We start from the raw sequence: 144,179 nt of genomic DNA, 5'->3' as shown, positions 1-144,179 counted from the left end.
TCATATTGATTTAAGGTACGTAAGGATTGGCCACATCTGTGTACGTAGATGTAACAACATCACTGACAAACACTAGTCCTTGCAGTATGCCCCAAAGGTTATAAAGAAAAATAGCCAAGGTGAAGTTCTCTGCGGCAAAGCTATTCCTGCTTTATAACTATTCAATTTTACCATGCTATAAAGGGTTTCCAGGCTAGACCACAGGACCCTACCTAACATCTAATGTAGATGGAATGTGGGGTACTTGTAATAGAATACAGTGGAAAACAACTCTGTTACCAGAGTATAGCACGATGTTCTAAATTCCATTTCAGCTCTGGCATTCGGTCCAGCTATGATGTACAAAAGCAGAGAAGGGAAAATTCATTACCTGTACTAGGGGTTGAATGGGGCTTTGTGGGTTGACCTGGAGACCCAACAAACACTTCTAACATTCTCTCTGGAGAAAAATGAGTTCTGGGTTTCAAATGCTACCCTTACAGACGTTCCAAACACAGACCATTCACGAATTAAGGACTTCCTGTGTTGGGTCAGAGCGTCCCTGGTGGCAGCGAATAGGAAGAGATTAAAGAACAGAGCCCAGAACTACTGTAGATGCAGCATGATGGGGGAAACACTAATCATGACAGAGAAGCCAGACAGATCCTCAGAGAGCTGAAAGCTGCAGCGCTGCATAGCTAGTGCTGGTCAAACATCAGGCAGGCAAACCACGGTCTGTAGACTACACTGCGAAGCCTTCTGTAGAAGCCAACTGATCAAGCTCTGTAAAGAAAGAGACTGAAAGATGTGAGCATGTTTTCTTTTCACATGCCCTTCTCCCTAGGCAGCCTGAGGCATCATCTGTCTCTAAGATTAAGATTGTTACAGCAGTAATGCAAAGTGGAAAAAAATGATATTTGAATAATAGCTTTAGTTATTTAAAATAGGATTTTGCAGCAAAACACTAAGCTTGAAAACTAGGCCTAATTCATAGTAAGAGAAGGTGTTCCAAATTCTTTTTTTTTTCCTTCTTTCACATATGAAAGTCCATGCAGGACCGTTAAAGTCCATATAGGAAACTAAAAAAGAGGAGAGGAAAGTCTTTCTCTTTAGACCCAGGGAAGGCTAGGAAAGAGAACAGAGAAAGAAACTGGTTGAGTAGGTTAGACAACAAGCATCTTCATACTCCCTTGGGCAAAGAAGCACCAAGAAGTTTGCACCAGTGAATATGAATCAACTCACTGCTCTGTTCATCAAGAAAATTTTATTAACCTAGAGGGGTGGGATAGGGAGGGTGGGAGGGAGGGACATGCAAGAGGGAAGAGATATGGGAACATATGTATATGTATAACTGATTCACCTTGTTATAAAGCAGAAACTAACACACCATTGTAAAGCAATTATACCCAATAAAGATGTTAAAAAAAATTTTTATTAAAAATCTTTTAAAAGTTGGCTGAACTAATAACACATTGTGCTTAATGATACTGTAAAAATGGAATGACATCAAGGTCAACATGTTTGATTCAAATCATTGTCTTTATTATGCGCTAATATAGATGCTGATCCATGACAATAACGATGATGTGTGATGGTTATTGAGGGGAAAAGTTCTATCAAGTCAAGAACGTTCGACCTATGAAATAAACTCATCACGTTTCTGCGAATTAAGAAACCAGTTTAGTTCCAGCTTTTGTAGATGTAAATTGGGCAGCCAGACTTGCTTATATTTTTGATGTCCTCAATATTTTTAATGATCATAATACTTCCATGCAAGGAAGGCAGCATGTTCTTCAATGGTAGAGAAGATCAAAGGGCAAACACAAAAGTTAGAAGCTTAGAAGCACAGTTTCTACATACTGTGATGACACAGTTAACCACTGAGATAGGTGATGATCTTAATAGAGCACACTGGAGAAAAGTTATCACCAAACACCTTATGCATCTGCACCCTTGAATGTTTTGAATTTTTCCATTGAAAGAAGAGTCACACATGGCAAATGCATGGGTATGAAAGCCATTTCCTTCATTAAAAGATCACTTAGATATTCCACTGTAATGAGGAGGAAAATACTAGAATTTTTCCTTTCATTTTAAATTAACTTTTTTTAATGTTTAATATGCAAAATATCAGTAGAAGTTTCCGTAATTCATAAATATACATATACTAGAAATGTAGGCTCCAACAGTTTTTGCTGATTGGGGTACGCAATCAATAAAGTTTGAAGTCCACTGGATTAGAAGATAGAAATATCAGGATATTTTAGCTTGATGGAATTAAAGATTTGATTTCTTTAATTCTCCCTTGTACTGATTCCTTCTGATTATGTCCTGCCATGTATGTGTGTCTCTATGGAAAGAGAATGTTGATGATATGGACTTTGAATATTTCCAAACCTGTGGCTATGTTTTCTTATGCTAAAGGCATAAAGCGGTTTCTGATTATGATCTAGTTTGTCCCGTAGCTTAACTACAGGGAAAATGTGTAAATGGTCCAGCCCATTTTTCTTGTGGAGAACCAAGTAGCTGGCGTTTGGGTGTTTCCTTAAGTCTCTCGCAGTTAGTCTCTCACCTGAGTTAATCTCCCAGGGTCTGAGGAGTCTGAGGCCTTCCTTGTGGGGATCCTGGAATGAGGTGTAGGAGCTATTCAGCAAGATCCTCCAGCCCCCAAGGGCCTTATTTTTTCCAGTGGTTTCCAAACTGTGCTCCGAGAGCCCTGCACTTCCACGGTGTTCTCTGTCCTACCCTACCCCCATTTCACAGTTCTGCGTTAGTCCATTTTATATTCAGCTTCTCCTAAGATTTGCTTCTAAGAAAAGTTAAAAAACTACGGCCTTACCCGACTGCCACCATTTGTATCTGCTCTCAGTGCTGAATTCTCTGGTTTCATCCCATTTAACCTGGAAACCCCCAGGCCCAGCTTTTCTGGGATGAGCGTTTCTTTCCAGGCTGCGTCTGTTGGCCTCCGCACCAGTCCAGGTGCTCCAGGCTATGCAGGCTCCTCCCCACTCTCAGCTCAGCGTTTCAGGGATTCCAGGGCCCCCGCCAGTGACACCTGTGTCCACTTCTGCCTATGGCCTCCTTAAACTCCAAAGCTCTCTGGTCCTCTGTAGCTCCTGTGGAATCTAGCCCCGTCTACACAGTAACTGCTTAATAAAGTTTTCTTGATGTGAATTACTGATGAAGGAAAAGTAGAACGTGTTAGGAAATCAAATTCAAGGTGCCAGTGAAAAGACTTTAATAAAGGGTTGTCCCGGCGTAATATCTGTTTCATGGTTGCCATAGAAACCAGGCCGCTCTTCAGGCCTCAGGCTTTGAAGCCCAGATGACTGAGGACAATTGACCAGAGAAAATGCAGGGAAGAAGCCATTCCGAGTAAAGAGGGACCTTGACCCAGTTACTCAATTTCCTTATCTATGAACCCAGGGGAACAGACTTGAAGACATCTTAATCCCTGGGCTGGTATTCAGCCTATGCACCCCCATAAGTGCATTCCAGGTGTTCATATATCTAAAAACTTTCGTACTATTTCGTAGGTTGGTAAATAGCTGCTGGTCCATCTCCCCTAAGGGCTCCCCTCCAACCCCCCCCCCACCTTCACTGTCCAGACTCTCTCGCTGTCCCTCTCCATTCCCCCTGGATCTAGCAACTAAATGGCAAATGCCTGACCCAGCAGGGGACTTCCAGACCCAACCCAGCCCTGTGGCCTTTGTAAAATACTTCTGCGCCCACCCTAGTCAGGCCCCTGACAAATCTGGCAATCGAGCCCCCTGGAGTCCACAAAGGGAACATTGGTTAGACCCTCCTTGGAGGGTTTGGTTGGGTCAGAGAGATGAAGATTTGCTTGGGCCTCTATGACCGACCCAGTCTGGCTGTCCAGATTGCATCTCATTCTATGCACTGGAAAGAAGGAAAAGACACAACCTACAGGGGTCAGCTTGGAGCCTGCAGCCCTGGAAAGGCAAACAGATCACTCCTGGACAACCATAGCTCGGTGGGACCTCCCTTCATGAGGGCTGAGTTTAAGCTGCTTGCTCAGATTTACTCTGCTGACCCAGGCCACAGCCAATGCATCACAAACCCAAGGTTACTGTTGGAGATAAAGGAAAGATTTGTATGAAAAATAGAGCTGGAGGAAGGGATTTGAGGGTCAAGTCCACAGAAATGCACCTGAAGACCCAGAGAATTGCCTGGATCCATGTTTCCTTCCTTTCACATCCTGTGTGGTGCATTGATGGCTAAACCCTGGCTTGATATCTCAGCATTGTAAAATGCTTTGCAGCCTGCAAAGAAATTTAATATGCCCAATTGTATTCGATTTTCACAACAGCCTTATGCTGGGCAGTAATTATTATTAGTCATTTTATAAACAGGGAAACCAAAGAAACTCAGAGGGTTTCGATAACCCGCCCGCAGCCCTTTTGAAGTCAGGCCCTCAGACTTTAATCCCAATGTTTCCTATTACGTCATGTTGCTTCTTAAAGTCCTTTGAATCAAGACAGTGCCCTCTTTTGTCTGACTTAGTAGGAAGCAGCCCAGTGAAGCTTAGCGATTTATGTTCATTTCTAAAGCAAGTAGGGGCAGCATGCTAGATTAGGTGAAGGCTGAAAGGAAGTATAAGACAGGGTCTCGGGAACTCGCTGCCTTGTCAGTAAAACAACACACGCATACATGAAACCTTTAAAGAAAAATATAAGAATCCATCTTATTTTTTGTCATTAGAACTTACTGATTTCTCTACACAGGGAATATCAGATGAGTACAGTTCATTGCAACATTGCCTTTTCAATAGCAAGTGAAATAAATACAAAACCTAGCAGTAGAAATTTTCCTTTTTGGAGGTGTTCCTATAAGCAAGGAGAAAGAATAGCATGACAGATTTAGTTAATGAGAAGAAGGATTTCCCAGGATTGGAAAAGAATGTAGAAGAAGAGTAACCTATTCTGACTGTAGTATTGGGAGAGGCACCTACTCTGACTGCAGCTCTAGGAAAGGCATAAAATTCAAGTAACGCACATTTGCTGAACCCGCTAAGGGAAAGAGTTAGTTATGAAGAAGCCTTTATACACCCTCACATCTGTCCTCACCTGTCTGTCTGGGTTTCTCTATGTGGATTTTTCTCTGTGAAAAATGAGACTAAATAACTTTTCATGTAGTTTCGTGATTTGATGATCATTTTACCTGCCATGTATATAAGGAGATGAAGATATTTTTATTCTTTCAGCAGCTGGCAGGTGAACTCCTCTTCAGAAGAGTCCCATCCCTGTTGGGAAAGTACTCAGTAGGGCCTCTCCGAGCAGGTTAGCCTCAGGGAGGGGGTGGGTGGGGGATGGCACCAAGGCCACGTGGGAAGGGCATACAGTGCCAGGGGGTGGGATTGTCTGCTCCCTAGGGAAGGATGGAGGTGGAGTTAAAAGGTGGAAGAGGGGAGGAGGGGAGGGAAGGCGTAGGAGATGGCAGAATATGGAGTGGTGTCACATGACCCCTTATGACCCTCCCGTGATGTCATTAACTTCGAGAGATGATTGAGGAGAGTGACCAGTTCCAGAAAACTCCAAGAGCCTGAGTGTCCAGGTTGAGGGAAGGCAAAACAGAGAAATGTTCGTGAATGCAGGAGCTTAGTCAAGTTCCATTAGAAAGTTTCCTAAATCCCCAAAGGGCAAGGAGGTCTTAGCTGACATCTGGACTCCAGAGTTAATGACTTTAAGACATTTTTTATATCTGAATCAATACAAATTGCTTGCTTTATCAGTTTTTAAATTTCCAGGGGGAGGTTGTACCAGGTATCTTTTCGGTCTTCCTCAACTCAAGACACCATGATGCCTCTTATGTTCTAAGTTACAGTTTCTGAAAATCTGGTCTTTGAAAGCCCTCCAGGTGGTCTGTGGTTGCCCAAATGCAATGAGTAGGGTTTTTTTTTAAGAGTATTTTCTGCTAGAGATTTGAATTCTCCATAAAAGGGTACAGAAATAGATATCTGAAAATTATAACCACAGAGATGGTCATATGCTAGGCAAACACTTCAAATGGTGTGGTGTGTGTGTGTGTGTGTGTGTGTGTGTGTGTGTGTGTGTATGTATGTTCTGTGGTTGCAAGCAGAAGCTTTGAGATAGGTGGTCCAAGGGATTCCTTCCATGTGGTTTACAGTCTAAAAATCTCATTTGGGATGAAATTAAGCCAAACACTTTCAAGACAGTAAGAGATCAAGCCACTTTGTTTGAAAATTTTTAAAACTGTTATTTCAACTGAGAAGACAGCTTGACCCTAAACATTTGCAGTTTCATTTCTGACCATAATGGAGGGTATCTTGGCCACATCACACTCACATTCAATTTTATTTCTAGTAGTGTAAATAACTACTCAGCTTTGAAGTTCAGTGCTGAGTCATATTTTTAGGGGATGGTTTGGGAAGAGATTGACTAGGAAATCCATTCTTAGAGAGGGTCTTTTGAAAACCTTCATTAATTTTTTATCATTGTACTTATTTTCTAACTTCAATATTTTAAAAATGCTGTTCTATCCTTTCGTTCAAAACCGTGACAAGAGTGCAGATCATTCAGAGAGCAAGAATTTGGTGGCAGTATAGTTTTATTTAATTTCCCCAAATCATAAAAGTAGTCTAGGACGATAAAAGAAAAACACTGAGGACATCTTCAGCAAAGCTAGGTGAAAAGGAATTCCCACAACTTCAGAGTATGGGTGGGTGTGTCAAAATATGAGACAGCAGCAGGGCCTGAGAGAGAAAGGGAAGTCCAGAAAGATCTTATGATGAGGGGATTCATAAATTCCCAGCACAATGCATCCCTGAAAGGAGAGGGTCATACATTATGTGAGAACCTAGGTGAGCAAATTGAAAAACCTCCAGTGAGAAAGACTCCCGGTTTGGTGGGGGAAGGTGGCTGGACTGTGCTGTTGTGTTAGGCTGAATCACAACCCCCCAAACATATCAGGTTCCAATCCCTGGAACCTGTGACTATGCTTCCTTACGTGGCAAGGAGTCTTAGCAGATGTGATTAAGGGTCAATGAGGACATTATCCTGGCTTATCCAGGTGGGCCTAAGATAATCACCCCCCTCATAGGAGGGAGGCAGGAGGATCAGAATCAGAAAGGAGATGTGACAACAGAAGCAGAGGTTGGAGCGGTGTGCTTTAAAGAGGGAGGAAGGGGCCATAAGCCAAGAATTCAGGCCGCCTCGAGACTCTGGAAAAGGCAAAGAAATGTATTCTCCCTGAGAGCCTCCAGAGGGAGTCAAGTACTGCTGATACCTTGCTTTTAGCCAAGTGAAATCCATTTTGGACTTCTGACCTCCAAAATGGCAAGCTAATAAATTTGCATTGTTTTAAGCCCCGGAGTTTGTGGCAATTTGTTAGGGTGGTAATAGGAAACTAGTACAGATAGAAACTACATTTCCCAGAATCCCCTTTACTATAAGTGTTGGTTAGAGTTGACCAAGAGATGAACTTAGGCAAGATGTGGGATGCAGGAATGAGTGAAGCGGGAGCCATTCCTCTCTGCGGGTCTTTGTGATGAGGTGAGGTGTCCTGTAGGGTCCTCGCTCTCCTCTGTTCCATGTCTGGCTCTTCTTCCACACTGCAGGCCCCGCTGGTCCATAGCGGCCCCAGGCCTCCCATCAGATGCTTGGCTGTGAGCCCACAGAGGCTATAGCTACACCAAGGCAAGAGCTTACGATAGACCCCTCCTCGAGTTCCCCTCCATAGCCCACCTCAGTGCTGGACACTTGGCTTCTCAGATTCCACTGCCTTCTTCAACCCGTCCTCTAATGCCAGAGCCTCGAGAAGATTACTTAGACAACGTTGGAGTGTCTCAAAGTGATTATACCATTTACTTTGCAATGAGTGGAAGTTTCTCTTGTCCCAAAACTTCACAACACTTGTCATTAGCAGGTTCCTAAATGTTGACCAATCTGTAAGCTATGTGCTGATATAACCCTGTGAACATGATTTGCATTTCCCTGTTAACTAATGAGGTTGGACATCTTTTAATATTTATAGTGTCCTTCTGGATTTGCTTGCTTGTAAAGTGCATGTGACGTTCGCATATTTTTCTACTAGGTTATCTGCCTTTTCTTATTGATTCATGGTTCTTTATATACTCTGGATATTTGTCATTCATCAGTTATATGTATTGCAATAACCTTGTCCCAGTTTGTGGCTTGTCTTTTCACTATCTTTAAAAAAATTCCTAATTTTGATGTGGTCAAATTGTAATAGTCTTTTTTTTTTTTTTTTTTTTATGGTGAGTGCTTATTGTGTATACGTTAAAACCCAGCAATTCTACTCCTGGATATATGTCCTAGAAAAACTCATGCAAAATTCTCCAGGTGTAGAAATGTTCATAGCAGCATTGTTCTTAATAAGAAAAAAGCCCGCAAACCTAGATGCTCCCTAAATGTCCATCAAGAAAGGAGATAAATCCATGTAGGCATATCCATACAAGGTAATGAACTATAAACACACACATTCACATGTATTTATTTCACAAACATACTGTTAATGGAAAAAAAATAATTATTAAAATTCAAAATCAGCCCAAGTTTAAAAATACATTATTTGGGGATAAAAACAGAGGTGTTAAGCTTTAAAGAAAAGGAAGGGGGCCATTCTCACAAACCTCAGGATTAAGGTTACCTCTGGGGAGGAGAGGGAACATGAGATGAGAGGGGCACACAGTGCTGGGGCTTCTAAAGTTCATTTTATTCCAAGAAATATTTGCATAGCTCTTTGCTTTATTATCTTCTTTGAAATGAGAATATGCTTTATATACTCATTGTTACGTGATCCATTTTTCCAATAAAATATTTTAACAGATATTACTCTCCTAGCAATAGTATCTGTCATTTGGTTTAGGGGAGCTGAATAGAAGATTCTGCATATTTTAGGGGAGCAGTTCCCAAAAGCCAGCTGTGGAGCTGTTGCATCAGAATCACGTAGGCCTTGTATTAAAACTATAGACTGCCAGCCCCCACCCAGGCTACAGAATCACAATGTCCAGGGTGTGGCGGAGGATCAGTGTCTTTTTTTTTTTTTTTTTTTTTTTTTTTTTGCAGCTCAATATCGAAAAACCCACAGATTTAAGGCATGTGGGATCTTCCCGGACCAGGGCTCGAACCCATGTCTCCTGCATTGGCAGGCGGATTCTTAACCATCAGTGTCATTTTGACCAGGTAATTTTGTACCTAGGTATGTTGGGCCACCCCAGAGCACTCAGTCCTCGGCAATAATCTCAGGGCGTTTGTGGCTCCCTACTGCCCTCTCATGGCCAGTTTTTCCACCCAAACTGAGCTGAGTAAGCCAGCCAAAATGCGCAAGGGAGCAGATTCTGTCCTTGATCAGTGGTCTGTCCCGGGTTGGTGGTGGCTCTGAGGACTTTGCATGGTTGGGCTAGATGTCAAAACATGGCACCTAGAACCCACTAGCTTGTCTGGTATTTCTGCTGAAGTCCTAAGTGCTCTCTTCCGTCTTACTTTCCTGAAACTTATCTGTGCTCCTTCTGACAGAGATCATCTCAGGGACCCACAGACCCCCTCCTATCTGCTCCAGACCCTCCTGCCCACAGAGATGCTCTAACTCTGGATCCTGCCTCCCTACCTGGACCCACCATTCTCACACCCCTGCCCTATGTTACCTGGTCTCCTTTTCTGCCTGAACAAACATCTGTGGTCTAACTAGACCCCTGGTCCTGTGCTCTCCTGCAGGATCCTCTCCTGCCCGTGACTTCCACAAGACCAGGGCTGTAGAGAAGCTAAGACCCAAAGCCACAGAGAACCGCAGCCCTGAGGCAGATGAAGGCTCTGAGGCTTCATTGAACATGTTCAGTGCCTGCGGCTTCTCCCACCTCCAACTTCCCTCCTCCTCCTTTTTCTGTCTTCCTTCCTCAAATGGTCAGAGTTTCTGATTCCTCACATTGAGCTTGCAATGGGCAGGTTGGTGCAGAAAAATATCATGGAATTGGTGTAACTCAAAGGCGGATCCTGGACCAGACCCCAGGGGCATATTTTAAGTGCGTGGAATTCCCACTTATTTTGCCCCACCTCTATCTCCAGCTCAGACCCTGTAAGAATCCTGAATTTAGACCCTGTTATTGTGCACAGCCACTGACCTCTCTTGAGTGACTAAGTCCCTGCTTCCTCTTCAGGAGGTCATAACCTGCCCAGCAGAAGGGAGTGAAGTATGATGATTAAAAATGTGCATTTAGAATAAGAATTGGATTTGGAATCTCTGCTTGCTTATATGCTAGGTGGTCTTGGGACATTCTTTTAATGTCTCTAAACCTCAATTTCCTCATCTGTAAAATGGGGTTAACAATATGTAACTCAAGGTTTGTTGTGATTGTGACAATGTTGTATCGCATTCAACAGAAGTGCTTAATAACTAGTATTTGCTATTATTTATTATGAAGTCTAGACCTTTTAGGGCTCAAAGGGCTGTATCTTTGGGGTGGAGTTACTCAGACCCCTGGGTAGCAACTGTGGTACAAAGGCTCTTTTCTAAGCAGCCGGCTCCCCAGGAACTCTCTAGAGAATGCTCCAGCTTGACTCCATTCTGACCGTCTCCAAGTTCCATCATGACTCTGGCCCAGCAGCTGGAATCTTCAAGCAGGGATCACACCTGTCAGTCAAGTCAGCCAAGACCCCTGCTTAGTCTACTCCCCTTCTGCCCTTCTCCCCCTCCTCCCTGCCCTTCCTCTCACACTTTCATGAGATATTGTCTTATCCACATCCATCTACTGTCACTCAAAGTCTGGGAGTTGAGGCTTCCTGGTTCAGAGACCACTGTTTTCTAATAAGGTGTCACATAGTCACAAGCTTCAAATGTAATGGTTGAATCCCTGAAAGAAACGCTTCAGAGTGCCCCAGGAAAGCAAAACAAAACAAACAAACAAAAAACAAGAAACATGTGACGGTCTTGATATCATTCTGCTGTGAAGCCCTCTATGCACGTGTTCTGCACCCCGCCCCCTTCCAGGCCTCTGCTCCTACCCTCAGCCCTGACTTGCTTACTCAGCGCTGCCCTCCCTAGTCAAGTCTCGGTGGTGGGGAGCGCAGACCACTCCTTGGGTTACCTCCTGCTTGAAGGCAGGGCTGTCGCAATGGTTCATTCCTAGGGACCACAGGCGGACAGAGCAACCGTTGCCTGACTCATTGGGGACGTTCCCTTAAGCCATCCCTCTGTTCTCTAGGACATAGAGCCTGGAGGGTTATTGATAGCACTGTGGGCACACTCACCTTGCATTTAACCATAAAACAAACTCTTTATTCACACTTGGACATTGGAGAAAATGAAAACCTCACAGTAACCATAAAACCTGAGTTACGAGCCCAACTCTGCACTCACTGGCTCTGCGACCTTGCTAAGAATTATTTTCCCCCTCTGGGCTCCTCATCTGCCGATGAGAGGGCTGGGCTGGATGGTCTAAGAGGCCTCTTCCAGCTCTGCTGGGTCAACACCAGGTTCACGAGTGTACAAGAAAGTCATGTGAGGTCTTTCTACAGCCGCGCCCTTCTGAGAAGTTCCAGTCATTCAGCGAACATGTCTGTCTGCTTTATTGCTCAGTGAGCGTCAAGGATAGGTCCTTGACTCACTATGACAAAAATCCTTTAAGGTGACTTACTTGAGGTCCCGAAGTAAATCAATTTCAGAGGCCAGAACAGCAGCCCAAGTCTCCCTCCCAGGTTTATTCCATCAAGGCAGCCCAAGGCTAAAAACATCCCAGCCACCACCACCCATAGAAAAATTCTTGATAGATTGATATCTATGAGAAACTTCTTTTTAACTTAAATTTTAACTTGCAAAACGGTGTGTATCGAAAGATGTAGATTGTCATCATTCAAAACTCTTCCTTTAAACTGCATGAAACATTTAAAAATTGTGGCGAAACTACATCAATCATCTTTTTCTTTCCATTTTTTTTTTTTTTAAACAACAAACTCGGTTTCATTCCACAGCCCCCATGCCACTCAGGGCCCGCAGCACTGATTCAGCGTGGCAGTACTTGGCATCTCACAGCTCTTCATTTCAGAAGCTGAATGCTTTATACGTGAAGCTTATTGGCACAGAAGCCCACACAGGTTCAGCTCTGAGTATTGAATCCCCGAAGACTAGTCAGGCTCCCGGGAGGAAAAACACTAAAAGCAAACATTTTTTTCCCAAGGCAACATCTTATCTCTGACTTTGTTCCCTTATCTAAGAAAAGAGGACTGAATTCTTCCTGCTTTCCCAGAGCAGTTCTTGTATGTGTGAAGCAATGTTTATTTCTTATTTTCCTCTCTCATAATCGCAACTTTCATGCAAATTTGCAAAAGGAAATTAGAGATTTTGTAGAATCTCGTGGTCAGGAAGTCTCTTTTTAGATAGGTATGCTTAATTGTGTCACCATTATTTTTTATGAATAGGCCAGTTTGTCTCAGAAAGTTCTGCTACCCACCCAGGTAGGAAAGCAGGCTAGAGTTCCTGAAACCCCTAGGGATGGAGTAGGAGGGGGAAGCTGAGTGCTGAGAGGGCCAGAGACCAGAAAAATCTCATGATCTATGATCGGGCCACAAAAGAAACAAAATGCTGGACCTTGAAACTAAAGGCCATGGGAATAACCAGAGACACCAGCAGCTGAAGCCAGAGCATGAACCCAGAGAGAGAAAGTGAACGGGGATGGGAAGAATCCCAGACTTAAAATCCCAGACTTAAAATCTTAAAATCTTAAACTGAGTTACCTTGAGTAGGCAATTTTGATTTCTCCCATCGCATTGCTAGCCAGGATTAAGGGATTAAGGATTCTTGACCCTCTATATTATTTAGGTCTCTGTTAATGATGTTTCTGGCAATGTAATATGTTGCTGGAACACATCCTCCTTTTTAATACAGGCATTCATTACTCCTTAAAGTGAAAAAGTATTAGCAGGAGAGCTAGCTAAGGCTCAGGATCAGCATTCTATTTTCTGAAGGCAGTTAATGAGCTAGAATTACTCTCAGAAGATAGGAAATACCTGAGACTGAACTATTCTGATTTGAAGGCAGGTTTAGAAATCGGACTCACTTTTATTGACACATCTGAGGGAAGATACCAAATCTGTTAATGAGGTAATTTTGTTTTCTTACCCACAAGGCTCCCTGAACAATAGCCATTCCCCTCCCTGTTCTTGCCATTTGAAAGAGCCTGCCTCCCACAACAGAGGTGCAAATAACAGTTACTAATTCTTCTAAAATATCTCCCTTTCAGCTATGGCACAGGGATGATAAGTTAAGGCCATTGAGACATAAAGAACATCTAGGGAAATCTTTTTCACTCACAGAAGTAAAGTGATGCATGAGGAGAGCCTCCATCTTCTCTCCTGCCTTTGGAGGCAGTTGTGAGAGGGCAGGATTCCTAGAGATGTGGCAGCCGTCTTGCAACCATGAGGGTGCAAGCCTAGGATGAAAGTCAATATGCTGTGGGTAGCAGCACGGAAATATGGAAAGTGTCTGGGCTCCTAATGATAGTGTTAGGATGCTGAATCAGTCTAACCTCCAGACTTTTTAAGATGTGAGATAATAAAAATCTTGAGTGTTTAAGGCACTTCATGTTGGTTTTCTGTTACTTGCAGCCAGACATGTCCAAGCAATACATTAAAAGTCATGGCAGAACTAAGTCTTATAAGCTCTGAAGATGGAATTAAAATGTTTTAGTTTGTATTCTAATTTTCCTGCTGTGATTCTTTGGATCTAGAAAAATTGGACAGGGAAAATCAGGCAGATGAGAATCCAGACACTATGATTAGATATTCATTACAATTATTTTAAACATTTAAAGATAAAAAATAAATTTTAGTTTACATTTAATGATTCCTAATGTTTTAACTTTCTAGTTTTAAAGATTATATTTCCCCTCTTTTGCAAAAACCATACTGCCCAGGCCCAATTTCTTTCCTTACAGCTTAATCGCATCTACCTTCTATAACACCCTCAAGACAATATTCCTGAGAGCTCTCATCTTTAAAAGTGCTCACCACCTGGTTACTATGTTTTCCTGTTCTTTTTCTTCTTGTCCAATTCTTCCATCCTGCTGAAGGCATCTCAAACCATAGGCTTTTACATAAACCACAGAATACATAAGAATTCTTATTTCAGAAGGAAATCTTGCCTGAGTTTGCCAGCACTCGTCAGTTCATATGAAGATATTCTTAGGATCCATAGTGTATGAAAATCGAGCATTAAATTGCACCTAAAAATTAGGATACGTGATTGAAGAGACAATGATATTGCTTAAAAACTCTTCAGTGTAAGAGATCTCTCAATAATTGCATTAATATGTTATCATTTGACATGAAACATTAAGATAGTATTGTACCAAGACAAGGGAGAGACTGAGAAAACAGCCAGTACGTACAGGAGGCCTTTAGAGCCCCTGCTGTGTACTGCAGAGTTCCGCTTCTGGATCTGGGTTACACACTCCACCTCCCACTTGGTCAGAGTGGCAGACCCCGTTGGCTGATTAACCCAAAACCACTCACAATCTCCTTTACTCTTCCATTCTTCCACTCTGGAGGTCAGAAAATCCCCTTTCCTGGCTTTTCTTTCAACTAGAAATGTCTATGTGTTCCATTTCCAGCCAATGAGTTACAATCATAAGTTTCATGAGGATTTCTGAGACAGCTTTTCTTTCCTGATAACTGGCACCATGTCTCTCTCTCCCTTCTTCCAATCTTGAGCAAATCAAGCATTAGGACCAAGAGCCAATGTTGTGGATGATAGCGCAGAAAGATAGAGTCTGGCCTTTGATGGCATCATTGACTGGTGAATCAATGCCAGCAACCACTTGCTTTTTTTTTTTTTTTTAAAGCTACTGTTAGTTGGATTATTTTATTGTTGTTACCTGTGGTTGAAAGCATTCCTGAGTGATAGGTATTTTCCACTTTTCTCCTTCAGGCAGAAATTCTCAGAGCTTATTACATTTAGAGCATGTGGCCAAACAAACCCACAAAATATCAAATACATTCTTTGCTACCACCCTTATGCACCCCCTCCTTTCTAGTATCACCATCCTTTATCTAGAGACTTACAACTGCTAATGGTGAGCATGTGACTTTCACCAGTGAAATTTCCTACATATGCAGAATTCAAAGGTGGAAGAGAAAGTACTCTAACCACTGAACTTAGAAGCAGTAAGTCCCACAGGCTGGGAAGACACATCATTATCTGAATTTTAGGACTCTGCCAGACCTGGTATGAGTCTTCCCAGCCACGCCCAAATCCCAGCACACTTTCTCTCCACGTCACCTGTTACTTCCCCTGTCCACACCACCATCGCCTCTCCACTGGATGAACTGAAACCCCTCCCAGCTGGACTCTCTGCTTCTACATTTGTCCTCTACTCCATGCTCAGAGTATCCAGGCCAATTCTTTAAAAATGAAAACCAGATCCTTGCACTCTCCTGCGTCCCATTATACTTAGAATAAAAGCCAAATGTCTTATATGGTCTCTAGCATGTGGTCCCAGCCTGCACCTCCGGTCCCATCCTGTATCACTGTCTCTCCATCACTGTGGTGCAGCTACACCAGCCTTCTACTTGTTCATCTAGCATGCCAAGCTCATCGCCAGCTAAACGCCTTTGCCCAGCTGTTCCCTCTGTTTGTATTGTCCTTCGCTTGGATCTCAGCTTGGAGCCTTCCTCCTCATAAGGTTTTCTCTAACCATCCAGTCTAAACTTGCCCCTCTGTCACGTTCCCCTATTTCAGCTTACCATAGCCATTAGCTCTGCCAGCATATTTTAGAGTTGCTGGTTTGTCTGTCGTGTCTCCCCCATGAGAATGTCATTGCCCTGAGTCACCCCGTGTGTCTTGCCAGACTCCAGAACCTTGCCAGGTACATAGTAGGTGCACAGAGGACCCTTGGATGTAGCATAGGTTATAAACAGACAGCCTCAGTTCATAGACTTGTAGCAAAATCTTTTAAGTCACATGAACATGGCTTTTTCCTTTCAAGACCCCCAAAGACGTCTGTGGAATATGTTTATATAAAGTCTTCAGAAAGAAATCAGGAAATGGTTTCCATCAACAGGATCCAGTAGTAAGTGACTCTAGATGTAAAGACAAATTTAAATAGGTGCCTAAATGATGTGATTTCAGGGGTTATGACACAGCCTCCTACTCCTAAAATTCATCTAGGGCAGAATTCCTCAACCTCAGCACTGCGACACTCGGAAATGATAATTCTTTGTTACGGAGAGCCATCTTGAACATTGAAAGAAGTTTGGCAGCTTCCCTGTCCGGTGCCTCCTACATGTTAATAACTTCTCCCCAGTCATAACAACCAAAGTGTCTCCAGAAATGGCCAAATTTCGCCTGAGGGTCAAAATTGTCACTAGGTTGAGGTGAAAAGCCCATGGTCAGGGCTAATTATGTTATTCCTGAACTGGTTCTCTGCTGTTGTATCCATTTTATAGTAAATGTTAATAATTGGTAGAGATGGTCTAATTTCATTATTATTGTTCAGAGTTTGGTTTTTTTTTTTGATTGTTCATACATTTTGTTCTTCCAGTTGAACATTAAAATAATTTTGTAAAATACTCCAGAATGGCCTGTTTTGAGTTGAAATTTTGTGGATTAAAGTGAGGAAACATAACATCTGTAAAATAGTAAATCTTTATATCCAGGAATATAGCATGGCTTTTCATTTATTCCAGCCTATTTTTATGTCTCTCACTAGGGCTTTAACCTTTTCTTCATGTGGACGCTGCTCATTTATCATTACTGCAATAAAGTACCATGACATCGTGGCTATAAGCAGGGGCTCTGTACTCACACTGCTTGGTTCAAATATCAGCTCGAGCACTTCCCAGCCATGTGACCTTGTACAAACTGCATAACCTCTAATCACAGCAGTTTTCTCATCTGTAAAATGGGAATAATAGAACTTACATCACAGGTTTGGTATGACGATTAACAAGAGTTTGTTTATAACATGGAAAACACTTAGAAGAGTGTCTGGTTTATTGTACCCAGTGTTATTGTAACAAAGAAAATCTTGCACAACCGTAAGAAAAGGCTAACAACTGATAGAAAAACTGCTGGTAAGCATTTAAAACTGAATATTATTTGGAGGACAATTAGGCAATATTAATCACAATTTCAAACATTTATCCCTTTGACCCAAGAATTCCAGTACAAAAAAATTTTACCTACCTATTGATATTTAAAGAATTTAATAATTTAACTGTCAATGCTCTCCAGCCAAAGACCACCAGGAGCACACGTGGAGTTGATGGTGAGGTGTCTCGAAAGACGTTATTAGAATGAACATATAGGATTTGGGTTTGGGTTGGGTAATTTTCGGGAGGGTATAAGGAATGCTCTAGAGTGTGCATTGTCAGAAAGAGGGAGCAATTCTAGGAAGGGTATCTTAATAAATCTCACATACAAGGAGGGCAAACTAGAGGTAAGATAAAACTGAAACTAGTAAAGAATTAGCAGTTACTCATTTAGCAAGAAAGACGTGTGTTTGGCATTTTGTGTTGCAGTGTCTTATTCTGAGTTAGATGTTCTGTGAGTCGTTTATGTCCAACAAGAGAAGGCTGTATCCTCTCAGTACCATCCTCTTAGTGCCTTGCTTCCAATTCTAGTTCCGCTCCTGATATGGGTTTCTCTATTTGCAGTGCTTTTACGTGGCTTTTGCATAGTACCATGACAGATCAAATAAAAGCCTTACTATCATGGATATTTAGATATTGTAAACATATAATACGTGTGGACAGAGTATGTGGCCTCTGTACTATTTTTTTGTGAGCCCATCTCCACCTAGATTTTCATTCTTTACATTTTCCTTTTCCTACAACAACTCTTAATGAATTTATCCCCTGTGTGATTTTCTTCAATGATCTAACTGATGATCGCAGAAACCCAGTCTAATAAGTCTAATAAAACCATAGTGTTCAGGATAATCAAAAAGTACTGAGAGGCACATTCCCTTTGAGTTGGAATCATGAGAATGGTTTCTCAGCAATTCATGTAGTGAATGTGAGCCTGCCTTATCTTTTCTGGTTATCACAAAAGTTCAAAAGCTGCCAAATTTTATCACTCTTTTATTCCTGAGATATACTTCAAAAGGCCCTCCTTTTTGTGAGAACGGTTGTTAGAAATTGAGGCAATGTTTTGAAAAGTAAATTTCCAATTGCTCGAGTGTTTTGAACCTGCAAACTTACATCATCCTTGTCAGTTATCCCAAGCTTTCATTTGAAAGTGTAAGTGCTTGCTCTATCTGGGTAAAGTGCAACCGATTTTCCCCCAAGCTGTGCTAATAAAGGTCACAAGCATACCCACCCCCAACAAGGCCTCTGACTTTATATGTAGAACCCTAGAAATACTCCTTTAGATGTCACCTAAGTGACCTCCCTAAATCCCTTCTAATTTTAAGTCTATGAATTTACAAACACACTACAGAACCTTATAGCAAAGATCTAACAAGTTGTGATTTCCACAAAAGCACTGGACTGGAAATAATCTTAAGGAAACTGGAAATCATTGCTAGATGAAGATAATGAACATGCTTTATCATCTTTAAGGTTAAGACTTGGAAGACATTTCATAAAAAAAAACTATGAAACAGCATCCAGTATTTTGCTAGTCACTTAGTAATAAAGGGTAGCATTTCTTTTTTAACATCTTTATTGGAGTATAATTACTTTACAATGGTGTGTTAGTTTCTGCTGTATAACAAAGTGAATCAGCTATACATATACATATATCCCCATATCTCCTCCCTCTTGCGTCTCCCTCCCACCCTCCCTATCCCACCCCTCTAGGTGGACACAAAGCAATGAGCTGATCTCCCTGTGCTATGCGGCTGCTTCCCACTAGCTATCTATTTTACATTTGGTAGTGTATATATGTCCATGCCACCCTCTCACTTCGTCCCAGCTTAAGGGGTAGCATTTTATTTATTTATTTATTTATGGCTGTGTTGGGTCTTTGTTTCTGTGCGAGGGCTTTCTCCAGCTGCGGCGAGTGGGACCCACTCTTCAGCGCGGTGCGCGGGCCTCTCACTGTTGCGGCCTCTCCCGTTGTGGAGCACAGGCTCCAGACGCACAGGCTCAGTAGTTGTGGCTCACGGGCCTAGTTGCTCCGTGGCATGTGGGATCTTCCCAGACCAGGGCTCGAACCCGTGTCCCCTGCATTAGCAGGTAGATTCTCAACCACTGCGCCACCAGGGAAGCCCCCAGGGGTAGCATTTTTATTCTTTAATATTTTAAAGTTTTCTTTCCCTATAAGTAAAATAAGTAATGCACAAGGGGGAAACTTCAGTGAACTTATTATTATTTTGTGCATTAAACATAAACTAACACTGCCTTACCCTTCTGCACACTCATTGTCTGAGCCTACACTAGCTCTCACTGCCCAGCCAACACACAGCAGAAATGCACACTAGCAACTAGGCTTCAGCAGGAGAGGCAAGAAAGAGCCCTCCATCATAAGTGAGGAGCACTTAGCTTTTTTTTTTTAATTTAATTAATTAATGTATTTATTTATTGGCTGTGTTGGGTGCTTGTTGCTGCGCGCAGGCTTTCTCTAGTTGTGGAGAGTGGGGGCTACTCTTCGTTGCGGTGCACGGGCTTCTCATTGCAGTGGCTTCTCTTGTTGCGGAGCACGGGCTCTGGGTGCATGGGCTGCAGTAGTTGTGGTGCGTGGGCTCTAGGGCGCAGGCTCAGTAGTTGTGGCGCACTGGCTTAGTTGCTCCGCGGCATGTGGGATCTTCCCAGACCAGGGCTCGAACCCGTGTGCCCTGCATTGGCAGGCGGATTCCTAACCACTGCGCCACCAGGAAAGCCCAGAGTGCTGAGTTTCTATTTACTGTGTGACTTAATCGCTGAGAGCTTATTTCCTCTTCTGCGAGGTGAAAATGAAAATCCATGCTCTGTCCATCTCAGAGGTTGGGGTGACAATAACACAAACACGTGGACGCACTTTGAATGCTCCCAAGTGCCCCATGATTGCAAAGTGTTATGTGTCTGATAAAAGGAGGCAGAAAGCATTCTCATACCTCGTGCATGAAATCTTTGATTGGGCTCACTGGTTATCCGCATCCTGAGAATTAACTGGTGGGAGCGAAGGAATTTGGCGAGCAGAGAACGACTGTGACACGAATGATTAATCTGGGTGACAGCACTAAACCCGTTGGCCAAGAAAGAAAGAGCAGGTGCTGCTCATGTGATCATTGCCTCATCTCATCTCTTGAAGGCTTGCTAGGACACGTGAGCTGAGAGCTGCCAAACAGGCCCCAGGGCCAGGGGTGCACCTGTCGGAAGACACTGGAGAAGCGGGTTGAAAGAAAAGGAACTATTTTCTTACTTCTCCCTCTCTCTCTCTCTCTCTCTCTCTCTCTTCTCTCTCTCTGTCTCTCATTTTCATTTTTTACTTAGGTGTTTGATGCCTTTTAAGCCATAACTTAAGCCACAGTAGCAATAAATTATTTTGATGAAAGATCTTTACAGATTCTACTTCTTAAAAAGAGGAGAAAATCATGATACCTAATTATGGTCATGTCTCCATAATAGCAAATACTTAGCAGAGGAAAATACTGGAAGTGCCTTTATGTCTAAAGTTGGAGTCTCACAATTAAATGCTTTATGAAAATTTTTGAAGCTATTTTCACTCTGTAAAATGTCCGTATGTAAATAACTAAATTATTCATATTAGTTTGTTAACAGTCTTTCATTTATGAAATACAGACACCTCCTGAATTGTGTTTCCTGTACAATGTCATTATGTCCAGAAGAAAAGTTCCTCTCAGTACCCTTCTGTTTGAGAAATGGGAGGTTTCTGTTACCAAGAGAGAAAGTAAATGTCGGTACTGTCAGAATTGTCTTTTTTTTGTTTTAAGGAGGATTGGAAGGGCTGTTCTGCTTCATGTGAAGAAGTCAAAGAGCCCCATGGCTGAATGGGTAGTTCCTTTATTGCTAGAAACCTGGCAGAGGCTGTGGCTGGTGGTAGGAGTTTTTTGCATTAGCTGGTAAGCAGAAGTCGCAGCTGGAGGATGGGTCTCTCTTTTCATTGGACAGTTATCAGCTGCTGCAGCTGGCAAGGTGAAGGTTACTTTTTTTTTTTTTTTTTTTAAGTGGAAGCAGCCAAGGCCATAGCACAGATAGATGATTTCCTGACATCAGCAGTTCTGAGTTAGAATTCAGCTGAAAACCATAGAGCATATTATCCTATGGATTACGAAGGATTTTATGGGGTTACTTAGGAAACAAACCACGATTTATATAGCATGACTTTATGATAAGATACGTTCTCAGTTCTGAACAAACCACAATTATTTTCTATTACACTACAAATGGCTTGGTCACTTGCTTTATGAGACAAGCTTTCTTCTAAAATCATTATAGTGGTGAATTTCATCTCTTTCTAGATTCACTTCTCTCAATGAGAGTCCAAATATATGTCTTAGTTATAAAGATAGGAATACAACTTTTATGAAATGGAAAAAGTTTTAACAATGGTTGATTAATTAATGTGCCTTTATTGCATCAGAAGAGTGACCATCTTTATAGACTGATTTGCATACCAAGAGGCTGCCTCTCTCTACTGAACAATTTCTAGAAAGATATTGTTCCTAGGGGAAAATAACTTTTCTTTGGATAGTCTGAGGACAGTGGGTCTGGAAAACTGCTAACTCCAATTTTTTTCCCAGGAGAACCTTACACAAAATTGACTTGCCATCCAAGTCCTAAATGAAATCTTTTTTTCTAATTTTTATATATAATTAAAACTATTCAGTTATTTTAACTAACTTATACATGCATATATTGTAACAATATTTTGTCTAACTGACCAACATTTGACTTTTTTTTCAGTCTGCCACAAACAATGAACCTGACCTTGACTTATAAAGCTGACACACATACTGTCAAAGATATCCCTGAACATTTTCTCTCAAGATGAAGAAAGAATGCAGAAGGGAGGGGTAAAGTGACTTTCTGCTATGACTTTGTTGAGTTCCATTTTAGAGAATATCCAAAGCTGTTAACAGGTTGACTTCAGAAACTCAGTGTAAGAATGTGACTTACAAAATCTCCTGGAATATCTGAAGAATCTTCATTCCTATCTTTATGTGTCATGGAAAAACTGCTGATAATCATTGACCAAGGTTAGTATCAATCAGGCAATGTATATGCCTTTCTGAACATGACATTGAATAAAAACTTAATTTTTCTAACAAAACAAAAAGTTTCTTATAAGAATTCTATACTTTAATGAGGTAGTTATATTTTTAACAAATTGATTCAACATTGAATTGCTAAATTATATTACATAAATATTGTTTCTAACCTCTTTTATACATGTCTTTTTAAAATACCATTTAAGATTCGTTCAGTACAGGAATATTGGGTCAATTATTTTATTGTATTCATGTGATTAATAATTTATTATACTAATTGCTTAGTCTTGTGGAAATAGTTAATAAACTTATCCTCATACCTTTCTCAAAGAAGGCATTTTTCCCTTGGAAGGTCCAATTTAGTCATAGGTATCTTTTCAGAAATTTTGGGAATAATCTTCTTGTGTTCTAAGGATCCCCTAAAATTAAAATAAGCCCAAAACTGTTAATTTTAGACACAGGATTATTTTTCCCCAAACTCTATTCCTAGCCTACAATGAACATGATAGACCCACCATAATTTTATACCCTGTGGTTTAGAGATAATGGCAGACCCCTACAAGGAAGCCCTCCATGCGATAAGTGCTCTGTCTGGAGGTTCAGTTCCCATAGAGGGAGCAGAGAAGGCTGAACCCCAAGTAACTGAAGTAGGAGATGCAGACAGAACACGATCACTTGAGAAGTGCTATGATGTACTTACAAAAGGTGCCATGAAGAGTCCCCTTCCAATGTTCCATCACAGGCAGCAAACCCTCACCTGTAATGTAATTTACCTCAGTAGACTGTTGGGAAGATGGAATAAGATAATTCATATAAAGAATGAAGCAGGAACTGAGTATAAGAGTTAATCGATCTTTTTGCTGTGGCTGTTGGTTCTCCCTCCAGTTTACAGACCTAATTTGGGCAATTTGGAGCTTCAGTTATGCTTGGATGGCTCCTTCCTCCACCAGCTTTGTCATTCAATTTCTTCCTGGATATAAACCACTTAGATAAAAGCCAAGAAGTAAAAATAAAACAAACCCCCCTCTCCCACATACACTTGACACACGCTTCTCATGTTCCTACCATATAAAGGAGGGCAGATTTCTTAATGCTTACCTCTTGAGTGTACATATACTTTCAAAGAATTTTTTTCAACTATTTATCTAATATATAGAGTATGTGCACTGTGCCAGGCGCTGGGGATACAAAGAGAAATACATCCTTGCCTTGAAGATGTTCAACTCAAGGGCACCACAGTCACTGACCAAGCGGTAATAATAGTGTACATGAGAGCGGGGTGCAGAAAACCAGCAGGGAGGGGGTTTCTACTCATGGGAACTCCTTATCCTTCTGCAGAGTTTTGGCGGGGCCTGGAGGAATTCTTCTTTGGGGGAGGAGGAGAATGTGTGGAGTAGCTGCTCAAGGGAAGCAGATTAAACTGGATGAATTGTTTTTTGACAGGTGGCAAAGGGTAGGGTATTCCAGACACAGAGAGCAGTCTAAACACAGAGACTGGGGAAACGTGTGATTTATGGAAAGAAAATAAGGTAGTTTGCCTATAGGTGAAGTGAAGGATTGATGTCTGGTGAAAATGGTAGAGAAAAGCTGGAAAAGTACGTGGGGACAAATTGTGAAGTGCCTGTACATCAGAGGTGTCAGCTGACTGTAATGCTGTGCTAGTTGTGATGAATACAAGTGTCCAAAATTACCATAGAAAATTACCGTAGAATGGCTGGCTTAAATAGCAAACATTTATTTCTCATGGCTCTGGAGGCAGGAAATCAGAGATCATAGTGCCAGAAGGGTTGGGTTCTGGTGAGCGTCCTCTTCTGGGTTGCAGACAGCTGGCTTCTCATTGTATCCTCACATGGTAGAAAAAGAAAGAGCTCTGGTCTCTTCTTATAAGGGCATTCCTCCCATTCTAGAGGGCTCCAGCCTCATAACCTAGTTATTTCCCAAAGGTCTCACCTCCAAATACCATCACACTGGAGATTAAGGCTTAAATATAATGAATTTTGGAGGAACACAAACATTCAGTCCATGACAAACAGCATCTTTGAGATTCCTAGTGATTTGTTTTTCCCCTTCAGACATTCCTTTGAGACCACATTCCTAGTAGAGATAGGTAGAATCATTCCTTCTTTTTTATGTCATCCCTACAACAGCGCCTGGAGAATATAGCTCCTCTCTACTTTTTAGTTTTAACTTTACCAAAGATCAATGACCACCGCTCTGTGAGTTCCTACCTCGCAGATAATTTTTACTGATCAAGAAACAGAATCAAGGGGAACAGGAGTTAGTTACATAGGCATACAGAAAGAGTCCAGCTATTTTACCCCACTCCCTGAACTTGAAGAACAAGTCAGTACCAGCTGACATCTTTCTTTTGGAGCAGAGGGTTGGTAAGGCCCTGTTCTCAGCCCACCCTCCACATTTTTATTGCAGACCTCTTCTGTGCTGTGTGCTGAGGATGCAGCCGTGAACAACTCAGCGGACTCCTTCTGGACAAGCTTAAATCTCAAGGTGCTTCAAGCGTCTTTTAAGTGTTATTGAAGAGACGGTAAAGTTTCTTTTGGAAAGAAATCTCATTAAAAGAGATCACCCTGCCAGACAGGTTTATATTATGTTGTATTGTTTAAATAAAGCAAACATTAGCATTATATTGTAATATCTTTGTAAACCATAACAAAGTGTGAATGAAAGTGGTTCTTAGGGGTGCTTTATAGTTTCAAATCTTAGAGGCTAAGTATTAGTCTGCTGCCTTCCAAAATATAACTTAGTTTTAATAAAATGACGTGGCTAGGCTTACTTATTCTTCAATGCAGCTTGCTTAAAGCTCAAAAAACGTTTTATAGTCTTAAAGATCCTGTAGAATCTCCATTAGTAAATAGTTTGGTATGGATTGTGAAATTAGCCTTCTGATTCTTTAGAGGAGTTCTTTTGCTTGTTTTGTTTTTTGATAAATAGGAATGCATCCGTTTTTAATTCCATTCAGCACATTGGTAGGGAATTTAGTACTCAAGGCTGTTTCCTGCAAGCCTAAATTTAAAGCTCAAAGTGAGGACAATACAGAAGGGAGTGAATGTGCAGTTTTTAAGAGTTCATTTGGCAGAATTTTATTTTCATTCTACAAACCACAGAAAGCGAAGCTGGGTAAAATCTCGAATGTTAAGCATCTGAGAAGATAGTGGTTTCCGCCTAAAGGCAACTCTGAATGGTGGTGGCGTTGAGGGGTGGACGGCGAGGCTGGGGATTTAGCTCATTAAAAGAGAAAGTGAGTTAAAGTGAACCTAGGATAACTTGATTAGTAATTGATGCAAGACGTCCGCGTTTGGGTCTGTCGTACGTAGGGTTCAAGGCTGTGTATAGAAAGGGGCACAGAAGAAGGGTGAAACTAGGGCAGGGGGGTGGGTTTGGGGCGGGAAAGAACCGAAGGGAGGGTGGGTTTCGGGAGCGGCAGTGATGGGAGAAAGCGCGCTGGAGGCAGGAAGCGCGCGCCGAGCCTCCCGCCGGGCCGGGCGCGCTGGCCCTGAGCCAGGGCGCGGTGGTCGAGGCGGGGAGACGGGCTCTGAGGGAGGCGGCACCCGGGCGGCAAAGTCCGGTGCTGGCCGAGGCGCCCGGCGGAGCGCACTTGTCTCCGTTTGTAAAAGGTGCTCAGGGCGCCCGCCCCGGTGAGTTGACCGCCCGGCGGGAAGAGGCGGGAACCGCGGGGCGAGCGGCGCGGGCTCCTCCCCCGGCGCCTCGGCTATCTGGGTCAGGACGAGACGGCCGCGGCGCCGGACCTCTGGACCCGCTAGCTCTGGGACTACTGTCCGCCCGCCGCTTCGCTCCCAGCCGCCCCGTCGGCAGGTCCCCGGTGTCCGACAGCACAGAGACCGGCGCGGTGAGAACTGGTGCTGCGCAGGTGGGCAGTGGGCATCTCGGCTGTCCAGGGTGGGACGCGGCCGAGGATCGAGGCAGCACTTCCGGCGGCGGCCACCGCACTTCCGGGTCGTGCGGGCGTCCTTTAGGCGGTCGCAAGCGTGGGGGGCGTCCTCCTCCGGGCGGCAGAGCCGGCTTGTAGAAGTTTACCCTGGCGCAACCCTCGCCCAGCCGGTGCCTGGGAGGTTTCAACCCCGGAGGTCGCCAGTATTTCCGCGCGGGCGCCCGGCGTGGGGTGCGTGGGGAGCGGGCAGCGTGCTGCCTCGGCCCGGCGGGTCCCTGCGAACCCCGATGAGTTTCTGCCGGAGACACTTGCTCGCTTCTCACCTGGGCTCCCTGGGTCTTTCTTACCTTTGAAACTTAAGCAAACGTTTTTGTTTTGTTTTGCTTTGTTTTGATCAGATTCTCCACTTATTTTACACAAAATGAAGGCTAGATTTTCAGTGGGACAAACATTTGCAAATAAGCCAAACATCAGGAAGCCCTAAATGAAAAAGAAATTATAAAATAGGAAAAAAAAAAGAAAACCGAAAGAAATATGAGTATAAGAATTCACTTAGAAAGTATCAAGTTATCCAGGTCGCTGTGGAGAATCTAATCGCTAATTCAAGGTCCCAGAGCAATTCCCTTGGGAAACTTAAAACTCAGGTTCGTTTATAGCCCATACTGTGCCTTTACCCTTGCAAAACTTTTCATCCATCTTCCGAGTTTATCAGAGTTCTATATTTTATGTATTTCCCCCTATTAATCAGCTGATGAATTAAGTGAATATATATGCTAAATATTGCTGAATGCATTGTAAGTAACTTGGTAAAGCATAATTTCCATTTCTAAAAATTAATTTTAATTAAAACTAGAACATGAAAATTAAATGTTTTCTGAAGTTAATGTTTTATGACAGGTTCTACAAACGAATTTTAATGCAGAAATTTCAGTAGAGTCAACATTTTGATGATTTACTATTTCAGCAGAATTCTTAATTCCCTTCTCTGCAAACCTTTAATTATGTATTACCCATTAATTTTAGATGCCAATAATTTATAATAAAATAATGTCTATTATTTTACATTATTATTAGCACCTTACAAATTGAAATGTGACAGGAATAATACTTCGTATCTGATTATCTAGTCTATATATATATACTTTTTTTTTTTAAACCAAGAATCAATCTTTCTTTCTTCCTTCCTTCCTTCCTTCCTTCCTTCCTTCCTTCCTTCCTTCCTTCCTTCCTTCCTTCCTTCCTTCCTTCCTTCCTTCCTTCCTTCCTTCCTTCTCTTTCTCCCTCCCTCTCTCTCTCCTTCTTTCTTTCTTTCTTTCTGCCATGGGATCTTACTTCCCTGACCAGGGATTGACCAGGGCCCCAGCAGTGAAAGCGCTGAGTCCTAACCACTGGACCACTAGGGAATTCCCTAGTCAATATATTTTTAAATTACTGTGTTTTTATACTAAAGTGCAAGTGCCTACTACTAATGTGATAATTAAATGTATTAAAGTTATGTAAATGATGTAATATAATATAACCTTTGAAATTATACTGCAGGCAAGCAGGTGTTCTGATGTATTACTCTTCTCTACTACTATTTTTAATGAGTGGCATTTTACAAATTATTGGCTTAGAAGCACATTCATTTTATACTGATATAAAACTCAAACATAGCTTGAGCTATTATTCTCTAATTGTGATTATTTAAAACAAATACCTCCTCCATTGATTTTAGGTTTTTTCCCAGTTGATTTTCTCAGTTCTGAAGTCATATTTCAATATGGTAGTTCTATTTTTAGCTATTTAAGGAACCTCCATACTGTTCTCCATAGTGGCTGTATCAATTTACATTCCCACCAACAGTGTAAGAGGGTTCCCTTTCCTCCACACCCTCTCCAGCATTTATTGTTTGTAGATTTTTTGATGATGACCATTCTGACTGGTGTGAGGTGATACCTCATTGTGGTTTTGATTTGCATTTCTCTAATGATCACTGATGTTGAGGATCTTTTCATGTGCCTGTTAGCCATCAGTATGTCTTCTTTGGAGAAATGTCTGCTTAGGTCTTCTGCCCATTTTTGGATTGGGTTGTTTGTTTTTTTAATATTGAGCTGTATGAGCTGTTTGTATATTTTGGAGCTTAATCCTTTGTCAGTGGCTTCGTTTGCAAATATTTTCTCCCATTCTGGAGGTTGTCTTTTCGTCTTTTTTATGGTTTCCTTTGCTGTGACAACTGTGGATCTTTATTATAACACTGCTTTATAACTTAGGACCCTTACAACAGTATATTCTCTTTTTTACTTCCCATCCTTTGGGCTATTGTTGTCCTACTTTCTTACTTCTACATATGGTAAAAACCTCATGATATGTTATTGTCATTTTTGCTGTAATAAGCAAATATTTTATGAATAAATCTTAAAATGAGAAAAATGACTTTTATATTTTGCCACATGTTTGCCACTACTGGTGCTCTTCATCCTTTGTATAGATCCAAGTTTCTATGGGTTATTATTTTCCTTCTGCCTGGAGAACCTCTGTTAGCATTTCTTGTAGTGAATGGCTGCTGGTAATGGATTCTCTCAACTTTTCTTTGTTTAAAAAATTCATTATTTACCCTCATTTTTGAAAAATATTTTACTGGGTGTAGAAATGCAAGTTGACAGTTTCTTTCAATACTTTAAAGATGTCACTCTGTTGTTTTCTTGCTTGAGTAGTTTCTGAGGTGATGCCTTGGAGACAGTGTCTGCTGTAATCTTTTTTATTCTGTACATAATATGTCTTTTTTTCCCATCACTGGCTGCTCTTCAGATTTCTTTATCACTGGTTTTCAGCACTTTAATAATGTTTTGCCATGGTTTGGTTTTCTTAATTTATTCTTCTTGGATTATGTTGACCTTCTTGGATCTCTGGGTTTATAGATTTTGTCCAACTTGGAATTTTTTTGGCCATTTTTCCTTCAAATTTTTTTTGTTACCCCTCCTTTTCTTCCCTTTAACTATATGTGTTTTAGACTGCTTGATATTACCCTGTAGGCTCTACTTGGTTTTTTGTTTGTTTGTTTTTTAGTCTTTTTAAAAAATCTGTGTGCTTCATTTTGGATGATGTCTTAGTCCATTTGGACTGCTATAACAAAATCTTGTAGACTCTTGGCTTATATACAACAGAAATTTATTTCTCATCATTCTGGAGGCTAAGAAATCCAAGATCAAGGCACTGGCAGACTCACTGTCTTGTGGGGGCCTGCTTCCTGGTTCATAGCTGGCACCTTCTTGCTGTAACTTTATGTGGTGGAAGGAACAAGGGATCTCTCTGGGGTCTCTTTATAAGGGCCCTAATCCTATTTACGAGGGCTCTGCCTCCTAAAGGGACTCCATCCAATACTATCACCTTGGGGATTAGGATTTCAACATATGAATTTGGGGGGACACAGATATTTAGTCTATAGCAGATGGTTTCTATTGCTATGTCTTTGGGTTTACTGATATTTTTTTTTCCTGTAGTGTTTCTCTGCTGTTAATCTCATTTAGTAAAATTTTATTTCAGTTATTTTATTTTTTATCTTTAGAGGTTCTATTTGGTTCTGCTTAATGCCTTCTATAACTTTCCTCATCATGTTTATGTTTTCCTTTAGCATATTTTTAATATTTATTAAATAATGAACGTAAATATCTGTAATAGTTGTTTTAAAACCCTTATCTGCTAATTATATCACCTCTGTCATTTTCCTGCTTTTTTACATGTCTAGTAATTTTTGATTAGATGGTCAACATTGTGATTTTATGTTGTTGAGTTCTGGATTTTTTCTATTCCTATAAAGAGTGTTGGACTTTCTACTGAAGGCAGTTAAATTACTTGTGAATCAGTTTGATCCTTTGAAGGCTCATTTTTAATCTATTTTAGAGCAGGTCTAAATAGCCTTAACTCTAGTGTTAATTTAGCTGCATTAGCAAGCCATTACCCTTCTGAAGCCTCTACTGAAAGTTGCAAGTAACTCATACACACTCTACACTCTGGATGGTAAACACTTGAACACTTACCAGTTCTGTGTAATCTTTAGGAATAGTTCAGCTTACAGATCCCTGGTAATTGTTCTTTCCCTTGAAATTGTTTTTTGCCTGGCTTAGTGGGGTTTCACTCTATGCATGTACAGATTGGTATTCAATTAAAGATGCAAGGAGAGGGACTTCCCTGGTGGTCCAGTGGCTAAGACTCTGCATTCCCAATGCAGGGGGCCCGGGTTCAATCCTTGGTCAGGGAACTAGATCCCACATGCATGCCACAACCAAGAGTTTGCATGTCGCAACTAAAGATTCCATAGGCCGCAACTAAAAGGACACCACATGCCGCAACTAATGATCTCACATGCCACAACTAAAGATCCTGCATGCCACAACCAAGATCCCGCGTGCTGCAACTAAGACCTGGCGCAGCCGAAATAAATAAATAAATAAATAATTTTTAAATTAAAAAAAAAAAAAGACTCAAGAATAGCCCTATGCATTTTTTTAAAATTTATTTATTTATTTATCTTTGGCTGTGTTGGGTCTTCGTTGCTGCATGCGGGCTTTCTCCAGTTGTGGCGAGCCGGGGCTACTCTTTGTCACGGTGCGTGGGCTTCTCATTGTGGTGGCTTCTCTTCTTGTGGAGCACGGGCTCTAGGCACCTGGGCTTCAGTAGTTGTGGCTCACGGGCTCTAGAGCACAGGCTCAGCAGTTGTGGCACACAGGCCTAGTTGCTCTGTGGCATGTGGGATCCTCCCGGACCAGGGCTCAAACCCATGTCTCCTGCATTGGCAGGCGGACTCTCAACCACTGCGCCACCAGGGAAGCCGCCCTATGCATATTTCTGGAACTCTTTCGCTGCATAAGTCCCTCATCTTCAGTACTAAGTGGGCACAAATTCTGGGTGCTTCAGTTTCTCTGAACTCTGATCTCTGTTCAACTCAGTGAGATTACCAGGCTCTGTTTGGTTTTCCCTTCCCTGTGCCATAGCCCAGAAATTGCATCCAACTGGAAACCTGGGGAGATCATAGTACTTTCCTCTTTGTTTCCCGTTTATCAGGTATTAAGGATGGCAGTGCTATAATAATTTGCTCCTTGAGAAAGTGTCAGGAAAAACAAACCGAAATATTTGCAAATTTAATTTCCTGTAACAGACAGTTTACCATTATTTGTATCATTTCTCCCAAGTTGCAAACAAAATTTAATACAGGTGTTTACCTGTTTATAAAATAGGGAAAATTGATGGGAAAACAATTTTGGAAACTTCAAAGTCTGTGTAAAAGCCTTATTGTATTTTACTCTCATTACAAAAGTTTATCATTGTATTTATATACTCATTGCCATTTTAAAGTCTCAGAAAGAAAGGGGGATTTATATTATTGTTTTCCTTTAGTGGCCTTTAAGAACAGCGATAAACAATAAAACTAGTGAAGAGGGGATGAAGTAAAGAAAGATTATGGTGCATTTTGTCAAAGTAGCTAAGTTTATATGCAACAAGTTTATGTTTATATGGAAGTTTATAAGTTTATATGGAAGCTTAGGCCCATGTAGCATAAAGCTTGGGTCTTTGATGCAAAATGGTGAAAGTTCAGAAGGAGAAAGGAGTCAAAGAAATTACTTTTTTGTTACTTTAAAAATAAGTGAACATTTGAAAGAAAATAAAAACAGTAAGACCTCAGACAGAAATAGAAATGTAAGAAGCAGAAGAATTCCAGGTCAGAAGAAGAAAGGAGTAAAGCCTGCACATACATTAGCATCTCTGCTTTCCATGTTGAATAAAAGAGATGAGGTGGTTACAAACTTGCCAAAACTCTTTGTATATTTTATATCTCAAAGCCCATTTTAAAATGTTTATCACTCTAAATTGGAGTACAAAATGTTAACTAGATGCCAAGGAAGAGCTTTTTCTTGGGCTTTCCGTAAAGATTAGATAAAACCCAGACATTAGCACACTAGTTAATTTTATACAAATAAAAGGTTCAGACACAGTTAAGCATAATTTGAATTCTTAAATAGTTTTTCTCAGAAATTTATAATGATGCTTTTACCTCTACCATACCCTTTAAAAATATATGGTAAAGAGTAAATTTCAGATCAGAAGTAGAGTACAAATTCTGAATTAAAGTTGATACTTTACACTGGTTGTCAGTAATATCCATAAAGGTAGTATTTCTACTCAGCCACATACATTACAGAGGCAATTACTCGTAGTTTATTTTAGTTTGTGATTTATCAAGTGTTATTAAATTTTTTTGTGATGAGGTAGACTTGGTTTTTGTTGATTGAAAAAGCCCTAATATTTTTGTCTTGGGAAAGACAGAAACAATGTTCATTTACATTTATACTTTTAATTTTAGAAACAAAAACCAGGAAATGCCTCGTTCCACAAACAAAGAAATGATACTTGGCATCATGGTGGGAACTACTGGAATCAGCTTACTGCTTCTCTGGTACCACAAGGTTCGTAAACCAAGGACAGCAATGGATTTACCTAAATTTCTTTCTCTGGGTAATTCACTTGATTTGATGCCTTTGCAAGATGAAATGCCTAATGGCCAAGGAACAACAGCGATCTTTCAAGGAAGGCAACTTCAGATATTGGAGAAGTTAAATGAATTACTGACAAATATGGAAGAACTCAAAGAGGAAATCAGAGTTCTTAAAGAATCCATTCCAAAGCTGGAGGAATATATCCAAGGCGAACTTGGAGGGAAGATAACTGTTCACAAGATAAGTCCTCAGCACAGGGCTAGAAAAAGAAGGCTTGTCACAGTTCAAAGTTCAGCAACAAGTAATAGTTCAGAGGAAGCGGAAAGTGAAGGAGGGTAAGATTCTTTAAGATGTTTCCCATGTTGAATTGATTATTTATTGCATTATTGCTCTTACTTAGGTACTTTCATTATACATTCCCAGTCATATATTCTGTTACTAAGAAGGCATAAAAAGGAGTGATTATTTTGTCTTATGTTACAATTAAAACCCTATTCCATAGAGGTCAGTATTTTAGTTTAGACCTTAATGACAAAAAGAATGTAACTTATTCTAGTGCTAGGTGGCATCACATGAGTATTGAGGAAGACAGTGATTGTTTGCCAAAATGTGTAACCTGTTTTTATATGTGACCACTGTGTGACCCCTTACATAAGAACTGTCCAAAAAGTACTGTCTAATAAAACTTTCTGTGATGATGGAAATGGTCTAAATCTGTGCTGCCCAGTATGGTAGCCAGTAGCCACATATGGCTATTAAGCACTTGAAATGTAGCTAGTGAAACTGAGGAACTGAATTTTTAATCTCATTTCATTGTAATTAATTTAAAATTAGCCACATGGGGCTAATGGCTACTGAATTGGGCAGTGCAGACCTAAAAAGATTTGAGAATGTACAAGTGACTCAGTTTCATCCTTGCATGGGTAATTCATTGAATTCTACAATCAAGAACATAAATAATGTTCTTTTAGGGGAAAAACAAATGATTTATGAAAAAAGGAATTGTGCCTGACTAGTGTTTCTAAGGAGTAAAATAGGCAAGTAAATAAAGATGCACCAGTGAATATAGCATAGCCTGAAATTCTTTAAGGCAGGGACCTTATGTTTTCATCATCGTATTCCTAACACCTATTATTGTGCCTACCACTGAGTAGATGCCAGTAACTATTTCTTGAATTAATGAGTGATCTGCTAAATAACTATAGAATTGGAAGAAGGAGAAGGGATCTGGAAAGAGGAAACAAAGTGTAGGGATTTAAGGGTGATTTCATAGATAAAGAAGTGTAAATGGTTGATGAGGTCTTTGAGATCAATGCTAGGACTGGAATTACTTAACATCTTTATATAGAACTGGAGAAATAACTCATGAAAAATCTTTCAGAGAGAGAAGAGCCACAAATGCTAGATCTAGATAACAAGAAGGTCTTAAAAATTTGTGTTCCTGAACAACAGGAAAAGTTGTAGTCTGGTTTTAAAATAGGCAATGAAATGGTTTTTGTTTGTTTGCTTTAATTTTTATTTATTTATTTTTGGCTGCGTTTGATCTTCGTTGCTGGACGCAGGCTTTCTCTAGTTGTGGTGAGCGGGGGCTGCTCTTCGTTGCGGTGCGTGGGCTTCTTATTGCAGTGGCTTCTCTTGTTGTGGAGCATGGGCTCTAGGTGCATGGGCTTCAGTAGTTGTGGCACACGGGCTCAATACTTGTGGCTCACAGGCTCTAGAGCATAGGCTCAGTAGTCGTGGTGCATGGGCTTAGTTGCTCCGTGGCATGTGGGATCTTCCTGGACCAGGGCTCGAACCCATGTCCCCTGCATTGGCAGGCAGATTCTTAACCACTGTACCACCAGGGAAGTCCGGGCAATGAAATGTTTAAAAGGAATCTAAAATAGTTCTAAGTAATTTAGAACTGTAACTCAGAAAAGACACTTGTTAATTATTATGGGTATAGAGAACAGCAGCTTAGGACTCTGATAATGATAAAAATCCGACCATAACATTGCGCATCATTGAGAGTTACTGAAGACAAACTGATGGTTATCTTACCTTATGTAGATCTGTGGTGTTTCCTCACCAGGAGTCCTATGTGCAGTTTTGGCAATCACATCTTAGAAGGGACATAATGGAACTAAAGACTAGCCAGAGAAGATCCACTAGACTGAGGGAAGAGATGGCAGGCCTGATGAAGGAGTTTAGGCCAAAAGGATCAATGGCCTTTAATCTTAAAAGACCCTGGTTAAGCTGAGCACAGGCTTGCTCAAGAAATTCTAGTATTCTAGAAAGACAGGCAACCTTTGATAAGATTAGGATAAGTTTAGGACAAATAAAAAGAAGATAATTATGGGACTTAATTAATTTCAAGTAATGGTGTAGGCATAAATTTTTTATGTGGATTCAAGAGGGATTTGTGAAATCTATGAATAGTAGTCACATACCGCTAATAAAAACTAGACATATCAAAACTTTAAGATTGATGTCAAGTAAGACATCCCCTTCTCTTGCTTGATCCTGGGTGCCTTTGTTAGCAAGAGTACGAGAGAAGATGTACTAGAGCCCTAATAATGGACTAGACAATAATGGACAATGAATGGCATTGAAAGCAGAGGGAGAGTTGAATGGAAAAAGAAGATGTGGTACATATATACAATGGAATATTGCTCAGCCATTGAAAAGAATGATACCATTTGCAGCAACATGGATGGACCTGGAGATTATCATACTAAGCAAAGTAAGTCAGAAAGAGAAAGACAAATATCATATGATATCGGTTACATGCGGAATCTAAAAGAAAATGATATGAACAAGCTTATTTACAAAACAGAAACAGACTTGCAGACTTAGAGAACGAATTTATGGTTACCAGGGGGGAAGGGTGGGGGGAGGGATGGATTGGGAGTTTGGGACTGACATGTACACACTGCTATATTTAAAATAGGTAACCAACAAGGGCCTACTGTATAGCACAGGGAACTCTGCTCAATACTCTGTAATAACCTAAATGGGAAAAGAATTTGAAAAAGAATAGATACATGTATATGTATAACTGAATCACTCTGCTGTACACCTGAAACTAACACAACATTATTAATCAACTATAATCCAAAATAAGATAAAAATTTTTAAAAAATAGAGGGAGAGAAACTGTTCCCTCCTTAGCTCTACTTTAGAAAAATAAACAAAAGCAAAGAAACGAAAACAATTTATTTCTTTTTCTGCTTTGAAAGGAATAAGATACAGAAAGATCTAACACATCTTTCTAAATAAACACCTAGAAACAAACTTTTTAAATAAGTAAAAATTTTTTTTTGAAAGTAAGGTTTTATAAAATATATTTGTTTAAATTTTAGATTGCATGTCCTCTTATAACCTGCTTGGGACAGAAATAACTGGTCATGGTGAGATACAGTCATAATCCCATTACCACATTTAAGATGGGTTGTAGCCTTGATACATAGTGTCCTTGATAGCAAAGTTAAAACAGCAAATGACAATTACATGTTCCATATGTAAATTTTATCCTTTTCAAGAGGCACCGAGAGATCTTGACTTCTTTTAGTAAAATAGATGTCAATCACAATTGGCTGATACTATTAGTTTTACACACGAAAAGAAAAAAATCTAATTATATTCTTCGTTGTTGATTAAAACTTGAGTGGGTAGATCAGTAGAATGCATTTTCTGTAAACATTATTAGAATCTTCTGCATGCCTCTCTTCGTATCATCGTGGACTTATGGATTTATGCCTTATTTCGTCTCAGCTAATTTCATTTAATTAGTTGTGGAGGTGATGATGACTAAAGGCTCAAAATCTCATGACCCTGGCAGGCTCATCAGTGGGCCTGCCAGGGTTCTTTTCCCTTCTTACAGCTAGCGTGAACATCTTGGAAGGCATCTTTGCTTCTTGGTAATATTGTTTCGACTGACTTTGGTTTTGACCCCTGCTCCAAGACTTGGAATCAGCTACCATCCTGGCAGCATTGGTTCATTTCTGTGAGAAATAGTACTAGATACCAAAATCGGGGGTGTAGAGGAGTACTGTTTTTAGGCAGGATGATACCAGAGGCTGTTTTGGCCCCTTTAGGGACAGGGTAAAGAAAAATCATTTTAAATATTTTTTAAGTCACTAGTTCACATTGATGTTTTCAGTTTACATTTAAGTTTTTCCCTATTTCTGAAAACTTTTTAGTTCATTTTCTTTTTTAAGCTGCCCAATTTTCTTTCTTCTGTCAACCTTTTAGCTATATTGCTGTATCAAACCACGGGTTTAAAAGTGGTATTTATATCACAATGGTATATAAAGCTTCAGAAACCTCCCTTTCAGAAGTTAAATCTTATTCCAGTTTAGGTTAAAGTATTACCCCATAATAAAATTCATTGTTCTTCCATTTCATGTGGGCTTTAAGAGAATACATGAGTTTGAAAATTAGATAATTCTGTTAGGTGAGCAAGGTTGTACAGCACCTTACGGGCCTTCTTGATTTTTTTCTTGACTTGGTATTTTCATTTTAGTATTAAGTTCACATGATACCTTCAGATAGTATCAACAGACACATTGCTGATTATTTGAAAAGAAAAAGAAACCCCAGAAATCTACCCACAAAGAGCACCAGCACAATACAAGCCATAATACCTAGTACCTTAGATGATATTACTTTATAAATAATAGAAGATGGTCATGAAAGCAAGACCACAGGCAGGTACAGGTTTTTGAGGTTTTATTTAAAACTTCTTAGACTTTAATTTTCATGAGCCAAAATATAGACTTTGCTTTTTGTTCATTTACATTTTTATTTTTACCACTATCTACTTCCTCCAAGTCAGGTTTAGCGTTGAACTTCAATTTTTCAAGGCCTTGAGAGAAAGACAAATTCAGATATTCAGTATGTGGTGATTCTGTATCCCTTCACGTTGTAAAAGTAAAAATTTGCAAAAAAATTTTTTTTGTTTGATCTTTTTTTTTTTTTTAATGAAACGCTACACATACAATTGAGATCCTCTTGTACTAATTTCAGAGGTAGCCGTTATCTTGAAGTTGGTGTGCAGTCTTCCTTTGAAAGTTTTAATGCACTCCTACATGTACTTGTTTACATAAACAATGAATAAATGGTCTTTGGTTTTAAAATTTTACATAAATGGCATTGTAGGGTACATAACACTTTGTAATTTGCTTATGCATCAACTTTTTAAGGACATTTTTCCATATTGATATATGTAAACTTATTTCACTCTTTTCAGTTGCTATGTTGCATTCCACTGTATGAATAATATGCCTTAATTTAGTTCCCTCTTGGGGGGGGTGGGTGGTGGTGGTGGGAGGAATTGGGAGATTGGGATTGACGTATATACACTAATGTGTATAAAATAGATAACTAATAAGAACCTGCTGTATAAAAAAATAAAATAAAATTCAAAAAAAATTTAGTTCCCTATTGATGGATGTTTAGGTCACCATTTTTTTGCTCTTATAAACAATGCTTTATTGAACACCTTTCTTCATAATTCCTTAGGCACATGTGGAATAATTTGAAAGTATATACTTAGAAGTGGAATTGCTGAGTTATAGACTAAATACACTGTTATTTTCTATTACTTAATTATCCTTCAGAGTATACCAATTTGCAATCCTATAAGCAGTGTATGAGAATTCTTATTTTTCCATACAAATTCTTATATTGTCAGACTTATTAGTTTTAGCCAACCTGATGGCGATGATGCGGTAAGTAATCATTATTTCAGTTTGCATTTCCCTGAGCATTAGTAAGATTGGGCATCTTTTCATAGTTTATTTGCCATTTAGCTCTTTTCTTCTATGAATTTCTTTAAAAAAAATAATAGTAAAGGAAGGGTAGCACTAACAGTTGAAGTCCCTTTTATCATTCGATGAGAGTGTCTTCTCTGTGGTAGGTACTGTATAGGCTCTCGAAATACAGCAGGGCATAAGATAAAGTCTCACAAGTAAAACAGAGTTTTAACAAAATGTGACACAATGTTAAAGAGGGATGCTCTCGGTCTATTTCAGCCAGAGCCCCAAAGGCCAAGAACAAACAATAAGCGTCGAGTACTCTTGCATCCTAGAGCCAGATGCTAAACCCTCCTGTTTCAAGCTGGGGTGAGGGCTGGTGGGGTCCCTTGAGCATAGTTTTAGGCTGCAGAGAGGAAGCCAATATAGAGAGTGAGTAAAAATACCAGAGAGGAATTAAGTCAGAAATGAAAACAAAGGGGAAATACAGGAAATAACCCATGAAACAAGGTGTGCCTGACCCTGTTAGCAGCAGTACAGCTTAGGTATTGAGCTAACATGTTGAAGAAAGAGAACAGTATCACTTGTAGACTCCAGGGAAATTTTATTAACCTCAATATAGTATTTTGGTAAAAATGGGAACTGACAATATAAAATCTCTAAGACTCCCACTCCAAGTAAGATAGTTCTAGCTTAGGAAAAAATGTTACATAGCTTAAGCCATATTCTACATTACATTATTACATTACAGTACACTATTCCTGGTCAGTGCTTCTATTACCATAACATTTTTATATATAATAACCAGTGGGTTATTAAGAAAGACAGGTAGAACAAGCTTGCAAAATCATTCATTTCTAAAATAAAGATTTATTGACCACTGACTATGAGCTACACTCTTGTAGGTGGTGCAGTGGCAACAAACAAGTCCCTGCACCTGTCGAACTTACATTCTCTTGGCTTTTGCCTCCAATTTGGAGACATTTGTCTATAGAAGCCTCATCTAGTGATCTTGCTTCTTGTGCTTTGTTCACAACTTGAAGCGCACTATGTTCATTCCTCCTACTAGTGAGTCCACAGGTGAATCTGGGTGCCCCTGATTCTTGGGACCAACGATAAAACTTAGATCTTTAAGTGTCCTCTCCATTGCCCAGGACCAATAGATACAATGCATTAAATATTACAGTAATTCTATGTGTCATATAAGGGAAAGAAAAAGATCCCAGTTCTGTGCACAGATATTACAGAAGAAAATGAAAGTCAACTCCATCAAAAATTTGTTCCAGATCCTGTTCTAAATGTTTTATATTCGTTATCTCCTTTAATCCATACAATAACTCTCTAAGGAAGATGATACTATTATCCTCATTCTAGAGATAAGTCTGGGAAAGATTAGGTAATTCCTTGGTAAAGGGCAGAGTCTATACACCGTGCTACACTGCCTCTTTTCTTCCTCATCCCCAGTTAAGAAAGTGCAAGCTGTCAGAGTGCTCTAAAAACATTATCCTAGGAGATAAAGGGAGGTGGGGGGTAAGGCCAATATGTGTGTGAAGTGCCTGCGGAACTCAGACTTTACCTCCCAAGGTGCCTGGCTACCGAAGTACCATAACAGTCACCTCAGTTCCATTTGAGTGCCCTTGAAGCCTAACCTAACCTAAGGAGGAGTGTGTGGGGTCAGACATATTGTATGTCACTGATTATAAGATGAACCATCTTTCACATTTTAACATCTCCTAAATCAAGATGTATCTTACCACCAATTAATAGATCATATCACTGTGTCATAGTTTAATTGGCAACATTTTTTCCTTTCTTGCAGTTGATGGTGGTTTTGATTCTATGAAATATGGGGTAGATACCTTTGTGGGTGTAAGGGCCAGAGGCTGAAAGAGTTCCTGCCTCATCACCCTAGTTTTCTCAGGGAAGGACCGTAGGTCATCTTCTAGAGTGGAGGTGAAAGTACACTGAGGCATGTGAGGAAGGAGATTGAGATTCTTGACTCTCCTCTTCCCCATACCACCATCCTCTCCCATCCTCTGTCAATTTCCAAGTCTTAGGGCTTTGGCCTTCTTAAGAGCCTGCACTGATGTGTTCACTGTGATGTCCGCAGTGCTTAGCACAGTGCCTGACACGTTATAGATGATCGTTACATATTTATATTAATAAATGAATGGACACATGACCAAAGAAAGTACTGAAGAGACATTGTGGGGAGTGGAAGAGGACGTTAACTAGGAACATGGGTAAGGATTACCCTGCAGACCGTTGCTCCAACTGAGGTTCAAGACTGTGCACCAGTTTGCACTGTAGCGTGCATTTTTTCACTAGCTCTTGGCATTTCATATATAGAAGTGGAGGAGTCAGAGAGCTTAATTGATTCAAATTAGGAGATTTGCAGGGTGAGTGTGATAGAGAGGCAAAAGGCTAAGGATGTCAAGAGTATAGATAAGGAAATAAGTCTTCTAAAGTTGCTGGAACACATCTGTGTTTACTTCTTGACCTAAAATGTGTATTTTTTTTTTGCTTCTATTGTTTTAAAAACTACTTCCTGTTTGTTATTAGATCAGTTCAAACCCTTGACTATGTACTGTTTCTTTACTAGACTGTATTTAGTAACTACTGTCTAGTGAGTTAATTTTATTAACCTTTCTTTCAAAAGAAACTAATAGTGGATAAGGAAATTATAGAAATAACCTATGAAATTATTTGGTGATCTTCAAGCCATATTTTTTTCTACCTTTCAAATCACATAGATAATCATGCTATCTGAGTAACAAACTACAAACAGTGAACCTATGTGGTTAGAGTTTAATATTGTAATGAAAGAAAATAATTAACCTGGTGGTAATTTAGTGATGAACATTATTGTTATTTTGCATAATTAGCTATATTTGGTAAATATACAAATAACTATCATTCATATCATGTAATAGATTGAATAATTTACATTCACTACACTCAGATCAGCTCAACATGTAACTGTACTTTATAACTGAATTCAGAGTAGCTCACTATCGCTGATGTGGGAAAATCTGGCTGATGTGGGAAAATCTGGCTGAGGTGGGAAAATCTGAATGTGCCAATTCAAGTTAACTCTGTCAATTCTAGTTTAGAGCTAGTTATTTTGTGTTAAAGATTCAGTCACATTCAGGGTTCCCCCTTCTTCCTCCCTCTTACTTCTCCTCAAGCGTAAGTGAGGTCCCTAAAGGGACTTAGCATCTAGGCACCAAGAAAGGAGGGACATTCAGTCCTGATACCATTCACTGTCCTTGTCCTTATTGGACTCCAGCTCAGGTAGGAAGCTGCTGTGAGGTTCCTTTTAACTGTCACTTTAGGGTTTGTTTATTACCAAGATGATCTAGATCAGAGCTACTCAAAGTGTGGTCTGTGGGCCAGCAGCACCCATATCCCACCTAGTCTGGGAGCTTGATGGAAATTTGCACTCTCAAGACCAGCCCCAGACCTAGTGAATCCGAATCTCTGGGATTCTGCATTGTGCCCAGGAATCTGTATTTTTAAATGCTCTCCTGGTGACTCTGATGTACCCTAAAGTTTGAGAAGCTCTTTTCTAGAAGATTTTCTAACTTTCAGCTGAGATATCATGACAGGATTATAATTTTAATTACCAGCAATTATAGTTATAGATAAATAAGATGTCCCTGAGGCACAGTGAGGAATATAATGATGAGGTATTAGTCTTGATGGGAATAGAGTGGCTGACGTAAAAAAGGAAGAGGTTTAGGTAACCATAGGACATGATGAATGCAGAAGGTACCTGGGAACATGGAATTGATAGAATAAAGAGAATTGGGAAGGGATTGAAGGAGAAGCGTGTTTTAAATGCTTACTGTTATGACAGTTTACTAACTTCTTTTGGGCTGTGTCTAGTTAAGGTTCTCTTAAAAATAAGCAATGAGGGGGTGATTTTAGGATTAGAGATTTAGGTAAGTACTCTATCCAGAAAAATATTACACAACCTTTAGATATTACTCATGCTAGTATGCAATTTCTTTTCCTTTCAAACGTCTATGCAGATCTGGACCTTCTTCCCCACCCCCCCAGACATGCACACCTAAATACTTTTGTAAAATTGACAATTGTAGATTTATTCAGTGGGGTGAGGAGGGGAGTGATCTGACCTTGTTCATTACCTCCTTTGGGCAGAAGTATTTGTCAGCATTGAGATCTTGTCATAACTTCATCATTTCCTTTGGGGTAGCTCAGTGGGCAAGTGCTTCTTTTAGAGGCCTTTAGTGGGAATGTTAAACAACAAACTGGTCTACTTTTGGAAAGAGAAGTTTTTAATAGGAACTTTATAAGCATTATATAATCCATTGTTTCAGTTGCAAAAGATGTCCTTTTGGAAAAGGTACTCACAGATCTTAGTGTGACTTAGGGACAATAGACAATAATCTCACAAGAAAGGGAAGCAAATAATAGATTGCTATAGTGAGAGACAGTCCTCCTTGGGCTTCCTATTCGCTTACACATCTTGCTAGGTATGCCAAGAATCAAGAATGTAAGGCCCTGACCACCCTTTTTTTCCCCTAATTTAAAAAAAAAACGAGACTTTACTTTTTTAGAGCAGTTTTAAGTTCACAGCAAAATTGAGAGGTTGGTACATAGATTTCCCATACAATCCCTACCCTCACACATGTATAGCCTCCCTCATTATCAACAGCTCCAGCCAGAGTGGTACATGTGTTACAGCTGATGAACATACATTGATACATACATCATAATCACCCAAAATCCATTGTTTACATTATGGTTCACTCTCGGTGTTGTACATTCTGTGGGTTTGGACAAATGTATAATGACGTGTATCCACTATTACAGTATAATACAGAGTATTTTCACTGCCCTAAAAATCCTCTGTGCTCTGCCTATTCATCCCTCTCTCCCCCCAAACCCCTGGCAACCTCTGATCTTTATACTGTCTCCACTGTTTTGCCTTTTCTAGAATGTCATATAGTTGGAATCATATAGTATGTAGCCTGTATTGGCTTCTTTTACTTAGTAATGTGCATTTAAGTTTCCTCCATATCTCTTCATGGCTTAATAGCGCATTTCATTTTAGTGCTGAATAATATTCCATTGTCTGGATATACCACAATTTATTTATCCATTCACCTACTGAAGGACATCTTGGTTGCTTCCAAGTTATGGCAATTATGAAGACAGCTGCTGTAACCATCCATGTACAGGTTTCTGAGTGGACATAAGTTTTCATCTCATTTAGGGAAATACCGGAGCACTTGATTGCTGGATGGTATGGTTAAGAGTATGTTTAGTTGTGTAAGAAGCCTCCAAACTGTCTTCCAAAGTGGCTGTACCATTTTGCATTCCCACAAGCAATGAATGAGGGCTCCTGTTGCTCCACATCCTCCCCAGTGTTTGGTGTTGTCGGTATTCTGGATTTTGACCATTCTAATAGGTGTGTAGTGGTATCTCGTTGTTTTAGTTTACATTTCTCTAATGACATATGATGTGAAGGATCTTTTCATATGCTTATTTTCCATCTGCATATCTTCTTTGGTGAGGTACCTGTTAAGGTCTTTGGCCCATTTTTAAATGAGATTGTTCATTTTCTTATGGTTGAGTTTTAAGAGTTCTTCGTATATTTTGGATAACCGTCCTTTTTCAGATGTGTATTTTGCAAATACTTTCAGTCTGTAGCTTCTCATTTTCTTGACATTATCTTTCACAGAGTAGAAGCTTATCAATTATTTCTTTCATGGATCATGCCTTTGGTATTGTATTTAAAAAGTCATTGCCGTACCCAAATTTATCTAGGTTTTCTCCTATGTTATCTTCTAGGAGCTTCATAGTTTTACATTTTATATTTAGGTCTGTGACCCAATATGAGTTAATTTTTGTGAAGGGGATAAGGTCTGTGTAACCACTGTTTATCCAGGCCATTTCTCTGGTTTGTGGTGAGAAGCCTTGAGGAATGAGGTAATGTTTCCCTTCTGGACCAACAGCAGATTTGGTTACTGCTTGCTATAAAAGCGGGGGATTCCCTAAGCTCAGTGTTGCTTTCTTTGAAATGCAGCTCACTGTGAATGTAAGAGTGTCTGGGCCCTATGCATTGCCCTTGTGGGTCCTGAGGTCAAGGAGAACCAACATAAATAAGCTGGTGATCACATTGCTTAATTTGCTGTGAGTAATAAAGTCCTCGGTCTCTTACACAAGAATCGTGTGTCTTCTGCCAGCAACCGTGAAACAGGAACAGATTAATTCATTAGCTTGTATGGTGGGTAAAATCAAATTACAAACTGATGATTGTATGGTGAGAATTAGAGAGCTTTCAGCCTCTGAAGGGGGATTTGTTCAAGGGTTTCCCAAAGAAGGTTGTTAGAAAGGGAACAAAAAACAGGGGGTGGTAGTAGGGTGTACAGGATATTGAGAAGTTAAAATATATATATTTGAGGGTATGTTTTATGTCATAGGTGGCTATACACATATACCTCTTATATAGACAGTTCTCCAAGTTGTTTTGGAAAAGGATAGGGCAATATTCCTTTTCTAATAGCTCTGCTAATCTTGTCTTAAAATGGGTTTAAGTTGTTTCAACGGGTTATAAACAGTGGCACAGCAGATCTCCATAATCTGTGCAACTGGCCCATGTAATCAGATGGCACGCTTTACTGCCAAGGTAAATTTAGCTTGTTTCATTTGGGGGGCAGTGACATTTGCTATTGAGGCTTTCTTTCTTTTTTTTTTTTTTCTTTTTAATATATCTTCAGACCAAAGTCTGTAACAGTAACTTTTCCATATCACGAGAGGGTGTAAAACCCTGGGGTAAAAAGTGTTCAAGTGAAAGAAGAATGAGTTAGTAGGCTAGGGGTGTGGAGGGCAACTAGTTAGAGAGTTCCAAGTAAAGGATTGTACAGAGATCATATATGTTACTGCTTCCATCCTGCTGTTTCCTTGTCCCTTGATTTGTTGGCTGTCTCCTTGAACATAATGAAGTTAGAATACACATTCCATAGTCACATGAATTGCAGCTTTTCAGAGAGATGAGCTACAGAACAATTTTAATCTAAACTGATGTCATTATATTCTAGAATCTGCTATCATCATATTCTGTGTTATTGCCATGTTAGTTCTACATGCAGCTTAAGCATTCAGCTTCTAACCTGTTCCATCTACACAGGGCATTTTATGGCTTAAAGATGATGGCTTAGAAAGGAAGGGAGAGATTTACTTTGGATTAAATTCAGTATGGGACAATACTTAAGGTAAGCCTTTAAAAATAAAAAAACACTTCTCCATATGTTTCATGTGCTAAAGAACATTGAAATACTCATAAACCAAGCTTTAATGTTTCCTTTAGTTTCCCACAATAACTGAATATCTGGAATATCTGGATATTTATCTGAAATATTCTCTCCAGAGAGGTTCTGCTTTATCCATGGTTAATATTTTAGAACGTGTTAGTCAGCAGGGTATAAATTTATTGTACTTATTAACCCCTTTAAATATAGTAGTTTAATAGTCTCAAACAGATATTATAACTTAATTATTTTCAAGACAGGGAAGTTCTACCTTTACCTTCAGGGAATCCTTTTGTTTTGGTGCCCTCTCGTATGTTTTCCCTTACTTTTCTTTGTGCCTGCTTCCCTGAGTCTTTCAATTTATCTTCCCAAGGTTTAATGTAGTGGGCAGGTACTGTGTAGGTAGTTAGAAATAATCTTTGAGACTTAGGCATTCTTTTGGATACATCTATGTGGCTACCAACTTCAGCTGTCTTAATTTCTTATGTTGTTTCCATATTGATAAGGTGGCCATTATTCTTCAGGAGGCTTGGCAGGTTTCCACCTGTACTCCCTATTGTTTTTCCTCATTTGACACTTTTCTCACTCTAGCTGCTGCAAAGAGGACCAGAGCTTCGAACCAAAATGTGCTGCAGATCAAGTTTCTTCAGAGCCCCTGCACCCTGGAGCCTCTTCTATTATGCAACCACCAGCATCTCTTGATTTTAAAGCAGCTTATCCTCCTTTCATGCGTAGAGGCAGTTCACCTAGAGGAAGTAAAATTTCCTCTTCTTCAGCAAATACATCTTCTTACTCATCTTTCTTTGGAAGAAGACATTCTTTATTTGCTAAATTTCAGAAAAGCAGTGCTTCCCTTCATTCTGGACAAAGTAGAGCTAACTTTGATTCTGAAGAAAAAAGAAGCTTCGGTGATTTAAAATCGCCCTCGGAACATTTTCGCTTTAGATCCAGAAGTCTTTTCTCTGCCCCCAAACTAAATATAATTTCCTGTTATGAGAGTGCTAGTACTTTTTTTGATCCTCAATCAGGAAGTCAATGCATATTTAATCCAAATGAAATTGAAATCATTTCTAAAAACTTGAGTATTACTGATGCTGGAAAATATATAAGCTCTTATTCTCCTGAATATAACACTAAATATTTTATGAATTCTGAAACAAAAGCTAATTCCTCAGCCTGTCGGAACACTGTTGCTAGTATCTATCAATGCACAGCGACCATGCTTACTTTTCCAACTATTACTTCCTATTCCTCTCAACAACATGGAGTTGCCAGTGATATTCAAGAAAGAGACCAGTTAAGGAGCAATGCCTTTCATCCTGCTTTTCAAAGTCGCAGTAGAAATAATTCTTCAGCTATGGTGCAACATCATCCCTCTCAAAGTGTAACTTTCCCTGTTCTCCATAATGTTGGATTTACTTCGTTTTATAAAAATGCTAGAAGCTTTACCCCATCTCAAAATGGAGTTACCTCAGATCCCTTTGAAGATGAAAACAATGCTATCTCGTCTGAAGATGAAGACAAATCTTCACCTAATGAAATTCCTAAAATAAGGTCACCTCAGACTTTACCCTCTCTTAGAAGGGCAGCTCAGATCAGAAGCTTTCGCACCAGGCATACTGTATAGTCTGTAGAAATCACTGCTCAGTTTTCATAGAGGTCTCCTCCCTTACGAAACTTCACTGCATATTCTGAAAAAGAGCTCTACATTGCAGTCTAAATTTAACTTTAATTTCCGTATTTTTTGAAAGATAGTTTATTAACATTATTGGAGTATGGAAATCAAAGATTATTCATCTGTTTCAGGCTTTTAACAGATTTACTGCTTATAGATTGACTAGTCCCAAATTTCTGAGTGACTATTGTAGTCTGAAAATAACATCAAGCTTTAGTTCTTCTTAATGTATTACAGTCTTTGAGAGTTTAACATCTTCTTTTATTCTACTCTAATCATTAAAATAGTATTCCTCTATAATCTATAGCGCTATATTCATCAGTTCACAAATTCCCATTTATATCAGCTTTGCTAGATATAGCTCATGCCAGACATCCCACTGATAGACAATGTTTTTACTAGTACAAGGATCAAATCATAAGTAAAAACATATTGTAGTGGAAACAGGCAGAATATATTGAAACCAGATATTTTAATTAGTTTTAATACACGTTTGTTTATGTATATGTCTGAGAATTCAGAAAACTCTGAAGTCAGAGTTTGTCTTTTTATTTTTAAAAGTGAAAAATTTCAGATTTTTTCCGAAATTTTTATAAAATTTTTATTTTAAAAAGTGTCTCCAAAATTTTATTTTTGATGTGAAAATTTAAATTTTTTCCATTATATTAAGCGAAGTTTATAAATATATTTATCACAATAACAAATAGAAAATGCATATAAGCAATTAAAAATACTTAGAATATAATTGGTTTTTGTAGAGGAAAGAAATTTGTATTATTTTCAATTATTTGTCATAATAAAATGCCCCCTAAATTTATATCACTGTACTAAGATATTTTTACTTTTGTGTTTTTCTCCTCCTTTTAGCATGTATCATAATTTTTTTTCTATTTTAATTTTTTAGTTGTGGTGAAATACATATAACAAAATTTATCATCTTAAACATTTTTAAGTTCACTGGCATTAAGTATATTCATACTGTTGTACAACCATCATGATCATCTATCTTTAGAACTCTTTTCATGTTGTAACGGTGAAATTCTACACCCATTAAGCAATAACTCCCCAATCTTCTCTTCCCCTAGCCTCTGACAACTGCTATTCTACTTTCTGTCTCTGTAAATTTGATTCCTCTAGGTACCCTATATAAGTGGAATTATATAGTATTTGTCTTTTTGTGACTGGCTTATTTCACTTAGCATAGTGTTCTCAAGGTTCATGCACGTTGTAGCATGTGTTAGAATTTCCTTCTTTTTTAAGGCCGAATAGTATTCCATTGTATGTATATAGCACATTTTGCTTAGTCATTCATCTGTTGATGGACACTTTGGTTGCTGCTACCTTTTGGCTATTGTGAATAATGCTGCTATGAACGTGAGTGTATAAATATCTCTTCCAGACCCTGCTTTCAATTCTTTCGGTTATATACCCAGAATTATATGTTAATTCTATTTTTAATTTTTTGAGGAACTGACATGCTTTTTTCCATAGTAACTGCACCATTTTATATTCCTCTAAGAATGCACAAGGATTCCAATTTCTTCACATCCTTGCCAGCACTTGTTTTTTGGTTTTTTGATAATAACCATCTTAATGAGTGTGAGGTGGTATCTCATTGTGGTTTTGATATGCATTTTCTCCCATTGTGTGGGTTGCCTTTCACTGTTGATTGTGTCCTTTGATGCACAGAAGTTTTTAATTTTGATGTTCAGTTTATTTTTTATTTTGTTGCCTGTGCTTTTGGTGTCATATCCAAGAAATCATTGCCAAATACAATGCCATGAAGCTTTTCCCCTATGTCTTCTCCTAAGAGTTTTATAGTTTTAGATTTTACACTTAGGTCTTTGATCCATTTTGAGTTAATTTTTGTATATAGTATAAGGTAGGGATCCAACATCATTCTTTTACATGTGAATATCCAGTTTTCCCAGCACCATTTCTTTAAGAGACTGTTCTTTCCCATTGATTGCTCTTGGCACCGATGTCAAAAGTCATTTGACCGTGTATGTGAGGGTTTACTTCTGCACTCTCTATTCTGTTTCTTTCATGTATATGTCTGACTTTATGCCATTACACACCATTTTGATTACTGTAACTTTGTAATAAGTTTTAAGATCAGGAAGTGTAAGACCTCTAACTTTGTTTTTTCAAGATGTTTGGTGGAATTCACCAGTGAAGCCATGTGACCCTAGGCTTTTCCTTGCTGGGAGGTTTTTGATAACTGACTCAGTTTCTTTGCTAGTTATAGATCTGTTCAGATTTTCTATTTCTCCCTGATGCATTGGTATATTGGTATGTTGTGTGTTTCTAGGAATTTGTCCATTTCATCTAGATTATCCAGTTGTTGGCATACTATCCTTCACTGTAGTCTCTTATAATCCTTTTAATTTTTGTAACATTGGTAGTGATATACCCTGTTTCATTTCTGATTTTAATTATTTGATTCTCCTCTCCTCTTTTCTTAGTCAAGCTACCTTAAGGTTTGTCAATTTTGTTAATCTTTGAAGAACCAGCTCTTGGTTTCATTGATTTTATGTTTTTTCCCCTCTATTGTGTTTATTTCTGATCTAATCTTGATTATTTCTTTCCTGCCACCTTTGGGTTTAGTTTGCTCTTTTTCTAGTTCCTTAAGGTATAAATTTAGGTTGTTGATCTGAGACCTTTCTTTTTAACGTAAGCATTTCACAGCTATAAGTTTCCCCCTTAGCACTGCTTTCACTACACCTTATACATTTTGATATGTTGTGTTTTCATTTTCTTTTGACACAAGATATTTGCTAATTTCCCTAGTGATTTCTTCTTTGACCCATTGGTTGTTTAATAGTGTGTTGTTTAATTTCGACACATTTGTGGATTTTCCAGTTTTCCTTCTGCTGTTGATTTTTAGTTTCATCTCATTACAATCAGAAAAGATACTTGGTATGATTTTCATCTTTTAAAATTTTTTAAGACTTGTTTTGTGGCCTAACATATGATCTATCCTGGAGAATGTTCTATGTGCATTTGAGAAAAAAATGTGTTCTGCTATTGTTGAGTGGAGTATTTAGTATATGTGTGTTAGGTCAAGTTGGTCTATAATGATATTCAAGTCCTCTGTTTCTTTATTGATCTTCTGTTTGATTGTTCCAACCATTACTGAAAATGAGATATTGAATATTGAAGTCTCCAACTATTATTATGTTGCTGTCTATTCCTCCCTTCAATTATGTCAATGTTTGCTTCATATATTTAGTAGCTCTAATGTTTAGTGCATATATGTTTATTATTGTTATATATTCTTGTTGAATAGAATCTTTTGTAATTATAAAATGTTCTTCTTTGTCTCATATAAGTTTTAGACTTACAGTTAATTTTATCTGATATTAGTATAGCCACCCTCATTCTCTTTTGGTTATTATTTACATGGTATATCTTTTTTCATCTTTTTACTTTCAACCCATATGTGTCCTTAGTTCTAAAGTGAGTCTTTTATAGACAGCATACAGTTGATCCTGATTTTTTTTTTTAATCCATTCTACCAATCTGTGTCTTTTGATTGGAGAATTTACTCCATTTACATTTAAAGTAATTACTATAGGGAAGGACTCACTGTTGCCTTTTTATTATTTGTTTTCCATATGTCTTATACCTTTTGGTCCTTCATTTCCTCCCTTACTGCCTACCTTTGTGTTTACTTGATTTTTATAGTGACACTTTTTTTTATTCCTTTCTCATTTACATGTATTCTATAGATATTTGTGTTTAGCATGGGTATTATGTATAACATCCTAAAGTTATAGCAATCTGTTTTAAACTGATACCAACTTAACTTCAACTGCATATAAAAACTTTCTCCTTTACAGCTCCACTCCCCCATTTATGTTATTGATGTCACAAATTACATCTTTATATGTTTTATAACTGTTAACATAGATTTCTCATTATTTTTATGCTTTTCTCTTTTACATACTGTAAAAGAATAAAAAGTGGAGTTATGAACCAGAATTACAATAATACTGATTTTTATGTTTAACCACATATTTATCTTTATCAGAAAGCTATATTTTCATATGTCTTCAAGTTACTACTGCTAAATGTCCTTTTGTTTCAACTTGAAGGACTCCCTTTAGCATTTCTTGTAAGGCAGGTCTAGAGGTAATGAGGTCCCTCATTTTTTTGTTTATTTGGGAATGTCTTAATTTCTGTATCATTTTTTCAAAGACAGTTTTCCTGGATATAGAATTCTTGGTTGACAGTTTTTTTCTTTCAGCACTTTAAATATATCATCCCACTGCCTTTAGGTCTACAAGGTTTCTCCTGAGAAACCCTGTGGTAATTTTATTGAGGATCACTTTTTTTATAATGATTTGCTTTTCTCTTGCTGCTTTCAAGATTTTTAAGATTTATCTTGAACTTTCTTCAGTCTGAGTATGTGTCTTGGTGTGAATCTCTTTGAGTTTATCCTATTTGGAATTAATTGACCTTCTTGTATTTGTATATCCATGTCTTTCCTCAAATTTGGGGAGTTTTTGGTCATTATTTTTCAAAATAAGCTCTCTGCCCCTTTCTTTCTTCTCCTTCTGGGACTCTCATAATATATATATTGGCCCTATTTATGATGTTCCATAAAGTCTCTTAGGCTCTATTCACTTTTCTTCATTCTTTTTTCTTTTGACTCTTCAGACTTAAGAATTTTAAATGCTCTGTCTTCAAATTTGCTGATTCTTCTGTTTGTTCAAGTATTTTGTTGATCCTTTCTAGTGAATTTCTCAAGTTATTGCTTTTTAAGCTCCAAAATTTCTGTTGGTTTTTTTTTTTTTAATAATTTCTAGCTCTTTGTTGATAGTCTCATTTTGTTCATGTACTTGTTTTCCTGATTTCCTTTTGTTCTCTCTCCATTTTTTCCTTTAGCTCTTTGAGCATATTTAAGACTGTTGTTTTAAAATTGTTGTCTCAGTAAGTCCAAAGCCTGTATTTCTTTAGAGTCAGGTTCTGGAAGTTTATTTTGTTCATTTGAATGGGTCATCTTTCCCTGTTTCTTTGTATACTTTGTGATATTTTGTTGAAAATTGCACATTTGAAAAAATAGCCATCTATCCTAGCCTTTGTAGACTGACTCTATGCAGGGAAGACCCACTAATTAGCCCAGTGTGAAGGCTTAAGAGCTTCTCAGGTCTTTTCTAGGCATTAGTTTTCCCTCGGCCTGTATATGTGCTTTTCCCCCAATTTCCCCCATACATAACTGTTTTTAAATATCTTTTTCAATAAGAATCTGACTCCTGTTCTTCTTGGTGCCTTAGGTGTCCTATAGTATTCCTCTCCCCATAATCTCTTGCATTTAGGTACCCATGAGTCTACAGTCCCCCTGTAGCTCTAACATGCCATAGTGACTGCCACAGCATTCAGTGGCCTCCAATCTGATGTCCATACTATGCCTTCATTTCTGTCTGAGCTCTAAGTCAAGCTAAACAGACACCAGTTTCCTGGTAAGCCCCTCAACATCCCAGAACATTGCAAACAAGATCCATTCTTTTCCTTCTGTCCCAGGGGAGGAGCCGAGAATTGCATGACTTCTTCCCAGCCATGCTGTGCCATGCCAGGGAAGGATGAGGTAAGGGTGAGAAAAAACACCATGAAGTTTTCTACCATTTTGAATATGGATTTTTCTTGATTGGGCGTTTACTTGGTTGCTGCACATCCTTGACTACCTTTTAGATCTCCCACAAAACAGTTTCAATCTGTCTGTTGTTGTTTGTTTAGTGTATCCATGGAGGAATGAGGGCATAGAGTTTCCTAGTCCATCATCTTGCTGACATCAGTCTCTCTTATCTCTTAGTATCTATCTTTTGAAAAAAGAAAAGTGGGAAGAATGAGGTGTTAGGTAAGGCTAGGCAAAGGGAACTAAATCAGGATGCCTGATATGGAGAGAGGCCACAGTACTGTAGCCAGGGATGTTTTTGCCTATTCTTATGCAACTCACTACCAATATACTTCTATAAATACAGTATTTTCACAGCAAATAAAGTAATTTTCTCTTTAAATAATGCAACTATGCCTGCAGATATGCTGTTTTTGCTATTAAGGCAAGTAATTGATTGTGCAGCAATGAAGAGATATGGAAAAATGGCACAGTTCTTAGTCAAATTTGGAGCAGAAGATAGGCCAGAAAAGTCTACTAGGAGATGAATGTTTGTAAGTATCAATAAATTTGACATTTGAGGGTAAACTTTTCCTGGCCTGCTGAAAGAGTGTTGGAAGATTGACAGCAGATAACCTATGAAATGCCTTTTTTTTTTTTTTTGGCCCCAGTACAAATCTAAGTTCAGCACAAAGTTAATACATATGTTGTGAATTTTCCCAGGCATATTTAGGTATGCCCTACTTTTAAAGTTTGCTTTTAAAACTTTCTGACAATTTTTAATAAATGCCCAATTATAAGTAGAAGATTCATGTTCAAAATAGGAGGACAATTTTTCCACACTTGGATTTTTTTTAATGTGGAGAAGAGACTAAACTAGTTGTTGTCTTTCGTTTTGTTGGCCAGTTTGTCTGCTGTTATGCCAATACCACATTCACTTACCATTGTTTTATCTTTTATACTATAGTCCTGATATCTGTTCTTTAAAATTGTCTTGGCTCTTCTTTTTTTTTTCTCTCTCTTTTTTAAAAAAAAAATTTTTTTGAGGTATATTTACCTATAGATTGTATATATTGAGGTATACAATGTTGTGGTTGTTTCAAGTGTACAGCAAAGTGATTCAGTTATGCATATATATTCTTTTCCATTGTATGTTATTACAAGATATTGAGTATAGTTCCCTCTGCTGTATATTGGGTTCTTTTTGCTTACCTATTTTACATGTAGTAGTATGTATATGTTAATCCCAAACTTCCTAATTTACCTCACTCCCCCACCCCCATCCCCTTTGGTAACCGTAACTTTGTTTTCTATGTCTGTGAGTCTTTTTCTGTTTTGTAAATAAATTCATTTGAGTCATTTTTTTTAGATTCCACAAATAAGTGATATCATATGATATTTGTATTCCTCTGTCTGACTTACTTCACTTAACGTGGTCCATCCATGTTGCTGCAAATGGCATTATTACATTCTTTTTTATGGCTGAGTAATATTGCATTGTATATATATATACCACATCTTCTTTATCCATTCATCTGTTGATGGACATTTAGGTTGCTTCCATGTCTTGGCTATTGTAAATAATACTGCTCTGAACATTGGGGTGCATGTGTCTTTTCAAATTAGAGTTTTCTCCAGATATGTGCCCAGGACTGGGATTGCAGGATCATATGGTAACTCAATTTTTAGTTTTTTAAGGAACCTCCATACTGTTCTCCATAGTGGCTGCACAAATTTTCATTCCCACCAACAGTGTAGGAGGGTTCCTTTTTCTCCATGTCTCCAGCATTTATTATTTGTAGACTCTTTAATGATGGCTGTTCTGACTGGTGTGAGGTGATATCCCACTGTAGTTTTGATTTGCATTTCTCTAATAATTAGCGATATTGAGCATTTTTTCATGTACCTGTTGGCCATCTATATGTCTTCTTTGGAGAAATGTTTACTTAGGTCTTCTACCCATTTTCTGATTAGGTTTTTTTTTTTTTTTTGATATTAAGCTGTATGAGCTGTTTGTATATTTTGGGAATTAATCCCTTGTCAGTAGTATTGTTTGCAAATATTTTCTCCCAGTCCATAGGTTGTCTTTTCATTTTGTTTATGGTTTCCTTTGCTGTGCAAAAGCTTTTAAGTTTAATTAGGTCCCATTTGTTTATTTTTGTTTTTATTTCCATTACTCTAGGAGACGGATCCAAAAAAAATATTGCTGCAATTTATGTCAATGAGTGTTCTGCCTATGTTTTCCTCTAGGAGTTTTATAGTATCTGGTCTTACATTTAGGTCTTTAATCCATTTTGAGTTTATTTTTGTATATGGTGTTAGAGAATGTTCTATTACATGTAGCTGTCCAGTTTTCCCAGCACCACTTATTGAAGAGACTGTCTTTTCTCCATTGTATATTCTTGCCTTCTTTGTCATTGATTAATTGACCGTAAGTGTGAGGGCTTATTTCTGGGCTCCTTCTTCTGTTCCATTGATCTCTGTGTATGTTTTTGTGCCAGTATCATACTGTTTTGATTACTGTAGCTTTGTAGTATAGTCTGAAATCAGGGCGCATGATTCCTCCAGCTCTGTTCTTCATTCTCAAGATTATTTGGGCTATTCAGGGTCTTTTGTGTTTCCATACAAATTTTATAATTTTTTGTTACAGTTCTGTGAAAAATGCCATTGGTAATTTGATAGGGATTGCAGTGAATCTGTATATTGCTTTGGGTAGTGTCTTGGTTCTTCCTACAGTTGTCGTTCCATATTAATTTTAGGGTCATGTAAGTTCCACAGAAAAACACCATTGTGGTTTTGATTGGAATTGCATTAAAACTGTAGATTAATTTAGTGCCATATGAAATTGTTTTAATGTTAAGTTTTCCTGTCAGTGGATATGATATCTTTTTCCATTTATTTAGGCACATTAATGTTCTCAGATGATATTTTGTAATTTTCTATAAAAAAGTCTTAAAAACCTCTTGTGGAATTTTTCCTAGGTACTGTGTGTTTTTCCTGTATATATTCCTATAGTATGTAAATGCTGTATTTTATAAAATTACATTTTGTAACTTGTTCTGTAGATATAGGAACAGAATTGATCATAAATAATAGTTTTATTTACTTATCTGTAAATTCTGTTAGATTTTCTTTCTTTCTTTCTTTCTTTTTTTTTTAATATTGAATAGTGTCTTTGTTTGAGCTGCTATAACCAAGTACCATAGACTGGGTGGCTTATAAACAACAGAAATTTCTTTTTCACAGTTCTGGAGGCTGGGAAGCCCAAGATCAAGGTTACAGCAGATTCGGTATCTGGTGAAATCCTACTTTCTTGTTCATAGACAGTTTCTTGCTGTGTCCTTGCTGGGTGGAAGGGGAGCTAGGTTTTCTTTCTACTGAATAATCTTCAAATAATAACAGTTCTGTTTCTTCTTTCCCAATTCTTATAAATTTTTTTTTGTTTTTCTTTTAATATTGTGCTAACAGGACCTGCAGTACCATGCTAAGTAGAAGCAGCAATGTTGGACATCCTTTTCTATTTCTGATTTTAAGGAAAATGCTTATAATGTTTCATCATTACATATGAACTGTAATCATAGTTTTTGGTTTATATTCTATTATAAGAAGTTCTATTCCTTGTTTATGAATTTGGTATTTCTTTTGTGCTGAAATGGTGTTGATTTACTGAAAAAATTTTTTTGGTAACCACTAAAATGATCATATAGTTTTTCTCTTTTTATCTGTTATGCTAGAGAAATTTTCTAATGTTAACTGTGCTTATAATTAGTGAGAGAAACTCAATTTGGTTACAATGCATTCTCTCATGTGTGTTGAAGTTTTTTGGTTGACATTTTGGAGGATTTTTGCATCTATGTTTATATGTGAAATTGGCCTATAATTTTCATTTCCTATTATACTATACTTGTTTGGTTTTGGTATTAGTTTTACTAGCTTCATAAAATGAGGTGAGAAATGTTTCCTCTTTTTCAATTCCTTAGAAGAATTTGAGTAATTCTTTGCATATATTGATAGAGCTCACTATATAGCTATCTGTGTCCCCCCCCACTTCTCTCTATCTATCTCTCTCTACTAGAATATATATATAAATTCTGATTTAATTTATTTAATGGCTATAGGAATATTCAGTTTTTTTCTTATAAAAATAACATCTTTATTGAGATATTAATCATATACCATAAAATCACCCTTCTAAATTGTACAGTGTAGTGGGTTTTAGTTTAAATAATATTGTCTGATATTAAACCAGTTACTTTCTTTTAGTTATTATTTTCTTACTATACCTCAGGTGCATAGAATTGGACTAAAAGCTGTCTTTAGCTCATGCAAACACTGATTACTGGTGCATGCATGTGCCACTTTTACTCATTTATTTAGTTTGTTATTATAAATAGTGTAATAAGCATCTATGAAACCATTTGGCTCCCTGCCTCCCCTCACCTGAGGGTAACTATCATCCTGAGTCTATAATCTATATTGTTCATTCCTTGCTGTCCTTTTTATATAATTTTATTGCATATGTGTGTATTCCTTAAAAATAACATTGAATTTTGATTGTTTTATGGAAAGGGGATCATGTTGTATATAATTTTAAGAGCTTATTTTTCCACTTAATATAAGTTTGTTAAGAGTCTTCCCTATTTTGCACATCACTGGATTTCTTTCATTTTGACTGTTGGGTAATATTCATCCACTCTCTTGACTGGGCATTTCAGTTGTTTCCTGGGGTTTGCTATTGTGAAAGTACTGTTGTCTATGTTCTTACACCTACCTCCTTTTGTACATGTGCCAGAGACTTGGTTACTGAGTCCTCAGATATGTGAAAGTTCAATATTAATAGATGATGCCAAAGCGCTTTCCCAGCTGGTTTCACCAGTTTACATTCACATCAGATCCGTGGATTGACTTCCTCTCCAACATTTGGTATTGTCAGATTTTTTAATTTTGTAAATGAAGCAGGTGTCAATAATATCTCTCTGTGGTCCTGATTTGTATTTCTCTGATCGCTAGTGAATGTTGAACATCTTTTCTTATGTTTATTGGCTATATGTATTTTTTCATTTGGGAAAACCTCTTTTGAGCTTATTTCTGTTGCATTTATTGTATCTTTTTCATTGAATTTTAGAAAATATTTATGTATTCTTGATATTAATGTTCTCCAGTTGTGCGTGTTATAAAATATTCCTGGTTTTTAATTTGTGTTTTTGCATTTTTGAAAATATCTTTTGATTAGCAACAGTTTTTCATTTTAATATAGTCAAATTGGTTAATCATTCATAATGAGTAATCATTAATAATCATTTATAGCTAATGCTTTTGTATTTTGGTTAAGAAAATTTCTTGCCCCAAAGACTAAAAGTTATTCACCTATATTTTCCATTTAGAGTTTAAAAACTTATTTTTAACACTTAATTCCTTATACCATCCTTATACCTTAGAGTTATTTTTTAATATTATAAGACAGAGATTCAATTTCAATTTTTTCCTTAGAGATAACCATTTTTTTCCAGCTCAGTCTGTTAACTTCTCACTAATCTGACATGCCACATCTATCATATATCACACTTTCATTTGTGTATGAGGCTGTTTCTTGGCTCTGTTCTGTTCTCTCAGTCACTCATCTATCCTTGTACCAATAGCACGCTGTCTTTAATTATTATAGCTGCATGATAGGTCCTAATATCTGGTGAGGTAAGTCTTCTCTCCCTGCTCTCTTTCTTAACAGTGCTTTGACTATTCTCGGCTCTTTACCTTTTCATGTAACTTTTAGAATCATCTTATTAAATTCTATGAAATTTCTGGTGAGGTTTATAAAATTGGAATTACATTAAATTAATCTGGAGAGAATTTACTTATTTATAATATCAGTTGTTTCCAGCCATGAACATGGTATATTTTTCCATGAATTTAGGTTCTTTTATAAACAGCTTTTAATATATCTTTTATGATATTCTCCATAGAATTTTTACATATGTTTTATTAGATTTATTCCTGGGTGTCTGATATTCTCTGAGATGATTGTAAGTAAAGTATTTTATATAATTTTGTTTTTTAGGCTTTTGGCTGCTAATATATTAAAAATGAAACTCACTTTCATATTTTAATCTTATATGCAGCCAACCTGCTAAACTCTATCAGTCTCATAATTTGTAGGGGTTTTTTTAATATGTTCTATGTAAATAATCGTATCATCTGCAATAATATGAAGGTTACGTTTGAACAAGGGTGTGAAACAGGTGAGGAAGTAAATTATGTGGATATCCAGTGGAGAACATAACAGGCAGAAGGACAGCAAATACAGATGTTAAAGCAGGAACATGACTGATGTGTTCAAGGAATATCAAGGAAGCCAGAGTTCCTGGAGTGCTGAGCAAGCAGGAGAGTGGTAGGAGATGAAGTCAGAGGTATTGGACTAGATTATGTAGACAACTCTAAGGACTTAGGTTTTTACTCTGATTTGGTCATCCACTGGAAGGTTTTGAGCAAAGGGTGACTTGATCTGATTCAGCTTTTTAAAGGACCATTCTGGCTCCTATGTTGAGAATAAACTACAATGGTCAAGGACTAAAGCAGGGAGACATGATAGGAGGCCATTGCAATAATCCAGATAACGTGATGGTGGTCTAGACCAGGGGAGTAGCGGGTAAAGGTGGTGAGAGGTGGCTGGGTTCTGGATATATTTTGAAGATAGAACTAACAGGAATTTCTGAATGTTGCTTAGGAGAGACAAAGAAGTCAAGGATGATTCTAAGTTTTTTGGTTTGAGCAATTAGAAGAATGAAGTTGCCACTGATAATGTTGTTGAAGAAGTTGAGCATCATTTCACATAGTGTCTTCTTTGTAAGGACTTTGAAGGAAATTTGAGTCTTATTATTGGAAAAAAGTGCATTTCTCTCAAGAACTTGCTTCATTTCTATCTTTGTTAGTATCTGTTGGGAACTGTGACTGCTTTAGCTGCTGGAAGATGTAGAACCACATTTGTGTGCCTTGTAGCAAGGGTATAGATATCTAAAGTATATGTACTTTTTTATTGACCTCATTCACATTTGGCCTTATTTTTATCTTTTCCTACCTCTTCTGATTTGTTCTCTTATATGTTATATATCCTTATATACCTCCTTAAAATCTTTTTAGAACAGAACAGTGTGTAAATAAATGAAAACAAATAGTTTGCATTGTATGCCACCAAAAAGGAAATGTGGGAGGTAGCATGAATTTTTAAAGACTAAGCTAAGAGTTAGAACATCGTCTTGAACTACAAATTAACATATGTGTGTGTGTGCATATGTATATATATAAATACATACATATGTGTGTATAGATGTATATTATATATATATTTAATATATATACCTGAGTGCCTGCTGAGTTCCTACAACTCTGTATCATTCATTCAGCAATATTCAGTGCATATCCATTATGTGTCAGGTGCTGTTCTAGGCACTTGATGACATCAATTAATAAAACAAAGAATCCTATTGTCAGGGAGCATGCATTCTAGTGGGGGAGATACTGACAAAAATAGCACATGTAGTAGGTTAGTAAAGTATATTAGAAGACGGTATGTACTACAGAAAAAAACATCAAGCATGATAAGGTTGATTGGAGGTGAAGGAAATATACAGGGAGGTTGGAGTGTGGTGGTCGCAGCATTACATAGAGTGGTCTGGATGGGTCACATTGAGAAGATGACATTGATTGAGACTTGAAGGAGGTGAGGGTGTGAGTTATGTCCCCTTCTGAAGGAAGAGCCATTCCATCAGCAAGAACAGCAAGAAAAGGTCTTGAGGTAGGAGTGTCCCTGGCTTGTTTAAGGAACAGCTGGGCAGCCAGCACGCAATTGACTGAGTGAGAAACGTGGTGGGAAACAAGGTCAGAGAGGTGACTGAGCTGGGAGAGACAAATCTCATCTAGCCTCGTAGACTGTTATTAGGACTTGAGCTTTTTCTGAGTGAAAAGGGGCACCATTACAGGGTTTCAAGCCTAAGAGTGAAATGATTTGACTTACATTTTGAAAGGATCACTCTGTCCGTTATAGTATAACTTTACAGAGAGTTGATGATTATTTCTGCAATTTTAGGTATATTACAGCTAATACTGATAACGAAGAACAGAGTTTCCCACTCCCTAAGGCATTTAACACTCATGTAGAGGAATTAAATTTAGATGCCCTTATTCAGACGGCTGATAATTTACGTATGAATGAGTCCAGCAAAATGGAGAGTTTTGAACTACTTTGTGACCACAAAGAAAAGGTAAGAAATATGTGATAATAAAATGCTTGTATAGTTTTAATTTTTTATTTAATCTACTATCCCATTCATGTTATGACCATAACAATCGTGTCACAGTTTACACAAGCCAAATGACTGATGTAAATTTTTTTATAATATCACTACAATCTTTTAAAAGTAAATATGAGTTTATTAGGCTCAAAGGTCATAAAAATAAAAACCAGAGATATGATTATACAGACTGACATTGATTTTATCAATCTGATATATTTCATAAATATTTTGTAACAAATAAAGAATAAGACATACTGCTTCTCTGGAGGGAGGAAAAGCTACATTTTAAGCTCGCTATCTTACAGTTACTAATATAACAGCCATTAGTATTTCACTGTGTCTTACCGGTAATCGTTTTCCAGTGTTTAATGCTGGGCTGAATTGGGAAAGCTCATCCTTCCCACCACCATCAAAGGAAAAAAAAAACGGTGGGTTTTGCAATATCACAAAGATCAATAAATCTTTTTCTTTCCCATGAGAGATTTAAGTCTAACCTTTGAGGATTTAGCAACTCTAAGTGCATTACCTAAAAGTTTTTAAATCTCCAGGATTGTATTTAGGTAATTTAGGTAAAAAATGTGACTCCTCTTTTGAATGTATGTAATCGCTAATAACTTACAGATATTATCTGAAATGCCCATTGAAGCATCATATTAATAATAGATAACTTAGAAAGGAAAACAAGGAGAGGATACTACAGCCCAGAGAGAATTTATAAATTCTGACACCTACCAAGTTTCTCATCTTTGTAGGTGTGGAGCTGGTGTCTGCATAATATTCATTGATTTTAAGATCCAAATGTAATACTACATTGCATCACATTTTGTAGCCATGAATATTTGAACTTAAAGTGCGATATGCACATGAATAGATACAGTCATTTCTAAGTACCAGTTTACCTAATTTTTTAAAAGTTACAGTGGAAAACACTTACAGTCTGGTCCTGTTTCTGAGTTTATCTAATGTGCAGCTCTGTCTATTCAGTTTAGAGATGAAATAGAGTTTATTTGGCGGTTTGCTCGTGCTTATGGAGACATGTATGAGCTATCTACAAATGCACAAGAAAAGAAGCATTATGCTAATATTGGTAAGTATTTTGTAAATATTAATTATCCTCAAGTAGTAATCATTATCTATAGTAAACCACTAATGAATTTTAATTAAAGCTAAACTATCTTAGCTAAAACCAGTATGTTTAATCTATTTCAACATATCCTATTACTTATATAGTCTAAGGACAGAAAGAATTTTTTAGAATAAAAATACATGTTCTTAAAACATATTTGAGCATATTAGAACAGGCAACTGAAAAAACTCAAATTCCAGCTTTTAAAGTTTATAAAATCACAGAAAGACGAGACATTAAGTGGTAATAATATGAGAAGCAATAATAGCAGTAGTCTTTCACCACAATTAAAATAACCCTCCTTACTCCCTGTAACGTAGAACTCCAGGTACCACAAAGAAATAACTACTCATACTTTAAAGTTTTTTTCAAAATTTATCTTGATAAAACAAGATTAGCCTTGTTTTAAGGCTAATCTTGTTTAAGCCTTGTTTTAGCTAATTGTTTAAGCTGAGCAATGAGTCCATAGTTGTTCATTATACTGTCCTCTATTTTCCAAAGTAACAACAACAAAAGAAAAACAGCTAGAATGTCAAATTTGATATATATATAAACCTTGGCTCTCACTGAGTATCAGACTCTTTCTTGCAAAAAGCCCCCTAAGTTTCAGGATAGTAATTTGACATCAAAACTTCTTTAGTTTTTTTTTTTTGTTTTTTTTTTTATTCCAAAGTCTTCTCTTTTCCAAGCTTTCCTTCTCTGAGATAGCATGAGGAAGAAACAGCAAGAAGATAATGATACTGCCTATCTCCTTCCAGTCTAGTTCCCTGTCACTTTTATTTCTAAGAAGGAAATATTTCCAAGTTCCTTGAAATTACATTTCTTCCGCTTGTAGGTTTCTTTACGAAGTGGCCTCTGTACTTTAATTCTTAGTGGGAGGAGGATGAAAGGAATTCCCCTTCTTGCTCTTTACATATTCATCATCAGTTTTGTGGGGCAGTTTTTCTGTAGCAATCCTTCTTGCAGACTATAAAAAAATGGAATTCTAGGGAAGAGATTTATTAACTTGAAGGTAAATAAAAATTTAGCCAAAGAGAACAAACTGACTTTTTTTTATATCTACTGAGAAAGTCAGAGTATATCTATGTAAACTGTTGCAACATCCATCAATATTAAATATATATTAAATAATTTTTTAAAATATATATATTTTTTAAGCACCTGCCCTGCCCTGGGCATTAAGGCTCCTCCTATGTTAGAAGGTAGAAATATGATAGCAAAATAGACATGTTCTCAGACTGGAAGGAGCTTATGGCTTTGTGGGGAAGATAGTATTACTAAAATAATCATACATATAAAGAAACACACTGAAGTAAGTTGTTAGTAAAGAAGAATGTGGCATATTAAGAGAGGGTATAACAGAAAGGAGGATATGATGGCGGGGGTGAACGTTGATGCAGGGAACGCTTTCTTCTGGAAGTAAGTCTCACATAGTAAAATCACTTGGGATCTGTATTTTTAAATGGAGTGAGAGTTTAACTGAGTTAATGTATGAGATGGTGAAAATGGAGAAAGAAATAGGCTGGAGGAAATCCAAATTCTCGTACCCAAGTACAAGAAAGGAGCATGGATTGAGACAGGATATATTCAAAAAAGAGAAAAGTTTATAGTGTCAAGGAAAAAACAGTGACGCCTCAGATGTGTTCATTCAGTTATAGAAATAAATTTAACAGAATTCCTATTTTTTTATCCAAGAAATATTTATGAGAAATTTTAATTTATTTATTCAAAATATTTATTCGAAATCACCGTGTCTAGGAACAAAGTTAAAATGAGGGGTGAGGGAAGAAGAGAAGGAGGGACATGAATATGATCAAGACAGTGTTACACTAAGGAACTTACTGACAAGATCAATATGGAGACAGGCAATTGTAATTCAATGCACAGGTAGTAAGTGCCTGGCAAAGGTGATGGCAAAAACACCGGAGCTGAGACATTGGAGCCTGGAGTTGAAGGGCATTGGCACCCGGTACAAGGGAGGAAGAGTGCTGTTATTGCTCATAACAGTATATTTGAACTTGTATGCCGAGGGAAGGTTGGATCACTGAAGAGTACAGAATTCTTCCCTGAACCTCCAACTGGGGTATATAGCATTATGCAGTACATCTGTTGACGTACTGTGATTGATCATACTTGTCTTCCAAATAAAATATGAATCTTATATCTAAAAGAACATTATTGTAATTTTCAGAATTAAATGACTGATACAAATGCCACAAATAGATCACAAAATACAATTTTGTAAGGGAAATAGCTTTCCTTTCAGGCTGAAGCTGCATAAATGAGGCTGTGAAACCAATCTGTATACTACCCAGCTCCATTTTACATTCTCAGAGCGATGGAATCACCGCTATTTTAAGCTTGTGGCAGTGCCCTAAAAGCTATTTTTGTTCATTTGGCAATGTAGGGAAAATGTTGATTTAGTTTTTAAAGTCTGTACATTTAAAAGTATTTATGTTTTTCGATCATTCATTACCAAATTACTAACTCTTTTAATATATGTCCACAATGTACTATCAGTTATTATTTTAAAATACTTCCTTTTAGTTTTTTTCCAGTTTATGTAGATTTCTATACAGGGTAGTTCTCTTAATGGACAGAGCTATAAAGTACCACCTTAGCAAATTAGCAAATAGGAAAATGATTTTAGAATAAAATATCTTTATTTATAAAAATTATCTAAACTACTTATTTAGAAGGACATTTTGTAGATCATTGGATAGTCTCTTCAAGCAAAAAAAAAAAAAAAAAAATTAGAGCAGGGAAAAGGAGATGGTATAAAATAAAACAGCCACTTTTTGAGAAAGATTTTCAGAATGTGGTTTAGACCAGCGGTCCCCACCCTTTTTGGCACCAGGGACCGGTTTCGTGGAAGACAATTTTTCCCCCGGGGCGGGGTGGGGTGGGGTGGTGCGATGGTTCAGGCGGTAATGAGAGCGATGGGGAGCGACGGGGAGCGGCAGATGGAGCTTTGCTCACTCGCCCGCGGCTCACCTCCTGCTGTGTGGTCTGCTTCCTAACAGGCTGCGGACCAGTACTGGTCCACTGCCTGGGGGTTAGGGACCCCTGGTTTAGACAAACCTCTATCCAAAAATTAATAGGTTATTAAAAGTTATTCTAAAACTAAGTAAAATTATTTAGGGGAATTATTTATTTACTGAGCCTGCTCATTATTGTGAAAGATTAGACAAGAGCTTCTCTGGGACGTCTTCCCTTACCCCTTTAGATAAGAGTTGCTCTCTCTGTTCTCTGTTATACTCTCTTTTTTACCTTGTATTTATTTTTTGCACATAATTCATTTGTTTATATACCTACTGCCTACTGAAATGTGAATCCTTGGAAGTCAAGAACTGTGTCTTATTTGACTTTTTATTCCCAGAGGCTCACGTAATATGATACTTAGAAAGCACTCAGTAAATGTTGGTTGAGTTAATTACAAAACAATTTCTATTAACACTTCTAAATACTGATTGAATGACTTCTCTTGCTCTTGGTTAAATCACTTAACCCAGTGAGTCTCAAACTTGAGCGTACATCAGAATCACTAGAGGCTAGTTAACACAGATTGCTGACTCTCAGAGTTTATGATCAAGTCCCTCATGTGGTCCAAAATTTGTTTTTGTAACAAGATTCCAGGTGATGGCTTCTGGTCTGGGGACCATACTTTGGGAACTACTGGCTTAATTCAATAATTTACCTCCCACCAACTCAGATGATGGTGATAAGTGTAAGTGCATTTATCTTTCAGGAAAGACATTAGGTGAAAAAGCTATTACTAGAGCACCCATGAATGGACATTGTCATCTATGGTAAGTACATAGAATTTACGCAGTCTTTAAAAAATTCTAATATGCCTCTTTATAAATTGCAATGGATTTTTAAAATATTATTGACCCACTTAACGTGTTGCATTCACTAAAAAGAATATTTAGTATATAGCACAGTAACTGTTCTTGTTCTGTTTATTCTCATGTATTTTTCAGTATATATATTTTAAATATATTTAAGATAAACTTTCATTGAAGAATCCATAACTGAGTCTACCAAGTCCGATAACTGTGCACATGATAAATTTAATTAAATGTAATTTCATATAACATTTTGTTTGAAAACAAATACTAAAGTGATGCCACATTTCTAAATGAAATGCAGAGAGAAGAATACAAGAATAAAAGCACATCAGCCATTATACCTTGATGAGTCAAGGTATACAAATTCCACAAGTCAAAGGAAAGCCATTTCTAATATAAGATAGCTCAAACAAAGGAAATCTAATTAGTTGGATGGATATAGGTGGATATCCTTGGGACAAAAACATTTATTCTTGAGTATGTTTGGTTTTGGATCCTTTGTATATTTACAATTATAAAACACAAATAAGAAGAAAAATATTGTTTTTAATTAACACTTCATTTTACTCATAGTTGTGTTTCTATAGCATTTCTTAGTTTCTTAGTTATTTTTTCTCCCCAGTAATATTGGTACTTTAGGTGCTAGGAAGACATAGTAATAAATTTATTTTTGACCCTTCTCTCAGACCTAGATTGTCAGAAATCCACCCCTCTTTGGGATTATTTTATTCTTCTGGGATAGTCTTAGGCAAATCTCTCTCAAAATGACTTCTTTTCTGCAGGTCCACATTTATCCTCCAGGAAATTCATTTTTGCCCCACCAACTCAAAAGTGCAAAGGATTTTTCCAAAGCAGACCTGTTTCTTTACACTGCCACCAGCAGGGGGAGCACCACTCACACACTCTCATCCTAAAACTTCCCTGGGCAGGAATCAGATAACATTCTTTATGTCCCCCAAACTCTAAAGGACACGCCAAAATAAGAATAGGTCTTTTGAAGCTGCCATCACTTAAAATGAGAAACAAGGCTACCCCCTTCTGTCTCGCATGAGAAGGTGGGAGGTGGAACCCGAGTACCCTAGTAGTTCTATTCGCAGAAATCCCCCCTCCAGGTCTCTCTCTGCTTCAGCGAACTCTTTGCCTTCTCTTATATAGCCTGGAGATGGGTGAAGGGCTAAGCCTGGCAGAACCTGTGAATCATTTTACTAATGTGTCATGCATGGGTAGTAGAGTGTCTTGCTTTAGGAGCCGGAGTATACCTAATAGATAAAGTATGGTTCTGTGCCCTAGTGCCTGTGCCACAACTCTAGGAGAAAGGTAATTTTGCAGTTAACATCCTGGTAGATATCTTTAAGGTCATTTCTCCAGTATGTAAGGGTCTTGGCTATTATTTCTATAGCCAACTTTACCTTCCTCAACTAATTTGCATAATACTGATATTAATAAATTAATATGTGTTAAAGTACTTCTGTTCTTCCATTTTTAGTATAACTGTAATGAATTTATACTGATCAAGCTACACTTGCTTCATCTCTTTCGATAATGGAGATGTTTGGGTGTTGGTTAGCCCGATTTGGACGCAGAAAGAACACCGAAGCCCTACTCTTAACTCTGAGCCTCCCCCTCCTCTTCCTCTGCTGTCCTCTTCCTTCTCCCATACAAGCATCTGCATCCATGGAGAATCACATTAAAAATGTACATTTGATGTTAACCCTCAATTTGAGGACACTTATCAGTGTGAACTTCCAAATTTCCATAAAGGAACAATGTTGAATCTTCTCTGAAGACTTCATAAGCACCTTAAACTTACCTTGTGAGGACAGATTATGCTTAACTCTTACTCAGTGGGTTTCCCAGCCTGTCTTCCACTAATCTGGCTACTTCTCCTTTGTTCATCTTTTTTTATTTTTTGTTGTGTACTAATTGCCTTGTTTATAACTGTGGGATTTAACCCCGAGGGTGAATTTTATTCACATACACACAGACACACACAGAGTACTGATCCAATTGTGTTTCACATGATTTTTTTATTCAGTATCAGTTTTTAATTAAAAAACAATTAACATCTGATCAGTTGCTAAAATTTAATAAATTCAAATGTCAATTTTTAAAAATTTACTTCATTGAAGTATAGTTGATTTACAACGTTGTGTTGATTTCTGTTGTACAGCAACATGATTTTATCTTAATTCGTAAAATACATTATGATGTACCTACTGAATACAAGAATTCTCATTCAACTAAATACAGTAGTAGAGGTTTAGGGTGATGAAAAAAGAGAAATTAAGACTTTGACTTGAGAAGCAATGTGTGAAATTTAGGTTAACTGATTCTATAATTAATTGTAATAAAATGTCATGAAAATGTCTAATCCTGCTGGAATTTTTTTCAATATGTTACGACTTTTTCTCATTCATTCAGCATAAATGACAAAACAGGGCCTCTAGGCCAAATGCAGCTGCCTGCTTTTGTAAATAAAGTTTCATTGGAGCACAGCCACACCTGTGCATTTGTACATAGCAATGAAGTTGAGTAGTTGTAACAGAGACTCTCTGATCCCACAACCTTAAATGTTTCCTACCTGGCCCTGCAGCGAAAGTTTGCTGACCCATAGTTTACAGGGTTCTGTGATGGTTTATAAGCCTTCAGTTTGAAATAAAAGATGCAATCATTAGAAATAATTATCATAAAGGGTTGATATGGAGGGAATAATTGCAAAACAAATATTATTTTAAAGACTTGTTTTTCATCTTCATCTTTTCCAAAATGAAATTGCTCTGTAACTTTCAGGCTACATAAGCTTTCTATATAATTCTGTCGTTTTTGTTGTACCAGCCTAAAATACTTCTAGAATCAAGAGAGCAGAATCACCAATGGATTTGCAGTTTGTTAGCCAAATAGGCCTGACCTTAATTATAAATAATGTCTTACATATTTGTTGTGCTCTACTGTTCACAAATTATATCCCCATGCCTTCTAGCATGTGATTCACAGAACAACCTGTTTCCATTTTATAGAAAGCAAGGCCGTCTGTGTGTGTGGTGTAGTATATGTGTGTCTGGTGTGGTGTCGTGATTAGTAACCAAGGGTCATACAATAAGTGGAAAAACAAAAACCAGATCTTATATTTGTATGTACTCAGTATTTTATCTATTATTTACTCTTCCTCTGCTTTTTCACAGTATAAATAGCATTGGTGCTAAATCAAAAATGCTACTGGGAAACTAATGGAGTTGTTTTAGTAGTTGTTTACTAGTTGTTGAGACAGGGATGCTTGTCAGTTATTAAAATATTCACTATAGATGCAAAGAAAATACAGAATTTTTGTCAACGCATAGTTAGAACAACCTCTAGATGGAGGTAATAGACCATATTGTGCGTTAACTTTCTTCATAGTTCCCATCAACCTGAGAGTTTACAAAATAAAATTTTAAATTACATTTTCCAAGATAAACAGTGTGAAAAACAACAACACATACATGCAGATATAGGTGGGATTGATTGCCAGAAAAGAAATGATGATCCTTTGAGGAAAAGCGGTTCAGGTAAACTTTGAATTTATGATATGTAGGAAGATAAATAATACTTTAGACTTGAAAGAAGCAGACTTCAAAAAAGATTATGAAAAACATAAGACTCTGGTGACAGATTATTTATAAGGGAAGATGTCCATATTTCATGTAATGGTTTTCTTAAGTCACGTTTTTTTCTTTTTTCTTTTTCTTCACTCAGAGTAACTTGGAAAGAACATGCTGAGAGAGCTCTGTAAAAGCTAGAGATGTGCATAAGTTGTTCTGATTTTCAAAAAATAGAAGATTGATTCCACCACTATAGATCAGTGCACATAGAATCTTTTCCTTTGATTACAGCACAAATAGTTAGTTGGGTTTTCTGTGAGTGATGAAGTTCAAGCAGACTCAACAGATTTTTCTAAACATGTGACATGATCTGTTTTTTCTTTGCTAGTAGATAGAGTAGGGAAATTGAGCTAATATACCTGGATTTAAGGAAGGCTTTAAGGCAAGTTCACTCATAATATTCTTGGGGACAAGATGTTAAAATATGGGCAAGGTTCTTTGTTACCCGTGCTAGCAGAAGGGTTTGCGCCTCAGTCATTCAAAAGAATAACTGCTGACAATATCATGATTCTAGAGTTCCAGGTCTAGATCTTAGACACTAGTGTGTTCAGTAATTTTTTTCAGTGGGTGAAGATGTGGAAGGTATGATTATAAATGTTGCAAGTGACACAAAATTAGGAGGAACAGGGTGTATGGTGGATGACAGTAGTAATTAAAAGATTTTCACGTGTTGAAAGAGATACTGAACAAGGTGAATTAAGAGGGATAAATATGGAAGGAGGGATGGAGAGGAAAATGTCAAAATTTAAGGATGTGAGGGAAAAACAGATGGAAATTAGAATGAAGCATGGAGTCTAGCTAACAATAATATATTAATATTGGTTCATTTTGAAAATTTTCAATATTGTATATCAATATTGGTACAGTTGTGATAAATGTATTATAGTAATTTAAGATAGTATTTAAGATAGTAATTTAAGTAGTATCTCCTAATCTAGGTAAGTTCTCAGATCATAATAGGTTGCTTTTGTCATAAATCTTGCTTCTACTGTTAGGAGATTATTGATTTTCTAATGAAAATTAAGAGGTCAATAAACTTATAACTGAAAAGTGGCCATTTTATTGGTTGTGCATAAGTTGTGTGAATTATGTGATCTTTTGTGTTCAGGAATGGTCTGACTGTTCCAAATTAAGAAAATTGTTCACTTCAATTTTTGAAAGTTATGTGTATCCACAGAAACAATCAAGATAAATAACACCTAAAATTACATTTTTCATTTCAGTTATGACAATGCAAGTGAAAATTAAGACCTACTTTTGAATTATTTAGGTAAATGAATATTTTGCCTCAGACAGAAACACTCTGAATACTTTTGCAGGGACAGAAACAGTCTGAATGTAAAAAGTAATATGTGCCCAATTTTTAGAGGAAGCAAGTTGCTGAACATATATTGTGCCCAATTTTTAGAGGAAGCAAGTTGCTGAACAAATATCGTACCCAATTTATAGTCATATAATTATTTATGTAAATTTTATATTCCCAAGGGAAAGAAGTAAAGAATCCATGGGATGCACTCTTCTAGTAATGAATGCAGTGTTTCCAAGGAAGGATTGAAGGACATGGGGAATTTTTGAAAAAACATATTCTAAAATTACCTTTGATTTTAGTATTTGTTTTTAGTCATGATATTTATTTTAATTTTCAAATGACATTAAGGGGGCCTTGAACTTTTTATTTTTACGAAAGAGAAGCAGGAATCTGTTGACACAATGTATTTTTCAGTTTAATACTTATGTGAATAGACTTTTCTGAGGGTCTCTTTGTGACTCTGATGTTGATGAAGGTGATGGCAACAGCTAATCTTTCTTGGAACTCACTCCAGGCCAGACACTATTGTAAGCAATTACGTTTTAGATATTTTACCCTCATAGCACACATATGAAATAGATGGTGTTAGTATCCCCAGGTATAGCTGAGGAAACTGGCCTCATGTTAATGTCAAACATTGGTTATTTATTCATCTATATGAATACTTTTGTTAAATATTAATGAATGGTTTAGAGATTTTTTTTAAATGTTAAATTCATGGTATTTGATTAAAAGTTTACACAATGTCCACTGTTTTTATCCTTTTCAGGTATGCGGTTTTGTGTGGCTATGTATCTGAGTTTGAGGGCTTACAAAACAAAATTAACTATGGATATCGCTTCAAGGTATTTCTTGATATTAAAAATGTTTTACTGTAGCTGTATGTTCCATTCACAGGTATAAATCAAATTATTCAACAGATTTATCTCTAGGAATTGATCTTTTTTACTTAAATGAAATGACAGTCTTTAAATAGTACTGTGCCAAAAAAGAAACAAACTCTTTGGGCGATTAAGGATTATTATTATTATTATAGATCCTGAAAGTCACATAGTAGATGAGTATTATTTTTTTAAAGGTAGAGGCTTAGCCTTTTAGTCATGAGCTCACCAACATCATAAACATGGCTGGCACTAATTAGTTAACATTTAATACATATTGATTTGCTGAGGGGAGTAAAATTCAATCTAGGGCTTAAATTTGCCATGATAGATGAATAAAATAAGTAATGCGCATACTCATTATTTATCATGTGCCTGTAGTTGTAATCGTTCAATATATAACCCCTCAGGGTCAATAATTTTAGGAATGGGCAGAGAGTTCTTTGTTTTCCAGCTCCCTATAACCATTTGACAATGTCAAGGGAGTAGATTCTTCTATCACCTAGTTCTGCTATTCTTTTCTCCATTATACCCACATCATATGACATTTGTAAGTTTGCCTCTCAATCAATAAGTATTAGCTAGGCAAGTCATGGGCAGACAAAAATGTGACTTGGATGTTTTCTATTTTTAAGGTGACGTTTTCTGTAGCCTTATTAAATCATAATCACAGTTCTGGTTCTAGTTGTGAGCATTTTGATGATTGAGTTATTGAGAAGCTTAATTGTATTAATGATTAAGATTGAGGAGGGGGACAAAAAAACATTATAAAGTCCCTTTGAATTAACTACGCAGAGTTCCACTCAACACTACCTGAAACTTGGGAGATGATATTTCTTTTGGATTTTCTTTCAGGAGCATCTAGATAAAGCAATCGAATTTCTACCTGAAGAACCCTTTTTGTATTACCTCAAGGGAAGATACTGTTACACCGTAAGTTGAAAGCTTTTATTTGTAAAGTTTATTTGAATATACTCTGATTATATGATATACTTTCAGTGACTTAACTTTTTTATTGTTTTACCTAGTGCCTGCTATAGAGAAAATGATGAAATCAGTACATATTTTGAGTTTATAAATTTATATATTTTATAATTATATATTGAATTACATACAATATATGATTTTATAAATGCATGTATTTTTTTCTTTACTGCCTTTCCATTTCCCCTTGCAGCAGTCACACTGTCTCCCTTTAAATGTGCTTTTTCTCAGATGGTGATCAGCCACCAGTACCCATGCACCCTGTATTGGTGCACCGCTCTGTTTTGTGGGAGAACTTTTTTCCTTTATCAGAGTTTATTAAGCATAAATTATGTGCTTGCTGTCCTTTTCGTCAAGAAACTTAATTTAGAAGGGGACATAAGACATATAGAAATAAATAAAGGCAGCTGGTGAGTCTAAGACCCAACGTGTTAAGTGACACCTGTTTACGGAAAGTTAACAGAATGTGAAAATATATCTTAACAGCTGCATAAAAAAATTACGCTGAAGAGAACTGCTCTTTCTGAATGAGAAAATTGGGATAGGCAAAAGAGGAAGCTTTTTAATTGTGGCTTGTAGAGGATTAGGGATGAAGCAGGAGGTTTGCTTTTACTGAACACCTGCTATATATGTCAGATGTGCATTTTATACTTTATATTTCTTATCAGATTTCATCTTTTTAACAACCCTCTAAGCAGTTTTTATTATGCCAGTTTTAAATATTAAGAATCTGAGTCTTCATGAAGGTAGAGGACTCCCCTAAGATTTAAAAACCATTGACCCAACCTCATGAGTCTGGAACTTGAATGTACACTATACAGTTAGGCTTAAAAAGCCCAAGAAGGAAATTTTAATTCCAAATGGAACCTGATCTTCTTGCCATAGACAAATGGCAGAAGGTAACGCTAATCCTTCCTGGAGGATTGTACCTTCACACACAAGCCTTAGAACATTCTTGCAGAGTTGAGCTCACAGTGAAAAATAATAGAATATATACAAAGAAACAAGCCATCATAAATGACAGTCAAAAGAAACAAAAAAAGAGAACAGAAGTAGATCTGAAAGGACTTCAGATTTTGGAAACATGGAATACAGAATATTAAACAGCTACCTACATAATGTGTTTTTAAAATTAAAATGAATTAGGGGAAAAATGGATGAGGAGCATGAGACTACAAAAATGACCTGGTCGATTTCAAAAAATGGAACAATTTTTGATATAAAAAGTATATTATTTGTCATTAAAAGAAAACTCAATGGAAAGAGTTGGTAGTAGATAGGCCCCACTAAAGAGAGAATTAACAAATTTTAAGACAAATCTGAAAATGTTGCCTGGAAGCAGCACAGAGGAGCAAAGAGATAGAAAATATGAAGGAGAGATAAAAAGACATGGAAGGGAAGTAAGGATACCACGTAGTGGTGAATTTTTATCTCCTTCTTTTGGTAATTAATAGAACAAAAGACAAAAAAAAAGCATTAGTAAGTATGTAAAAACATTGATTGGAGTCTTACATTTAATAACCTTGATCTAATAAACATAGATGAAAATATGTGTCTAGCCATTAGAGGATACACATTTTCAAGCATATGTTGAATGTTTACAAAACTGACCATATATGAGGTCATGAAGCAAGTCTTAATAAATTTCAAAGAATTGATATCCTATAGGTTTTCTGATCATAATGCAATTGTAATAGAAATTCAGAAACAAAACAGCTTAAAAACCATAAATCTTGAATTAGAAATAATAGGACATGACAATAAAACAAGATGCCATTTTATACCTACTCATTTGATAAAATTTTAAATGATCAGCATGAAATGTAAAAATATGGAGCAACAGGAATTCTTACATTGTTGTGGGAGCACAAATCAGTACAACCACCTTGGAAACAATCGGATATTATCTCTTAAATTTGATTGTCTACCATATGACAATGGTGCCTACTAGAGAAACTCTTGCAAATGTGCTTTAGAAGGCATGTACAAGAATGCCTGTAGCAGTCTTGTTTCTAAGAGCAAAAAATGGAAAAGTCCCAAATGTCCACTGAAAAGAGAGTGGATGGCTGAACCAAGATGGCGGAGTAGAAGGACGTGCTCTCATTCCCTCTTGTGAGAACACCAGAATCACAACAAGCTGCTGGACAATCATCAACAGGAAGACACTGGAACTCACCAAAAAAGATACCCCACATCCAAAGACAAAGGAGAAGCCAAAATGAGACGGTAGGAGGGGCGAAATCACAGTAAAATCAAATCCCATAACTGCTGGGTGGGTGACTCACAGACTGGAGAACACTTATACCACAGAAGTCCACCCACTGGAGTGAAGGTTCTGAGCCCCACATCAGGCTTCCCAACCTGGGGGTCCAGCAACGGGAGGAAGAATTCCTAGAGAATCAGACTTTGAAGGCTAGTGGGATTTGATTGCAGGACTTCGACAGGACTGGGGGAAACAGAGACTCCACTCTTGGAGGGCACACACAAACTAGTGTGCATATCAGGACCCAGGGGGAAGGAGCAGTGACCCCATAGGAGACTGAACCAGACCTACCTGCCAGTGTTGGAGGGTCTCCTGCAGAGGTGGGGCGGGGTGGCTGTGGCTCACCGTGGAGACAAGGACACTGGCAGCAGAAGTTCTGGGAAGTACTCCTTGGCGTGAGCCCTCCCAGAGTCTGCCATTAGCCCCACCAAAGAGCCCAGGTAGGCTCCAGTGTTGGGTTGCCTCAGGCCAAACAACCAACAGGGAGGGAACCCAGGCCCACCCAGCAGCAGTCAAGCAGATTAAAGTTTTACTGAGCTCTGCCCACCAGAGAAACAGTCAGCTCTACCCACCATCAGTCCCTCCCATCAGGAAACTTGCACAAGCCTCTTAGATAGCCTCATCCTCCAGAGAGCAGACAGCAGAAGCAAGAAGAACTACAATCCTGCAGCCTGTGGAACAAAAACCACACTCACAGAAAGATAGACAAGATGAAAAGGCAGAGGGCTATGTACCAGATGAAGGAACAAGATAAAACCCCAGAAAAACAACTAAATGGAGATAAGCAACCTTCCAGAAAAAGAATTCAGAATAATGATAGTGAAGATGATCCAGGACCTCGGAAAAAGAATGGAGGCAAAGATTGAGAAGATGCAAGAAATGATTAACAAAGACCTAGAAGAATTAAAGAACAAACAAACAGAGATGAACAATACAATAGCTGAAATGAAAACTACACTAGAAGGAATCAATAGCAGAATAACTGAGGCAGAAGAACGGATAAGTAACCTGGAAGAGAGGATGATGGAATTCACTGCTGCAGAACAGACTAAAGAAAAAAGAATGAAAAGAAATGAAAACAGCCTAAGAGACCTCTGGGACAACATTAAACGCAACAACATTCGCATTATAGGGGTCCCGGAAGGAGAAGAGAGAGAGAAAGGACCAGAGAAAATATTTGAAGAGATTATAGTTGAAAACTTCCCTAATATGGGAAAGGAAATAGCCACCCAAGTCCAGGAAGCACAGAGAGTCCCATACAGGATAAACCCAAGGAGAAACATGCCGAGACACATGGTAATCAAATTGGCAAAAATTAAAGACAAAGAAAATTTATTGAAAGCAGCAAGGGAAAAATGACAAATAACATACAAGGGAACTCCCATAAGGTTAACAGCTGATTTCTCAGCAGAAACTCTACAAGCCAGAAGGGAGTGGCACGATATACTTAAAGTGATGAAAGGGAAGAACCTACAACCAAGATTACTCTACCCAGCAAGGATCTCATTCAGATTCGAAGGAGAAATCAAAAGCTTTACAGACAAGCAAAAGCTAAGAGAATTCAGCACCACCAAATCAGCTCTGCAACAAATGCTAAAGGAACTTCTCTAAGTGGGAAACACAAGAGAAGAAAAGGACCTACAAAAACAAACCCAAAACAATTAAGAAAATGGTCATAGGAACATACATATTGATAATTACCTTAAACGTGAATGGATTAAATGCTCCAACCAAAAGACACAGGCTTGCTGAATGGATACAAAAACAAGACCCATCTATATGCTGTCTACAAGAGACCCACTTCAGACCTAGGGACACATACAGACTGAAAGTGAGGGGATGAAAAAAAGATATTCCATGCAAATAGAAATCAAAGAAAGCTGGAGTAGCAATACTCATATCAGATAAAATAGACTTTAAAATACAGAATGTTACAAGAGACAAGGAAGGACACTACATAATGATCAAGGGATCAATCCAAGAAGAAGATATAATAATTATAAATATATATGCACCCAACATAGGAGCACCTCAATACATAAGGCAACTGCTAACAGCTATAAAATAGGAAATTGACAGTAACACAATAATAGTGGGGGATTTTAACACCTCACTTACACCAATGGGAAGATCATCCAAAATGAAAATAAATAAGGAAACAGAAGCTTTAAATGACACAATAGACCAGATAGGTTTAATTGATATTTATAGGACATTCCATCCAAAAACAGCAGATTACACTTTCTTCTCAAGTGCGCATGGGACATTCTCCAGGATAGATCACATCTTGGGTCACAAATCAAGCCTCAGTAAATTTAAGAAAATTGAAATCATATCAAGCATCTTTTCTGATCACAACGCTATGAGATTAGAAATCAATTACCGGGAAAAAAACGTTAAAAACACAAACACATGGAGGCTAAACAACACGTTACTAAATAACCAAGCGATCACTGAAGAAATCAAAGAGGAAATCAAAAAATACCTAGAGACAAATGACTGAAAACACGACGATCCAAAACCTATGGGATAAAAAAAAAAAAAAAAACCTATGGGATACAGCAAAAGCAGTTCTAAGAGGGAAGTTTAGAGCTATACAAGCCTACCTCAAGAAACAAGAAAAATCTCAAATAAACAATCTAACCTTACACCTAAAGGAACTAGAGAAAGAAGAACAAACAAAGCCCAAAGTTCACAGAAGGAAAGAAATCATAAAGATCAGAGCAGAAATAAATGAAATAGAAACAAAGAAAACAATAGCAAAGATCAATAAAACTAAAAGCTGGTTCTTTGAGAAGATAAACAAAATTGATAAACCATTAGCCAGACTCATCAAGAAAAAGAGGGAGAGGACGCAAATCAATAAAATTAGAAATGAAAAAGGAGACGTTACAATGGACACCACAGAAATACAAAGCATCCTAAGAGACTACTACAAGCAACTCTATGCCAATAAAATGGACAACCTGGAAGAAATGGACAAATTCTTAGAAAGGTATAACCTTCCAAGACTGAACCAGGAAGAAATAGAAAATATGAACAGACCCATCACAAGTAATGAAATTGAAACTGTGATTAAAAATCTTCCAACAAACAAAAGTCCAGGACCAGATGGCCTCACAGTTGAATTCTGTCAAACATTTAGAGAAGAGCTAACACCCATCCTTCTCAAACTCTTCCAAAAACTTGCGGAGGAAGGAACACTCCCAAACTCATTCTATGAGGCCACCATCACCCTGATACCAAAACCACACAATGATACTACAAAAAAAGAAAATTACAGACCAATATCACTGATGAATATAGATGCAAAAATCCTCAATGAAATACTAGGAAACAGAACCCAACAACACATTAAAAGGATCATACACCATGATCAAGTGGGATTTATCCTAGGGATGCAAGGATTCTTCAATATACACAAATCAATCAATGTGATACACCATATTAACAAATTGAAGAATAAAAACCATATGATCATCTCAATAGATGCAGGAAAAGCTTTTGACAAAATTCAACACCCATTTATGATAAAAACTCTCCAGAAAGTGGGCATAGAGGGAACCTACCTCAACATAATAAAGGCCATCTATGACAAACCCACAGCAAACATCATTCTCAATGGTGAAAAACTGAAAGCATTTCCTCTAAGATCAAAAACAAGGCAAGGATGTCCACTCTCACCACTATTATTCAACATAGTTTTGGAAGTCCTAGCCACGGCAATCAGAGAAGAAAAAGAAATAAAAGAATACAAATTGGAAAAGAAGTAAAACTGTCACTGTTTGCAGATGACATGATACTATACATAGAGAATCCTAAAGATGCCACCAGAAAACTACTAGAGCTAATCAATGAATTTGATAAAGTTGCAGGGTACAAAATTAATGCACATAGATCTCTTGCATTCCTATACACTAATGATGAAAAATCTGAAAGAGAAATTAAGGAAACACTCCCATTTACCACTGCAACAAAAAGAATAAAATACCTAGGAATAAACCTACCTAGGGAGACAAAAGACCTGTATGCAGAAAACTAGAAGACACTGATGAAAGAAATTAAAGATGATACCAACAGATGGAGAGATATACCATGTTCTTGGATTGGAAGAATCAATATTGTGAAAATGACTATACTACCCAAAGCAATCTACAGATCCAATGCAATCCCTATCAAATTACCAATGGCATTTTTTACGGAACTAGAACAAAAAATCTTAAAATTTGTATGGAGACAGAAAAGACCCCGAATAGCCAAAGCAGTCTTGAGGGAAAAAAACGGAGCTGGAGGAATCAGACTCCCTGACTTCAGGCTATACTTCAAAGCTACAGTCATCAAGCCAATATGGTACTGGCACAAAAACAGAAACATAGATCAATGGAACAAGATAGAAAGCCCAGAGATAAACCCACGCACCTATGGTCAACTAATCTATGACAAAGGAGGCAAGGATATACAATGGAAAAAAGACAGTCTCTTCAATAAGTGGTGCTGGGAAAACTGGACAGCTACATGTAAAAGAATGAAATGAGAACACTCCCTAACACCATACACAAAAATAAACTCAAAATGGATTAGAGACCTAAATATAAGACCGGACACTATAAACTCTTAGAGGAAAACATAGGAAGAACACTGTTTGACATAAATCACAGCAAGATCTTTTTTGATCCACCTCCTAGAGTAATGGAAATAAAAACAAAAATAAACAAATGGGACCTAATGAAACTTCAAAGCTTTTGTACAGCAAAGGAAACCATAAACAAGACGAAAAGACAACCCTCAGAATGGGAGAAAATATTTGCAAACGAATCAACGGACAAAGGATTAATCTCCAAAATATATACACAGCTCATGCAGCTCAATATTAAAAAAACAAACAACCCAATCCAAAAAATGGGCAGAAGACCTAAATAGACATTTCTCCAAAGAAGACGTACAGATGACCAAGAAGCACATGAAAAGATGCTCAACATCACTAATTATTAGAGAAATGCAAATCAAAACTACAATGAGGTATCACCTCACACCAGTCAGAATGGGCATCATCAGAAAATCTACAAACAAATTCTGGAGAGGAAGTGGAGAAAAGGGAACCCTCTTGCACTGTTGGTGGGAATGTAAATTGATACAGCCACAATGGAGAACAGTATGGAGGTTCCTTAAAAACCTAAAAACAGAATTCCCATATGATCCCGCAATCCCACTACTGGACATATACCCAGAGAAAACCATAATTCAATAAGACACGTGCACCCCAATGTTCATTGCAGCATTATTTACAATAGGCAGGTCATGGAAACAACCTAAATGCCCATCGACAGACGAATGGGTAAAGAAGAAGTGGTACATATATACAATGGAATATTACTCAGCCATAAAAAGGAACGAAATTGGGTCATTTTTTGAGACGTGGATGGATCTAGAGACTATCATACAGAGTGAAGTAAGTCAGAAAGAGAAAAACAAATATCGTATATTAACACATATATGTGGAACCTAGAAAAATGGTACAGATGAACCGGTTTGCAGGGCAGAAATTGAGACACAGATGTAGAGAACAAATGTATGGACACCAAGGGGGGAAAGCGGCGGGGGGGGTGGGGGGGGTGGTGTGATGAATTGGGCAATTGGGATTGACATGTATACACTGATGTGTATAAAATTGATGACTAATAAGAACCTGCTGTATAAAAAAAAATTTTTTTTCCAATGTATTTATGCATGTGGAATGGAAAAATTTGTTTTTTCAATCTCTATTGTAGTATATGGTAAAGCATTAATTTTGTTTTAGTTGGGCTCTGTCTTCAAAGTCCCTTGTAAAATATTTTCTGTTAATTTCTTTACTTGAGTCCTTTTGCCTCAGTTTTTGTTGAATAATATATTATCTGTCATTGTAAACAATTAAAAAAAAAAGTGGATGAAAAATCATTGATGTCTGTTTAAATGATGGAATATCTCAGAGTTGTTTAAATGACTGAACTTCAATTACTCTCATCAATCTGGATAAAATCTTAAAACTATAATGCTAAGTGAAAACAATAAGTCAAAGAAGGAAATAAACAACATATCTTTTTTTTCAAGTTCAAAAGAAGCAAAAATAAGCATAGCAATAAATTAACATTATATAGAAAAGCCAGGGAATAATTTTGGGGGATCGTATTTTCTTTGAAGTATAGTTGACTTACAATATTATCTTAGTTTCAGGTGTAGAACATAGTGAACATAGTTTTTATAGATTATACTCCATTGAAAGTTATAAAATATTGGCTATATTCCCTGTGCTGTATAGTGTATCCGTGTAGCTTATTTATGTTATATATAGTAGTTTGTACCTCTTTTTTTTTTTATTGAGCTAAAGTTGATGTACAATATTATGTCAGTTTCAGGTGTACAAGATAGTAATTCACAATTTTTAAAGGTTACACTCCATTTATAGTTATTATAAAATATTGATGGAATTTTTTTTTTTTAAATAGAGGTTAATGGTTACCTAGAACCCTAGAAGATGGGACTGGGAAGGAAGACACTTGATAGGATTGGGAGAGCATAGTACCCTTTTAAGAATTCATTTCTGAATCTTTTTTAAAAATATTTATTTTATTTATTTATTTATTTGGTTGCACCAGGTCTTAGTTGTGGCCAGCGGCCTCCTTAGTTGCAGCTCTCAGGCTCCTCAGTTGTGGCTCACCAGCTTCTTAGTTGCAGCAGGTGTGCTCCTTAGTCGCGGCTCGCTGGCTCCTTAGTTGCAGCACCTGGACTCCTTAGTTGTGGCAGGTGGGCTCCTCAGTTGCAGTTCACCGACTCCTTAGTTGTGGCATGAGAACTCTTAGTTGCGGCATGCATGTGGGATCTAGTTCCCTGACCAGGAATTGAACCCAGACCCCCTGCATTGGAAGTGTGGAGTCTTAACCACTGTGCCACCAGGGAAGTCCCCTGAATCCTTTTAATCTTTTATGTTATATATCTATTATTGATATTTGGGGAAAGTGAAAAAATTTAAGAAGAAAGCAAAAAACAAATGGTAATATGAGGTTTAATTTTGGTGTTTATCGGGTTTAAAAAAAATTCTCCTGAATTATAAATATTTATACCAGGCCCTCACTGTACACTCCTCGTGGGTTGAGGACCCTCGTTCTGTTTACATTTCTGAGATGCTGCATTCTGGGTCAGGTTGGCAGCATGGAAAAGGTGGCAAGAGAGCAAAGGTAGGGTCTTGTAGCTACTACACCCTGTGCAAAGAAATACTATGCGTCATCTCAGGATCAAGAAGCACATGAACAAAGGGGATCAGCATTAATCCCCACCCCCACCCCCTTTTTCCCTCATTGGACACAAACCTTATGAGTATTTCAAATTGGTTTGGTAACCAATGCTTTTAGAGCTCACAGTCTGTTTGAATTATGAAAAAAGGAAGGCAAAATATTAATACCATAAAGGTGATATCTCACACTCATCTAACTGGGGAGAGATTATTCATTCAAAAGGTGAACAACTTTCTAAGAGTGATTTGCTCTATATTTGCAGGTCTCAAAACTGAGCTGGATTGAGAAAAAAATGGCTGCTACTCTGTTTGGAAAAATACCATCCGCAACTGTACAAGAAGCTTTGCAAAATTTCCTTAAGGTATATTTTGTCTATCCATTATTTCAGTGTCAAACTGGCTCCTATCTGTACCAGGCTCTCCTACTCTTGCTGTCAAGGAAATCTTTCTCTTCTCCATTTGTTGATTTCTAACTGAAAGCCCAGATTGAGTCCTCATTTTGGCGTGTCCAAACTACTTCTTAGATCATAGTTATGCCCTAGGTCCTGGGTGTGGCAGCCCTTACTGCCAAATCCAGTGTAGCTTTCCAGGTCGTGTGAATATGTGCAAAAGCATTCATGCCCTGATTATTAGATTTGGTCCTAAATACTCCTCATTATCCTAATATAGAACCAGTTTAATCTTAAAGAACTAAAAGTTGCCAAGAAGAGGAGTTATTTAAAAAATCACTCTATGAATTGCAGACAGTTCTATGGAACATTCGTGGGGCATCAGACCAAACCAGTATTTTCATTCCTGTCTTAAAATGTACAATTGCTATGCTGATAAAACTCTAAATAGTAATTTGTGTGTATGCACACATGAAAATGTGTAATACATTCACCCATTTAACCAACTTTCTGTTGGGCTAATCTCTTCATCTTTCTCTGGAACCAATTATGGAATCTTATAGATACTAAGTTTTTTTTTCTTTCACAACCTGCCTACTTCAGGTTTGTAACAATATAGACAAAATCTGGCTCTGATTTTGGTAATTGTCCAACATATTGTACAGGCTAATATTTTTTGTTATATTTTAGGGATTGATTTTGTAGAACTGAGAGGGAGTTTAGAGATCATATAATCTAAGATGGCAAATATGTTGCATTGCACTTCTCTTCTCTGAAGCGTGAAAAAATAAGTATTCTAAGATCAAGCGTGAGCCCAATGGAAAAAAGTATGGGAATACAAGTACAAGGGCTGTATGTTTCTTATTTTTTATTTAGTGTGATCTTTTTTGTTTTATAACAAAACAAGACCTCGGGAATGTAATTTTTTCCAGTGTCACACAATGGCAGGTCAAAGGTAGGAATGCATTATCATCACTTCTTTTTTCTACCACTGAGAATTAGTTCTCCCATGTTAAATTTTACAAGAATAGAGATCATGGTGCATTTAAGATAAATGATTTATTAAAGGTGCTATGTTCATTAGCAAAAAATTTATTTGAATTTGAAACCCATTTTTTCATAGTATCAAAATTATAACTGGAGGGTCAGGTTTTCAGGACACTGCACGAAAGTTCTTAAGGTGCTTATGCACCTGAAGTATTACACAGATAAAAGTAGTAAGAGGCACAATAATGTAGGGTAAGGATTGCAAACTCTAGAACCAGAGCACCTGGTTAAATCCCAGTTCTACTTCTTACTGGCTGATTAACACTGAGCAAGTTACTTAATCTCTCTCTCTCTCTCTCTCTCTCAATTTAATCAATAACATGGAGGTAATAATATCTGACTCATAGTGTTGTTGTGAAGATTAAATGAGTTAATACAAGCAAATTGCTTAGAGAGTGTCCAGCAACTCATAACTGCTCAATAAAAGCTCACAGAGTTTTTTTTTTTTTTTTAATTTTATTTATTTATTTATGGCTGTGTTGGGTCTTCGTTTCTGTGCGAGGGCTTTTTTTTTTTTTTTTTTTATGGCTGTGTTGGGTCTTCGTTTCTGTGCGAGGGCTTTCTCTAGTTGCGGCAAGTGGGGGCCACTCTTCATCGCGGTGCGTGGGCCTCTCACTATCACGGTCTCTCTTGTTGCGGAACACAGGCTCCAGACGCACAGGCTCAGCAATTGTGGCTCACGGGCCCAGTTGCTCCGCGGCATGTGGGATCTTCCCAGACCAGGGCTCGAACCCGTGTCCCCTGCATTGGCAGGCAGACTCTCAACCACTGCGCCACCAGGGAAGCCCCAAGCTCACAGAGTTTTAACTTCATTAAAATGTAAACACCTTGGCAGACCATCTTTGCGACCTCACCATTTAGTTATGACTTAGATTGTCTGAAATGCGTTCCATGGTGTTTGTCAAGAGGGTGAGAAGGCATCAGGAATGCTTCTCCCCGTATTTACTGCAACACCTGAGGGTACTGAGGAGGCTAAGGCTGTGGAGGAACTAAGAAATCTGGGACGGGGAGGAGAGGAAAAGGAAACAGCGCACACCTTGGATCCCACAGCCCAGGAGAGTCTGCAACCCCCTGGTCCCAACAGGGAGTCGTGTCATTGGAACCCAGACTGTAGAACTTCTGCACCAACTCCATGCCTCCAAAGAGGGTTCACAGGAATGAGTCCCCAGAGCCATCCAGTTCAGTCCTGTAGAGGCCAAGAGCACTGACTTTGGAATCAGACAGTTTGAGACCCGAACCTTTTCCTATATGTATGACATGGGCATGTTTATTTCTCCCAATCATAAATTTTTCATCTGTAAAGCAGGCATAATAATACCTACTTTATCTGGTTTTTGTGAAAATTACATAAAATAATGCATGTAATTTTCTTGGCCCAGGGTCTAGCACATTAAATGCTCTAACTAAAAATAAATGTTGCTCTTATTTTGCTCGTGTAACAGGTGAAATCTGGTCCTCCACAGTCTCAAAGCATCTAGGGAGGTGATTTTAGACCAGGAGTCATCTGTGAATTCCCTGCTGGACTTTTTTCAAACTATAGCATGCTTCCCACCTCATCCAAAATTATGGCATGATTCCCTCGGTCAGTGGTTTTGAACCTTGTCTATACCTTAGAATCATCTGGAGAGCTTTAAAAGATGCCAGCCCAGGCCACAACCCAGACTAATTATTTCAGAATCTCTGAATATATTCAGGTATAGTTTATATACAATCAAATATACCCATTTTATGTGTGCAGTTCACTGAAATTTGACAAATTTGTATACTCACATAACCATCTCCATTTCAAGATACAGAACATTTCCATCACCCTGAAGAGCTATCTTTGCCCCTTTGCTGTCAGTTACCCCTGCCTTGTGCCCCAGGCAACCACTGATCTGCTTTCTGTCGCTATAACTTAGTTTTGCCTATTCTAAAATTTCATATTAATGGAATCTTAGAGTTTGTACTTTGTGTGTGTCTGGCTTCTTTTGCTCAGCATAATGTTTTGAGATGCAGTCATTTTATTGAGTGGATCTGTAGTTCTTTTTGTTTGCATAGTAATATTCTATCATATGGATATACCACCATTTGCTTATGCATTTACCTACTGGTGGATGTTTTAGTTGTTCCCAGCTTGGGGCTATTATGAATAAAACTTCTATGAACATTCATTTGCAAGCTTTTGTGTAGACATGTTTTAAATTTTCTTGGATAAATACCTAGGAGTGGAATTGTGGGGTCATATGGTAAGTGTTTTTAAAGCTTGATCAGCGTTTTTAAAGTTCTCAAGGTCCTTCATGTGCAGCCCATGGCATGGTTAAGACCCACTGGATTGGTGTGTGTAGTAAATGACAGGTGTGGCAATGTTGGCCACCCTGATGTCACTCACTGTTTGCAGTCACATGATCCCTGAATCTTCCTTAGTGGTTCCACCAGCTGCAGAGCTGTCTTCTGTGCCTTGATATGACAGAGGGCTGCTGCACGAGGTTATGAGATGTTTTAAAAACAAAGCTAATTTATTCAGCAATGTTTATTAAGCACATACCTAGTCCAAATGAAGGGAACACAGAAATGACCAACACAGCTCCTGCCTCCAGGGAACTTGGACAACCAAGACGAAGTAAACAGGTACAGTATTCTCTGCCAGGTGTTATGATAGTGTTATAAGAGCATAGCTAGAAACTGCCCCTTAATCAGAACATTCTGTTGAGTAACACTACCTTCCTTGTTATTCAGCTGAGACCTTTGGCAAAGGTCAGGATCTGCTCCGTTTTAGGACTTAGGTGTTGTTACTAGCCTGCCTATGTTCCTTTGGACTTCTTTTTTTTTTTTTTAACCATGAATACAAAAAGAGATGTTCTGATTTATGATCATTCTGGTTAATTAGACATAAGTGTTAAGGTGTATATGCAAAATTAAAATGCCAACATTAAAGAAATAAGAAGCTGCTATGTGCATATGTTGGGGCAAGTTATTTAGATAGGATTTGTTCAGAACTGGGGCAACTACTGGACATAGAAGGTACAGTCGAATAAAGTTTACTCTAGGTCCTTTTTTTTTCTTCCACTTATATTGAAGTATAATTGGCATGCAGCACTATATAAGTTTAAGGCGCACAGCGTAATGATGTGACTTACATACATCACGAAATGATTATCACAGTAAGTTTAGTGAACATCAATCATCTCATGTAGACACAAAATTAAAGAAATAGAAAAAAAATATTTTCCTTGTGATGAGAACTCAAGATTTACTGTCTTAGCTTTCATATATAACATAAGCAGTGTTAATTATATTGATCCTGTTGTACATTATATCCCTAGTACTAGCTATCTTATAACTGGAAGTTACACCTTTTGGCTGCCTTCATCCAATTCCTCTCCCCTCCCAACACCCTCACCCCCACCTCTGGTAACCACAAATCTGATCTCTTTTTCTATGAGTTTGTTTGTTTTTGAAGTATAATTGACTTGCTGCACTATGTTAGTTCCTGGTGCACAACATAGTGATTCGATATTTCTATACATTTCAAAATGATCGCCACGTTAAGTCTAGTTACCATCTGTCACAAAGATATTACATAATTATTAACTATATTCCCCACACCATACATTTCATACCTGTGACTTATTTATTTTGTAAGTATGCAAAAATTGTATTAGCGTGGCTCAAGAAATGCACTTAGTAAACTCAAAGAGTTACAGTGGAAATAACAGGACAAGAAGAAAGGAAGTGGGAGAACCAGAACCCATCAGCACCATGGATGGCTCTATAGGACTTTCAGGACTCTGGCCAGGACTGGACTTCCTGCAGTCTGTCCGCAGCCTTGCTGTTTCACTAGCAGGCTCTAGACCAGATCCACACGCTGTTCATCTGCTAGGTCTGAAAGAGGTACACTCAGTCTGGCTTCCCAACCCAAGAGATTTTGTCCTCCTCTTCCTCCCAGGACCCTTCTCTTTGGGGTTCTGTAGAGAGTAAATGGCCTGTACAAGGGATGTGCTCCTGTAAGGTGTTGGAACGCTCCTCAGCACCCTAGGTCTTGCTCTCCCCTCCATTAGTATCCATCCTTAAAATGTATGTATCCTTTGACTCAGCAATTCAACTTCTGGGAATCTCTCCTACACATGTAATCACATGCACACAAGCATATAGGAGCAAGTATGTTCGCTGATCATTATTAGTAATAGTGAAAAATAAGTCTAAATGTCTAAGGGAGAATGCTTAATTTAATTATGGTATATGTGTAGTATGAAATGCAGCTCTTAGAAACAATGAGGGAGATCTTGTATGTGAACACAAAAATGTATCTGTGGTATGTTGTGGGGAAAAAGTTTTGAACCAATATGTAGGAAATGGTCCCATTAAAAAGTTTGTTTTCAAACATCCGTTCCCTTTGGAGGGGGCGGATTCCTCTGCTTGGTAAAAGGTCTGTAGGATGCATTTGTCAAACTGTTGGTAGTGGTTACCCCTGAGGGCTGAGATCGTAATTGAGAATAAAATTCTAACAGAGAAACTTTTACTTTTTAATTTTGGAAATGTCTGGATTATTAGTGTGTTGTAAAACAAGCATATTTTTATAAATTTTTTAAAGTATCCTTCTTCTGGGTTCTGTGTCCTTCTGTGTTGGGGGCCGGGTCGGGTTGGGAGCTTCCTTGCACAGACCTTTACAACAGCAAAACCTGGCTCCAACGCAAAGATTGACTAAGGTTCTAAGAAGAGCTCTCTAGTAGCAACACCACATACCTGGCGGAATTCTTATTTACCAGAGATAGAGAAAAGGAACTGGTATGTAAGACACTAGTAGATGAGGGGTAAAGTACCTTTATAATACCCACTTATTAAAATCTGCAAGGAGGTCTGCTACTTCGACTAGTTATTTTAAGCATCTGCGTTTTCTTTAAAAGAACTTGATGTGATGGACCTCAGTTATTATTCAGCTCATATGGAGTGTGTTGAAATCATAAGAAATCAAATATTAATGTAGTGGAAGATGCTTGCCATGGGATACCAGTCACGCTCTACTCTTGCTTCCCAAAGAGATTGTAGGGACTTGTCCTGGGGAGAGTGTATCACCAGTTGTTTTGTCCCTGAAAGAAAAAAAGCAAAAGATAGAGAAGGGGAAGTGAGGAAGATGGTTATACAAAGGAATCCCAAAATCTTAAAGTACCTCGTTGCTTTGTAAGCTTTATGACCACAATAATAATTCTATTTTAATGGATAAGCTCAAAAGCTATATTTCCACCCAAAGGATACTTGAGCTAATAAAATGATTCAGATGTGACACAACCATCCTAAATTCTTAGGGCAATTTGGTTAATGTCTGATTTATTGAAATATATCGTCTTTACTTATTGTTTTAGTATTTCCCTGTTATTCTCTTTTCTGTTTTCTCTGAAAATCAGGTCGAAGAACTACACCCTGGGTTTTCTAAGTCCAATTACATGTTCTTGGCCAAGGTAATGAAGACCACAGTTTTAAGATCACTTTGACTTCATTACACAAAAATGTGATTACGCTTCATATTGATTATTTTTTCATTTCTAGTGTTATATTGATCTTGAACAAACAGATACTGCTGTGAAGTTCTGTAATATGGCAGTGTTGCTTCCTTGTGTTACCAAAGAGGTAAGTCCACACGGTGACAAGGAGCACTCTTATTTTATTAGTACGATTCCGGCCTCAAATATGAACAACTGGCTTAGCTACATCTGGAGTTTTTTGCTGTCCTAAAACATTTTGACTTGGATTTAACATGTACTATGACGTTTTAAAAATTGCTGTAGGTAACCCTTCCCCCGGAGACCCCTTGTATCTTTAAGGAGCACACAAATCGTGGGCTAGCAGTTAAAACATTGTGATGCATGTTAGGCGTTACACAGCAGGGAGTGGGATGAACCCCCCCCCCCCCCGAGGAAGGATGAAGGACAGCATAATTCTGGGGAGCTGGTGATTAAACTGGGGTAGGCAGCAAACAAGCTAGACAGGCTGCCGCCTTACAGCAGGAGGAGGCTCTGGGCAGTTGCCACTGTCAGTCCCCAGCGCACAGCAGGCTGTGGCTGTCCAAGGCCGTGAAGAGGACTAAAAATATGTACTAACATTTTCTTGGTCTTTGAACACCATTAATGAAAAAGAAGCTGTCGCATTGCTTCTTGCCTTTTTCCTGCTAATTCGGAATTCTGGATGTGCTCTAAGTTTTAGGAGTTTCACAGCATTAGCAATTCAGCCTGTGTTCCTGTATACTGGAATTGCGGGAACAAAAGGAAATAAATAAATGTTTTCCTGCTCCCTTCTCATAGCACATAAACATTATCAGCCTGTGAATCGCAACTGAATAGAAATGCCTCAGAAATAAGTACTCCTCCTCTTCTCTGTTGGAGCAATACAGGCTTCAGCGTTTGTTGCGATCTGGAACATAAACACGTGAGACATGCCCACTGCCCTCTAGGAGCTTGTAGCCTAGAAGGGAACATAAGGTATATATCCAAATAAAGGGAGCTCAGGGTAGAAAGCATGAAGTGCTCAGAGAGGTACAAATAATTGGTTATGGACATATTGAAAAGGGGGAAATTATTTTCACCTGGAAGAGATCAGATAGCATCAGAGGTGGACCTGGAAAGACGTATATAACGTGGAGGTGTGGGCGAAGCACGTCACGGGTCGTGAACAAAAGTACAGAGGTGGAAAAGCAAAGGTTTGTTTGCCTGGAGTGGAAGGAGTATTCAGGGCAGTCATGGGAAATAAGTCTGCAAAGGGGAAGTGAAACAAGACCTGCCCAGGACCTTCCCGGTTCAGGGATGCCTGTGTCTCTATACAGGGCTCATCAGCAGCCACCTGCGCAAGGGCTCGGCCTGCTTCTATGTTTGGGATTTCCTACGGGGTTCATTATCCTTCTAACTCTAATCCCTAGTTGCCTCCATTGGTGAATAGGAAATATAAAACAGCACTCTTTATCTAAAAGACAGTTTGTGTAACTTTTTCAGCAGGAAACAGATTTTGTCCATCTCGTTGCTTGCTCCATGTTAGTGGTTGGGACCCTACTGTCTTTTACATCTCTCCTGAACGATGCCACTTTGGGTTACATGCAGTCATTTTAAGCTGAGTGTCTATGCATTCTTATTAGAATATGAGATTAAAGTACAATATGATAGTGAGGTACCTGGTTTGATATGCAAATGTTTATGCATGACATTCAGCGCTCTCACAGGAGGGCTAATATTGACCAGCTTCAGGGTTTGATCCTTGGTCCCTAAGTCTTCTCTCCCCTTTCCTCCTCCCTACCTGCCAAACCTATCCTCCATGGCTTCAAATACTACGTACCTGCCAGAGGTCCTCAAATTTGCGTCTCTAGACCTCTCCTCTGAGTCTGGACCTGATTATCCAACGTCCTGCTTGACATCTCTGCTTGGATGACTCCTAGACATCTCATACTCAACTAGTCATCAGGCCTTTGCACCTGCTCTGCCTTCATCTGCCCCTCTTAGTAAATAGCACCTCCACCCACCCAATTAGAAAAGCTGGGAATGATCCTTGACACATCCTTATCCCTCAGCCTCCAAACCCAGATGTCTACCCAGTCACCAAGTTCTCGGAGTTCTTCTAATACTTGCCTTGAGTCATCCAAATGCTCTCTCTCTCTCTCTCTCTCCACCCACCACTCCAAGCAGGGCACCACCCTCTTTCACCTGAGCTACGATCATGAGAGCCTCCCAGCGGGTCTCACAGCTTCTTGCCCCCTGCCCAGTCATTCTTGGCTCCCATTATCAGCCAAAGCCACAGATTAAACATAAACTTCACATGTCACTTCCCTGCTTGAAAACCCTTAGCTTTTAGGATGAAGTTCAAAATTCTTAGCATGCCCTTCAGGGCTCTGATCTAGCTGCTACCAATCTCTAAAGCTTCATATGTTCCCCTGTCTCCCCTCCTCTACGCTGTGTTCTTTCCTGCCTTGCGCCCTTGGGGCACAGTGTTCCCTCTTTTGGAAACATTCCCCTACAAACCCTCCATTCCCTTCACCAGCTTTATTCCTACTCATCCTTCAAGCCTCAGCATAAATGTCGTTTCTTCAGGAAAGATTTCCTTGACACCCCCAGGCAAGAAAGTACCTCATACTTTTCCTTCATGTCATTTTGCACAGTTGTGATTATATAGTTATTTGTGTGGTTGGTCCATGAAAGTAGCAACCAAGTGTGTTTCATTCACCACTCTCTTCCTAGTGCCAAATGTATTGCCTGGCACATAACAAGGACTCAGTAAGTACTGGTAGGAAGACTCAATAATAGTGCTAATAGTAATAATAAATAGAACTGGTGATAAATGTAACTAAGAAAGCTGAGCAGTGTGGAACTATTTATGTAATAAGCAAAACAGCTTTAGCAGGTATTTCCCGCATTACTTATTTTTTCCAGTGATTTGTATTCCTAGCAGTTTTTTTTCAAGTGGTTAATGTACTGTCAGGAATATCTCAATTTCTTTTTCAGTTAGAAAATAGAATGAGGCAAGTTATCTATAGTACCCACTCTCTCTGTAAAGGTTTTCCAGGTTGAAGTATATCCCATTAGTGATTTTGCTGACCCACTTATTTATTTCCAAAATATCTAGCATTGGCACTCATCACAGCGAAGGCAGCCCAGCCATCGGTTTTCTCTCCCTCCTGTGAATTTGCATAACATTTGTGCTTCTTGCTGTGGCACTCGTACCCTCTTCCTGGCATCGCAGTCATTTGTGAACGTGACTTCTGTCCTTATCAAGGAGCTTGGAGCTCATCATACTGCACTTAATGTCGGGAATGTCAGCCCTTGGGCCTCTAGAGCCCAGATTCATGCACATAAGCCACTTTGCAGTTCCAGAATCTGAAATTACAGTATTTTATTATTCATGTGGACTTTTCTTGACCCTAGATAGGTAATGTCAGCTCCTGAGAAACATTCCTTCTTTTAAAATAAAAGGGATTCCTGTGTCTAAGGCAATGTGAGAATGATCACTGAGTGAAATAACGACAACCCTGGCAGCCTGAAAATTGTTTGCCTGGAGGAAGAGTGCAAGTTATTGACTCAGAGCAGTAACCACTCTTAATAATAAAATCCTAATTTTTTTTTTTTTTTTTTTTTTTGGCTGCACCACGCAGCTTGTGGGTTCTTAGTTCCCCAACCAGGGATCGAACCCAGGGCCCCAGCAGTGAGAATGCCAGGTCCTGACCACTAGACCACCAGGGAATTCCCTAAAATCCTAATTCTACTTTAAATGTTCTATCTTAGTTAAGACCTCATATTTGCTTATCTTAATTAAGACATTGGTTTTTCAGGTAAGTTTAGAAAGTATAGTTAGTCCACAACTCTTCACCTGTCTTCCTGTTCTAGGGATGCCACAACTCAGAGGGGTGGCTGGATCACTTCCCAAAATCCAGCAATGTTGTCCAGGGTCTCATTTGTTAGAAATTCATATTTGCCTGTTTCTTTCTGGTTTAAATGTATATCTTATGCATTAACTCATCTGTGCTATCCATGCCCGGAGAATTAATTCTTCCTATACATTAAAAAAAATTAATAAAGCCATTTCAGAGTGGACAGAGTGGACTTTCCCACTGTCTGAACAGACATTTCGTGAATTATAGGCAGGCAATGTTACTCTGTTTACACCCTCCTATTTCTACTCTTTTGTCTCCTACCTTCTATTCATCTGCATTCGAAATATATTATTTCTTAAGCTTTCTCAGTATATAATGGCCTTAGCTGTATTCTTTAAGTTGATCTTAAAAATACCTTAAAGAAATTTCTTAGCCTTCCTTGTAATTAATTTTCTTAAAATAACTGATTATGTAGCATCAGTTTGGCATCAGTTATTTTTAGCAGTATGCAGTCTAGTAAAGTTGATGTTTGATAAATCATTACCCAAATGCTCAGAGCATAATGATTTAATATAAATGAGTCTCTCTCTTATTTATCTCTCTAGCAGAGAGCATTGATGTATTTAATCAAAACATAATATTTTCTGACTCTTTCAGATCAAATAAATCTATGTTTTTGAATGTGTGTTTGAGTGAGTGAAAAAAATTACCTTTATTCATTTATCTTGTAAATATGGTGATGCTCTGCCAGAGGCTTGGGATACAGTGAGAAAAAAAACAGATCCTGTCCTTGCCACCATGAGTTCTGTAGTCTAGTGGAGAAGGCAGGCACTGAACAAGTAATAGCAGTAAAGTGTGAGGAGTGTAATGGAAATAAAAGCACAGACATTTATGAGAAAATAAAACTGGAACTGCAACCTGGACCGGGGGCTAAGAAAGGCCTTCCTGAGGTTTTGATAGGTAACCTGAGATTCTAATGAAATTAGAATTTAAACCCAATGGTTTAAATCTTTAAGACCTTCTTGGGTATGGGGGGGCTTGTTAAAAATATGGATTCCTGTCCTTTTTCTAGAGAGAAAGAAGCTCTGAGCTGCAAAGTGTGATGACAGCAACCTCACTATCAATGTGACTCACTCAGGTTTCTGTCCGTTGAGTTCTGCTCTGCCGGCTTAAGGCTCAGACTGTCCCTGGGTAAGAAAACAGAGGAAGGCAGGTGGTAGCTGGGCTCTTGGCATTGCAACCACAGGAAATGATGACCTTTGAGGACATGGCTGTGGACTTTACTCAGAAAGAATGGGCCTGCTGGACCCATCTCAGGGGAAGCCATACAGAGACATGATGCTAGAAAACATCAGTCACTGGGTCTCCCTTGGGTATGAGCTCTGAAAATCAGATGTGACTTCCCAGTTGGTTCAAGGGGAAGAGCTGAGGTGGGGGAGGGAGAAGATTTCCCCAAGGCCAGGGTCTAGGCTGGAAAGTCTTAAAAACTAGGACATAACTTCCCTGCAGAATATCTGCTGGAAGGAGCCATCTAACGTCACAATAAGTTCGTGAGGGTGAGGTCTGTTTCTCTACATTAGAACTGATCCGCGAGTGGGGTAAGTGAGGAATGCAGAACAATCTCATGACTTCAGTTTGAGATGAAAGTGTGCTGTCTCAGCAGAAAGGTTTGGATAGTTTGAATTTGGGGAAGAAAGGAGTAAGCTGAGCTCACAACCATAGTCTGGGTTCTTATAAGAGGACGTTTGCATAAGTATGGTCAAACATCAAGTGCTTGAAACATAATGAAGGCCTCAAAATTACTCAGATAACTATACAGTGGACATGCTGCAAAGGAGAAAACTTCTGTACCTGCAGGAGAGTCACACACCCTGTGAAAGTAACCAGTGTGGCAAAGACTTTAACTAGAGGTTATCACTGAATGAATGAGCATAAAATTCATATGTAGAAGAATGAATAGATGAATGGATGTGGACAAACCTTTAACAGCCTCTCGTCTCCTCAGTAGCAGAGATTTCTCACTGGAGAGGAGTTCTCTGAATATAATGAGAATGGGGAAATATTCACTCACAGCTCCACATTGACTCACCAAGTGTTAACTCACACTGGAGAGGAACCCCGTAAATGTAACAAATGTGGGAAACACTTCAGCCAGAGAGCTACCTTTTGTTCACACCAGAGACAAACCCTTTGTGATCATTACGGAAATGCCTCCAGTAATAATTCATCCTTCAAATGACACAAGTGAATCACACTGCAGAGAAGTCATAAGAATATCATCTATGTGGTAAAGCCTTTAGCTGATGCTCTAACCTTAGCCATGAAACAGCATACACTGGAGAGGAACCCTAGAGACGTAATGAATTTGGAGGAAACTTCAGTCCCAGCTCTAACCTTTATAGACACCAGAGAGTTCACGCAGGGGAGAAACGCTGCAGCCTTCAGCCATCTCTCAAGCCTTGGTCTGCACAGAAAACTCAGAGTCAAACAGGAAGGGACGCAGCAAGTCTTTACCAGGAGGAGGAAGCCATTTGGGAAATACCAGACAATTCATGCTGGAGAAGCAATTCAATGAAATAAACATGGGAAACCCATTACTCATAGAGCAGCACTCCAGGGCATGTGAGGACTTTTACTGTATCAGACACTCTCAGTGTCATGAATGAAATGATCTCACCTTAGTCAGCCTTAAAGTTCTCACACTTGGGAGTTCCTTAGGCCTCAAGTCAATGTAGAAATGCCTGCATCTGGATTTTATATAAGAAAATTCGTACTCGGGGGGAAAAAAAACTATCAAGAAGAACCCTTTAGTACACAATTCAACATATAATTAGACTTCTGCCAAATGACATATTACTGAAAATAATGCCATGTAAAGATGTAGAACTGTGATGCATTCTTAGAAAAGTTGAATGCAGATTTTGGTGAGATGTAATAAACAATGTGATAACCCCTCAGTAGATTAATAAGAGTTGTTGATGAAAAATCTAATACATGAGTATTTGTCTTTAAAAAAATCATGAAACATTATGGTAATTGAGGCATTTTCCTTTACTGCATCGCTGTTGATCAGCTGATCAGTTTCAATTTTGTACGCAGCTCTAAACGTATTTACAAGGACTTTGTTTAATCAGAAAATACCTTTTAATGTAACGGAAAAAACGTAGAATACAAAACATGTGTTCTAATTATTCTATTTGTGTTTAAATATGTACCCACATGGCAAGGGTGAATGGAAACATGGACAAATAAGCACAGTTTATAAGTGATTCAAATATCCCAGGTGATACTGATGCGGGTGGTATACACACCATATTTTATTAAATGGAAATAGAAAGATAAATAGAAAGGCTTGGAGTTGAGAAATATGTGAAAAAGCACTGTATCAAGGGTACAGTATTGCTGAAATGTTGAGCTCTTGAGAGAGAGAAGAGATGAGAGCCTTGTATACCTTTTTCTTAAAAGCAAGAGAAAACCATTAGAGGGTCTTAAGCAGCAAGTAACACAATGAGATTTTTAGAAGGACACAATAGCTACCATGTGGAGGTTGACTTGGATGGGAGGGGAGCAAAATTGGAAGTTGGAATACCATTTAGGTAACTTCTGCAATGACACAAACATGAGGTGATGACCTGGACCAAGATGATGGCAGCGAGGAGTGAAGAGATGAGGACTGATTCAACAGATTTGTAGGTAGTATTGTCTACAGGACTTGGATATCGGAGATGGAGGACTCAAGAATGACATCTCGGTTTCTGGCATGGGAACCTGACCAGGGCAGGTGGCAGTACCCTTTACGGACACAGGGAGTATTGGAGAGCCAGATTTGGTAGACAAGGAGAGTTCAGTTTTGGACATTTGGAGTTTGTGTTTGTGAGATTTTCAGATCCATTAAGTGATTGAATATTTGGCATATAAATGTCTGAAACCACAAGTATGGCAGAGATCATCCTGAGAGGTTATGTAGTGTGTGAAAAGCAGAGGGTAAAGGATCAACCCTGAGAAACTCCAGTGTAATGGAAGGAAAAGAAACCTACAAATGAGATTGAAAGAAGTGGCCAAAGATGACAGGACTCCAGAATCCAAGGGACGGTGGAAGTGGTCAACTCTGTCAGACACTCTAGGGAAGTCAAGACTGTAATGAGCAGATGAAGTTAATGATGCCTGTGTCATTGGTGATCTTAACCCAGACTGTTTCAGTGGAACAGTATAGGAGGCAACAGAGTGCAGAGCACTAGAGGTGAGAAAATCCAGTCAGTACGTGCAGACACTGCTCCAATAATTTGATGGGAAAGAGAGGAGAGATGTAAGGTAGAAGTTAAAGCAGTGCTTGAATTGAGAAATAGTTTTGTTTTGGATGGAAAATCTAGGAGCATATTTAAATAGTAATGAGAAAGAGCCAGCAAAGAAGGAAGGGTTCAAGAAAGACTAGAGAGGGGGTAGATAACTGATAGAATTAGGTCACCAGGAAGCCGGAGACAGTGGGATCCAAAGCACATTAAGGTCCTGTCCTTTTGTCACAGGCTAGATAGAGGAATCGATGGGTTTGTGGGTTTGTAGATTTGTAGTTAACCAGGGTAAGTGCCCCAGGGGAGAAAGGGTTTTAGTCTTTGAGTGAGAGTAGGCGGGTGTAGAACCTAAGGTGGGTAGAAAATAAGTCAAAGCAGGAGAAAGCTGAAAGAGAACAAGAAGGAAAAAATTGCTCCATGAACCTATTGAAGGTTGAAAAATTGATGTATTGAGCGTAATTGGATAAATGACCCCAAAAGATAGGCAGTGTTCAGAGAACAGGATGCCTATTTCAGAGGTGGAGCAGTTTTAGGTCTGACACAGCCCAGGGTGCACTCACGGGGGTGGTGGGGAAGATGAGGAGACACCCTTCTAAAAGGCTGGGATACACGGGCCATGGGAACAGTGAAGTCTCCAACAGTGGTGGCAGAACTCGGTGTGGAGACCAAGGCACCAAAGTCATAAAAAATAAAAGGAAAAGGAGAGTGACCAAGAGTTTGTTAACAGCTATAAGAAATGGTCGAGAGCAATTATCCTCTACCATTGGCTCTAACCACTCCCTCATCCTCTTCCCGAGGCCCTCAGAAATATTCTTTTAGCAAATACATTGCTGGTTATGCAGAAATGACTTCAAAACAAGTCTTCTAACAGGGGTTCCAGGGAGCTCTGTCTGGAAAAAGGGGAGGAGTGTGAGGTTGAGTCAGGGAAGAGAGACTAGAGAAGAGTGGTTTTGGGGTGAGCACCGAAGAGGATTCATGGTCTGAAGGGGGTACATTTTGGGCAGTGATGGAGGAAAGCATGACTGGAGGTGCTGGTTTTAGTTGGCGGGGTATTTTTTTAAAGCTAAAAGGCACTGCCAGTGTCCTCTATCCATTAAAAAAGTAAATTAATTAAAGACTTAGGTGGAAGCCCTGGGAAGGAGGTAAAATGGGAGAGGTGTGTGTGTGTGTGTGTGTGTGTGTGTGTGTGTGTGTGTGTTGGCAGTTGGATTGGGTGGGAGTTGAAGGAATTCTGTGTGGTGCCTGAGGGCAAATATTGCTAAGCCATGATCTTAATTTTAAATCTTTTATTGTAGTTTGAGCATATTCATTTCTTTAGGCATCTAGTTGAAATAAGTCTCTCATCTACATCTACATCGTCTATAAGAAATTGGTTCCTAGATTTGGGAAATTGTTACTGAGCTCCGGTGTCTAACCACTTGTTTAACAGGCATTTATTTAGAGTCTTCTAGGTGCCAGGCACTGAGCTGGCCCTAGGATTACAAAGATAAACATGAATTATGGCTTTTTATAAGTTCTTTTAAATAATGCATCACTATCATAGATTCATTAACCATATTTTCTTACAACCTTCAAAAATATTGATTTGATAGAAGGTATACTTCTAGTTGATCAGACACTACAGTAGAATCAGTGTGTTAATGTTTATGATTAAAACTATTGAAGAACTTACAGTTTTAAAAAAAATCTGGCCAACAACTACTTCCAAAATCTACCTTGTCCAGTTTTCCTCATCTGTTTATTTTAAATGTGTTACATTCCTTAAATCCTTTCTGTTAGGTGCTCAGTAAGTGTCTGTTAAACACAAAAGCGCATAGGAGTACCTTACCATCTGAATTTGTTTCCACTCTTCCTAACTTCCACACTTGTTTTAAGGAAATAACACATGTGGAGTCCTATAAAACATATTACATGATTTTTAATCTTAAATATAAACTACCTGATAAGGTAGGTAGTTTGGATCTTGCAGTGGAATCTTGTCTGGATCTTACAGAGGAATCTCAGATTTCTTCAAATTCTGCTGCTAGGGCCAGGACCTCTTCCACATGTTATAGTTGAAGAAGAAAACAGTGTTATCATTAACATGCTGGTGGATCCAGTGTGTCAGCTTCTATAGAAGGGGCTCCCCTTCCTGTATCCACCACTCCAGACCAGCTGGAGGAAGAGCCTGGAAATCACTCTCCACATCACTTACGTTTTCAGAGATCTGAATCATGCCTGGTCCTAAGAAATGCACAGTTTCTTTGTAATGGTCTTCAAAAAAGTATTCCCTCATTCAACAAAAGTCTACTTCAAAGTACCTGGAGTATGAGGTTGAATGTGTGAAATCTTTTTGTGTATTTGTATTTTCTTTATAGGATAAAGATGCACAGAAAGAGGTGAAAAAAATAAACACTTCCTTGAAGAGGTAAATAAAAGAACTTGCTCTTCAACAAATCAGATGTGGTCTACTAAAATTTAAACTAATCAAAGTTGTGTTTTTTTGTTATCCTTTTTTCTTTTTTGATGTAAGGGTAATGTGCTCAGATATCAAGGCAAAACCACGTTTCTGCAGAATGCATTCCACTAGTAGCACTACAAAACTAATCATGTTATTTGGAGGAATCTATTTCCTATAATGTCACTACAAAATGATCTTTAAACATGTACGGTTTATATTTTTCCTACTAAACTATAGTCTTCAGAATATTTCTTTAAATAAAATATCTAAGTCAATTCAATAAAATGAACTCAAGTGAGTGTTTTAGCGCTGCTTCAATGGTGACTTTACAAAACAGAATAATTTCATTAATGTGAATGAAAAATGGAAAAAAAGGCAAAGGACATGAACAAGTTGTTGATAGGAGAGGAAAAACAAAAGGGGAAATATAACTAGTAATTTTAAAAATGTGAAGAAAATTACAATAAGATACTGTTTACCATCAAATTAGCAAGGATTTCTTTTTTTCTTTAAAGAAACGTTCAATGCTGGCAATGATGCCATGAGGTGGACCATTCTCACACACTGCTGCTGGGAGGGCATTTTGACGCAAACATTTGGTAAAATGTACCTAGAACCTTAAAAATATATAAACTTTAATCTTGTAATTTCATTTTATGGAAATAATCTTAAAGAGAGAAAGTACACTTATGCACAAATGTTCATAACAGCATTATTTTTTACAGCAAAACGCTGTGTCCAGCAGTAAGAAAGCAGTTAACCATATTTGAATAAAACTGTAATAGAATATTATTTTGACATTAAAAATAATTTCAAAAATGACATAGGGAAATGCACAGACAATCTTAAGTTCAAGTAGAACACAAATTAGTATACACACATGATCTCAACTGTATGAAAATGTGCGTAGAAAATCATCTATTAGAAATACACTAAACTGGTAGTTGTTCATATTTCTGTGGAGTTGTGTTTGATTTCTAATATTTCCCAATTTTTAATAATTAAACTAAAAAGATTTTTAGATTGAACTTACCTAGCAGTGATTTATAGATCCCCCACTACCCTTTAACCAGCCTTATCCTGGAAATCAGGTCAAAGCTTAAATTTACTGTTTGCTATCCCAAATGCATGGACACACACACACACTTACGCACTCAATTTCAAGCCTTGACTTAGTGATACCAGTTAATCAAACTGAGCTAGTTTCTCCCTCTTGTCTTTTATAATGGCCCATCGAGATACCTAAATCAATCCAACTGATTCTTGCCCAAACTCTGACAATTGGTCTAACACTGGAACTACTAGCTGGAAGGGACAGGAGTTTCACAGGTACCCTCATTGATACACAGTATCCACAAGGCCATGGCTACCTCTGGCTATCTCTAAACAGCTAGGTGAATGTGCAAGTCGAGACAGGTGATTCTAGCAGCAGAAAATAATGTAGAATCAACCACGTTGTAGGCTTTGTAGGAGCAGCTCATTCCAGCAGAGAGTGATACAAAGACTTCTGCTAAGAATTATGAGAAACAGCGGGAAAGCTCTTTGGTGATGGTGGGACTTGGGATCACAATTGAAACATAACAAGACCTAATCAATCTTGTTTTAACAGAATTCCCATTTGGTCCCTGTAGTCAATGTGTCTTCAGTGGACAAGCTGATACCCCTTGACTGAGTGATCAGTTTCTGAATAAGGACTTGACCCAATAAGAATGTAACATTTCTAAAAGTTACTTGAATCTTTAAAATCTTGTTAATTTCTGACACATTGGACAGATTTTTCAGTAGGAGGTTAATGGAGGAAATCTCCCTCCTCACCATGGTAATACCATATCCCCTTCAAATTAACATCAAAGCCCTGTTCTGTGCTCCGTTCCAGGGTCACGCCTGGTCATAGCTAGTCTTCATCAAGTCATAAAATCAAAGCATCTATGTGTGATGAAGCCAGCTAAAGACAGTTTCCACATTAAATCCACCTCCCCCCCTTTTAAAAGCTGAGTAGTGTTTTCGGATGGCAGCATTATATGTAAATTATTTCACTTCAGTGAATTTCACACAAAGTGAACCACTGTGAACTCCTTCCGTAGTTGCTTCACTCACCACTCATTCTGCTGACCTGGGAGAAGACAGAATAGCTGCCGGGTGTTTCTGAAACGATTTCTCCTGGTGGGTCACCAAGGCCAAGCCAGTGGTACAGCCTGCACCACAGACAAAGTACACAAACTCCTAAACTTTCAAGAGAGTTCACGCACGGCTTTGGGAAGGGGGAGTTCCGATCCAGAACTTCTTGAATGTGTTTGGTTTCAGAAGATAATAAGGTGCATGTTAAAATTTCTCATAAAACATTAAAGAAGTAACGCAGTGTTCCACTAAAATTTTAACAATTGTCATGTCCATGTAATTTGCAATGTTAGTTATCTTTCTAAGTACTGAATATCCTTCATTGTAACATGAAAATCTCTGTTGTGCCTAAAAGTTGTCAAAAAGCTTTTCATCTGATAATTTTTGCATACTTCTGAATTATAAAAAGCTGTATAAACAGGTGGATGAGACCGTAGAGACAATCGTCTAGACCAGCCTTCTCGTTTTACCGGTAAACAGTTTAATCTCTGATATCTGAGAGAACTGGTGAGTGGCTGAGCCAGGACGAGGTACCAGGTCTTGGAATCTCATGCCTTTGGAACCCATCTTTGAACCCAGGGCCCTTTCCATTTAACCGAGTGGAGTCCAATGTGTTTGGCATAGATGGAGGGGGATGGGAGGGAGGGAAAGAAGTCTGAGAATGGTAACACTTGCATGGTTCTACCTGTTCTGTTTTGCCTATGTTAGCCCATTTAATCCTCACAGCAACCCTATGAGGAGGGAACTTCTGTTATTATCCCATTTACAGGTAGGGGAGCTGAAGCACAGGATATTAAATACCATGCCTAACACAGCATGAGATCTGAACTTGGGCAGTCGGCTCCAGAGTCCGAGCTGTGGTCTGAACCACCATGCAATCCTGCCAACAAATGGGGGGATGTGGGGAGTAAAAGAGAGAAGGTGGAAGGAGAGCAGGAAAAAAAAGAAGGAAGGGAAAGGCAGAAATGGTATAAAAATGGGGGGGTGGGTAGAGAGGGATAGTAAGGAAAGAAGGAAAAGAAAAGTAGAGAGCAAAGAAAAATCTTTCCTTGTTTTTTTGGATATTGATACCCATTTTCTGGTTTCACATCATAAATTCCCAACAACCTGTTGTGTATCTTGCCTTGTATTAAATCTGCTTTTATATTTCCACCTTCTCCCCGCAAGATAAGGAAAGAGAAAAAAGGGGTAATGGTGAAACCTGTTGTAAATGACTTGTTCCACTTGATCTGTGTGTGTAGGGAGAGCCTCATTATGGACTATATGACCTACTGATTGGGCAATTTACAAGAATATTTCACTGCACAAGTAAAGACAAGGTCACATTTTAGAACCAAATATAGTTAATATCTTGATGTTCTAAGATTTTTGCAGCTCCCAAAGCTATATTTTGCTCTAGATGCCTAAAGTCAAATCATACGTTTTGAAAATAGCTTTATTGAGGTATAATTGACATACAAAAAATGTACAGTTAAAGTGTACAATTTGATATGTTTTGAGATATATGTATATATCTCCATGAAACTATCACCACAAATAAACAGCAAAGTTTGCCCCTTTGCAACCCCTTCCTCCTGGCTCTCCCTGCACCTCCCATCTCCAACCACAGGTCTGTTTTCTGTTACTAGCAATTGCATTTTCTAGACTTTTATATAATTGGATTGTACATTATGCACTCTCTTTTTTGTCTGATTTCTTTCACTCAACATAATTATTTTGAGATTCATTCATGTCATAGTGTGTAATAATAGTTCATTCCTTTTTATTGCTGAGGGGTGTTTTATTACATACGCCACAGTTTTTTTTTTCCTCCATTCACCTGTTAATGAACATTTGGGCGGTTTCCAGTATTTGATAATTACAAATAAATATATGAGTAGTCATATAAATTATTCAAATTGACATACGCTTTCATTTCTCTTGGATAGATACTTAGGAGTAGAATGGCTGAATTATATAGTTGATTTATGTCTAGTATTTTTAAAAACTGTCAAAACTGTTTTCCAAAGTATGATTTTACATTCTCACCAGCAGTGTATGAGAGTTCCACTTTCTCCACCTTCTTAACAACACTTGTTATGGTCAGTCTTTTTTTTTTTTTTTTTAATTGAAGTATAGTTGATTTACAACATTGTATTAGTTTCAGATGTACAGCAAAGTGATTCAGTTACATATTTTTTGTTATAGGTTATTACAAGATATTGAATGTAGTTCTCTGTTATACAATAAAGTCAGTCTTTTTCATTTTAGCTGCTAGTCTATGTGTGTAGTGATATCTACTTGGGATTTTAATTTGCATTTCCCTAATGACAAATTACATTGAGCATTTTTTCATGTGCTTATTTGACATTCATATATCTTCTTTGGTGAAGTCTCCATTCAACTTTTTTGCCCATTATTTTAATTGAGATACTTGTTTTCTTTTTTGTTGAATTTTGAGAGTTCTTTATATATTCTGGAGAGAAGTCTTTTATCAGATGTGTAATTTGCCAATGTTTTCTTTCCCTATGGCTTGTCTTCCCTAACAGTGTCTTCCACAGGACAAATGTTTTTCATTTTGATAAAACAATTCATACATTCACGTATCTTGTTCTTGGTGCTGTATCTAAATATTTTGCCTAATCCAAGGTCATAAAGATTTTCTCCTATATTTTCTTCTAAAAGTGTTATAATTTTTGGTTTTACATTTAAATCTGTGACCCATTCTAGGTTAATTTTTGTATATGGTCTGAGTTATGGATTGAAGTTCATTTGTTGTGTGTATGGATATACAGTTGTCCCAGCACCATCTGCTGAAAAGGGTATCGTTTCTCCACTGACTTGCCTTTGCACCTTTGTCAAAAATCAATTTTCCGTATATATGTGGGTCTATTTATGTACTTTCTATTTTGTTCCATTGATCTATTATCAGTAATAATGCCAATACCACACTCTGTTGGTTACTTTAGTTTCCTACTGTCTTGAAATCAGATATTCCTCCAGGCGTGTTCCTTTGCTAACTCCTCTTGGCTATTCTAAGTTCTTTACATTTGCATATGAATTTTAGAATCAGTTTTTAAATTTCTAACATAAAAAATCTAGATGGGATTTTGATTGACATTGTGTTGATTAATTTGTCTCCTCAACTCAAGGAGATGGTGGGACTCCTTTATGGCTTCCCTGCTGTGCACCGTTGCCTGGAAACTCTCTCCAGACAGTGACCTGGGGCAATTGTAGGGCTTAACTTTGTTCATTACCTGTGTCTCAGGGATCACTGTCCTTTCTTTCCTGCTGACCAATATCTTGAAAACAATTGATTCGTATACATTGTCCATGGTTTGGATTTTGAAAGACAGAAATTGTAATTTGGAGAGTTGTAACTGCAGCACTTTCCAGTCCCATAAACCATGATTTTGCATGTAGCAAACTCTAACATATTGAGTTTAGTTTTTTAAACAAGTTTCTATAATATTCAAATATATCCATTCTATAAAATAAAGCAAGTTGAGCAATTGCACTATGAAATTAACTACTTAATTGGACTTTGGTTAGAACTCTGAGATAGATAATTTTTTTGTTTGTTTTTATATAGCATTCTTAAATTTTGGCTAATAAAGTTTGCATATGGAGAATTAAAGTATATCTCTCCTCCTTCTTAAATACTTTGTATTGCCATATCCTAACTAATTTAAATTGGGAAACCTGATTGGGAAAATAGTCTGCTGAAACTTACAGGTAGAAATGGCATTACATACTGTGCCTCTGGCAGAGCCCTCATTGCACAGCCCCTTCCAATCTGGCAGACTGTGGTGTAGTGTGGAAATCGTCTGGCGCCTAACACTGTCTGTCCTAATTTTTAAAAGGTTCCAGTCATGAAGATAGTGATTTTCAAGCCAAGCTACCAATTCAGTTATTTATTTTGTCTCTTTGCTTGAAATGCATTTTATTTCCTTAATGTTCTTCAGTCCTAGGAGCTCAGTGTACCCAGCAGTCGTAATTAATCACATGTATATTGAGCTAATATGGAGTCATCCAAGGACTGATCCAAGTTTGTGAGCCTCAAGCTTATACAATTTGGAGTATTGGTTAAGAAAAAGAATACAAAATTAGGTATGAAAGTAACTTTATTTAGAATGAGAGACCTCACAACCAATTATAAAGTTTTAAAAGCTGACAAATGCCACAAATATTACAAAATCGAGAAAAATAACGTATCATTATTACTTATTAACTCTGAGGCACACCTCTAGGATACTTTTTTCCTATGTTTTCTCACATACTCTTTGTTCACTTCATCTTAAGACGTTAATTTTTTTTTTTTTTTTTTTTAAGTTAATTTATTTATTTATGGCTGTGTTGGGTCTTCATTTCTGTGCGAGGGCTTTCTCTAGTTGCGGCAAGCGGGGACCACTCTTCATCGCAGTGCGCGGGCCTCTCACTATCGTGGCCTCTCTTGTTGCGGAGCACAGGCTCCAGACGCGCAGGCTCAGCAATTGCGGCTCACGAGCCCAGCTGCTCCGTGGCATGCGGGATCTTCCCAGACCAGGGCTCAAACCCGTGTCCCCTGCATTGGCAGGCAGACTCTCAACCACTGCGCCACCAGGGAAGCCCAAGACGTTAATTTTTTAACGTCATTTTCTATAGAGAGGATATAGGATAGATACATTGGTCTTTCCCCTAGCATGATGGATTGACATTTAGTTTTCATTTCGAATGGTTTAGAAAAGCTCCTCTCAGCCTCGCTTGCTGTTCCTAGTGGTGGGCGGTGGCTTCCTCGGCTGCGCTGCTTGTCCAGGGCGAGTGAACCCTGGGAGAACCCCAGCCCCCGGAGCACAGTGAGCCAGGCTGGGCAGCCCTGCTGCAGCGGCCGGTCCAGCTCTGCCCCGCCTCGTCGCCTCCAGTTCCCAGCCACATCACACCCCAGCCGTGAGGAGGTCCCAGAAAGCCTGGAGGCCCGGGTCGTGGTGGGCCCTGAGCAGGGGACCAAGCAGCACCTTGTTCATGTCCTTGTCTTCGGAGTCCAAGTCAGGGTCTAAAGCTCAGTGCAGGCCCCAGGAGCGAGCTGTCACCCGGGCCACTGATGTGGAGGCTGGAAGCCGCCCACTGACCATCCTGCCCACCACATCCACTACAGGCTGAGCGGCTCTTCACACCTTCCTGTGCAGGGGCTGGGCTGCTCTTAGGGGGCGGGGAAGGACAAGGAGCAGGAGGGGGTGGGCATAAAGCCAGGCAAGTGAGTGCCCTGCGTAAGAGCAGACTAATACCAGTATCTCGCCATGTTCTTCCAACTGCCTACAGCATAAAGGCCAGAGTCTTCAGCCAGGCCTTCAAGAAGGCCCTGTTGCCCCCCTGCTCCCACCTAGTCTGTCTTTCCAACAGGCCTCCCTCACCCCTCACCGCATACATGCACTGTGTTCCAGCCAGACTGGACTGATTGTTGCTCAGACCTGCCTGGTGCTCTTCTGCCCTCTGGCTTGGGATTTTCCATCCTCTAGGGCCACCTTCCCTCCCCCGTGCCCACTTGTGGAAATCTCCCGCCGCCACTCCAGGCCTGGCTCAAGTGATGGAAGTTCTGCCACCAAACCTTCCTGAGCCACATGACTAGATGTGCTCTCTCCCTGCTCAAAATAGCAGGGCACTTTTGGGGTTCTTTCTTAGCCCAACCATCAGAACTTCAGCCAGGCGAGGCAAGGACCGTCCAACACTCACCTTCGCGTTGCCTGTCTAGCTGTAGGGACTCGCGTAACAAGTGTTCAGCTAAACCAAACACCTCAAGAAAGAGAAAAACACTTCTCATATTCCCAAGGTTCCCAAAAGAGAAAACGGAGAGTCATTTCTATCCTCAGATGTGATGTGACAGGGAGAGAGCAGAGAAGGAGAGAGAGGAGAAGTGAGCAAAGGGAAGGGAGAGGCAGAGCAGGAGATGGAGAAGTCCGGCAGGTCAGGGGCCAGACCAGAGACAGCAAGCCTGAGACAATGCGAAGACCAGCCCTTCCACTGCAAATTCAAGATGCTCTCTTACTCACCTAAAAGCAATACAGACGTCTTTTTTTAATTTTAATTATCTTGTTGACAAAGCCTTCCTTCAATGAAATACAGACCACATACTAGGGTTAGTCATTGTGACATTTCTGTGACTCAATTACTTTTTTTATTTTGAAATTTTAATTTTATTCCATTTCTAGACTTTAGTTTTCAGTCTATTGTTTTAGCAATAAAGTAACTCCTGCAATACTCTAGTGTGAAGCTTAAAATGATTTAAAGGCCCATCCCTGACAACCTGGTAGTGGTGAGTATTGCTTTTGGGGGATACTTAGCCCTTGCGCTCATTGTTAACAGATTGGAAAATAAAAAGATAACCGAAGATTCTTATTGCTTTAGAGACCTGGTCCTACAACGTATACGTATAGTGACAGCACATATATCATGTTTATAACATTTTAAAAGTTTTCTTTTAAATGCCAAATAAAGCCCACTGTATATTCATGTTAAACTTTTAATTTTTCTAAGTGTTACCATGCCTAATATTTCAATGAACGCTTTTTACTTGCTGAGACGGGTTGAGAAAGTGCTGCCATCCTTCTCTGACCATCGAGGGGACTGGAACAAAGGTTAGATTTGCTGGAGGTCACATACCTAGCTCATGAGAGAGCAGGGACCAGACTCCGGTGTCCTGACTCCCAGCCCGCGACCTGTGCAATGAAGAAAGAAATCATATTCGGAGCCATACAATCAATCTTAAACCATGTAAGATTTAATGTCCTTCAGGAACTAACTCTTTGTTTCCTTTTCTTTTGTTTTCATTTACCTAAAAAGTGCTTAAGGCAGCTAAAAAGCTAGACTTCTACCAACAAAGATAGACTTCTTGAAATTTGTATAATCGTTAACTTAGCCAACATTATACATGTGTCTCCCACAGTGGGGGAAATGGTTCATTGGACGGGAAAACAGTGTTTAAGATGGGCTTTGGAGGGCTTCCCTGGTGGCGCAGTGGTTAAGAATCCACCTGCCAATGCAGGGGACACAGGTTCGAGCCCTGGTCCAGGAAGATCCCACATGCCGCGGAGCAACTAAGCCCGTGTACCACAACTACTGAGCCTGCGCTCCAGAGCCCGTGAGCCACAACTACTGAGCCCGCGTGCCACAACTACTGAAGCCTGTGCACCTAGAGACTGTGCTCCACAACCAGAGAATCCACCGCAATGAGAAGCCCGCGCACCGCAACTAGAGAAAGCCCGCGCGCAGCAACGAAGACCCAATAAATAAATAAATAAATAAATAAATAAGATGGGCTTTGGATAGGGAGTTTAGGATCTGTACAAGACAAATTCATGGGAATGGCCTGGAAAGGTGCCTTTAGGGTACAATTTACTTACATCTGGTTGTGGTAATTTCTCCAAAAGATGTTGCTCATAGTCATACTTTGTTTCCCTTTTAATTTTGTTGTAATTATGTGAATTTCCACTGTTCCATAACTATAATTTGTTTCATAACATACTTAATGGAGATTGTGATCTATCTCACAGTTGCAAATCCCCCCAAAACATGGACTGCTTTATTTGGCTCACCGAGTTGGCCAAAAAATTGCAGTGTGAGGGGAAAGTTTATTTGGATTTTCCCTGACTCAGCTAGGTACGGTCAACACTGGGCTTCTTTACAAAGGAGACAGCTTGCTGGGGCTGTAGAAGCGAGAGCTGCACATCCCCTCCTGAGCTGTCTCCCCCGTCTCAGGCTGGACATGCTCTCAGAGCAGGGACCCTCCTTGGGACACATGGGCCCCGGGAGGAATGCTCTCCTGAACACAGTTAGCTAGACCCCAACTGAAGTTCTTGATCAAGAGAGGAGCCAGTGAATTGAGTCAGGTCTCAAAAGAATCATCCAAGCAAGCAGACTGTGCACCACATCTGCCAGCCTATGCGTCAGCCTCAGTCCTTTATTGAGGTATAAATTACACACAACCAAATGCAACCATTTCAAGTGTACAGTTCGATGAGTTTAGACCAAGGTTTATGCCAGTGTCACCCCTACCACAATCAAGGTATAAAATATGTGCATCACTCCAGAAAGTTCCCTCGTGTCCCTTCCCACTCAATCTCCCACCTGCACCCCAGGGTCAGGCAAACACAGATCTGCTTTCTGTCACTATAGGTTACTTGTTTTTAACAATTAATGAATAAATGAGCTCATTCTTTCACTGAGCACATTTTGGAGATTCATCTGTTTTTATTGGGTATATCAATGGTTCATTCCACTTTGTTGCTGTAATATTGCATAGCTGGAATGTGCAACAAATTGTTTATCAATTCACCTGTTTGGGGTTGTTTGCAGTTTGGGGTTATTATGAATGAAGCTGATATGGCTATTCAGGTACAAGTCCTTCTAAGGACATGTTTTTATTTGGAGGGTGGGGTAAAAACCTAGAAGAGGAATTGTTGTGTCACTTGGTAAGTGTATGTTAGCTTTACAGGGAAGTGCCGTGCTGTTTTTCGGACAGTTGCACCATTTTGCATTCCCATCAGAAATGTCTGAGAGATCCACTTCTCCACATCCTCACCAACACTTGTCATGGTCCGTCTCAGTCTTTAATTTTAGCCATTCTAATGGATGTGTAGTGGCATCTCATTGTGGTTTTAATTATGACTAATGATTTGAGCATCATTTCATGTGTTCATTGGGTGTTTTCCTTCCGTGATTCAATTGCTCTGACTAGTTCCATGACACTAAATTCAATAATCCCACAGCCAAAAGCGTCCTTGTCAGTTGCTGGCAAGTTGTTACTTTTTCTTTCTTGCCTTTACATGGGCAGTACATTAAAAAAAATCTGACAGAAGCTCTGATTTCCCCCCTGTCCCATGGTGAGATCATCCAAACAGATCTTCAGACATCCCCAGCATCCAAAGTTGAGCAGGTAGATTTGAGCCTATGGCATTGGAACATTGCTGGGAAAAGGGAGCTGTAAACCACGTGTCCTTCCCTCTTCCTCCCTTGCTATTCTCCACTTATAGGAGCCCCTCTTGATACAATCCCAATGACCAGTCCTGAGTTCTCTGACCTCTCACAACACAGTCTATGCTACTTATATTGCCATTCATTTTGATATTTCTTTGAGTTTTTAGCTACTCCATATGCACATGTATTCATTCTCTAAATACATTAAAAGACACCTCATCTTATCTTGCGTCTGTGTTTCCATGGTGCTCAATAAATCCTTTTAAAGGTAAATTAAATTTGCAAGAGGGGGAGAGACAGAGACAGAGATTGAATTTAGTCGATTTCAGAGTAGTCATTTCATGTGAACCCAAACTTTTCATCTCTAAGACTTTACAAGATTCCTCCCCACCCACTCCCTACTCTTGTTGACAATGTAAAACAAACCACAGTTAGCCTGGGAATTATCTTTACGAAATAAATCAGCATATTGTTTTGAGTTTTTGCCCTGCATGTATTAATTTTAAAAGAACACATGTCTTGGTTCAGTAAAAATTTGCAGAAAGCCAGACATCCCATAAAAAGAATTTGTTGCTTGGGATGTTTATCCCTCCAGCTATCTTTTCCCTTTTTATGACTACAGAGAACACTGGTGTTTCTTTACTTTTCAGAATTATCTACTCAGGAAGACTTCTGGCAGTGGCCCTGACAGGAAGTCCCACTGCGCTGAAGCAGTGGGTCTTTATGAGGACTGGTTCCTTCCCGCCCTTTGACTGGTCTGCCCATAGGTGTGTCAACTCCCACCCTGCCTCTGCCAGAAAGAGGATCTTTCAGTCGGACCACTCTACCTGTGCCAGGTGTGATCTGGAGAGGCTGGACCCAGGCCACACTGACTCACGCTCCATTCCTGCCTCTGTCATACTGTGGTGCCTACATGATGGGGAGTTGGGGGCCTGGGGGAACCCAGCATATAGCTGCTTCACTACAACTGTCTTACACAGTGGAGGACATTCAGAGGGCCACAAAGATCAAACTTTTTCAGAGGAGAACTAAAGCCTTCTACTGACTGAGCCTCAGTTAACCAGTCTTCTATCAACCGATAAGATAATCAGTATTCATAATGATGATCCTTAAAGCCTTCAAGATCCAGAAGTGCCTTCTGCATTAAAAAGGAAAGAGTTCATCATATGTGGTAAATGTTAATATTTTAATATAAATTATTATATTATAATCTTCTAAACCCATTGGTCTCCAAACTCTTTGCATGCTTGAATTAGCTTTTAAAAATTGGCATCTCCCAATATATTTACATTAATTTATGTATAAATTTTATATATATATATACACACACACACACATATATATATACACACACACATATATATATATACACACACATATATATTCTACTAAAATGTTCATGATAAAGCACACAACATGTAGAACATTTTAAAGGGTGAGATTACCTCCTTTCTTGATTAAAAAAGAAATTCTTAGCAAAGTATAAATAAAGGGGTACTTTTTTTTTTTAAGGGAACTCCTTTATTTACTTATTTATTTATTTTTGGCTGTGTTGGGTCTTCGTTTCTGTGCGAGGGCTTTCTCTAGTTGCGGCAAGTGGGGGCCACTCTTCATCGCGGTGCGCGGGCCTCTCACTATCGCGGCCTTTCTTGTTGCGGAGCACAGGCTCCAGACCCGCAGGCTCAGTAGTTGTGGCTCACGGGCCTAGTTGCTCCGCGGCATGTGGGATCTTCCCAGACCAGGGCTCGAACCCGTGTCCCCTGCATTGGCAGGCAGATTCTCAACCACTGCGCCACCAGGGGAGCCCAAAGGGGTACTTTCTTAAAAGGATAAAATATATTTATCTGAGCACATTATGCTTTTAACACAGAATTTAGAACGATTTGCACTGAAGTCACGACCAAATAAGGATGACTTCACTATTATTACTTAATATTGTTTTGGAAGTACTAGCTCTAATTAGAAAAGACACTTCAATTACAATGGAACATTTGAAACTAATATATTAACAGGGCTAATAAATATCATTATTTATGTAGGTATATAAACTTGCGTGTATGAAAAAACCTGAGAGAATTAACTTCAAAACTATTTTCAACAATAAGAGAATTTACTGAGATAGTGCAGTAAAAAATTAATGTGTAGAAATCAATAACCATTACAAACACAAATAACAGCCAGTTAGAAGATGTAATAGAAAGTAATACCTCCTTTACCATAATCACAAAACAAAATAAAAAAATCTAGCAGTAAACCTAAGTTTCATGCCTGATAGATAAGCAGAAATCTAAGAATTCTGAGGGTTTGAACAAACAGAAAGACATAGTGTATTTTGACTAAGAAGACAGCATACTAAAAGTTAGCAAAAGTTCCTCAGTTAATCTATAAAGTTAGTGTAATTCCAATTAAAGTACTAAAAAGATTCTTTATTGTGTTCTAAGATTCAAATGGAAAAACAGCATGCATCCTTGTGGAAATTCTGAAAAAGTCAAGTGAGGAAGGGCAACTGTACCACCCAGATATGAAAAAATGTACTCTAAATCTATAATAATTAAAGTGGTATTGTGAATAAATAGATGAACAGATCAGTGAAACAGAATATAAATATCATAAATACATCCAAATACACATACAAATTTAATGTGATAAAAGTGGTGTGTAAAATGGATCATTCAAACATGAGCCCCTGGCCATCAACAGATGAATGGATAAAGAAGACATGAGATATATATAACACAATACTACTCAGCCATAAAAAAAAAAAAAGATGAAATCTTGCCATCTGTGGCAGCATGGATGGACCTTGAGGGTATTCTGCTAAGTGAAATAAGTCAGACAGAGAAAGACAAATACCATATTATTTCACTCATATGTTGAATATTAAAAAACTTATAAACAAACAAAAACAAAATAAAACCAAACAAAAAACAAACATGTAGATACAGAGAACAGAGTAGTGGTTACCAGAGGAGAAGGGACAGCGGGAGGGAAGGGCAAAATGGGTGAAAAGGATCAACTGTATGGTGATGGATGGGAAATAAATTTTTGGTGGTGAGCACATGATAGGGGTATCAATAGAAATATTATGTTATAAATCAATGTTACCTCAATTAGAAAAAAACAATGAGCCCCTGGAAGAAAAAGAAGGGTGGGAAGCTAGGCTGTAAAATTGAGCGGCTGTTTTAGATCTAGTTTAACCAGCAGGGGGCAGCAGCATCTTGAGATCTGTCCTCACACGGCACCACGGTGCTCAGACCCACTCCAGGGCACCAACCCTGTTACATGGAGGGTTACGGTCCAAGTGTGCACAGCTGTGTCTGGAGCTACACGCAGTAACTCCTCATGAAAGGTCCATACATTCTGAATACCACAGCAGGGAAAGGTATACCAACCAGGAAGGAAACCCAGGCTCAGAATTTAAAAGGATAGATAGAAAAAGAGAGGAAAAGGGAGGGAGAGAATAGCCTAGCTGGGCACACACCCAGGGGACCCTTGTCGATGGAACCAACTTGACGATAAAGAGGTGCCTATGCTAGACAACCATGGAGATCTCATCACGGAGAGATCTGATGTGTCACCCTGGACCATCCATCACCTGCAAGACATCCACGCCAGGAGCCCAGTGTGGCTCCTGTGTGTGATCTTGGTCAAGACAAGTCTCCCTGCTGTGCCCAGCTCATAGGGTTCACATAAGAAGGACGTAAAATGACAAATGTGGGTATACTTTGCAAACTTTGATCAGAGGTAATTGTTCACTTTGAGTTGAGGCTTACTTGTAACGTGCACTCACCTCGCTGTGGTCACCTTTTATTTCCAAAGGAGCCGCAGACTATGTAGACCCAGCAAGAATCCAGATACCCTCCCCCAAAGGAAGTGAAGGTTAAGAGCCATGGAATAATCAGCATCATCTTGCTGCTGTCCAAATGCAGGTCCTGGGAAGGAGCGTTTACCCTGAGAGCCCCCTGCTTCATTTGCCTTGATCTTGGCAGGCAGCAAGGCGTCCCATGGAACTTAATGAAAGACACGGAGCTCAAGCCAGAACAGGGCAGGAGCGAGGGCTTTCCTGGATGCGGAGCGCACATCAAAGCGCTCTTCTGTGCTGACATATGTAACTCTTTAGCGGTCTGATAACACACACACACAGACAGACTCTCAGGTTCCTGTGGGGAGAAAACAGAGCCAGAAAGATGTGCTGTACTGAGCTGACACATGCGGTGCTCTTTCTGCAAAAGTCTGAAGGGAAAGCAACTAGGCCAAATATCCACTGTGCTGACCGCAGTGCAAGGACAACCAGGGCTGCCTCAGGGATCCTGGTGGCTTTATTATCTATTTCTAGAGAAAGAGTAGGAAGGGGTCAAGCACACAGCACATGGAAAAGGCACTGCTTTATCACTAGAGTTCATTTATTTCCCAGAAATGTAGGCTTTTGGGAAAGATGGCAGGAGAGAGAAAAAAATCCTGGATTCAGACTCAGATTCAAATCCAGACCTTACTACGTGCCTGAACTTGGGCAAGTGACTTAAGCTCTCCGAGCCCTAGTTTCTTTGTTGTAAAATGGTGATAAAAATTCCTACTCTGCAGGATTTTGTTATGAAGATTAAATAAATGTGCTTAAAATAACGAGCCTGTAGAAATGGAGACTATTTCTCAGCTTCCCTCCTGGAGGGACAGAGAATCTTCTGGCTCTTTATATCCTGCCTAGACGTTTCCACATTGCTTTCTCTCCCCACATCCCGGCAGCGCCACTGATACTGCTCACATATAAGAATGTGATAAGTGCTGGCTGACGATTCCGGTTGTTTAGTGACTGTCTCCCCAGCAGGCCCCACCATGAGCTCCCTGCCCAGAATCCCAGAAGTGCGTGGCAGCATCCAAGGAACTTCTCGTAAGTCCTGGGAGAGGAGCTTTCATTCCTGCACGTGTTTTATTGCCCCGATGCTGTGCTGCACACACACTGAATGGTGAACACGTGCCAGTTTTCTTGGCTTCACTGGGTCTTACGACATAGTTCCCAACCCGGGTGAGACTTTCCTGAATTCACATTTTTTTATCTGGTGGTATTTTCTGTTTCCCATTGGGTCTGGAGAGCTTGGCAGAAACTCAAGGAGGAAATCCCACAAACTGCTCACAGAAGATACTGTGTGAAATTCTTTGCACCCCTTGGCTCTTTTAATCCTCCCGCAGGGTCATTATGCCCATTTTACAGGTGATGAGACACAAGTGCCCTGAGGTTAAATATCTCACACAGTGTGACAGGGCTAGTGACCGCCCCAGCTGAGGGTCATGTCCAGCACTTTCAGGAGATGGTGAGAGAATGAGAATTTTAAGAAAATATAAAAATGCAATACTTTCAGGTGTTTGTAAGCTTCAGAAGCCTCTGGAACCTGGCAGTTGACTTTCTTGCAAGCCTGACGGTCCAGGACTCTCCCTGCCTCCCTTCCCTCTTCCCATCTCTACTCTCGCTCGACCCCTTCTTCTCCTTCTTCCATTTCTTCCCCCAGTTGGACCCTCCCAAGCCCAGGGGAGGACCTTGGGGACTTCCAGCTAGAGGGTCTCGTGTTAGTGGCGGGCGCCCGTCAGCAGCGCCAGGAGCATCGGGTGAGGCAAGGCGGCTGCTAATTCTAGTCTTTCTTTGCACAAGGCTCTCTGCCCTTCTCTCCCTTGGGGTGTTTTCTGTTTCTCCCAACAATCAAATAAACTGAGTTCCATGTTACCAGTTCAGTGGTCTTGGTACGTGGGGGAAAGAGCCAAGGAGAAAACTGAAACCCGTGTTGTATACACTGTTTTCTGGGAAATTCGGGACCGTCTCCTGCATGGTGCAGGGCTGGTTACCACTGTCTGCGCCGCGGGGCCATCTGAGCCTTTAGTGTAAGAGCCTCAGCGTTTGGGGGCAGGGTATGTGTCCTTCTTTCATCTTCCTGAGCTGTGGTACAGCCAAGTAGAAGCCACACATCTTTGTATCCACAGCATCTATCGATAGAATAAAACCTGCCACATAGCAGGCGCCCAGTAAAAGTCTTCTGGAATCAGTATGGAAGGTGAGTTGATTACACTGGGTGCTTCTCAGAAGCCCATAGGGTTGGGACCAACGGGTACATCATGGACAGGTAGGAGGAGAGACACCTTGGTGTCCCCTGATCTGGAGTCCACACCCAAGGACATTTCTTGGCATCTCTCATACCAGCCCTGCCCTGAGAGGTTCTGCCCCTCCTCAGCACTAGGAGCGCCAGGCCCATGTTTCCCATTAAGGTAAGGCCCCTGGATGCCAAACAGGGCGTGGAGTTCCTTTGTGCTCAGCTTTGACTTGAGTTTCGTGATGATGAAAATAATTATACTTTTTAAACAACTGTTAAAAGCCAGATGCTATTCAATACTTCATATATATCATTTTAATCTTGCAAAGGACAATCTTCACTTTAGAGCTGCGTTTTAGGATTTTAGTCATTGGGATTGTTCTTATTTTACAAATGGGAAAACTATTGCCCAGAGAGGCTAATTAACTGGCCTAAGCTCACACAGCTAGAGAATCACAGAACTTTGATTTTAACTCAGGCCTGTCTGCTTTCAAAGTCCATTGATTGGCCATGGATGGAGGCTGACATGTGTCTTTCAAGTTTTTCCTGAGCACCCCTGGGGGCACTGCATTTTCTTACTTCTTTGTTGGAAGCCCCGACTTCCTTTACTAAGAGGCACAGTCCCTCCTATCTACACACCCTGCTCCTCTGATATATCATTTCCATTTTGATGGAAACATTCACCCTCCCTTTCACTCCTATTGTTAACTAGAAGGTCCGGCCTCCACTCAGGGAGGAATTAAGTTTGAGGCCAGATGAGGGAAGATGCCTCTTCCTTCCTTACCAGAAAATCATCCTGTGTCTGCATCTCAACCATGGGTTCCCTGAGGGTTCAGGAAGAACAGCAAGAAAGGATGCTGGGCTGGTCCTGCCTTCCCATGGGCTTAACGTCTCCAGTGTCACCATCTGCCCCAGGATGCTAAAGATCAGGCCTTGCTGTGAGGATTAAATGGAACAAGGGACACGAGGGTGCCCAGCACAGTGTCTGATCACACACACTGCAATCCCTACTTGCCCCCTCCTCCCACTTCTAGCATCTCTGTCTCTCTGCTGGACCATCCTACCATCCTCCGGGGCAGGCTCCCCTCTCTTCAATGCAGAATAATGTTCCAAGCAGGAGGAAGACCCCTGGGCTCTGGCACATAGTGGACAAACAGAAAGAAGCAGGCTTTTTTTCTTTCTTTTTCCTGTTTCTCTCTCTCTTTTTTTTTTTCTTTTTATCTTTTTTTTTTTTTTGGCCACGCCGTGCAGCTTGCAGGATTTTAGTTCCCCAACCAGGGGTTGAACCCAGGCCACCGCAGTGAAAGTGCCAAGTCCTAACCACTGGACCACCAGGGAATTCCCAAGAAGCAGTTTCAATTTGGGGGAAAGGCTATGTGGGCTGGGAAGACAGAGAATGCCAGGCCTAAAGCCCAGGGATGGGAAGGCAACCTGGTAGGAAGATTCAGCATCTAGTTTTTTCACTGCATATGAATGACTGTGTGTGTGTGTTTGTGTGTGTGTGTGAGATTCAGGTGGGGGTGGGTGGGAAGAGAGAGGGAGAGAAATAATAGCTATAATTAATAGTCATCATTTTTGAACACCTATAATCTAGGTCTAGGCTTGAGTTCTGGCCCATTAATAACCATCCATGTGACCTTGAACCAGTCATTAAACTCACTAGGCCTGTATGATCTTATACTTTACTGTTGTGAGAGAGGTATTATTATTCTGTGCTAATGAACAGACTGGTTGAAGTCACACAGCTAGTGTGACCACTATGATTACATACTATGTCCCAAGCTTCATAATGAGCATCTTTTATGTACATTACTTAATTTCTTACTACATTACTACATTACTTAATTTTCACAAAAATGCAAGAAAATGTTAATAGTCCCATTTTACTTGTTAAAAAATATAGAGGTTTAGAGATATTAAGTAATTTGTCCAAGATCTCATATCAAATGAGCAGAAGACTTAAGGTGGAAAATGGAACAAATTATAATACCAGAGAATAATAACAATAGAATAATAATAGCGTCCATTATTTATATGCCTTGTGTAGTTGGCCTTGCAGTAAGCCAAATGGCAGTAAGCCAAATGGCAGTAAGCCATTTACATGCATTTTCTCACTTTGGCAATTATGAGTAAAGCTGCTATCAATACTCGTGTGCAGGTTTTTATGTAGACATAAGTTTTTGGACTTCCCTGGTAGCTCAGTGGTTAAGCATCTGCCTGCCAATGCAGGAGACACGGGTTCAAGCCATGGTCCAGAAAGATGCCACATGCCGCAGAGCGCCTAAGCCCGTGCGCCACAACTACTGAAGCCCAAGCACCTAGAGCCCGCGAGCCACAACGAGAAGCCACGACAATGAGAAGCCCACGCACTGCAACGAAGAGTAGCCCCTGCTCACCACAACTAGAGAAAGCCCTCGCACAGCAACGAAGACCCAATGCAGCCAAAAATAAAATATAAATACATAAATTTATTTTAAAAAAAGTTTTCAACTCATTTGGATAAACAGCTAGGCATGTGGTTGCTGATCACGTGATTAAGAAGACAGTTTGATAAGAAACTGATGAACTGTCTTCTCAAGTGGCTGCACCATTTTGCATTCCTACCAGCAAAGAATATAAGATAGTCTGACCCAAAGTATTTGAGCACAACATCTAACGCATCGTCTTACCACTACGTTATGTTGTCACAGGGAAAACCCCAAGGAAGCCAAGCTTAAGTATAAAAATAAGAATAAGAATAATATATTTTTTTAATTAAGCAGAAATATCAGCAACAGAAAAAAGGGGAAATTATTTGAAGAAATAATGGCCAGAAATGTTCACAATTTGATGAAAAACATTAATCTACACATCTAAAAAGCTCAAGATAGGGACTTCCCTGGTGGCGCAGTGGTTAAGAATCCACAAGCCAATGCAGGGGACATGGGTTCAAGCCCTGGTCTGGGAAGATCCCACATGGCGCAGAGCAACTAAGCCCGTGCGCCACAACTACTGAGCCTGTGCTCTAGAACCTGCGAGCCACAACTACTGAAGCCCGCATGCCTAGAGCCCATGCTCTGCAACAAGAGAAGCCACTGCAATGAGAAGCCTGCACACCGCAACAAAGAGTAGCCCCTGCTCGCCACAACTAGAGAAAGCCTGTATGCAGCAACGAAGACCCAAAGCAGCCAAAAATAAATAAATAAATAAATATTTTTTAAAAAAGCTCAAGGTAAACACAAAAAACTCCACACCTAAGCACATCCTGGTCGAACCATTAAAAACCAAAAACAAAGAGAAAAATCTTGAAAGCAGCATGAAGAAAAAGACTCATTACATACAGGGTAACAACAATGAATATCAGATTCCTCATATGAAAGAATACAGGCCAGAAGGAAGTGGGATGTCATAGACAAAGTCCTAGATGGAAAAACTGTTAACCAGCAATTCTATATCCAGAAAACTATTCTTCAGAAATGAAGGTGAAATACATTCCCAGTTAAACAAAGACAGAGAGAATTTATTGCCATCTGATCTTTCTTGCAAGAAATATTAAAAGAAGTCCTTCAGACTGAAAGGAAATGACATCAGATGGTAACTTAAGTCCACATGAATAAATAAAGTGCTCTAGAAAAGCAAATGCCTATTTAAAAATAGGTTTATATAAAGGTGTCCACACATCAACTTCTATGGGAATGTTCATAGCAGCAGTATCTATAAGAGGTTAACAGTGGAAACAATACAGATGTCCATCAACTGGTGAATGAATAAACAAAATGTGGTATATCCATACAATGGAATACTATTCAGCACTAAGAAGGAATGAAGTACTGAGAAGGCTCAGAACTGATTTATAAAAGCCTGAAACTGAGCTCCAGCTGTGAAAACAAAACTGATAACTCAAGTCTGGAGTCTACACATATGGGAAAAATCTCTAACAAATGATAGAACCGCTGGGTAGCTATAAATCCTTCCAAGTGAAAGTTGCTACCTCTGGGGCTGATCTTCATACAAAGCAAGTAGTAGAAACATCTAGACTACACCCTGGCCAACCCACATAGGTGATAGGGAAAGGGGGCTTTATTAGCACCAAACCCATTGCAACTTAAGATTCAGGGGGAAGTACAAAGCTATGAGTTGGCAGCCTGAGGTCGCTCAATGGTTGGCAAAAATCAAAAGACAACAATTGATTTTAATACATGGCCGTGCATCCCACCCCCGGTGCCTTGTCAGGGAGTGACCCCGACGGTCAGCTCCTTCCTGCCCCGCCTCACCCTTTCCTCGCTCCCTGTTGGACCATCATGTCCAGCAAACACACATGCCTAAGTATCGCCTACTTTGAAAAAGTACCTCCCTCTACCATATACCTCCTAACATGCAACCCCTCATATAACCTCAACCTTTCTGATTCTCCTCGAATATTCCTGAAAAAGCCAGCAACATAACCAGCCCAGCACATTATTTTCAGATCTCAGATGTTTTTGTGGAGCCTTAAAAAGTCCATTGTACTTATGCCCCGCCTGCCTGGGATGCAATCTAGTCTTTAGTTGGGCAGAAGAGCTGGCCTGGATATCCTATCATGGCTCAATTTCTAACAGCGCTCCTGGTCATGTCATTAAGAACTTGGAATTGAGAGAAAACATGATTTTGCATGAACTCCACATATATTTCTTAATGTAAGAACAAAGGACCATTTCAGAGTATGGCTCTGACGGATTACTTTAACCTCCTCATCGACTGAATTGGCGTAATTACATTCCATTTTATTGAATTATGATGATTTATGTTATTATCTGTAGGATCTATATAAATCGAAAATCAGGCAATAAAAATAAAAAGACCTTAAAAAGTTGAGAGCACTCTGTGAAGACAAGGTATTACTTACAAGACATGAGCTTAAGAAATTGAAATGAGTTCTTACATAATGTGGGGTGATTTTTCCTATGGTTTTTACTTATGGTTTCCTCCTGATGTGCTCTAACAGAAACATCACAATTCAAAATTGAATAGTAATTCTTTTTTTTTTTTTAATAAATTTATTTATTTTTGGCTGTGTTGGGTCTTCGTTTCTGTGCGAGGGCTTTCTCTAGTTGCGTCAAGCGGGGGCCACTCTTCATCGCGGTGCGCGGGCCTCTCACTGTCGCGGCCTCTCTTGTTGCGGAGCACAGGCTCCAGACGCGCAGGCTCAGTAGTTGCGGCTCACGGGCCCAGTTGCTCCGCGGCATGTGGGAATCTTCCCAGACCAGGGCTCGAACCCATGTCCCCTGCATTGGCAGGCAGATTCTCAACCACTGCACAACCAGGGAAGCCCGAATAGTAATTCTTAACCTGCGCCTACCTTCCTAGCTACAAGAGAGATTCACTGAACTTTGGAACTCAAGTTGTGCCACCCCCTGTGGTTGATGCCTGAGAATCAGAAGGAAATGAGAGAGCGAAGCAGCATACAAAGAAGACTCTTGGGTAATCCTTTGCTTTTGAGAACCTTCCACCTGGAAAAATTACCTGGAAAGTATTGTGAACGGCACATGATTTCTAAATGCCAGAATCGGAGTTGTGGAGAGGGGAGAACACATTGTAATGTGACCTCGTGAGGCTGGCTTGGCCCCGGGAACCAGCCTCTTCAGGAAAAACATCACCAACACCGGTGACAAGGATTAAGACTTACTTGAGGGCATGAAACCTCATTAGCTCAGGCTTCATTAACCCGGAATTTATGCCATTAGACTGAGTCTGGTTTGATGTTTATCTTTGATTTGCCAGTCCTTTCATGCAAAATCAAATTTGCAGGGGGAGTGCTCAAGATATAGTCAACCCTTCATATACAACAGGGATATGTCCGGGGGCGTTTGTGAATGGTGGTGGGACTTTGAATTCCCTCCTTACAAGGCAGTCAAGCGGATATGAAAATTTTCAGTGAGCTTCGTATTCTTAATGATTCTCCATAGGCATTTACATACCTGCCTAAAGATCCGTCTTTGTCAAACTACTTCTTTCTCTTTTTACTGCCATAGCCAAAAGTTGCTGGTTTTTCTGGATCCATTTTCTACAGACTTAAAAAAAAAAATCAGTCCTTAAGAATTACAGGGTCTCTGAAGTCAAGTAGAAAACATTAATGCTACTTTGGATTCACGCCCATACTCTGGCTTTGTTATCCACGGGATTCGAATTTGTGCCTCAGTAAAATCGGATGGATCCCAAGTCACTAACTCCATGCTTGCCAAATCTGCAAATGTCAAGGCACTGTTGTGGCTCAAAGCAGTGTTTCTTAATCCCAGTTCTTGGATCTTAATTCATTGTGAGACTGCAAGTCATTTGTTACCAAAAATAAAGAGCCAACAATTACAAATAATGCCCCTTAAAAATAAATGAGAGTGATCGATTTAAGGTTATCCCATGAATTGAGATATGCTTTTTTTAGTGAGAGAAAAAATCGTGCCTTCCAAATACAATTGCCAAAGACCCACAGCCTGTCTTACCTAAGACCAAACATTCAACGACAAGTGGCCACTATGACGTATCATTAACCGTTGGGTATTTCAGTACAGTCAGCTTAAATGTCCTGGGAAGTTTTGGAGGTTTCACAGGAATGTCAAACACCTGCATGCTGTCTATCAGAGCAGGAGAGAGCTTCAGCAATGCTGCTAAAGAAAGAGTACAAGCTATTTCCAAGGACTCCAAGAAATGCCGTTTATATACCCACAGACACTGGAAATATTAAACTAAAAGTCAATCTCGTCTAGTCCCTAAAATGGTACCCCAGTAGCATGTTATTGAGTGTCCATACACATATTTCCCTGCTTTTCCTGGATTATCGCCACCCCCAAGCACATCATATTCATTCATTCAACTGATAGCTACTGAGCAGCTATGAGATGCCAGCGCTGGACTGTGCACGGGGTTCCAGCAGGAACAAGGCAGATGGCCACGCCCTTCCGTACCTCAGTGCCTTCTCGAGGATCTTCTCATCCCTTCTCCCCAGTTCTGTGTCTCTCTGGTCAACCCCTAAGCACCCGCCTAGGCCCAGCTCACATGGCACCTCTTCTGTGGAGCCTTTCGTGATCCTTATCTCCCCACGTTCTCTAGAAGAATCAGGTATGTCCTAATCTTTACTCCCATGGTGCTTGACACGTATGTCTGTTACAGCATCCAACATGCTGTGTTAGGAGAGTTGAGTGTTTCTCCTCAAAGAGAAAATGAATGCCTCTGAATCAGGAAATGTGTTTGTTTTTATAACAGTTTTATTTTTTAACAGTCTAACGGTGCTTAACAATGTTTAAGAAACATAAATCAGTTGCTGAATAAATGATTTGGCTGACCTGAATGTACGTGAAATTATACTTGATTTACTGTGCTCTGCATTTAAGAACATATAAGAACTCTTCAAAAACACATTTCAGAATATCTCCTGTGACTATATAAGAGGATGAATTTGTTTATTTGATTGTTGCATTTTCTTAGGCTATGTATAAGAATTGTGAAACTATGGCACACCCTCAAACAATATAAAATTACAGAGACCCAATGGTTCAGGAAGGAGAAAATAATTCAGCAAAGACTTCAGCTTCTGAAGCCACAATCTGTTTTTCAATTTTGTTTTAGTGATGTTATTACACTGTGTGGCTCTGAATTTTGCCTGAATTTAACTGCTGTGTTCTCCAGTCTATGAGAAAACGCCTCCATTTTTCAAACAATCGGGAATAATGCCTTTGTGAAAAATGCCTCTGACCTGTTTCTGCTTCCTAATGACCTCACTTAGGGTTTTGGTTTTGTGGGTTCGCGTCCCTCTGTGAGGCAGCGTCAGCCTGCCAGGGCCCTGGCACAGCCCAGGAGGACTCAAGGCAGAGGTGGAAGGGACATGGGGAAGGGCTTTGTCAACCACGAGTGCTGGAGAAGCATGAGAAGGTTATTGTCATTACTAGTCAGTGCCTTGAGAAGCTGAGGGTATAGACCAGGGTTAGCAAACCTTTCTTGTAAAGGGCCAGAGAGTCAATATTTTCCATTTTGCAGGCCATGTGGTCTCTGTCACAACTGCTCAGCTCTGCCATTGTAACAGGAAAGCCCCATAGACATTAAGTAAATAAATAAACGTGGTTGTGCTCCTACATAACTTTATTTCTGGATACTGAAATCTGAATATCATAAAATGTTCACGTATCACAAAATGTCAGTCTTCTGATTTTTGCCAACCATTAAAAAAAAAATGTAGAAACCATTCATAGCTCACATAGCTGCGCAAAAACAGGCAGTGGGCCAGATTTGGCCCATGGGCCATAGTTCGCTGATCTCTGCTGTGAACCATGGAAGAGTCATCTACCAAGATGACCAGTGGCCAACAGAGCCCACTGAGACTATCTGAACAGCGTCAGAACAAACACTTAAGAGATACTGAACTTGTAATGGTGGCATTGGAAAGCCACACTAGCTCTCCGCAATTTAATGTCTTTCTATGAAAATAACTGTGCTCCTCACGTGCGTTGTTTCTTCGACCTGAGTTTATTTTGCACTGAGAGTACTGGGTTCTCCAGCTATGGGTGAAGGTCAGGTTAATATGAGTCGGCCCCTGTGGGCTCAGGGGAAGGGACACATGAGCCCAGGTGGAGAATCTCAGGTGTCTGAAATTCACATTCAATCATTCATCATCCCTTAATATAACTCTTTAGGTGAAGATGTCAAGCTTTGTCCTACAAGGATAAGCAGCATTAGGAGAAGATTCTCTTTGCATTGGAATTTCCAGACAGAAGGGAAGGATTAGAGAGGCAACCATCCAAATTTGGGTAGCCCCACCAGCTTTTCTCAGCTCTGCACAAGCAGAGGATGTCAGGACCAGGAGTCTGTATTTCTGCAGATGTGGGGACTAGTTGTCCCAAAGTGAAGGTGAGTGAGAAGTAAAAGCAGAACTCCAAAGCCATGGAACCATAGCCGTTAATCTCCTTGTTTGGAGTTAACTTTTCCACCAGAATATTACTTGGTACAGGTTCTCTCCTATAGCCATCTTGAGGTGTTGAGTGTGTTGTGCTTCAGACTGAGGTTATAGGCACTTTCCTGTTTCAGACTCACCTCCTCCAAGAAGCTTTCCTTGATTTTCTCCCTTGAACTGGAAAATACAAATCTCTCCCTCCTTTGAATTTCTGCAGCACTTTATCCGTCTCTTCTCAAGGCTCTTGATATGTATCTTCGTATTATATTTATCTTCAGACACACTTGCTGAAGGAAGCAAGGTTTCTGAATCTTCCCTGCACAGCTATCATGGTGCCTTACTCAGCGTAGATACTAAATATTGAGTAAAAGTAAAAATCCATTAAGTTGACAAATTGATTCACCTATAGCAGTGCTGTCCAATAGAACTTTCTGCTCTGATGAAAGTGTTTTTCATCTGCACTGTCCACAACAGTAGCCACTAGCCACATGTGGCTACTGAGCTCCAGAAATACGGCTGGTGTAAGTGAGGAACTGAACTTTCAATTTTATTTAATCTTATTTAATTTAAATTTAAATTGCCACACGTGACTAATGGCTACCTTATTGGGTAGCACAGGTCCATAGGACAATAAGTAATTTCTTTTTCTGAGTGGATTATTTAGGCAGTGATCACACCATCTGAATTTAAAATATAGTGCAAATCATTTGTTGGGGCTATTGGGTAGGAAATGCAGCAGGATGATTGGATATTCCACTTGCCAAGCAACATAAAGATGCCCACCCCTGCCACTTGACACCCTGGGAAGTGGGATCTCGTGAAGAGAGACAATAAACCATGAACCATGAATGAAATTAAAAGATTAATTTTATGTTATATTAACAGGAGATAAGTCCTATGAAAAAGAAAAACAGAAGAAGTAGAGCAACGTAAGGGAGTTGAGAGTGCCTGGGGAAGGGGCCAGGCTGAGTATTAAACAGAGAGTTCCAGACAGTCTTTATTAAGATGAAACCTGAGCTCTGACTACAGGGAGGTGATGGGAAGTTTGGGCAAAGAAAGTGAAAAAGGTACTAAACTCTGCAGAGCCAAACGGCAAGTCTATATCATGAATTGAACTGCCTGACACGCTGTCACAAAGAAAATGAGCCTGGTGGGGCAATGAGGAAGGAGAACAGTTTTTTTTTGTTGTTGGTTTATATTAACCAAGCTTCCATAGCAGTTTCCAGAACCATCTCTTGAAGTTAGGAATTAAAACTAAGTGGCAGATAGGCTCACCCTGCTTTTTACTGCAGTAAGTTTCTGGAAACCACACTGGAAAACACGACAGTGAAAATTCAGCCTTATTCTCTCACCTCTTTATCCAGCCTGTGTTTCCCCGCTTTCTCCCTCAATGTCCATGCCAAGTGCTAGGAAAGCTTAGTGCCAACTGGATCTGCTTGGGGGCTGTGGGAACTGCAGAGGCTTAAATTGAAAGGGTGATTGCTGGGAAGGGCAGTGGAAGACCCAAGGTGCCTACTGAAGGCGAGCAGCAGTGAAATGTGAACGGGGGGCGGGGAGACCACAACAAAGGGTAGCGCCCGCTCGCCGCCACAACGAGAGAAAGCACGTGCGCAGCAGCAAAGACCCAACGCAGCCAAAAATAAATAAAATTTAAAAAAAATGTATACAAAACAATCATACACATTTCGTTGGAACGCATACAGATAAAAGTACACATTAGGCAGTATTGAGATGGAGAGGGAAAGAAACAAAAGTAGGCAAATAGTAATAAAAGCAGAATTAAAAATCTTTTAAAGAAGCTGGAAGATTTTTCAGGCTGGTGGAGCGACTCCGAACCCCTGACCTGCAGGGCTCTCAGGGGCTGTTAGGTGTGTGCTGGAATATTGCATAATTTGTGTAATAGTGTGTTATCTAACACAATATATTTAGTTAGTTAGCTTATGTAGCCTTTCTATCACCTAAAGGGATCTCAAGCGGTCCGAAACCAGTTCCAGCAGCTCCAGTCACACTGTTTTCAAAGGTAGGCTTCCCGTCAACACACCTGTCTCATTCACGCCTTGGTTTTGCGCACTCTCTCTCTCTGGCCAGAGAGTATCCTATTTAATCCTATTCAAGGTCTCTGAGAGCAGGAAAGGCTCTGATTAGTCACATGAGCCAATATCCAGTGTGGTGCACTCCTCCACTCCCATCAGAGAGAGTTCTGCAATCGGGCATCTGGTCCAACCTATGGATGGCCTTCAGGCAAAAATTCCTGGTGCACAGATTATGGGAGAGAAGTTTTACTATTATAAAACAAAGCATGACACACACCCCCTTCTTTTTTTCTTGCTTGAGGATGCTTCTCTCAGAAGGAAGGGGTATTGTGAGTCTTCGTGGCACTTCACACTGTCATTGTGGCATGTGGCCGAGACAAAGCAGGGCCACTGCTGGGGAAACTCCAGGGATCACAGGGACTGAAAAACAGACGGACTAGCCTGGATACCCAAACGTGGGCAGGTTGGTGAGTGACAAGCTCTCTAGTCCAAAGACAGCAGGCTTTGCAGTCAGTTCATCTCCAGGGGACATCCAGACACTGACACTTTTCAACGTAGAATTTTGGCCCGTGACATTACTGCCTCCCTCACAGGACTGTTGTGTGATGATGCATTCACGTGCTTAGCAGGGTGATGAAACACAGTATTAGTTTAAAACATATCTGAGTTTCATTTCTTCCCCTCATACTTGGCCCCTGTTGAAAAGTGTTACTGAAGACCACATAGCCTGTGTGTGAGTGAATAAAGGAGCTACAAACAAATCTGTTGTTTACCCATAGCTTGCTCCTACCTTTTATTTTATTTTTTTTTTAATTAATTTATTTATTTTTGGCTGTGTCGGGTCTTCGTTTCTGTGCGAGGGCTTTCTCCAGTTGCGTCAAGCGGGGGCCACTCTTCATCGCGGTGCGCGGGCCTCTCACTATCGCGGCCTCTCTTGTTGCGGGGCACAGGCTCCAGACGCGCAGGCTCAGTAGTTGTGGCTCACGGGGCCAGTTGCTCCGTGGCGTGTGGGATCTTCCCAGACCAGGGCTCGAACCCGTGTCCCCTGCATTAGCAGGCAGACTCTCAACCACTGCGCCACCAGGAAAGCCCCGCTCCTACCTTTTTAAACGATTATTTTCCTCCAATCTTTCCCATTAAAAATAATTGCTTCCAAATATATTTGAATATATTAATTTCTTTTCTTTCTCCTCCCTTCTCCGAGAATTATAACTAATAGATCAAAACGAGAGCAGACAGTATGTGTCACTAAACCAAAATAAGGGCAAGTTAACAGCCAAAACCTCTGTAGCACTTGTGCAGGAAAACTGACTGATTTTGAGGTTATAGAAACAATCTCTATGAGTTTGCAACACTCACGCCTGTTTTATGTCCAAAGCTGCTTTCATTCCCCCCCCTGCATTCTAGTCTTATATTCTACCAGATTGATTGGGTGGAATTCAACTCTGCTTGACATTTTTGCAAACACCTGACCCCAATTACAATTTTGTTAAAAAATATTTTTCCTACGAAAATATTTATTTCACTCATTCTGAACCTTTATGACCATTTCCAAGATCCTAAGTTAATACATCTGGAAAACAAGTGAGTATTCTCTTAAACCAATTCCTAACTTTACCTTTCGGCTTCCAAAATGATGTTCTCAAGTCAAAGGATCAATGACATTGTGTGCAGTTATACTTTACAATTACTTTTCCTGATTTCACAATAATGGGAGCTAAACTCTGGAAGAAATAAGGGGCAGCCCCAAATTACTGCACGGCCCTGCCATCTGTGAGCGTGGGGCAGTGAAAGCTTGGGAGTGCCAGCAGGGGCTCTGGGAAGTCAAGTCTTTTACCAGGTTAAAAAAGTCAGCAGAAAAATATTTCCACATAGTATATTAAAGAATACTCTCATCCGTTCTATTTTATTGGACATTAATGGCACTTATTAATTAAGGCACATGTCCCTTACAAAATGAATGAATGAATGTTTACCAACCAAATTAAAAACAAAAGCTTTCCTGTCAAAAGAAAAAATAAACGAATGAATGAAATACTCAAGGAAAAGGACTGGTGTGCTGCTGAGGGAGAAAAATATGTCCTGCATTTTTTAGATGAAGCAGAAATATAAGGTCAGAATCTTAACATCTCAATCTATTCAATGTCTCAAAATTAGAAATTAATTGCCACTTTGCCAGGTGTTTGCCATTGAAATTTAACTTCTGAGTTGGTTCTTATAAATTCAAAAATGTTACCACTTATATGTGGAATCTAAAAAATAAAACAAGTGAATGTATATAACAAAACAGAAACAGACTCACAGACATAGAGAACAAACTAGTGGTTACCAGTGGGGAGAAGGAAGGGGGTGAAGGGCAACATAGGGGTTGGGGATTAAGAGATACAAACTACTATGTATAAAATAAATAAGGTACAGGATATATTGTACAACACAGGGAATATAGCTATTATTTTGTAGTAACTTTAAATGGAGCATAATCTATAAAAATATTGAATCTATGTACTATGCTGTATACCTAAAACTAATTTAATATTGTAAGTCAACTGTATTTCAATTTAAAAAAATAAGGAGAGATCAAGAATTTGGTAGGAGACTGGATGTTGAAAGCCTATTTAAAAGAAAAAGGCAAGCTGCCTAAAATGTAGAATGGCCAAAGAAAATATTTACAATGCAACATTTTAAGTCAAGCACTTATAAATAGTAGTTGAAATACATAAGTACATTAGACTGTATTTGCTATAACATAAAGTAAAACTTCCTAACAAGATTATGAAAGTGATTTTTATTATTTTGGTAATGGTGTCCTATTACAGGTAATTACAAGTATAGAATTTTTTAAATTTGGTACATCAAACAGTAAAAGCCACATATTAATGCTGTGTCCCCCAAATCTATTTCGGTTACAACTATGTACTACAGTTGCTATGTACAGATGGAAAGCATACATGATAAAATACAAAAACAAGAAAAGGTTAAATAAGAAGTTATCTTTGAATTACAAACATCTACTAAAGTATACCTTTGTATTACACAGTTGTGTCATAGCTAAAAAACATACAAATTAATACATAATGTTGTGCAACTATTTGATCTAATATAGATGTGATATGAAAATATTAAGGCCATAATAGCATTTCACAGGTAAAGGCTAAGTTCTGAGACATGAAAGCTTTTAGATAATCCACAAAACAAACCTGAGACATCTTCCTCTTGTTTTGGAAAAAAAGCAGTTTCCTTACAAAGTCAAAGCTTTAACATATAAATGAAGCATTTAATAAACAATACACTTTAACTATTGTAATAACCTGGAGTAGATGTTCTGACTAAAATGGTGACCAGCAAATACATTCTTTCTCTGGCAGAAATAAAATTAGATTTTCTGATCAAGCTAGTAACCTGATTACGGTAGCCCCCAAATTTGGTTATTTTTATTTGTTTGTTTTTGGTTTTGCTTTCCTTCCTTTAACTGGGTTACAAACATATTAAATAAACCAGGAAATCTCCCACCTTACTTTCTTCTACCTCAGCCCACTGCCGAAAGTGCCAGATGAACCGAGCCTACGGACATAAAAACCGGCTACAGCACATCTGGACCCGGTTGACTTAAGCAGGCATCCAGATTGGTACATGATCGCTTTTGCTGCCACACATCTCTCAGAGTAAGCAGGCTAGGGCAGCCCCAAATTACTGTCTCAGCCCTGCAGGGGGTGGGGTGCAGGGAAGGGTGGGTAACAATGTTTTGGAATGGCCAGTACCCCCCAAATTGAAATGTATTGGGTAAGCCTGATTTCTACAGTTGACTTTAGTGCCTTTAAAAATACTGGCACAGTGTTTTCATATTCAAGAGGTACAGCTGTGAGATTTTATTAATTAAAATTATATAAAATTTTTATTAATAAAAATTCCAAATTATAAAATAGAGTTGCTATGTTGTAGATTTTTAAAAATCTATTTGGGATTCAACACTGGCACGTGGAACATCTTTCTTCTAAATATTCATACTTCAAACTAATTAATTTTGAAGAAGTAGGAGAATGTCTAACCATCTTTCTTCCTTTTCTTTTTTTTTTCCACTCCTTTCTCTTACCAGACCCCACAACCATCATGCACTCCTCCCTTTATAATTTTGATAAAAAGTTTCCTAAAAGCTTAATGAAATGTAACAAGCAGTAAGCTTTTAGGACACTGCACAACTTCTTTTGGACGTCTGTGAGCAAAAAACTTAAAATCCAAACTTCACTTTGTACATTGTCAATCTTCCATCACTTTTTAAAAAAGGTTTTCAGGTTATTTACATAAACTGAACATATATATTTTGTTCAAGCTTTATGTTTTCACAGTTACCAAAGTGACTGCTCGCTGGGTTGGCCATCTTAAATAGCACAACTGATCTGACTAGCTCCACTGAAATGCAATGCAATCCTCCAAACAACTTCCCAAGACTGATTCTGACTTTCCAAAACACAAACACCAATGCTATTTTTTGAAAAAAATCATTTAAAAGAGAAACTAGGTCCACTATAATGGGAATTTTCCCCCTTGTTATTTAATAAAGGACATCCAGATAATTCATTGCATATTTTCATTATTCCCCAGGCAGACACAGCTTCGATCTCTCTGCCTTCCACAGGCTAATCGTCAAATTTGCACTAACTTCCTAGAACTCAGTAATCAGAATGGCTTTAAAATAAAATTAAAATTTAAGCATGTCAAGAGTTTGGAATTAAAACATATTAACTAGATCAATTTCAAAAAAAGATTCTGTATTGTGAATATAATTTTAATAAGCATGTTGTAAAGTGATGAGGAACACATCTTGCAGATCTAATTTTGAGATTTTTCATTCAAATTTTGGATGAGAGAAGAGACTTTGCTTCAACTTGGTTTCCATGATGTCAAAAACAGTTGATTTAATCAAGGTCATACCACGTATTTGAACCAAAATTGGTTAAATTAGTTGTACTTTTCTATTTGCTATGACGTTATAAAAGACACTTTTCAACCCTTTCTTGACCAAAATAATTAATACTAACTGTTTAATAATAAAATAACTAATACATATTGCTTCTGAATAATTATGTAATATATGTACCCATATTGAACACTACTTGGTGACTTTTTAACCTATGAGATTTACTGAAGTCAGTACATTACAATCACACAACTTAAAGCTTAGCTAAGCTGGTAAATTTTTTTTCTCATGATTGAAATTCTGTACTTCAGCAACCAAGAGCGGTATGACTTCAGCTTGGAATTTTTTACAATTTAACAATTTACACTTTAAAATTCATGAAATCACTGAAACCCACTAAATCAACTGCTATTAATTTCTTTCCAAGCAAATAACTTTATGACTCATCCAGAAAAGTAACAGGAAGCACATCAGTTGGCAAAAAGATAAATCCATCCACAGATATTAGAGCCTAACTAAGCTATTTTATTGAAAAGGTGAGAAGGGAATTTCTGGTCTTTACTTTTTCCCTTATCACCCCAAATCACGTCTTACACTGAAATTATTTGCCTTTGCATATTCAACAATATTTCCTGAAACTTTGCTTAATACGGTTTTCTATGGAGCAGACTTCAGCACACAGAACATCAATCTTGGATCCCACCCGACAAGGCATGGTTACTAAAATGCTTCTTTATTAGGTAGTTCTGTATATGTGCACATGTGTGTTTTAACTCCAAAGAATGCTCCCTCAAGAAATTATTATTACCAACATTCAATATATGTATAAAAATTCTTTGGGTCCTTTAATTCTTTGACTCAAAATATCTCCTGGAGCTCCTACACAGCCCACTGCTCTGAGGACATGTGTGCAAAGCACATCATCTGCGGGTCAGTTGGTTTATGCTCACTTTAGAGGCTAATTGAGAAAGTGGCATGGAGGAGCTAGGAAAAAAAAACAAAACCTTAATTTTACTCTCCATCCCCCAAGACTTGTGTACTTATAAAATTTCTGCTTGCCTCTGGCTTCTCACTGGCAGTCTTCCTCAGCTTGTAACTTTTGGACAGCACTATCAAGGAGCTCCATGGACTCTCTGAGAGTGACATTGATTTTAAATGACTTGGGTTTAATGGTCAGGCCGTAATTAAAATCCATTTTCGAAGGCTCGTCGGGATTGGCCCTGAAATTGCACTCATGAGCCAGGATGGAGATGAAGAGAAACAGCTGCATCTTGGAAAGCTCTTCCCCGATGCACCGCCGTTTGCCCACTGAAAAAATCATCACACTGCTGGCCAGGTCCTTGTTGATGAAGCCATCCTTGTCCAAGAATCGGGCTGGATCAAAGTCTTCTGGGTTAGACCATTTCACTGGGTCATGATTCACGGACCACTGGTTAACAAAAACCACCGTGTCCTTGGGGATGTGGTAGCCCAAGACAGAAGCGTTGGCCGTGGTGGCGTGAGGAATGGTGACGGGCACAAAGCTGGAGAAGCGCATGGCTTCATAAAGAAAGGCCATGACGTAGGGCAGGTGGGGTTGGTCGTCCAGGCAGGGCAGCCGGTCCCTACCCACCACTTGATCCAGTTCTGCCTGTACCCGAGCCTGCACTTCCGGATACCTGTTTGGTTTTTAATGCAGAGAGAGAAAATAAGTCAGGAACACTAATTCTTCTTTCATCTAGAAAACCCATTACAATTTATTTTAATACCACTGTTCTTTAAACTGGCTATCTGAATCAGAAACTGAATTAAGATTTCCAGCAAAAAAAAAAAAAAAAAAAATCTAAAATGGTTTCCTAATTTATCACTGCATTACAAGATGGAGTTTAACAGTTATATTTCCTGTAATAAGTCTCCTATGGCTCAAGCTCTTTTTCCCATCATAAGTCAAAAAAAGGTCTAAGTTTTCTCAGCCTGAAAAAGCACAACAATGGATAAGGTCGACTTCTCCATTGGGCACAGCAGGGACAGTGCCTAGGACCCACAGTACTTTTGAGGGACTCATGAAAATTCATTTCTTTTAAAATCAGAAGAAAATAAACTTTTAGGTCAATGAAAATGTTTCAATATATAATTTTAATATATTAAGCTTTATACCAATGTAGTCATAAAATTTAACTTAAAAAATTTTTATTGAGTAAGACGTCTACAAAGGCAAAAGCACTGGGGTCCACAAAAATTAAAATGTAACCCTCAAAGTGAGTTCTTCTTTTCTCCTCATCTCCCTAGACAGTTCCAGCAGACACACTGTTCTCATTTTATACAAAGATAATTGGTATCCTGAGAGATAAAGCTGCACATCTTCTAAATTTAAAAGCAAATCCCCAATGTTCATGAGATTACCGTACAGATTGTAATACTTATTCACTGTTGCCGATAAAACTAGTACAATCCTTTTGGAAAACAAAGCAAGATCAATAAGGGTAACTCCTCCCCACCCTTTTAAAACCCAGTGATCTAGAAATGTATTTTCAGGAAATAACTTAGCAGGTACAAAAACATAACTACAATAGCTGAAATATTAAAAATGCAATCAACATTAAAACACAAGAAATGATTGTATATAACAACCCATTACTATGGCAAAATGTTATGTAGCCATAAAAAATTACTAAAATAAAGTTTAAAAGACAGGGAAATGTCCACTACAGTAAGTAGAAATGTCAGAAGTCAAAAAATTTGTAAATAATTCTTGTGAATCTGAAAAAATAATTAAGCACACATGTGGTGAAATTATGGGTGATTTTAAAAATTGCTTCTTTAGCTTCATACTTCAGGGGTCTGCAAACTTTTTCATAAAGGGCCAGAGAGTATATATTTTAGGATTTGTGGATCAAACCCACTGCCTCCCAATTATCCAACTCTGCCTTGTGCTGTAGTGTGAAAGCGGCCATAGACCATACATGAATGAATGGGCATAGCTGTATTTCCATAAGACTTACATACAAAAACAGGTAATGTACTTTGTCAACCCCTGTCGTATTTTTTTCACTAAAAAGAAGAAAAAAGGACTCATCAGCTATACCGAATTGAAAGTGATCCCAAAATTGTTTTACTTCTTTTTGCTGCCCAATTGGAGTACCTGGAGAACGATTTACAATTCGGTTTCTAGTGAAAACAAGAAAAGAAAAAAAGAAAGGCTGTTTCAAAAGATAACATATTTTTCTGGGGATGCAAAGGACTTATTGATCCCATTCTGGAATTGTCTTCTTCCTGACCTGTTATTACTGACTTCTCTTTATTCGATTTCTGCCCCTCCCCCATATGTGTTTCCATGATATTAATACTGAAGAGTGATTTTAAACATAACAAAAATTAAAAAGAAAGAAAAAGGATTTGTGAAAAGCAGTTGTACATTCCATAAGGAAATATAGGATTCTAATGCAGTGGATTCTAACAACAAAAGAAGTTGTTTTTAACCTTCCCGTTTCTAGGGGGCCAGCAAATTCAGCTTCTCCTATCGCCTACCTGTGCGCCAAGAAATTGCACAACCAGGATTTCTGGTCTCTCAAGGCAATCAAGAGTTGCCTTGAATGAGACATTTGCCCCTGGGGTAAGATTGCCAGATAAAATACAGGCTGCCCAGTTAGACATGAATTTCAGATAAACAACAGCGAATCTTTTAATATAACTATGTTCTATGTAAAATTTATTTTTTATTTGCTCAATCTTGCGGATACCGGGACCTGTTTAATTCGTGCGTGTACAAATTTAGCAGAGGTCCGCGACTGGGGTCCAACTAACCGAGCCGAGCCCAAGGATCCTAGAGGGCTGCAGGTGCCTCCCGCATACCCAGTTTGCCTTTCTAGATGCCGCTCTGCGTTCGGTAAAGTTACTGCTTCTCCCATTCTTTACACTGACACTTCTAGCGCGGCGGTTTTAGAAACCTAGCACAATCCGCTGGTTTCTGGCCGCTTTCCTAAAATTTCGGATTAGCGGTCCGTGAGGCCCGACCGCCAATCGCTACCTTTGCCGGGGTACAAAGCCCTGACGAGCGGTTGGCTTTTGGCTCCAGGGCCGGGCGGCTTCCGATCTGCGCTGAAGACTGGCCGAGCCGATTAGGCTGCTGTGTTTATTTAACATATTTTTGTTTTTTACTGCGCTGCCCTTTCCTTCGGAACCGTTCCAAATTTGCTTTTCCTGTGCCATCGCGGGAGATCGGGGATGATCAGCGGGCACTTAAAAAAAAATCTTTCTTTTCCAAGGGGTTTCACACAAATTTGTCCCCACTCGGAGCGGGTAGCGACAAGATCAAGGATGCGGAGCCATCCGGGCGCCGCTGGGTGGGGCGTGCGTGCGCGCCCATCTCGGCCAGCACCGTGCCTTACTGAGTCGCGCTTTCCGGGCGCGGTCTCAGATTTGGGAGGTTGGGACCTTGAGCGAAACCCCAAACCCTCCCTGCGCGCTAGTCGCGCGACCTCAGCATATTCTAATTCCACTCTGCCTTTTACAGAGGAGGGGAGGAAGGCCATCCCGAGCCTCCTGGAGGCTTTACCTGGTGAAGAGGACGAGCAGCCACTGCAGCGCGGTGGAGAGAGTATCCTGGCTGGCGCCGAAGATGTCTGTGACGGTGGCCGGCACGTACTCTTCGTCCAGCCGCGCGCCGCCGTCGCCAGAGCCCGGGGCAGCTTCCTTTGCCGCCGAGAGGATGAAGGCGTCCATCATGTCGCGGGGGGCGGCCCCGGGCCGAAGGCTTTCACGGTGCCTCAGGAACTTGTCTAGGACGAAGTTGCTGAAGTTGCGATTGAGCGTCTCGAATTCACGGAAGGCAGTGCGCACGGGGTTGGGGAAGCGCTGCAGCCAGGGCAGCACGTCCACCAGGCTGCCCGCGCCCACCGTGCGCCCGAACTCCTCGTTGTGGCTGAGCAGCTCTCGGAACTCGGCGTCGTCGTGGCTGTAGCGGCAGCCGAAGCAGACGGCGCTCATGACGTTGGCCACGGCCACCACGGTCAGCGGCCGCGGGTCGAGAAAGGCGCCGCCCGCGCTGCCGCGCACCAGCAGCTCCACCAACTCCCGCGCCTCGCCCAGCACGTGGCCCTCGAGCACCCGGCGGCCGCGCGGCTGGCGCGTGGAGAAGGCTCGCATCGTGCTGTGCGCCGCGCGCCGCTGCGCCTTCCAGCTCTCCGAATACTGGCCGAAAGCCAGGCTGCGGCCACCAGACACCACGCGGAAAGAGGCGAAGGGCGGCCGGTCGGCGAACGCGGCGCCCTGCTGCACCAGGGCCTGGCGGATGGCGCGCTCGCCGTTCAGCACCACCACCCGGCAGTTGCCCAGGCGGATCTGGAAGACGTCGCCGTAGCGCCGCGCCAGGCGTGCGAACGAGACATGAGGCGCCGGGCCCATCGACGCCGCATTTCCGATCAGCGGCCAAGCGAAGGGACCCGGGGGCGCGGACCCCGGCTGCCGCCGCCGCTGCCTCAACAGCCACTGGCCCACGTGCACCGCGGCCAGCACCGAGAGCAGCAACAGGAGCGTGGTCTGCTGGGCCGACAGAGGGATAGGCGGCAGATGCTCGTCCGGGCTGAGGCTGGTGGCCATGCTGGGGAGAGAAGGGCGAAGGCGTGACACTCAGGTAGGCAGAGAAAGGAGCGGGCGCCCTACGCTCCTACCCCCGGCCTCGGGCTACCGTGCACTGTTGGGTAGGGAGGGGGTCGTGCGTAGGTCAGCTCAGGGCTAGCTCACTGGAGAAGCCGCTGAAGACGCCTCTTGCCATCCCAAACCCATTCCCCAAAAGCGAAGGGAAGGGTCGTGTTTCTACCTCTCTGTGACCCAGACTCCCCCCGACCCCGCCCCAGCCGCGTAACGGTTCCTGCAATTCAAGGGCAACACGGCGGGCATCAAGGCTGTGGCGCTCAGTTCCCTCTAAGTGCCTACCACCCCGGCCCCTGCGCCCCCCGTCACCCCTGATCTGCGAGAACCCATCACAAGAGGCCGCAGGAAGGCGGCTCCGCCGACAGACTGACCTGCAAGGCGGCGCGGTTTCCAGCAGCGCCAGACGGCCGGCTCCGAGGACGGATTGGGGCCTTTGTGGGATGCAAGACCGCAACCTAAGTGTCTCCAGGAAGTCGGAGGCCCGCCCTGGACACCTGTTGCCAGGTCTGGGAACTTTAGCGCCCACTCTGGAGTCTCTAGGCGTCGTCAGAGCCAGAGGCGCTTGGATTGGGATGGGGGCGGAGAAAGGTGCCTTCTTTGCAGAGCCCCGCTGCACCTGGGCCTCGGCAAAGTCAGGGTTTTCTCAGTGCGTGGGGATTGCGACTGCGGGTCGATGAATAGAGTCAATACCCAGCCCCCACGCCCCCCGCACGGCTCTGACAGCTGGCGTCGCACAGGCGTGGCCCGTTTGCACAGTCACTCGGGAGAGTCAAAACGCGCCATCCCGCTTCTCTTTTTCAAGGTCTGTGTGGGGGAGGAGGCAGCGGGACCTGACGGGGGCGGGGCTTGCGGGGGGCGGGGCGCGCCGGGACAGTCCAAGCCTGTCGGATTCCAGCTTGGGTCGCCGTGCGCGGGTGGTCACGCGAGGCGGCCCCGGAGCGCCCCGACGGCCTTGGCGCAGTAGCTGGCGGCTTTCCTGGAAGCAGCGGTGTGAACTTTTCGTTTGCCCAAAAACCACTCTTCCTCGCAGTCACCCCCGATCGAGGCCGCACAGTTTCCCCGGGACACAACCTGAGTACTTCCCTGCGCTCTCAGTGGGAGCGCCTCCACGCCCCGAGCGTACGACCTCCCTTCCCTCTCGGTGGCTTGAGCGTCCTTCCCCGAGAGAAAACCGCTCGAGATCCTTGGGCGCCAGAACCGGGAAAGGAAACCTGTCAGTTTGGAAAAGAAAGTTCGGTTGTGGTAGCGGTTTGCCTTACTGCATCCCGAATTGTTTTATTTTTATTTTAACGTTCTCGCAAGCAAATCGGCCGGTCATGTCAGGCCCTTTGGCGAGCAAAGTTCTCCTTCCACCTTGCGCGGCGAGATCGAGAATCCCTGAAGGACGCCGCTCCCCCGCCCCGGGGCCCAGAGTGTCCTTGGCACACAAAGGCCAGCCAGAGCTGGCGCACCGCAGCTGGCCCCGAGGTTTCCCGCGTAGAAACTCCTCCAGGTGGCGCCGCCCACTGGAGAGCGCGGGGCAACGCTGGCCGCGTCGGAGGCCCTGGCGCCCGGCCCGGGAGCCAAGCTGGGACGAACACTGGAGAGAGGAGGGGAGGGAGGGCGCTCTGAAGATTCCTGGAGGGAGGAGGCGAGGGGGGTGGGTGGTAGAAGAGGAGGCCAATCTCCGCGCGCCTGCGAACTTTATTGGGTTGAAAAATCTCTTCTGCTGTCGCCTCCCCCTTGCGTGCGGAGCTGTGCCTTGCGTGCGCCGCTTCTGGAAAGTCGGCTCCACTCATATCCCTCGGCGCTTCTCACGGCACCTCACACGCCGAGGCAGCGGCGGGGGCGGTGGCCGAGGGCGGGGCGCGGACCGCCACCACCCTCCGCGGCGCACGCACAGCCGCGCCCGCCCGGGCCGCCACCCGAAGGCCGGATCTGGGCTCGCGTTACTCTCGGAGTGGGGACTCTCTTGTCAAAGGGGAAGCCCAAGGCGCTTGGGCCGCGGTAGCTTCCCCGGCCGCGGCGCCCTTTCCAGTCGGCTAGTACAAAGTATTTTAAAGACCCTGGAGAGAAATGGTCTTTTCCCCAAGGTTGGGGAAAGGACGAGCCCGGAGAAAGGGTGGGATGTATAGTAGTTACCCAAGTAGGAAGTGTACTTCCGATCCCCCGGGGTTATCAAGTGTAAGTAAAGAAGTTGGGCGTTTACCACGTGACAGCCCTGTGCTTTTTGAGCTTTTCCGGCGCTGCGAATCTCTATTGTTTCCCGGTTTACAGCTGAGGAAACGGGTTCAGAGAGATTATATGACTTACCCAAGATCACACGCACTATAGTAATACATTTACAATCAAACGATATAATCTTAAATGATTTCTCTTTCCAAGTAAATGATTGAAATGCTTGCATGGGCAAAGTGGGGCGGTTTTCTACCCTCCCACCCTCACCTCCTGCTATCTGGTAAGAAGTGGAGCCAGAATTTGAACCCACGAAGTCGCACTCCAGATCGATCATACAAGTTTACGCGGAAGGAAATCCTCAGATAAAAGGCACAAATGCCTTCTTTCCTACCCGCCTTAAAAAAAAAAAAAAAAAAAAAAATCAGCTGGGCAGATTTTTTTAAAATAGTTTTTGGGGGTTTTTGTTTTGTTTTGTTTTACAGAATTGAGGATTCTGAGGATCCTAAAGAAATAGTATGCTAACCTTCTGCAGGTAAATTGGTTTTGAATAAGGGAGGCCTACGGCCTGTGCTTCATAGCTGACTTTGGAATAACTGGTTAAATTGTAAAGAAAAATAAAGGGACATCTTAAGAGTCTGACTTATTGAAAGGTTGAAACCAACATTAAAATATCTTATCTGATAAGAAAATGACTTTTGTAAAATTCTCCATTCAGTAGCTTTTGAGAGGTTCTCTGGAAATGATTTTACACTTCACGATGGGGTACTCAGTTCCGTAAGCAAGTTAGTTTTTGAGCAACTGAGTAAATAAGCATTGGTTTCCCAGGGCTGTGCTGGCATATATATCCTTTGAAATGAATTTTGTAGCAACCTTACAATATCCAGCTTTAGTATGACCTTTGTCTAATCATTCAAGACTGCCGCAATGTATCAGTCTCTTACTAGACTTTAGTAGACAAGAACTGTGTATGGGCTAATGCCAATTTTGAGCTATCAACATTCCTGAAAGCTTTTATCACAGTATCTCCGCCAGAATCAGACGGATGGAGGTGCTTTTAAACCAAGTAAATTTCTATCTTAAAAAGTACAAACAAAGCTGTTCCTAAGATCTCCTGTTTAATTCCTGAGTAATGTCATATAGTTTTTAGTAAACTAGATACATACCTTCCTGCCACAGCAAATAGTTCAAGCAAACCCTCCTCCAAGCCGTAATGCCTTGGGCTCAGCTCTTGCAGGACATGCCTTCAAAAGACAGAGGAACCAGTTGGGCAAATGCTGTCAGGAAGATAGACCTTATCAATTATGACAAGCCGAAGCCAAAATGACTGGCTATGGTAACGCCGAGCCTCAGGTTCTCCCAGGCTTTGCGGTGTAGACTTCTGTTGGAGGGTCCATCTGGTACCTGATGAAAATGCAGGGTAAATCCAAAGTGGCCTGTGGGTACCCCTGATCCAGCTCATGGTGGAGCCCTCACTCTAGTGAAAATCCACACCAGGCTTTTAAGTTACCTCAGTTCCTCAACCAAAGCCAGTGTCTAAGGTCTAGGGATCTCCTTTCAGTCAACAACACACAATACGGGGATTTTGCCTTCCCAAAACTCAAATTTGAATTGTTTGGTACAAATAACTTTCAAAAGAACAGCTAAGCTAGAAAGATAGTTCAAAGCAGAGGTTTAAAATACCTTGTATTGTATTGGTTCCATAGAACAGAAATCCAGCTGAAGCTTGTTTAAGCAGGACAGGAATGCACTGGCTCATGTGCAGGAAAGAATAATGGTGGTACCTCACAGGATGGAAGGACCTGGGGCTGCTCGCCCCACTGTCTAGTATGCTGGTCTCTGCTTGGGCTTCATTCCAGATACTCTCTTCATGTAGCGGGAAAGCTGGCCATGGGCAGCCTCAAATTAACCACCCCAAGAGAAAGAGAATATGTCTCTTTCAAGGTCATGACCCAGGCCCCTGGAAGAACTCTGTTGTGCCAGGTTGGCATCAGGCCTCCCTTGTGGCCAAAGGGCTAGTTCTGTTTTCAGAAAAGGAGAGATGGGGGTGGGGGGAACATGCTAGGAAACCAAAGATAAGAGTACCCTCAGTTCTCATGCATCCCACTTCTGTCCATCAGTCCCTTTTGGATTGAAGGATAACCCAAAATAATAATAAATTAGCATATGAGACAGGTACCTTGTGCCTGGAACCAATAGCCAAGAAAGCTCAGCCTTATGGGTTTTCTTCATGGGATTTCTCTCTAGCATAATCCCTGTGTCGATTTTATGGCTAAGCAATGTGCTCTACAGTGGAGTAGAAGCAGCAATCTCTGGCAAGTCTGACACGTGGGATGGGCAAGAATCAGTAATCAGACACATGCTAGTAGGCAGAGAAACAGGAATAGGGAGACACACCAAGTGGCTGCAGTGACTAAGAACATGGCAGAGGGGAGAGCTGTAGGGTACTGCACAGCTACAATATCCTACAGCTTAAATATGTGAAGGGGAATTGAGAGGATAGAGGAGTTGATACCAAAACTCTGTGCTCCAGCTGACTTGCTTCTGCATCCTTCTTCCTGGTAATATACAGGCTGAGAACCACAGAGCTAAAAATACATCTTATTTCATCTAATCTAAGGAGCCATCATTTGTAGGATGCACCATTATTTTCTGTACTAACATAAAGGCTACAGGACTGCCAATTGTAATCACACCATTGATTGTAAGACGTATTTTGATTTCAGACATGTTAAAATGGGTTTTTTTAAAGTGTGTTTTAGAGTCAACAAAGCACAATGCGTGCGAGCAATGATCCTCTGGATTCTCTGCCTTTGTATTAAGCAGTGGTGGTCCTGAGGTTTCTCAGATGGGGTAGTCCCAGGAGCGTGACCTTCCAAAGCCATCTCCCCTGCCTTTTATATTATTTGATATGGATAATTGATGTTTTCTGAATCCTATGTAAAGTGTGGGTAGAAGTAGCTTTGGAAGATTTTGCTAATTTTATCAATCTAAATATTGGGTTGGCCAAAAAGTTCTTTCCGGTTTTTCCATAATCTTATGGGAAAAACCCAAACTTTTTGGCCAACCCAATAAATCTAAGAAGAAGATAGTCTCTTGCTAATTCAGTGTAGCTTAAGACAAGTTTCTTAGCCCTCCTCCCCTTCCAACCTGATTGCCCCATGAAGCTCTTTCCATATAATCTGGTATTAGTGAAAGCCACAAGGCTATATTGTATTATTGTAGTTTCCCACCAAAATACTCTCATATGTATTTATTAGAAGTAAAGGGGCATCAGTGTCTGCAACGTACTTTCAAATGGTTCAAGGAAAAAAGACAAAGTGGGGGTAGGGAGAGAGAGAAGAAAATGATACAGCAAACGTGGTAAAATGTTCATAATTGGAGAATTTGGGTAAATGAAAGTTCTTTGTGATGTTCTTGCAACTTGTCTGTAAGTTTGAAACTATATCAAAATTAAAGTTACTAAAAATAAAAAAATAAGAGCGTAAGAAAGAAATATCTTCATAACGCGATGATCTTTCAT

The 144,179-nt window shown here is 39.7% G+C and overlaps 2 protein-coding genes across 3 annotated transcripts; one reads left to right on the top strand and one right to left on the bottom strand.

The window, feature by feature from the left end:
• Positions 1–24,639: 24,639 nt before the first annotated feature.
• Positions 24,640–127,491, top strand: RMDN2 (regulator of microtubule dynamics 2). Of its 2 annotated transcripts, XM_082427766.1 has the most exons (12): positions 24,640–26,009; positions 32,371–32,838; positions 60,891–61,065; positions 62,083–62,185; positions 65,973–66,033; positions 71,792–71,867; positions 72,759–72,836; positions 82,681–82,779; positions 89,238–89,291; positions 89,380–89,460; positions 99,825–99,874; positions 111,604–127,491. In XM_082427766.1, the coding sequence occupies exons 2-12, from the start codon at positions 32,387–32,389 to the stop codon at positions 111,983–111,985; spliced, it is 1,611 nt and encodes a 536-aa protein (XP_082283892.1). In that variant the 5' UTR covers positions 24,640–26,009; positions 32,371–32,386; the 3' UTR covers positions 111,986–127,491. The 2 variants fall into 2 exon arrangements, with proteins under 2 accessions (XP_082283892.1, XP_082283893.1); XM_082427767.1 differs by lacking the exon at positions 99,825–99,874 and having other exon boundaries at positions 24,641–26,009; positions 89,196–89,291; positions 111,604–111,840.
• A 3,231-nt stretch (positions 127,492–130,722) lies between these two features.
• Positions 130,723–140,096, bottom strand: CYP1B1 (cytochrome P450 family 1 subfamily B member 1). The gene is made up of 3 exons (XM_082427771.1): positions 138,874–140,096; positions 137,406–138,449; positions 130,723–134,529 (listed from the first exon to the last, which is right to left on the bottom strand). Exons 2-3 carry the CDS (start codon positions 138,446–138,448, stop codon positions 133,941–133,943), a joined length of 1,632 nt encoding a protein of 543 aa, XP_082283897.1. The 5' UTR covers position 138,449; positions 138,874–140,096; the 3' UTR covers positions 130,723–133,940.
• Positions 140,097–144,179: the final 4,083 nt, after the last annotated feature.

This window comes from Balaenoptera physalus, assembly GCF_965194825.1.
Source record: "Balaenoptera physalus genome assembly, chromosome: 15".
Classification (NCBI taxonomy): domain Eukaryota; kingdom Metazoa; phylum Chordata; class Mammalia; order Artiodactyla; family Balaenopteridae; genus Balaenoptera; species Balaenoptera physalus.
Note: the sequence above shows the minus strand (reverse complement) of the source record. Positions and strands in the feature narration are given on the sequence as shown.

Coding starts and splice junctions, on each gene's coding strand:
- RMDN2 (XM_082427766.1), top strand. CDS start 32,387: ATGCCTCGTTCCACAAACAAAGAAATGATACTTGGCATCATGGTGGGA. Junction 89,292..89,379: donor ATTACATGTTCTTGGCCAAG/GTAATGAAGACC, acceptor TTTCATTTCTAG/TGTTATATTGATCTTGAACA. Junction 99,875..111,603: donor ATAAACACTTCCTTGAAGAG/GTAAATAAAAGA, acceptor TTTACTTTTCAG/AATTATCTACTCAGGAAGAC.
- CYP1B1 (XM_082427771.1), bottom strand. CDS start 138,448: ATGGCCACCAGCCTCAGCCCGGACGAGCATCTGCCGCCTATCCCTCTG. Junction 134,530..137,405: donor CTGCTCGTCCTCTTCACCAG/GTAAAGCCTCCA, acceptor AAAACCAAACAG/GTATCCGGAAGTGCAGGCTC.